This window comes from Vipera berus (genome assembly GCF_964194415.1).
Source record: "Vipera berus genome assembly, chromosome: 8".
Classification (NCBI taxonomy): domain Eukaryota; kingdom Metazoa; phylum Chordata; class Lepidosauria; order Squamata; family Viperidae; genus Vipera; species Vipera berus.
This window is the reverse complement of record NC_138211.1, coordinates 20,206,742-20,350,920: the sequence shown is the minus strand read 5'-3', so window position 1 is coordinate 20,350,920 and position 144,179 is coordinate 20,206,742. Positions and strand designations below refer to the sequence as shown.

The 144,179-nt window shown below is 45.6% G+C and overlaps 1 protein-coding gene across 1 annotated transcript; it reads left to right on the top strand.

Moving 5' to 3' along the window:
• Window positions 1-62,200: 62,200 nt before the first annotated feature.
• FAM178B (family with sequence similarity 178 member B) lies at window positions 62,201-140,943 on the top strand. Its single transcript, XM_081333587.1, has 5 exons — window positions 62,201-62,271; window positions 83,113-83,244; window positions 132,267-132,344; window positions 134,648-134,815; window positions 140,653-140,943. Exons 1-4 carry the CDS (start codon window positions 62,215-62,217, stop codon window positions 134,810-134,812), a joined length of 432 nt encoding a protein of 143 aa, XP_081189713.1. The 5' UTR covers window positions 62,201-62,214; the 3' UTR covers window positions 134,813-134,815; window positions 140,653-140,943.
• The last annotated feature ends 3,236 nt before the right edge of the window (window positions 140,944-144,179 follow it).

Sequence of the window (144,179 nt, the reverse complement as noted above, 5' to 3'; positions counted from 1 at the left end):
GGACTTCACAGCAGAACACAAAGTTGCTAGCTTCTGGGCAAGATCTGTTTAACTTGTACACATTTTAATCTTGTATTTTACAGCTCAACTTTTATGCTGTATGTTGTTGTTAGCTGCGAAGTCGTATCCGACCCATCGCGACCCTATGGACAACGTTCCTCCAGGCCTTCCTGTCCTCTACCATCTTCTGGAGTCCTTTTAAGCTCACGCCTACTGCTTCAGTGACTCCATCCAGCCACCTCATTCTCTGTCGTCCCCTTCTTCTCTTGCCCTCAATCTTTCCCAGCATTAGGCTCTTCTCCAGTGAATCCTTCCTTCTCATTAGGTGGCCAAAGTATTTGAGTTTTAGCTTCAGGATCTGGCCTTCTAAAGAGCAGTCAGGGTTGATCTCCTCTAGGACTGACCGGTTTGATCGCCTTGCAGTCCAAGGGACTTGCAGGAGTCTTCTCCAGCACCACAGTTCAAAGACCTCAATTCTTTGGCACTCAGCCTTTTTTATGGTCCAACTTTCACTGCTATACATTGCAACTGGGAAGACCATAGCCTTGACTATACGCACTTTTGTTGACAGGGTGATATCTCTGCTTTTTAGTGTGCTGTCTAGATTTGCCATGGCTTTCCTCCCAAGGAGCAAGCGTCTTTTAATTTCTTGGCAACAGTCCCCATCTGCAGTGATCTTGGAGCCCAGGAAAATAAAATCTGTCACTACCTCCATTTCTTCCCCATCTATTTGCCAGGAATTGAGAGGGCCGGATGCCATGATCTTGGTTTTCTTAATGTTAAGTTTCAACCCAAGTTTTGCACTCTCCTTCTTCACCCGCAACAAGAGGCTCTTTAGTTCTTCTTCACTTTCTGCCATTAGAGTGGTATCATCTGCATATCTTAGGTTGTTGATATTTCTTCCGGCAATCTTAATTCCAACTTTTGATTCATCTAGCCCTGCCTTTCTCATGATGTGCTCTGCTTATAAGTTAAATAGGCAGGGCAACAGTATACAGCCTTGCTGGACTCCTTTCCCAATTTTGAACCAATCAGTGGTTCCGTGTCCAGTTCTCACTGTTGCTTCTTGGCCCACATATAGGTTTCTCAAGAGACAAATAAGATGGTATGGTACACCCATCTCTTTAAGAACTTGCCACAGTTTGTTATGATCCACACAATCAAAGGCTTTAGCATAGTCAATGAAGCAGAAGTAGATGTTTTTCTGGAACTCTCTAGCTTTCTCCATGATCCAGCGTATGTTAGCAATTTGATCTCTAGTTCCTCTGCCTCTTCGAAATCCTGCCTGTACTTCTGGTAGTTCTCGATCCACATACTGCTGGAGTCTAGCTTGTAGGATTTTAAGCATAACTTTACTAGCGTGAGAAATGAGTGCAATGGTGCGATAGTTTGAACATTCTTTGGCACTGCATTTCTTTGGAATTGGAATGTAAACTGATCTTTTCCAGTCCTGTGGCCACTGTTGAGTTTTCCAAATTTGCTGGCAAATTGAGTGTAGCACTTTCACTGCATCGTCTTTTAAGATTTTGAATAGCTCAGCTGGAATACTGTCACTTCCACTAGCTTAGTTGTTGCTCAGCTTTTCTAAGGCCCACTTCACTTCACATTCTAGGATGTCTGTCTCAAGGTCAGTGACGACCTCATTGTGATTATCAGGGACGTTAAGCTCATTCTTGTATAATTCTTCTGTGTAATTTTGCCACCTCTTCTTAATCTTTTCTGCCTCTGTTAGGTCCCTGCCATTTTGGTCCTTTATCATGCCCATTTTTGCATGAAACGTTCCCTTCATCTCTCCAAATTTCTTGAAAAGATCTCTGGTCCTCCCTATTCTATTGTTTTCTTCTATTTCTTTGCACTGTTCATTTAAGAAGGCATTCTTATCTCTTCTAGCTATTCTCTGGAATTCTGCATTCAACTGGGCGTATCTTTCTCTTTCTCCCTTGCCTTTCGCTTCCCTCCTTTCCTCAGCTATTTGCAAAGCTTCCTCAGACAGCCATTTTGCTTTCTTGCATTTCTTTTTCTTTGGGATGGTTTTGGTTGCTACCTGTTGTACAGTGTTGCGAACCTCTGTCCATAGTTCTTCAGGCACTCTTGTCTATCAGATCTAATTCCTTAAATCTATTTGTCACCTCTACTGTATATTCAACAGGGATATGATTTAATTCATACCTGAGTGTCCTAGTGCTTTTCCCTACTTTTTTCAGTTTAAGCCTAAACCTTGCAATGAGAAACTCATGGTCTGAGCCACAGTCAGCTCCTGGTCTTGTTTTTACTGACTGTATAGAGCTTCTCCATCTTTGGCTGCAGAGCATATAGTCAATCTGATTTCTGTGTTGACCGTCTGGTGATGTCCATGTGTAGAGCCATCTCTTGGGTTGTTGGAAAAGAGTGTTTGCTATGACCATCGTATTCTCTTGACAAAATTCTATCAGCCTGTTCCCTGCTTCATTTTGCACTCCAAGGCCAAACTTGCCTGTTATTCCGGTTATCTTTTGGCTTCCTACCTTAGCATTCCAATCCCCCATGATGATAAGGACATCATTTTTTGGTGTTAGTTCTATAAGGTGCTGTAGGGCTTCATAGAACTGGTCAATTTCATCCTCTTCAGCACCGGTGGTTGGGGCATAGACTTGGACTACTGTGATATTGAATGGTTTGCCTTGGATTCAAACAGATCATTCTGTCATTTTGAGGACTGTATCCCAGTATTGCTTTTCCTACTCTTTTATTGACTATGAAGGCTACTCCATTTCTTCTGAGGGATTCTTGCCCACAGTAGTATACCTGATGGTCATCTGAATTAAATTCATCCATTCCTGTCCATTTTAGTTCGCTGATACCTAAGATGTCGATGTTCAGTCTTGTCATCTCTTGTTTGATCATCTCCAGCTTTCCTTGGTTCATGGATCTTACATTCCAGGTTCCTATGGAGAAAAAATCTTTACAGCATCTGACTTTCCTTTCACCACCAGACACATCCACAGCTGAGCGTCCTTTCGGCTTTGGCCCAGTCGCTTCATTCTTTCTGGCGCTACTAGTACTAGCCCTCTGCTCTTCCCCAGTAGCATATTGGACGCCTTCCAACCTGAGGGGCTCATCTTCCAGCGTCATATCATTTTGCCTTTTGGTACTGTCAATAGGGTTTTCATGGCAAAGATACTGGAGTGGGTTGCCATTTCCTTCTCCAGTGGATCACGTTTTGTCAGAACTCTCGGCTATGACCTTTCCGTCTTGGGTGGCCCTGCACAGCATAGCTCATAGCTTCATTGAATTACGCAAGCCCCTTCGCCACGACAAGGCAGTAATCCATGAAGGGGTATGTTGTATAGTATGACTTATTTTAATTGTGGCACTTCTGACACGAATAAACAATCTAAGCCAGGGGTCCCCAAGCCGTGTGCCACGGCCCGGTAGTGGGCCGTGGCCTGCAGGCCAACGGGCTGCGGGACAGGCTGGCCAGTACGCTCGTGTGTGCGTGCACATCCCCTCACTTGTGCTAGCACTGCGGCTGTGGGGCACAAAAACAGGACACCACGATGTGGGGTGCAAAAATGTGGCTGCCGCCACACCACAAGACATGAAAATGGGATGCTGACGCCGTGCTTTGCGGCGCGAAAATGGGCTGACACCGCGCCACAGGGCATGAAAACAGGCCACCGCCATGCTGTGGGGCACAAAAACAGGTTGGTGCTGCACTGCAAGGTGCAAAAATGGCTGCTGCCGCGCCACAGGGCACAGAAACCAAGCGTTGTGCCACGCAAGAACGGGGCAGGGCTAGTATCACACGGGTGCTAGTCCTGCTCCGTTTGTGGCACACGTGTGCTTGCGGCCCCATATGCACGCACGCGTGTAAAATGCTTTCCCCTCCCTTTTCCTCCGCTCCGCCAACCGACAAAGGTTGGCGACCTCTGATCTAAGCCTTTCCCACCCAGCTCAGATCTTTGTTACAAACAGCTAAATAAATTCACCCAACATGTACTGAAAATATGAGGGAGGGGCAAAATTCTTACTTTCCCCTTTTTTCCTATGCGGGGTGGGTTGAAAGTTATTTTGGAGGACAGGGCGTTGACCGGGTGATGACTTTAGCACTCTCCTGTTGGTCACGTGGAGGGAGCCGTTGGTCAGCTCCTGTATTCTCTGCCTGTTCTCAGTGTTCCAAGGGCAGAAGAAATGGAGATCGTCGAAGTCTAAAGGTTGGGAATGATAGAAGGATGATGGGATGGACATGCATTTCATAAATTATCGCTCATGTCAGTCATTATGTAGAAATAAGATCTGTTCCAGCTTTGCTCATCAACCCAACTATTGTTTTAGGTGTGGATTAAGCACATGCAAGACTCTTGAATCATGTTGATCTGAACTTATAGTTGTTCTGATCATGAAGAAATAAGGATTCAATCTCTTGTGTTCTAAATGCTTCCGTTACTGATTTATAGCTCTACTCTTAATTGAACATTAATTGAATGGTTATACTCTGAAAATTGTTGGAATTGAAGTCTGAATTGGAAATCACCCATATTGGGAGGAAGGTTGTTACCTGAGGTTTTAAGCTAGGGATGCCCAGGATTTAAATTTAGAACCTTTTGCATTCAATCTAGGACTCAAAACAACCCCACCTTCCTGTGACTTTTCTCATATGGTGTGCAAAACTCTCTTCCTAGAAAAGTAGCAAATATTAGATAATTTCTGAATCATATGAGTTTTTTACATTTGGCTTTTGAAATTATACATATTCTGTATTGAATTTGATTTTGAATGAGCCCATTTAAACCAGGGGTGTCCAACCTTGGCAACTTTAAAGACTTGTCAACTTCAGTGCCCAGAATTCACGCCTGGCTGGTTGGGGAATTCTGCGTGTTGAAGTCCACAAACCTTAACGTTGCCAAGGTTGGACACCCCTGGTTTAAAATATGGTATTTTTCCCCCAGTCTGTTTAAGCCTGAAAGATGTCTAATAATGTAGTTTTAATAAAGACTTGAAAAATAGTACCAGGAAGTAATATTTTTCCCTTATAGCTCTAAGGAAGGAGCCCCACATTGTCAGAATTCTTGGGGGTCCAGGCTGATTCCAACATTGGCTTCCTCTAACATGTGAGCTTAGGTGGCTCCTCCAGAATAAGGATAAAAAGGTAAAGGTAAAGGTTCCCCCGCACATGTGTGCTAGTCGTTTCCGACTCTAGGGGCCGGTGCTCATCTCCGTTTCAAAGCCGAAGAGCCAGCGCTTGTCCGAGGACGTCTCCGTGGTCATGTGGCCGGCATGACTAGACGCCAAAGGCGCACGGAACGCTGTTACCTTCCCACCGTAGTGGTCCCTATTTTTCTACTTGCATTTTTACGTGCTTTCGAACTGCTAGGTTGGCAGAAGCTGGGACGAGTAACAGGCGCTCACTCTGTTACACGGCACTCGGGATTCGACCCGCCAAACTGCCGACCATCTGATCGACAAGCTCAGCATCCTAACCCGCTGAGCCACCACGTCCCTCAGAATAAGGATAGTTGAACCCAAAACAGAAATAAGTGATGAAGTTCATTAGGAGCTTAGAGGAGAACATGGGATGTTCCCATCAAATTTGATAGAGCTTGGTCAGGAGAATATCTTGGTTGATTGACGTTCCAATGGGTAGCCATGGCTCTTTAGATTGGCTGTCTGCTCCAGTTGCGAAGATGGCCAGGGCTACTTTTGCCCTCTCTCTCCACTTACTTTCTCTTTCTCCATTTGCAGATTCCCAGAATACTCTTCTCATCCTGCAGACATTAAGAATGAAAATATCTGTTTCCAGCTTAGCTTCATCACAATGCTGGAAGATACATTCAAGGTAGGCATTCAGTAACCTCCTGCTACAACCAGATGCAGACATAATCCTAGCCATTTGCTGAATGTGGTGGGACTTGTTGCTTTGAGGGCACCTTATCCTTTGGAACTCAAAAGAATGCTGCTTCTGCAAGTTGGAGCAAAAGCTGAATTGACTGGCTAGTCCTTGCATCTATCAAAAAGCCACGCCTCTTTCTAGAAGTAATTTTTCTAGAGCCAAAAGTGTTCTAAAATGTGAAATTAACCTTCTAAGAGGTGTAATCTTTTGGTTGCTTTTTCTCACTGTAAAGATTTAGAAGATGTTGGAAGTAGCAGGTAAAAACCATGTCCCTTTTATAGAGAAAGGTGAACGCTGCATTTTGTTGTAAAATACTGCTTCTCCAGCTTGTGAATATGACAATGTGATAGCATTGTTGTTTATTGTTATTGTTATTTATCTGGATTTTAAAAAACAACAACACATAGGAACTTTCATAATCTTTCCACTTTTAATATCTTGTAATGTAGGGATTTTATTATTTATTTCTTAAATTTATATGCCAGCCATCTTGCCTAGAGGTGACTTTTGGCAGCTTACAATCACCTTTGTACATATATTCCCCTAATTCAGGGGTAGGCAACCTTGGCTCTTTTATGACTCGTGGACTTCAACTCCCAGAATTCCTGAGCCAGCTGGCTCAGGAATTCTGGGAGTTGAAGTCCACGAGTCATAAAAGAGCCAAGGTTGCCTACCCCTGCCCTAATTTATGACATTTGCAGTATCCTGGGGTTATATAATCCCCTTTTGCGACCTTCTCACGAGCAAAGTCAATGGGGAAGCCAGATTCACTTAACAGCCGTGTTACTAACTTAACAACTGCAGTGATTCACTTAACAACTGTGGCAAGAATAGTCATAAAGTGGGGCAAAAATCACTTAGCAACTGTCTCGCTTAGCAACAGAAATGTTGGGCTCGGTTGTGGCTGTAAGTCGAGGACTATCTGTATGCAGATTTTCCTGATTTAAACTCTTTCTGAAACTGAACTTCACTGTTTACCAGACATTTTCAGCCCTTTACTTTTTTCTGCCCTTTTAGAACTTTGGATCGGGGAAAAGTAATCAGTGAATTTTGTTAGTAATAAGCACTGCATTATGAATCTGGTGAAAGCAGGATCCGAAATGTATTTCGGGTGGAATTAATTCATAGTTCTACTTCTTTACTTTTTTATCAATATTTTATTAATTTTCTAACTTTACAATCGTAAGTACTTAATAATCAGCGTGTTGTCTGGGTCTATTAGTAATTCAGTGGTACATATTAATTTTCTCCGTCTAGTCCAATACTACACCATCCAGTCCTTCCTTGGACCTCTCTTTTTCCGGTAGTATGCATTTTTCCATATTGGGCAAATACAATTCTTTTTACTGTTAATCCATATACAATTAAATATAGACATCTTCATCACATTTTTCTGGTATTATATATAATATTGATAGTATCAATTTATAATATCTTTTCTAGCCAAAATATATCTCAATTGCATTTGCACTTAAAATCCATTTATTCAACCAATATCCTGCTTTTCCCGCTTTTTAAAAATTTTAATTTCCCATCAGTGTTCAAAATATCTATCGCTTATAATTTTCTCGTAATAAATTATATTTGGGTAACCAAAAGCTTCCCTTATGCAAACCCTTTTAGAATTTTCATATTTCCCATCTCATAACGAAGTATAGTTCTAGTTATAAACCTTATCCTTCTAATTATAATAATACTTTTATTTCTTGCAGTTAACTATTTTCTTAGCCATATTCAAACATCTGTTTAGTAGTATAATATCCCATATAATAGGTCAGAACCTCAATTTTTGTTCAGTCTTACTCTAGCTTTCTTCCTTTGTCAAATAATGTTTGGAATGAGGAAAAGAATTTGGTTGAAGTGGTTTTGGAAGAATGCTCAATCCATTTATATTCAACAAACAGCCTCCATCCTTCTCCTTCAGTTTTTCTTTTCATTTCTTGTGTGTCAATATTCAGCATTTTTCCTAACAGCTTTATCATCCATTTGATCAGCTCTTCTTCCTTATCCTCAAATGCGTTCTGAAATCTTGACAAGTACAATGTCTTTTCCATTTCCAGTGTTATCACTGCATCTTCTAATTTTTCATTTGTCCGTATCTGTCTGTTAATTCCTTATTTTAGGTCCTCCATCTTTGGACCCGTTTCTTCTAATTTTCCTTCTCTTTTCTGGGATATTAGTTCCTTCTTTGCAGCCATTGTCTGGATTTGTAAGTTTAGGTTAGAAAATTATTCTTTTATCTCATTTGCGTTATTTTTAGTCTCATCCTGAAATAAAACAATTGTCTCTTGGATTGATTTCAACATGGAAAGAATTTCTTTCTGAGATTCATTAACATTTTCTTGTTGATATATCAAGCTGGGAGCTTTGGATACAGGTGTTGAAGATGATTTTTTACCATTTAAGGCTGAGTATGAAACACTCATTTTGTTTTTGCATGTAGTCTTTATAGTCCAGTAGGGTCCCCAACCCAGATAAGCAGCCCAAGAGTTTTTGTTTTTCCCTTTTTCCAGCTGCAGTCTGCAAAAGTGAAAGTGTCCAGAACAACAAAGAGTCTTATCAGAGTCTGGGCTTCAAGCCAAGTTTCCCTTAAGCACAATAAATTGTAGTGCCATAATTCTCCACTAGATGTCATTAACACCGTCTTCCAGCTTTCCAAATCCAAGCTTATTTTGCAAACTTTCAAATATTTTTTCTAAAAAAAGTCTCAACGGTACTTTTAGTCCCCAAATTTCAAAGCTATAGATCTGTATTAGTTCCAAATTGATCTTGTAGTTTCCTCTGTTTTCCCCCAAAGCAATTAATTTGCTGCTTTTCTTTTCCTGAGGGAGCAGGGCAATAACTCCCCTTCCTTCTCTCTTTGGGGAGAATTCTTTGCTTTGGGCATTCTTTTTTCCAGGAAAGTAGTGTTAGGGCCATAAAAAGAGGATAAAGTCTCACCCAGTTCCATGTTGCTCAGAAATTGCTAGTTAGCGCTTGTCTTCGGTTGTCAGCAGCTTCTGACTGGCCACACGAATGTAGCCAGTCTCTCCCCTGCCGGTTTGGAGGGCTTCCTTGGATCCAACTGAAGGGCCACCACCCCTCCGTGATCAACGAGAGTCTCCTCCTTCTTTGTCGCCTCTTCGGGGCGACTTTTGACCCTTTTTAGGGTCCCCAGCGGGGCGAAATCAAATGTGGAAAGTGGAGCCCTGTCTTCCTGCGCCCATTACACTGCAACATCAAACCGGAGGCCCCTTAGTTCTCCTTCTTTAGATGGACCAGCTTACCAACTCTTTGTTGAGACAGAGTTTGTGTAGCAAAAACATAAATAATCTAAGGAGTTTTAATACATGATGTCATAAAGTTCTAAGAATATATAATGGTACCCAGTTGTTTGGAATCTAAATTCTCATCTCTGTTTCTGGAATGGATACCCTCAACATTTAGTAGAAGTCCAAACTTATTATTAACCAGGCTATACTTTTAGTTTTAGGAGCGCAGAAGAAAAATATATACAGGAGGTTTCTCTGAAGGCAACTGTGATCCATACCTGCAATTTTAACCTGGAGAAAAAAGGGAAGAGATGAGGAGCATCCAAAATTTGGGAGGCAATTCATTCAGCTATGAGCTAAGACCAAGGAAGCTAATATTTTCTAATGCAGTACAATTGCGTATGTATAGAAAATGTATAGACATTTTCTTCTGTGGAAGAAAAAAGTGGGGCTCTGAGGATGTTCTCTGGTGAAATTCACAGCTTTTCAAGTGATGACCGCCAAGGTCCTTTTCCACATTTATTAATCTGGTCAGTTATTAGGATCATCAGAAGGAGTAAAAAGATGAAGGGAACGTATCTTCTCCATAGAAACCTGAAGTTATATCTTTTAAGCACCGGTTGAAGTCCTCTTTCTTTTTGTCTTTCTGTCTCTCCACTCAGGCCCTCCACACATGAATATTAACGGATGAATTGTTTTCATTGTAGTTTTTGTTTCCCCGCCCACACTCTTTTATATCGTGCGTGGTTTTGTACTATATTTATCTCCTGCTATTATGGTTCTGTAGTGCACTTTGGAAACTCTTTTGAGATGCTTTTTGTATAAGAAAGGTTATTTACATTCTGTGATTCATAGCTTCCAAAGTATTACAATGTCAAGGTTTCCTGATCGTTGTAATGATCCAAACACGTTGACGGAGCTCCGAATCTGGGGCGACTGATGTACAGGTAGTCCTCAACTTACAACAATTCGTTTAGTGACCATTCATACTTAACAACGGCACTGAAAAAAGTGACTTATGACCATTTTTCACACTTATGACCACTGAAGCATCCCCCGTGGTCACGTGATCAAAATTCAAATGCTTGGCAAGTGACTCATATTTACGACAGTTGCAGTGTTCCAGGATCATGTGATCCCCTTTTGCCGTCTTCTGACAAAGTGTCAACGCTGCTAACATCGGATGTTCTTGCTTTGACAACATATGGAGATGCAGCCATTTTCCTTCTTATGTTTTACTCTTAGAATTAGAGTTAGAATTAGATGATACTGGCGCAGGGGGAGGAGGAATGTGCATGGGACTTTAGTTAGACATAACAATACTACAACTCTGTGTTGGTGAACCTATGGCACGCGCGCCACAGGTGGCGCACAGAGCCCTCTGTGGGCACGCGTGCTGTCGCCCCAGTCCTATGCCTTCAGCTGGGTTTTATAAAACCTTTTTGTTTTAGGCCTCCATCGCCGTGTCCAAAAAAAAAAAAGGTTCATCAATCAATTTTAACTTCTCGGGGGAAAAAAAAAGATCTCACAAAGTTGGAATTGATTGAGCTTTTTAATTCTCATTCAGTCTGCCATTACCCCTGTAGCCACGCCCACCCAATGGGCCACACCCACCCAATGGGCCACACCCACCCAATGGGCCACGCCCACCTGGCACCCGATGATACATAAGTGGGTTTTGGGTTGCGGTTTGGGCACTCGGTCTCTAAAAGGTTCTCCATCACTGCTACAACTAGTGTGAGAAACAAGGTTTTTGAAATAAGAGATGATAAGAAATGGCGGGTTGGAGAACTGGAGGGAAAGCCTGCATTTCAAACTAATTGGAGAACGTGATTTATGACTGTCAATTAGAGGAGGGGATTGTGCTTTGATACTATGTGCTCAGGGGAGGGGAATTCAGATTTTGGCATTGCCTATGTACGTGCCGATGCTATGCTACTGGAATAAAGATTCTTTAAGGTAAACAATGCCTCCAAGTTCTTTGAAGAGTTTCATCTGTCGGAACCATGACATAAAGTTAGTGGGGAAGCCAGATTTGCTTAACAGCCACGCTATTAACTTAAGAAAAGCAGTGATTCATTTAGCAAGAGAAGTCGTAAAATGGGGCAAAATTCAATAAACAAATGACTCACTTAGGAACAGAAATTTTGGGCTCAGTGGTGGTGGTAAGTTGAGGACTACCTGAATTGATTATCTGCTTTTGCGTATCTACGGCCACCTCCTTTGGTGGCTTCTTTGCTAATCCTCCATTTGTCACGGAGTAAAACCCTTGTCATGGCAGTTACCTGTGGTGCCACTGAACCAAGGGATTAGGGTTTTCACTTGGGCAGAGCATAATTGAAATTGGCCTAGTATTAAAGCATCAAAAGCTATTTGTTACACAGAAGCCTTCCTGGTATGGAAAACATTGGCCCAAAGATCGGATGCGCTTCTTATAGCGCTGCAACAATGCATAAATTTCCAGGTTTTTCATCCTCAACCGTTCAGAGACCGGCAATGGAGAAACCGTAAAAAAAAAATAGGAGTTGTTGAATTGAAAGCCACGCTATGAAACATAGGCAATAGGCAGCTGGGACCATTTTTCTTCTCACTATGAACGTGTGACAGGGGCGCAATCACATTCCGCAGACAGTTGCAATTGATGTGTTTTCAGGGAAGCCAAAAACCACTGCTACTTCTTTCTTTCTTTTTTTTACCGAAGACAAAGCTGTGGCAGTTTGATAGGTGGAGAAATTGTAACGTTTTGCAAAAAAAAAAAGACTGCTTTTTAGGAAAGCAAGAATAACCTGCTGAGAAGGTCTCCGTGCAATCTGCTCAAAAGGCAGAGATGTTGCAGGCCCAATAACGCAAGGAAAATAAACTGCTGCGTGTCAGTTTCGCCAGCTGAACGACTGATTGCAGTGGAAAAATGGGATGGGGGGTGGTAGGTCCGCTTTAATATTCGCTTGGCCACAGAGGAGTTGCCCGACCGTTCTTCCACATGGCTCCAATTTTCACCCCGGAAACACTGAAAACGGGCATAAATTATCCTAGCTTGAGCACATTATGCGAAGACCCAGCTCTGTGCAAAAGTTGCTGGTGCTGGAAGGGGAGAAAAGAAGAAGGTGGAGGAGGAAACCCCTTTCAGTGACGATGGGGCAAGCATTGGAAGGAGCAGCTTGGAGACAGGTTGTCATGGAGAAAATACAGGTAACTTATGACCACAAGTGAGCCCAGAACCTATGTTGCTCAGTCAGAAATTCGTTAAGTGAGTTTTGCCCCATTTTACGACCTCTCTTGACGCAGTTGCTAAGCGAATCACTGCAGCTGTGAAATTAGTCACAAGGCTGTAAAGTGAATCTGGCTTCCCCACCGACTTTGTTTGTCAGAAGGTCGGAAAAGATGATCCCATAACCTCGGGACACCGCGACCGTCATAAATAGGAGCCAGTGGTCAAGCATCCAAATTTTGATCATGGGACCACGTGGTCATAAGTGTGAAAAATGGTCAGAAGTCACTTTTCTCAATGATGAATGGTCGCTGAATGAACTGTTGTAAGTCGAGGACTCCCTGTATATCTTTGTGGTCACTGGAAGTAAAAAAACAAAAAACTTGATGGCACGTAATCAGTCACACACACACACACACACACACACACACACACACACACACACAGAAAAACCTCTCTGTAGGCTGAGCCCGAGGGAGGAGTCAGAAGCGTCATCAGTCTCGAATTTCTTTGCACCCACCAAAGATGTAAGCCCAGCCCACCTTGAATTCCATTGGCTCTTATCTGCTGCCAATTTGTTTTGACCATTAGCATTTCAGATTCTCGTACAGTATTAGCATGCAGTCAAACCTGTCCTTGACCATCACTGCTCCCATTCTTGCAGAGCTGCAAACTGCCCCCCCCCCACTTCTCGCTAGCATTCTTCCCAACTGGCTAATGGTGAGTGCAGACCTCAGCAGACAGCTACTCTCTACCTCCGCGCTTGTTCTTGTACTGATTAAAACAGCAGCAGCACACCTTCCCCAACACACATTAAAACCAGCTTCGGAAAGATGCCGTGTCAGCAGGGCACCTTACATCCCACAAGTGGGGAAAAAAGACTGGGGGAAGCGAGAATTTCTGTCTCTGGGAAATCGTAAGACAATTGCTTGTGTGTGTGGAGCCCCCGCTGGGCTTTGATTCAGCGCTCCTGTCAATCTCATGGCTCTTGCAAGAGAAACAGTCTTAGGTTTCGGATTGCACTGGTGAGGAAGCAGCAGTGAGTGTGCGTGGAGGCAAGAGGAACGGACAGCTGTAGCATCCCCAAATGTTTAAAGGAAGGAAGTACTGTCTTTATCCACTGTAGGGTCTGATCCCAGAGTCAGTTGTTGAACCTACCCATCCCCTATATTTATTGTTCACTGTTCTCCAAAAATCAGAGCAGACCAAAGCTGTAAAGTGGGGAAGTTCCTGTGCTGGTCATACTAGAACAAATGGCAGAGGAGAAGCTGGTATTTGCAGCTCAGAGTTGAATTCTGGTGTGTGTGTGTGTGTGTGTGTGTGTGTGTGTGTGTGTGTGTGTGTCATCAAAATGGTTCAAGAAAGCAATCATGGATGGTTGAAGAATCCAAATTCTGCGGAGGGGTGTTCCTTGGTGCTCTCTGAGCTTGGTGATTTCATTACCAAGCTAGGTAACATCAGCAGCGCTAGTAAGGGATGGAGTTTGTTTGCCATGAAACATCTGCAAGACGTTTCAGCATTTCCAAGAAGGCTCCATACCCCTTTGCACTACTCGGGTGACCTTGAGGACACAGATAAACCTCCAAGTGGCCTCAACGACTCTCTAAAAGAATGCCAATGACCAGCTGTCTGCAAGGAGTATAAATCCTTCCATTCCCCACCATCCAGTCAGAGCTGAAGGAGCTTCTTAGATGAGAAGCGAAACGTCTTCAAAGAAAAACAAGGAAGTCTTGAAAAAGCACCTTTGGGACACCCATGATCTGGATGACTGAGAATCTCCATACACATCTGCAGGAAACTCACCAAGCTCAGAGAACACCCAGAATTGGAATTCTTCATCCATCCGTGGCTGCTTTCTTGAACCATTTTGATTAACCTCTTCAAAGTGTTTTGGAAGTTGTTCTTCTACGACCTGGATAATCCATTACAAGGCAATGCTTTGGATATTAACTGGCGCTTTCATCTCCCTAGCCAACTCTTTTTTATGAAGCCACTTCTACCTACTTTCATCAGCATCTGTCTCAGAGTGAAAACCAAACATGTCAGTTTTATTTCACTCATTTGACACGTTCAGTCAGCGTTTACCGTTAAGGGGACACATCCGGATCGTAGACTGCAACTTAAACTTTGCTACAACAATTTGCAGTCCTTGTTTCTTCACGGTACAAGAAGCAGTTATTGCTGTCAGAGTCCAAGTTGACGCTGTTGGCAAAAATCTTTCCTGCAGACGAAGAAGAGACCACACGGATTCGGATTTTTATGAATGCTTGCATTTTTTGTTGTCAGCCTGCATTTTGTTGTTGCTGTTTATTCAAGACTGAAATGTATTTAAATACAAACTTGGAATACTGGTGTGCATGTCTGCGTGTACATCCCTGAACACAATTTCTTCTGAGGTCTGCATGTTTCTAAATAAGCCTATCTGTGAGAGGCCGTTAGCGCTCGCTGAGCTTGATTGTTTTCTTGCAGACGTTTCGCTGATGATGTTACCTAGTTGGGTAATGAAATGACGGCAAGAAAACAGCCAAGCTCAACGAGCACCGAGGATCCCTCGTGTCAACCCTGAGCTACCAATATTCTCCTGTTTTGGAAGCCGATCTATTTACTTTACCAACCTTCCGTGTGTTTTGGAGGGTTCTGAAAACCGCACTGCAAAGCTCCCAGTAGAATATCCCAAAGACTGGCCAGATGTTGGCTTCGGAGCCCAGGAATGTCAAGCCAAAGAGATGGTGATCAGCAAACAGAAGCTAGGTGCAGAAAGTATTCCTGAGGTTTAAGCCCAGGTTAACCAGTATATTGTTTATCGCAGGGCTTTTCAACCAGTGGTACGGGTACCACTTGTGGTACATTGGCACCTGGCAGGTGGTACGCGGCCATCCTAGAAAAGTGGTAGTGGGGGAGGGGAATGAGCTGAACCGGTGGCAGCACCGCACAAGCCTGAGCAAGAGACGGCTGGAGCTGCAGGGCTGTCAGGGCTCAGCGGAAGCGCCAGGATCAGTGCTAGGCTCCAGCTGGAGCTCAGCGCTGATCCTGGCGCTTCTGCTGAGCCCAAAAGAAGTGTCGATCAGCTGTAATGTTGCAGCATCTCCAGGGTCTTGTGATTTACATTCAGATGCTTAGCAACTGATTCATATTTATGACGGTCACAGTGTCCCAGGGCCATGTGAAATGACCAAAAACCTGCTGCAACCACCCAGCAGAGGAAGGGAATAAAAACCAAACACCCCCCACCCCCACTGCCAATCCTCAACAGAAATGCTCACAACAATGAAAACCTCGGACAGGAGGAAGAGCGCCACCGGGCGGGCGGTCAGGTGTCTTGCTCGGCTGTGGCTTGGGGCACTTTTTCCAGTGCCATTGTAACTTTGAACAGTCACTAAGTGAACTGTTGTAAGTCGAGGACTACCTGTACTTCATCCCTTTTTTGTTTTTGTTTGGGTCATCACATTTTTGACCCCTTGCTAGGCGACTGGTGGTCCTCGGATGTTGCCATATCCTAAAAGTGGTACAATGGGTGAAAAGGTTGAAAAGCCCTGGGTTATCGGACTGCTCTGCCACCGGATGCAAGGTTTCCTCAGGCGCTGACTCCAGCCCTTACGTGGCTGGTTGTCCCAGCCCCTTCTGGCTCACGGGGGTCAGTGGCTGCACATACCCAGCTGGCATGGAAGTTAGCAGAAAAGCCCAGGATGCTCCGAAGGGGTCATGTTTGGAGTGGCCTTGCCTCCTGCTTTATCCACACTCCACCTTTCCTTTCCTGCTGGCGTCGAGTCAGCCTTTGGGGAAACGCGGTCACGTCCTCCTGATAACTGTTTTGATTTCTCCTTTCCTCTCTAGTTCCTGACATTGTGTGTGACAAGCCAGCCGCTCTGCTACCCGGACCACCAGCGCTTGGCCATCCTTGCACTATTGTGTCGGGTCAGCCTGGACCGGAATCTGCGGAAACAGCCCCTGATAGATTTGCAACAACTGCTGCTGGTTCTGCTTGAAGGCATCCAGAAATGGGAGGAAACGGTAAGGGCTACAGAACTGAGCTGCCATTTTCGTTTTCTCCTGAGCCTGCCCATTGCGGCACCTTCAGGGGGAGGCGAGGGGTTCCAGGTGGCACGGTTGGCATGAACACGCAAGCCTACCCGTGTCCCAAAGGAACATGATACTCCCATGCCGCTTTGGTCATTCTAATGAAACGTGAAAGAAGGCCATTGGCCTTCTTCTTATGAACCACAGGCCAGCACCAAAATTTAGCCGCTGCCGCTTTCTCTACCTCCCACTTCTGTTCCTGGGAAGATTAATCTACTACCTTTAAGTCTGTCGGCAACTGAGGATACGAGAGCAGAAGAAGCAATATTATGTCCCCATGGATCTCAACAGACTTGAATACTGGGCCCTAGCTAACAAAATGAAATCCAATGTAGAGAAAAATAAGGTTTTACACTTAGGCAAAAAAAACCCACACCAAATGTAGAGGCACAGATTAGGTGAAATATGTCTCAATAGTAGTAACCGTGAGAGGGATCTTGGAATATTAGCGGACAATCACTTAAATATGAGCCAGCAGTGTGCAATACAATACAATCCTAGATTGCACTAACAGAAGGATAGAATCAATATCACGGGACGTAGTAGTACCATTTTATACAGCCTTAGCAAGACCATACTTGCAATACCGCATCCAGGTTTGGTCACCATATTATAAAAAAGATATAGAGACTCTGGAAAGAGTGCAGAGAAGAGCAACAAGGATGATTGCGGGACTGGAGGCTAAAACCTATAAAGAGTGGTTGCAGGAATTGGATATGGCTAGTCTAGAGAAAAGAACTAGGAGTGACATGATAGCAGTCTTCTAGTATTTCAGGAGCTGCCACAAAAAATAGTGAATCATCCTATTTTCCAAAGCACCTGAAGGGAAGACAAGAAACAATGGATGGAAACTAATCATGGAGAGAAGGAACCTAGGGATAAGGAGAAATTTCCTGAGAGTGAGAACAATTAACCAGCGTGGAACGGCTTGCCTCCAGATCTTGTGGGTGCTCCATCACTGAAGGTTTTCAAAAAGAGACTGGGCAACCATTTGTCTGAAATGGTATAGGGTCTCCTACTGGAGCAGAGTGTTGGACTAGGTCAGGGGTCGGCAACCTGAAAAAGGAAAAGAGCCACTGGGAACCGGTTCCATCACACATAAAAAAAGTGGGAGCCGCGTGCGTGCGTCCATGCACGCGCATGGTTTTTTCTTGCGGACGTGCGCGGTTGCCATTTTTTTTATGTGTGATGGAACTGGTTCCCGGTTGCGCGACGGCGACAGCCCGTTTGCAGAGCTACCGCCTTCGGCAGCCTGCAAACGTGCCACGACAGCTTTCTCAAAGAGCTGCGCCGCTGCCCGTTCGCGCGGAGGTACGCGCGCACCTCTCCAAAGTTTGGGGAGGTGCGCGCGCACCTACGGTCGTTCAGAGAGGTGCGCACGCACCTCTTGGAATGGGCAGCGGCGCCGCTTCTTGGGAAAGCTGCCGCGGCCCGTGTACACAGCTGCCACTTTCGGCAGCCTGCAAACGTGCCGCGGCAGCTTTCTCAAAGAGCGGCGCCGCTGCCCGTTCGCGCGGAGGTACGCGCGCACGTCTCCAAAGGTTTGGGGAGGTGCGCACACACCTACGGTCGTTCGGAGAGGTGCGCGCGCACCTCTCCAAATGGGCGGTGCCACTCTCCATTTGGAGAGGTGTGCGCGCACCACTGCCCGTTCGAGTAGGTGCGCACGCACCGGGCGGCTGGGAGCCGCAGGAGACGGCTCAAAGAGCCGCATGCGGCTCCGGAGCCGCGGGTTGCCGACCCGTGGACTAGGTCTTCAAACTTGTCCCTTTTATGACTTGTGAACTTCAACTCCTGGCTGAGGAATGTGTGTGCCTGGCTGAGGAATTCTGGGAGTTGAAGTCCACAAGTCTTAAAAGGGCCAGGTTTGAAGAGCCCTGAACTAGAAGAACTTCCAAGGTGTCTTCCAACTCTGTTATTGGGTTATTCTGGCCCCAACAGGATGAGATGCTGAGGTCTGCCACAATACACACCGGATTATTCTAAAGAGAAGTTGCTTACACAAAGGGTTTGAGACAAGATGGAGCCTCCCTCCCTCCCTCCCTCCCTCCCTCCCTGCTAGCATCTCAGTAGGATGAAGATGACAATCCCCCCTAGACTATCTGAGCAGACAAAGTGCTTTCCATTTGGTCCTAAGTGTCAAAGAACAAATAGATTGCTGTTTCTCTTCCCGAGATCTCTGTTCTTTTGACAGAAAGAAAAATGATGGAGGGAAGCTTTCTGTATTTAATTTATTCCATCACAAGGCAGTTAGAAGAACAGGAGCCCAACGAGAATTTTAAAAATTCATTTTTCAAGTTTTTCAAGTTTCCTACAGCAAACCCTTCGAAAAGATATTCATACTGACATGGCAGAGAGTCTGTTGTGGGTACCTATGTACTGTAGGTCAGGGCTTTTCAACCTCTTCACCCACTGTACCACTTTTAGGATAGGGCAACATCTGAGTACCACCAGTCGCCTAGCAAGGGGTCAAAAACTTGATGACCAAAAAAAAAAGGAAAAAAGTGATGAAGTACAAGTAGTCCTCGACTTACAACAGTTCGCTTAGTGACTGTTCAAAGTTACAATGGCACTGAAAAAAGTGTCCCCCAAGCCACAGCCGAGCAAGACACCTGCCTGCCCGCCCGGCGGCGCTCTTCCTCCTGTCCGAGGTTTTCATTGTTGTGAGCATTTCTGTTGAGGATTGGCAGCGGGGGTGGGGTGGGGGGTGTTTGGTTTTTTATTCCCCCGTCTGCTGGGTGGTTGCAGCAGGTTTTGGTCACTTCACATGACCCTGGGACACTGTGACCGTCATAAATATGAATCAGTTGCCAAGCATCTGAATGTAAATCACAAGACCCTGGACATGCTGCAACATTCCAGCTGATCGGCGCTTCTTCTGGGCTCAGCAGAAGCCTGGCGCTGATCCTGGTGCTTCCGCTGAGCCCTGAGAGCCCTGCAGCTCCAGCCGTCTCTCGCTCAGGCTTGTGTGGTGCTGCCATTGGTTCAGCTCATTCCCCTCCCCTGCTACCACTTTTCTAGGATGGTTGCGTATCACCTGCCAGGTGCCAATGTACCACAGGTGGTACCCGTACCACTGGTTGGAAAGCCCTGCTGTAGGTCAAGGGTCTTCAAACTTGGCAACTTTAAGACTTGTGGACTTCAACTCCCAGAATTCCTCAGCCAGCCCTCAGGGGAGTTGAAGTCCACAAGTCTTAAAGTTGCCAAGCTTGAAGACCCCTGCTGTAGGTAGTTCTTGACTTAACAACTATTTGTTTAGTAACCATCTGAAATTGCAATAGCTCTGAAAAAGTCCTCACATTTATGACCATCGCAGCATCCTCACAGTCAATGTGAACAAAGTTTGGACCCCTGGCAACCAGCGTGTATTTACAACTATTTGCAGCATCCCGGGGTCACGTGATCCACCATTTGCAACCTTTCCAGCTGGCTTCTGACAAGCTGAGTCAACAGGGGAAGCTGGATTTGCTTAACGACCATCTCGTTCACTTAACAACTGCAGATTTGCTTCAGAATCATAGCAAAACAGGATGAAAATTCGAGTGTAACTCACATAAAAACTGCCTTGCTTAGCAATGGAAATTTTGGGCCCAATTGCGGCCATAACTTCAGGACTACCTGTATTCTCTAGAATATGCAAACTATAGGTAGTCCTCGACTTACAACAGTTCATTTAGTGAGCATTCAAAGTTGCAACAGCACTGAAAAAAGGGACTTACTATTTTTCACACTAATGACCGATGCAGCCTCCCCATGGTGACATGATCAACGTTTGGATGCTTGGCAACTGACTCACATTTATGACGGTTGCCCTGTCCCGGAGTCATGTGGGGTCCTTTTGCGACCTTCTTACCAGCAAAGACAATGGGGAAGCCAATTATAAGTCGCTTAACCACCATTTTACTAACTTAACAACTGCAAAAAGCGATTGACTTAACAGCTGTGTCAAGAAAGGTCATAAAATGGGGCAAAGCTCACTTAATAATAATAAAGTTGGAAGGGATCTTGGAGGTCATCTAGTCCAACCCCCTGCTCAGGCAGGAAACCCTATACCATTTCAGACAAATGGCTGCCCAGTCTCCTCTTAAAAACTTCCAGTGTTGGAGCATTCACCACTTCTGGAGGCAGGTGGTTCTACTGGCTAGTTGTTCTAACTGTCAGGAAGTTTCTCCTTAGTTCTAGGTTGCTTCTCTCCTTGATTAGTTTCCATCCATTGCTTCTTGTCCTGCCTTCAGGCGCTTTGGAGAATAGCTTGACTCCCTCTTCTTTGGGGCAGCCCCTGAGATATTGGAAGGCTGCTATCATGTCATCCCTAGTCCTTCTCTTCATTAAACTAGACATTCCCAATTCCTGCAACCGCTCTTCATATGTTTTAGCCTCCAGTCCCCCAATCATCTTTGTTGCTCTTCTCTGTACCCTTTCTAGAGTCTCACCATCTTTTTTACTTCGTGGTGACCAAAACTGGATGCAGGATTCCAAGTGTGGCCTTACCAAGGCATTGTAAAGCGGTATTAATAATTCACGCAAGACTTCATGTCTTGCTTAAGAACAGAAATTTTGGGCTCAATTATAAGTCGAGGACTACCTGCACAGGCCTTTTGCAGAGATTGAAAAATTACCCCATGAATCCATCTGTGTTACGCAGGTGACCTTTTAAAATCTGAGCATAGAGAATCGAGAAATTTAACGCCCCTGGATGCTCTTTTTTTCTGCAGTATTTCTGTCCTTCTTCCCAGCCGCGGCATCATCTTTCAGGCTTCCGTTCTGAAGATGGGGAAATTATGCAGAATTACCTTGAATGATGAACTTCCATAATGGCCGTTACCATGCTGTGGTTATAAACTAATAATAGCCCTACTATCAGTGTCTGAAACATGCAAGTTGTAGAATAATATTAAGTAGGAAGGGCCCTATTTGCCAGCAACTTAAATTCTTTTTGCACTCCCTTGTTTGCTTTCTTGCACAATCTTTGGAATCCTTCTGCAGCCAATGGATGTGCTGCCGAAATTTATTCTTAGGGAAATTTCGGTCCATTGGCTTTATGTTGAAGATTGGATACCACGTATTGGTGTCCTGCTTTTCTCTGCAGCTCAGCCAATAGTGTCTTCCATTTAGCTCCTTAGTTAATTGTACGGCTTAATACACTCCTGGCATAAGCTTAAATCCTTCAGTTCCCTGCAGAGCTCTGGCTACGTCTGACCCTCCCCACTCGGCTAAGTTCTCCACGACCTGCTGAGTGGAAGCAGGCGCTGTGTTTAGGCGGCTTCGCAGACTTTCCTCCCTAATTTTGAACCCCATCCAAACCTGAAAAAGATCCCCAGCATCTGAATGCATCAGTGGGTTAGCGGCCCTTGCTCCTATTCATGAGGAGAAAAGACATTGTTTGTCTTGAGGGAACGTTCTAAGATGTACGGTCTCTGTCCACACCATGGACTTCATGGGTGCCAGTTGGCTTTCAGACCCTCCCTTGGGCCCCCTCCAAGCTCCATGTCCTCCTGGATTTGTTTGTTTATAGTTTTAATTAAAAAATAAATAAACAGGAAGCTTTGCAAGGTGCAAAACAAAAGGTGAAGCTCGCCAGGCTCCAAATATAGCCTGGAGGCAAACTTAAAACATGAAAATAACAGGTGGCTACGCTCCAGTGTTTTATTTGGAAGTGTGCCTGGGTAGTTCATGTCACAGGAGGGGGGGGAGAGAATGAGAGAAAGGCAGCCTTTTGATAATTAGGTCTTTTTACCGCTCATGCCCAGTGCAATAGCACATACTGTAGACTTATACACCACTCCATAGTGCTTTACAGCACTCTCTGAGTGGTGTACAATGTCACCATATTGCCCCCAACGAGCTGGGCCCTCATTTTACCCACCTCGGAAGGATGGAAGTCTAAGTGAACCTCAAGCCAGTCAGGATCGAACTCCAGGGTTTGGGCATAGTTTGCCTGCAATACTGCATTCTAACCAGTGTGCCACCACGACTCTATACTGCTTCACAGTGCTTTACAGCCCTCTCTGAGCGGTTTACGGAGTCAGCCTCTTGCCCCCAACAATCTGGGTCCTCATTTTACCGACCTCGGAAGGATAGAAGGACGAGTCAACCCCGAGCCCTCTCAGGATCAAACTCCAGACTGTGGGTAGAGTTCGTTGGCAATAGTGCATTCTAACCCCTATGCCACCATGAGGCTCTATGCTGCCTCGTAGTGCTTCACAGCCCTCTCTGAGCGGTTTACGGAGTCAGCCTCTTGCCCCCAACCATCTGGCTCCTCATTGTACCGACCTTGGACGGATGGAAGGCTTAGTCAACCTCGAGCCCTGTCAGGATCCAAATTCCAAATACGTCTGATCTTGTCAAAAGCTTGCTACCCATTGAGTTATGATCTGCTCTGTGGATCTTTTTTCTTCATCAACGATACCTGGTCCCCTCTTAAAGAATTTGGGACTGCAGGAAGTTCAGCATCAAATCAGAGAAGACAGAGGTCCCATGCTCTTGATGACTGCCTTACCCACACTTGAATGGGAGCAGTTCCTTTGAAAGCAGTGGTCTTCCAAAGGCTGAAGGCTTCAAGCTTCTTCTTTTCTCAAAACTCTGCGGGGTCTCCATGGGAGCAGAGGGCTGCTTGACCGGATGTCTTCCCCAGCGTGAGAGGTAGAGCTTCCATATCCATTCCACATCCTAGCAAGAAAAAAGACAGCGGTGAAAATAATTGCAGTAATGCCAATATCTGACCATATCCATCGAGTCACCTGAGGATAAACCCTTCTCTGCCTTTCCCCCCATGAAACACACACCAATCTCACACAAGGTAAAAGAAAGGCCAAACTTTAATTTTTGCAAGAATATAAAGATCCCTTATCTCATTTGGAAACCCCAGGACTCTCAATGTGAAATGTTGCAGGAGCTAAAGTGTTGGTCTGTCCAATTAAAATCTGTAGCATTTTGCTAATTGGGTACAGTAAGAAATCCGGGAGACCAGGAGAAAGCGCTGATCCGTTATAGCATCCCGCGGGCTCTTCTTCATCATACAGAGGAAATGTTCTGTCCTCGAGAGATTGGAAAGAAAGGAAATACAATATCCTCCTGAACAACCTGATATCTGCATAAAAAGGAGGTGCATTTTTCCTCTGATTTTTTTTTTAAATGAAACTTCTTTATATCCAGGAGAGGAAGGAACCGGGCATCAGCTTTTGCTTTCTGTGACAGAAGCCATTCCTCCCTCGGGGTTGATGCTGTTTGAGTTGAATATGTCCTCCCAGCCTGGGGAACTGGCTAGTAAGACTATAAAACTAGGCTGTTAAGTTCCCTCCAGCCACTTTTGCATAACCCAGCTATCCATCTCTGAATCACTGATTGCCCTCACCAAGTGTATTTATACGGGTGGAAAAAAAAACCCCATACATTATTCATTTGCTTTCCATGGGAGTTTAATCCTTGCTCAGCAGTGGTACCCTGTCTGTCCTTTTTTTTGCTCAGTAAAAGCTTCCAAGTAGAAGCCTCTCAAGTGTTAGAAATCTATTTTACTTCTGCTGCGAGCTACACATTGAATCGGAAGTGACTCCACATTTTGGAGTATCTTCCATTGCCTGGCCGTGAATCTTTTTTCGCTCTGTGTCCACAGGGACAGCAGGATATTGCCAAGTTGGAAGAGTTTGCTCCTTCCCTTTCTTTTCCCACCCCTCCTTCTCCCCAATTTTAAGTCTAGAACTTTTTTGTTCAGTTCCTCCTTTGCAGAGATAGCTTTCAACTCTTCAGTGGCGTGGGAGTAGTCCTCGCTTAGCAACCCTAACTGGAACTGGCAACTCCACTGCTAAGCCAAGTGGTTGCTCAGTGGAAACTCACATGACTGTGATTGTGCTCTCCAGCTGAAAACAGGTTATTCCTTTTCACACTTTTGGCTTCTTAACCCGTCCCCTGCCCACAGTCACATTGCTCAAAGGCCAAGCAATGTGATTGTGTCACATCCCAGGGCTGGAGCTGTGGGCACATTATGCAAGCAGTTTACAGCACAGTACTCTCTTGCAATCCCTTCTTCTCCAATCTCTTCGCTTAGCAGGGGAGGGAGAGAAGAGGAAAAGCAAGTTATTTCTCTAAGCAATCTCTCCTTCTCCTGACTCTTTCCTGTTGCTGGCATGATCACATAGCTTTTGATGTGTGAAGAGCAAACAGCTTATTGTCTTGCAGTCCCTTTCTCCCCAGCCCGTCTGCTCTGAAAGGGGTAGAGCATGGCTGGCTTAGGAATTTTGGGAGTTGAAGTCCACCAGTCATAAAAGGGCCATAGTTCCCCACCCCTGGGGTAGAGGGTGGGAAAAAAGAATAGGTCAGGCACTGGACATCTCATACTGGGTACAATGGCAATCATGACTGAGGCATGCTCTGATGGTCACAAATGAGCATAAAGTTATTTTTTCAAGCACCATCATAGCTTCAAACATTTGCCGAACGAATGGCCAGTAAGCTAAGACTACCTGTAAGCACAGTTCATTTTTCCCAAATAATTATTTGAACTAAGCAATCATTTCATCGTTCCGGTATTTTCCAGTTATTTTCGGAAAAATCCAGCAGGCTAATAAGAGTGCAGTTAATTTATGAACCTGGGTAGAAACCAAGCACTTAGTTTCACTAATCTCCCACAGCGATCTCGGTTCTTCAGTTAACTTTTACAAGCTTTTATCAAAGAATCCAAATCAATCCACTTTGTAATCCCTTCTAATCGGTTTCCTTTGAAACTTCTGAGAGGACTTTTTGACAGTCTTTTGACTCAAAATCCTGTTTAAACAGAAAAGCACAGGCCCCGGGGGTGTTGTGGGGCCCCCCCAAAAATCCACATTGCAAAAGCAAATATAAAAGAGGTGGGGCTTTGATTGCCTAATTGTCACCGTTTTTACTTTTCCGAATCCCATATGGACATCCCTGCTGTGTGCACAGCTTCCAAACTCAAGATGCACACCTATATGCAAACACAAGAGACACAAACTTTTAAGAGTTTAATGTTCTGTCATGGGATATGTATTCCTTGTTTAGTCATAATTTGCAGTTATGATGCTGACGGAAAAGTACCTTCAAGACCAATCCTCTTACATTGGTGACCTTCGTAGGTCCATAAACAAAAGGAAGATAGCTCCTTTACAAGTGAACACTTCACTTAGCAAATGAATTGCTGGCCCCAGTTGATAGTCACTAAATGAGGATTATCTGTATTAAAGGTAAAGGTTCCCCCGCACATGCATGCTAGTCGTTTCCAACTCTAGGGGCTGGTGCTCATCTCCGTTTCAAAGCTGAAGAGCCGGCGCTTGTCCGAGGACGTCTCCGTGGTCATGTGGCCGGCATGACTAGACACCAAAGGTGCATGGAATGCTGTTACCTTCCCACCGTAGTGGTCCCTATTTTTCTATTTGCATTTTTACGTGCTTTCGAACTGCTAGGTTGGCAGAAGCTGGGATGAGTAACAGGCGCCCACTCTGTTACGCGGCACTCGAGATTCGACCCGCCAAACTGCCGACCTTCTGATCGACAAGCTCAGCGTCCTAACCCACTGAGCCACCGCATCCCTTTATCTGTATTACCCAACCGGAAAAAGTTGAACGAGAAGGAGGGGAGGGGATAGTTGACATTTTCTCTGATAGAAAATGTCAACTATCTTCTCCAGGGACGGCTCCTCCTATTGTATCGTAGTTCTTCATTTTTCCGCCTTGGTTTTAAAACAAACCGGTACTATTGTGCAACATTTTTCCTCCGTGTCAAGATTTTCTTCAGTTCAGAATATTACGCAGAAGGTTTCTAAGCAGTCCCAAAAAAAAAAAGCAATTGAATCCCACGTAAAAAATTCTGTGCATGCAGCATTTGCCATTAAAGAACTTTGAACAAAATGTATAAAGAAAATAAAGTAATGTCGGGTGTTTGTCTCCCTAGAGCAATTTTTCCATTTTATTAAACAAATGCAGTTTTATTAGAATGTCTGGGTTTGCGTTATGTACCTAACTAAGCTACATGGGATTGGATAGTTTGTAGTTCAGTATTGTGTAGGTAAAACCAAGTTTAGCCACTTGTTGTGAGCCAGGTTTTCAACTGAAGTTTTGATATATTTTATTTCTTGGGATATAGCATTTTATGTGAATGCCCCTTCGTTAACTAAGATTAGAGGTTTGCCGATAGTCCTCGGCTTACAGCCGTTCCACTCAGTGATCATTTAAAATTACGCTGGCACTGAAAAAAGTGACTTACCACTGATCCTCACACTTACAACCATTGCAGCGTCTCCGTGGGTCACATGATCACAACTCGGGCTTGTCAACCAGTATGTATTCGTGACAGTTGCAGCATCCTGGAGTCACATGATCTCCATTTACGGCCTCCCTTGCTGGCTTCCAACAAGCAAACTCAATGGGGAGAATCTGGTTTTGCTTAGCAGTTGTGTGCTTCACTTAATAACCGAGGTGATTCACTTAACAATCATGGCAATAAGGTTCCTAAAATTGGATGCAACTCACTTTTAACAACCGACTTCTTAGCAGTGGACGTTCCCACCCCAATTGTGGTCATAAGTAAAGGACTACCTGTAATGTGTTATGTGAAACCAGTCATAAAGAAGAGAACACCCCCCCCCAAACGCTACAGGTATTCCTCGACTTACGACCACAATTGAGCCCAACATTTCTGTTGCTAAGTGAAACATTTGTTAAGTGAGTTTTGCCCCTTTTTATGACTTTTCTTGCCACAGTTGTTAAGTGAATCGCTGCAGTTGGTAAATTAGTAACTGACTTTGCCTGTCAGAAGGTCACAAAAGGGGATCACACTTAACCTCGGGACTCTGAAACCGTCATAAATATGAGTCAGTTTCTAAGTGCCTGAATTTTGATCACATGACCGCGGCGAGACTGCAACGGTCGTAAGTGTGAAAAACGTAAGTGTGAAAAACGTTCGTTAGTCACTTTTTTCAGGGATGTTGTAACTTTGAATGGACACTAAACGAACTGTTGTAAGTCAAGGACTATACTGTATTCACGAGTGAAAAGATTTCCACGATAGCATTTCAGCAGAAAAGGACTTGAAGCTCAAACATTGCTTTTAAAAACATGGCGTCATTGTATTCTTACCAAAGTCTGTTTATCTCCATGCTTCTTTTTAAAGAAAGCCATCTTTTCCCTTCCATTATGGAGCATCATTAATCAGACAATGTGCTTTTGAAACTGTATACAATAGGAGTATATGCTCAAAATGTTGTAGAATGCATCTTTTTAGAACTGTCTGGGGGGAGAAAAGGGATAGGGTGGGGGAGTGTGTGTATGTGGAAGAGTTGTTGTTTCACCCAAACCCACACCAACTGGCATGGACAGAAGGTAGCAGAACGTGCACGCGGGCAGGCAACTTAAATATAGAAATCAGCGCGCCCCGAGAATTGGAAAGCAAGCTGCAAAAATCGAATTGTGCTGGTAGTCACCATCTGGAACTGATTCCGCCAGAAGCCTTCCGTTGAGCATCTCCCCGCTCGCAACTTCACAACCGACTTCTCTTTGCCTTAACAGCTGCCAGAGTTATGCAGGTCTCTCGGCCACGTCTCGCAGCATCATCACAACATGGTAGCTGTCGTGCGTTGCTTCCCAGACACCACAACTAGAGGACGGTGAGTCCCTTTTGCGTGGTGACAGCTTTGGAGCGATTGGGGACAGGGCGGTGGTGGGGCGGGGCGGGGGGGGGGAGAAAACAGGATGCACCCACAAATGCAAAGCAGGGCAGGTGGGGCAGAAAAATCTTAGTGTGCACCCCTCCTGATTGCAACTGAGCCAGCTGTGATGGGTCAGGGAAGAGGCTTGGAGCGATAATGCAGAGCTTGATGGAAATATTGGCCTGCTTTGCGTCCATGGCAAGGCCAGTCCCACGTTGGGAAGCTGAGCAGTGGATCAGAAAATGAACACACCAACTTTGGCGGGCTGTTCTACTCAGTGCGTTGCAAAAGGGAGCTGGGATATTTCCAGAAACCAGTAAACAGAAATAGCAACCAGCTGAAGCCCTTGAAATAAAAAAAAGGTGACAGTAGTTTGGGCTTTTTTAAGCTTAGAGAAAAAAGCTGGAAGGAGAGGCCATCGGTTTAAGCCATTAGGAATCGCGCAGATAAATGGGAATATATGTACTTTTTTTACAGATAGCCCTCGACTTAACAACCACAATTGAGCCCAAAATTTCTGTCGCTAAGCGAGACGTTTGTTAAGCGAGTTTGGCCCCATTTTATGCCCTTTCTTGCCACGGTTGTTAAGTGAATCATTGCAGTTGTTAAGTTAGGAACACGGTTGTGAAGTGAACCTGGCTTCCCCATTGATTGTGCTTGTCAGAAGGTCGCAAAAGGGGATCACGTGACACACACACACCCCGGGACGCTGCAACTGTCATTGGTACATGCCAGTTGCCAAGCATCTGAATGTTGATCACGGGGATGCCGCAACGGTTGTACAAGTGAAAACCGGTCATAAGTCACATTTTTCAGTGCCATTGTAACTTTGAACAGTCACTAAATGAACTGTTGTAAGTTGAGGACTACCTGTATTTTTAAATTTATTTGCCGCCTCTTTTGCTGTGTGTCTACCCTAGGCCAGGGGTCCCCAACCCGCAGGCCATGGACCGGTACCAGGCCGCGGCATGCCAGCAACCGGTCCGCACAAACAAGCAAAACCCCATCCACGGGATGCAGGCAGCACACAAAAAAAACGCACCCTCCGGTCCGTGGAAAACCCTCTCTCCATGGAACCGGTCCCTGGTGCCCAAAAGGTTGAGGACCTCTGCCCTAGGCGCTTTGCAACACTAAAAAGGAAGAAATGAAAAGAATGTAAAGAAGATAGATGTAAAATAGAAGAATAAGCAATGAAAAGTAAAACAACGAGAATACATCAATAGGATCGCGAAAAGATGGCTGGGTGGAGAACAGAGAGCAAAGGGGGCAGGTGGAGTCTGCCTTAAGTCCACCAACCCATCTCCAGTGTGGATTGCTGGTTATTTTTTTTTTACTTCCAAGTAGCACAACCAAATGCTGGCAGCTCAGCACGGTTCATAGTAACCCTTCTTTATGAAAACCTACGGAACCTACTGCCACAAGGTGCAGCGAAAGGCATTCTCTTGGATGATCATAGGTGGGGATAAATTTCTTAATACCCGTTGCTGGGGAAGATGTGCAACACAAAAAGTCCTTGTGCCCTTCCTTCCACTGTTCTGGGGGCACGGGGACCCTTCTCCTTCAGGGAAAGCACATTTACAATTAGGAGCTAGAGCAAATCTAAGGGCAAAAGGCTCTGCTTTGTTTTCTGCTCCTTATCACCTCGTTGGAACAGTTGGTTGATCTCTTGCCCTGAATGACTTAATGGACCTCTTGTCCCCTAAGAAGCAGAGGGTCCAGCAGAGATTAGGAAGATTAGGAAGCTACTGAAGCAGCTGTTGAAAGCCCAGCGGCTAGGTGGGTGACTGAAAGTAGCAGAAGAGAATTGGAAGAGGGAGGAGTTTAGAACAAGGAATCTGAAGACCCAAATTGCAGCTTAAGAGAAAGCAAGAGACAGCCAGTGGTTCCTCGCTAGCTGTTTACGTCGCCTCAGAACTCCCTGGAAACCTCACAACCTTTCCCTCATCTTGCTCTGAGCTCCCCTTTCGCCATTTTAAAGTCGATCCTTTCAAGTTCCAGAAAAATCTCATTTTTTCCTGTTTTACGAGAGATCCAACCTAGAAGAAAGGGGTAATTTCCTGACGACAGTGAGCACAATTAAACAGTGGAGTGGCTTGCCTCCTGGAGTTGTGGGCGCTCCATTGCTGGAGGTTTTCAGGGATAAACTGGATAACCATTTGATCAGAACGGTATTCGGTCTCCTGCCTTGAGCAGGGGGTTGGGTTAGAAGACCTCCCAGCCCTATGATTCTGTGTTCTGTGTTCTAAAAGCATTCATCACAAAGCTGGAGTCTATGCACTTGCTTCCTGCTCTCCCTGAAGACTGTTGTGGAGATGTGTTCATGGCCACTTCAGTGCTGATTTGTCCTTGGTCGATTCCTAGGAGTTGGCAGCAGGACCTGGATATCATTGGTACTTCATCAGCCTTTAGATTGTTGGTTAATTGATTTCCTTCCTTCCCTCCCTCCCTTCCTCCCGACATCTTCAAATATTTAAATACCACTGATAATTTCTGGAGTATTCCAAACTGCCACTCTTTCAGTTTCTCAGTGCCTATAAAGCATTTTGTAGCAAGGCCATAATAATAATCCTTTTTATGGTTTGGTCTGGTCTATATTGGCTACCAGAGATGACCCCAAACCCAAGATGGTGGTCCCAACGGTGTGATCAAAGCTCTGCCCATTTTTTTTCCTGAAATGTGCATTGACACGCATAGAACTGCCTTCTACAAAATCCTGTTTTGGAACCTAAGTTGAGACTTTTACAGTCTAACTTAGCATCTGAACTTAGTGGGCTAGCTGAGAAGTCACATACGACGACATTTGTAGCAGGTCAGATAATTGCAGGACGTTGTAAGAAAGACTCCCAACTGTCAAGAATCTCCAGTGTTGTTTTTTTTTTAAATTCTGTTGTTGGGTGGAGCACATTTTCTTCCTGGGAAGAGGTGCTAGAAATCTGACAAGGGTTTCTTTTGCCCAGTGCTTTGTTTGAAGGAGGAAGGTCTTTAGGTCACCTCTTCCTGGAGCCAAGGCTTCATGTCCTCCTGAAAGCAAGTAGGAACCGTGCTTTCAAAGATGGGCTGAGCTGTCTCACAACTTCTGTCACACAGATAGAGCAGGGGGTCTCCAAACTTGGCAACTTTAAGACTTGTGGACTTCAACTTCCTGAATTCCCCAGCCAGCATGACTGGCTGAGACATTGTGTTGAGTTGAAGTCCACCGATCTTGGAAGTTGCCAAGTTTGGAGACCCCCTGATATAGAGGTTGCTTCTGTCTCATTCTGGCTCCCCTTCTCCAAAGTAGGTAAAGAAGGTTTTCAAGAGTGCTAGGGAGAAAAGGTTCAGAGCGTGGAGACAACTTGATTGACCGGAGTTGACTTAAGAGAGGTCTTGGTATGTGGATGTTACCTTCATGATTTGGAATCACGGTGAAGAAGAGCTTAAGGAATTCCTAGAAATTTCAAATAGTATCCACCCAAATATTTAACTTACGATGCAAGATGAGAGGATGGCAAATTTGCATTTTTGGATGTCCTGATCATTCAGAAAGAAACTCAGTGACATTGTCTACCCAAATATTTTAGCTATCATCCCTGCCTTAAAGAAAATCATCATAAAAACTCTTAGCAACTGTGCCAGATATATTTGTGAGCCTGAAAGGTTATCAGATATGTTGAGACATGTTGATAGTGCTTTACCTCCTAACACAGGGGTAGGCAACCTCAGTTCTTTTATGACTCATGGACTTCAACTCCCAGGAATTCTGGGAGTTGAAGTCCATGACTCATAAAAGAGCCAAGGTTGCCTACCCCTGTCCTAACAGAAGCTCCGTTGGGAAGATCAGGCAGGTGATGCAGTCAAACAATACAAATAATAAATATACATCCATGGTCCAAGCACCCCAGTGAGAAAGGTATTTCTCCCCTATATTGAGAAGATCACAGATCTATAAAACCATCTATAAACTAATGAAAAACAAATCCAGGTAATTATTCAATCACCCAAGGATGGCAGAAATCCATTTTCATCATCAGGACTTTATTGCGAGTATTAGGTATGTTTGCTGCCTTGAGTTATTTATGAAAAAATGAAGGGCTCATTTTTTTAAAAAAACCGATAAATAAAATATCTTGCATTCGTGGACAGATATATATTGGATCCAGAATTGTGGTATTAATAGCCGATTAAAGGAACGTGATTAAAGAACAGTTTAAAAAACAACGCTACCAAAATATACACCTGTTCAGAATGGACATAAGATCCCATTTGAACACACCTAAGTGCTGGCAATTATATCCAAGTATCACTTGGGATTGTGCAAGAAAAGAGAAAAGCTATTGAGATCCATAATCATTCTAACCACTTCAACAGCGATGAAGAGAGTCTGAAGGGCAACAAAGCCTGGATCCCTGCCTTATACTCTACCAAAATTAAACGGTCCTCCCACTAAGTAAAACAGCAACCTTAAAATGGGTATTGAAGGTACCTGTCAGGCTCCAGAAATCAATAAAGACATGCTGAGGTTTTTCTCAACAGTTTCCTTTATTGTTCCTCACCTCCAGACAGAAATCATGCCAGATTAAAGCAAATTACTTGCATCGTTACACATATTATTTTTTATTTATTCAATTTTCATTCAGCCTTTATTACTTTATAAGTCACTCAAGGCAGCAAACATATCTAACACTCCTTCTTCCTCTCCATAAACACCCAGTGAGGTGAGTTGGGCGAAGAAAGAGTGACTTGAGAACTCCTAGGGAGGGGCTGCCTTAACTCGCTCCCCCCTCCCAACTAGACTGTCTAAACTTTGCCATCTCTTGTTCCTCTGAAATGCAGCCCCTCCCTTTGGGAATCCAGACTTCATTCCGCTACAGTAACAAAATGGTGGATAACTTCTGCCTCACAGGATCAGCCATCAAGCAGTTAAGAAATATAGGTAGACAGGGACGTCCAACCTTGAGAACTTTTAAGGCTTGTGAACTTCAACTCCCAGAATTCCCCAGATTCTAGAATCTACAAATCCTGAAATAACACCAAGACAGGCAAATCAATCAAGCAAACCGGTTCTCTTAGGATTTCCTCAAATTCGACCAATCAGAAGTTTACACGGATGAAGAACCAATCGGGAACTAGCATTCTTAGACTCCCATGACATAGGTCAATCAGAGATGAGTTTCATTGGGAAGTTTATTTAAAATTCAGACTGTTCAGTTATAAATTCAATAGCTTATTTGGTGTTCGCTCAGTTGCTGGTGAGCTTCCAAGAAGTGTGTGCTACAGTGATTACTTTACCTCCACAGATGCCAGCATGGTTGCTGGCGAAACATCAGGATACCAAATAATTAAACCATGGGCATTTAGCCCAGAAGCTCATCATGCTGGCCATGAAAACTTACACTAGTATATCTTCCTTGTGGATTTCCTGTCTTTCATGAATTACGTCTTCCTCCAGGGTGGGACTTCCCTAGCGGCATTATTAGCACTTATCTCGAAAGAGTCGCTTGTCTGCAAATGTTAATTCATCTTAGTTAGATACTAGCTGATGAAGAACAAACAAAAGTTTTATTTATTTGTATCCTGCCTTTATTCTATTTCCCAATAACTCGGCAGCAAACATACCCAACACACCATCCTCCTCCTCCTATTTTCTCCACAACAACAGCTGAGAGAAAGGGACTGTACTAAAGTCACCCAGCAGCTTTCCTGCCTAAGGCGGGTTTTGAACTCACAGTCCTCCGCTTTCTAGCCTGGGGCCTTAACCATTAGTCGAATTCTTCTAATTTGTCTAAGCCAGGGGTCAGCAACCTGAAACAGTGAAAGAGCCACTCGGAACCGGTTCCCTCACAAAAGGAAAAACTGGGAGCCGCAAAAAATGTGTGCACATGCACGTACATGCGTGCATGCGCAGAACAGGGTTTGACTGAAGAGTGGAGCCAAGGCGAGATATGCACCTACCCTGCATATTTGAATTGATTGGTTGAACTTTTTTAGTCCCACTTTTTTTTTTTTTTTGGACTGCACATGGCGGAGGACTGGGAGCCGCAGGAGACGGCTGAAAGAGCCGCATGCGGCTCCGGAGCCGCGGATTGCAGACCTGTGGTCTAAGCTTTAGACGCGTAACAGGTTCTTAAAGAAAGGGTTGCTTTCAAATGTGCATTCACCCATCAAATTATCTTAGTATAACATTAAAGACTGCACAACACATTTCCTCGTTTTCCTGATATTGAATTGAGGATTCCAGACGCAGGGGTAGGCAACCTTGGCTCTTTGATGACTCATAGACTTCAACTCCCAGGAATTCTGGGAGTTGAAGTACATGAGTCATAAAAGAGCCAAGGTTGCCTACCCCTGCACCAGAGTAATTGGACCTAAACACCCATTTATATCTTCAGAAGAGTCCCTGGCGAGCTGCAATGGTAAAAGCAGAGTTGCACAGCTCTGCTTCTTTTGTAGATGTGTTGTGATGTCACATGGACCTTTAAAAGAGTTTGTGTTACAGTTTGCGTGTCACTCTTTCCATTAATCTGATGAAAATGGCGGGTGCCGTTGTATAAATAGCAGTAGCACTTAAAGAGACTCACATACCCTCTTTATCGTGCTTTACAGCTCTCTCTAAGGGGTTTACAGAGTCAGCCTATTGTCCCCAGCAATCTGAGTCCTCATTTTACTGACCTCAGAAGAATAGAAGGCTGAGTCAACCTTGAGCCCCATCAGGATCAAACTCCTGGCAGTGGGCAGAGTTAATCTGCAATTATGCATTCTAACCATTGTGCTACCAGGGCTCCTATGCAGTTAGCTCATGCTGGTTGGGGAATTCTGGGAGTTGAAATCTACCCATTGTAAAGTTGTCAAGCGTTTTTGAGTTGTCAGCGTATTTGAGCATCAAATTTGAGTATCAAGTACGCTGATTGCATGGTAAGTTTGCTAGGATACGTTTCTAGTAGGCAAAACCGACCATTTGTAAAAGAAAGAAGGCATACCTTATAAAATCTGAAAAATGGACTCTCCTTTAACTGACAATTAAGGTTTTTGACTGAAAAGGAATAGTTTTTTCCCAAATAAACCTCTGAAATAATATTTTAACTTACTGAAAATATTGGCTTAGAGAGGAAGATTGCGTATAATGTAAAGGATTCAGGGTAAAACATTTTTGTATTTAGAGTATTAATGTGATCCTTACATGCTCTATATCCCATCTACCCAAATTGTTGCGATTTCTAATGGCAATTTATATACATTCAATTTAACAATGTCTCCAGGACTCCTAACCCAAGATAAATTATTACTTCTTGGTAGAGTTGAGACTGCCCAGCGAAAACTGACTTTGACAAATTAACGCCCTTCACTCCAGACCTCAGTTCAGATTCAAACCAATTAATATTATACTGAGGTAGAGTCCAAACACATCCATTAATTTTATTAATTTCAGTAAGGAAAGTTCAGACTGGTCAACAAGCAGCAACATATCTGTATTTCTTTCATCTAGAGCAGTGTTTCTCAACCTTGAGAAAGGTTGAAGATGTGTGGACTTCAACTCCCAGAAGTCTCAAGCCAACAGGGGAATTCTGGGGGTTGAAGCCCACACAGGCTAAGTAGCCAAGGTTGAGAAATACTGATGTATCAAAAGCCAATCCCCACAGATAACTTAGATAAATTATATAAAATGTTCTGATTTTCTTCTAGACACTTCCTTACTTGTTTGATGCATGCCTTTTGAACGTGTCTAAATGCAGTAATATTTTCTAAAAAGAATTAATAAATCATATTGTTTAATTGGCCTACGAGGCCTGACTTTTGGTATTCCATGTGCGTGCATGCGGTCACGTGCGCACATGTGTGTGAGTTCTCAAATACCGATAAAATGCAAACAATAGAGCAGAAAGACAATAAGGCCATTGTCCACATTCTTTCCAATGGAAAGGGTATAGAATAAAATCTTTCTCACTAGAATTCTCGGACAAGATTAAAGAACTGGAATGCATTTAAAAGGGATTCTGGGAAGTGTTGAAAGAATAAAAAATAAATATTGCTACGCATTTCATATAAATCCTTCCCTACACCAAGTGAAATAATTATAGATGGCTTCACTAAGCATTATTTAAAACTTCAAGGTTTCCTGATAATCTCAAATTGTCAACTCCTTGTCTATAATAAATAAATCCCTCACCTGATCCGAATGTACTTTCTGGAAGTGGTTTATAAAAATGCCAGATAATGCTTTAATGAAGGAGCTATTTGATTAGCTTATTACAATCTTTTATCTACTAAAGCAATATAAGCTTTGTTAGCAGAATGGAACCAGTACTGTGTTCAAACGTATTCTGTGAAAGTTTAACATTTAGAAACCAGAAGATCTGCATATCTTTCCGTTTGCTCTCCTGGCATTGTATCCTTCCTTACATTATCAATTATATATTTGATTTCGTGCCTGGCTAAGTGTAGAAAGAGGCTCGTTTTGTTGATTATCCAGACATAGAAAAGAGCTGAGAAGGCAGTGAATCTTCCCTGAAGTATGTCTTCAGATGTAATATATAACTGCCCTAAATCACTGGGATGAAGTTTCAAGCTTGTTACTACTTTGGTTGACATGCCAAAACTTTTTTCTGTTTTTTTTTCTCTCCTGAAATTTGCAAAACCTGCTGGAGACATGTTAACATAAGGTGTATCTTAGCAAAAAAAAAAGCAATTTAATCAATCCAAACATAGCTATTTGCAATTTCTTGTCTAGGTCTGGGGAGGGATAATCACAGATTGAGACAATGAAAAATTAACCCTCTTCTTGTTTATATTTATCTTTTTAGAATGTCCTTTTGTTTTTTTTATATGTGCAGCTTAGACCTTATTTATGCCCTCATGTAGGCTTGCATCTTTCTACTCAGTAAACACAAGAGTATAATACCTTTAGTTTAATATTTTATTTTATTTGTTTTGAAGTTTGCTAGCTGTTCACTTTTTATTGCCATTTATCCAAAACCATGTAAGAACCAAATGTTCTTTATTTTAGAGGAATTTCCCACTTTCCCCAAATCCCCCCCACAAATGAGACATGAACAGTTACTATAGTTATATAATCTGAAGCAAAAATGTGAAGAAACCAACCGAAAAGGACAGTTTTGGACTATCAAAGAATATGTAATTGCTGTTTATTATAAAGTTGGATATAAGAGACACTACGCACCAACTAAACTAGCGTCACACATATATGGTGTTGAGATTTTGAAGAAAAAATGCAGAGGATGGCAAGAAAGATGATTAGGGGACTGAAGAACAGTTGCAGGAGCTGTGTACGTCTAATTAATGAAAAAGGCTAGGGGTGACATGATAGCAGTCTTCCAATATTTGGGGGGCTGCCACAGAGAATAGCAATAGCACTTAGGCGTACGTACCACTTCACAGTGCTTTACAGCCCTCTCTAAGCACTTTACAGAATCACATATTGCCCCCAATAATCTAAGTCCTTATTTTACTGATCTTGGAAGGATAGAAAGCTGAGCCGCTAAGATTCTTGAGCCGCTGAGAATCGAACTGCTGACAGTTGGCAGAATTAGCCTGCAGTGCGGCATTCTAACCACTGCGCCACCACAGCTCTTCTAAGAGGGGGTCAACCTATTTTCCGAAGCACCTGAGGGCAGGAAAAGAAGTAACGGATGGAAACTTAACAAGCAGAGATTCATTCTAGAACTAAGAAATTTCCTAACCGTGAGAAAAATTAAACCAGTGGAAGGACTTGCCTTTGGAAGTTGTGGGTGCTCCATCACTGGAGGCTTTCAAGAAGAGTCTGGACAGTCATTTGCACAGAATGGCATAGGGTGTCCTCCTTGAGCAGGGGATTGGACTAGAAGACCTCCAAGGATCCTTCCAACTCTGTTATTCTGTTATATGAGCTTTCTGCACTAACTGAACCAAAGATTGCGGCTTAAGAGAATGCTTATCTAAAATTGGATCAAGAATTTCATTAAAATCTCCATCAATTACCTAATGGCTGTTGCTAATGAGGACAAGACGGCTCAGACTATCATGAAAGACACCAGGAGTCTCCGAATTAGAGCTGTAAATACAAAATTAAAGCCAATATTTCTTAAACTTGTAATTTTCACATCTTCTGCATCATTTGCAACCCAGAAGACAAATGAGCTGCACCTATTTATGTGGTAAACCCCTTTTCCGTTTTGCAAAATCAATATGAGAAACCGCTCCGGCCCAGCCTTCACAAAACCTTCTCCTTCTCATCACCCCAGAGCTGGCTTTCCTGTAAAAGTGCACGATCAGCAGGAAGAATCAGTTTTTCTTCCGATCCCAGCCACTGTGTTTTGCTGGAGTCCAGCAGAATGAAAGCATACCCATAAAAAAATAAAGATCTTCAAAACCATTGATCTTTTGGCAAGGGGTAGATTTCCTATTCTCCCATTCGCCCTAGCTTCTGCTCAAAAGGGACATAACATGCCCAGAAGAAAAATTGTTTGGTTTGATGTTCAGAACAAAAAGACCCTCTAGAAACAGGGGGTTTCTTCTTTGGAGCGTATGCACCCTGCAGCGCCTGGCGTAACTTCCTGATTCTCTCCGTAGTAAATCCTGAGAGCAGGGGTCTCCAAACTTGGCAACTTTAAGCCTTGTGGGCTTCAATTCCCAGAATTCTTTTTTCTGGCCAGCTGGCGAATTCTGGGAATTGAAGTCCACAAAGCTTAAAGTTGCCAAGTTTGGAGACCTGTCCTAGAATGTAGGAATAAGGGCTGCTGGACAAGTATGCACACGGACACACACACACCCTTGAAAATTTAAGGCAGTTTTGGAAAGTTAAAGAAGACTAAATACCGGTAGTTCTATTTGATTTTGTTGAATGTCAAATCCTGACAGTTTTGGGCAGGCCTTACTTAATGGCAGGGGTCCTCAACCTTGGCAACTTTTAAGACTTGTGGACAAATCTTAAAGTTGGCAAGGTTGAGGACCCCTGCTTTATGGTATCTTCTTGGGAGAGACACACAGGAGAGAAGCTACTGCTGTATTTTATATAATGAAAGATTAGTCTGAAAAATGGATGTGATGTCTTTGGGTTCCTAGCTAGAAGTTTGCACAGATTCTTCAGCAGGACTCTATTTATAGAGGACAGACTTGTACTCTCTGCTCATCTTGTGATACTTGCATTCACCCTGCTAAGGTTTGTTTTGTGAAGCATCAAGGAAAATAGCTTTCACCAACCACAAGCCACTTTTCGTCAGTATTCCTCCTCGTGCACTTTAGATTCACCGGGATCGTTTCTGGAGACTACATCGATCTTGACAACTCATTTGCTCAACCCAGACAGCCTTTCTCAACTTAGGGTCACCCCAGTGGACGTTGGGCTTTAACTCCTATAATACGTCTCTTACGTTTGGCTGTTGACTGTTTTTGATCAGGCTCTGAACTCTTAAGACATCTGAAAGGCTCCAGGAGGTTATCTCAGATTTAGGAACCTCTCTTGGGGCGCCATGTAGCCTTTGGGAGATTGTGAATTTAATTGGAGCTGAGTGATGGCAAGGATGCTTTCGTATTTCACCTTAATCCTTTCGGATGTGATTGCTTTTACCTTCCCCATCAGCTTTCCCCAGCTGCTTTCTATTAACAGTGAAACACCCACAAGCAGCTCCGTATCTTTCTCTTCAGCTGGCAAGAAAGAGGAGGGGGGAAAGCGGCTGTCAGGGCCAGCAATCTGCAGCTAAATTTCAGATATATATATAAAATGTTTATAAGAACAGACGATCGGGCAAACAAGATGAGACGGAGAAAACCCGCACAGCTAAACCAAAAAAGTAGCTGTGCGGGTTCTCCGTCTCATCTTGTTTGCCCGATCGTCTGTTCTTATAAACATTTTAAAAGCCTGGCGCACCGGGAGCTCATCCAAAGGCGCACGTCATCCATTTCTACTCCCAAAGAAGGAAACCCACCAATCGCAAAGGTTCCTCTTTGACCTCTGTTGATAACAACGTTCCAGCTGTACTGAGGTATAACAAAGTTTGCTTTTCAAACAGTTGCTCTTTTAAGTAAACTTTCTGCAGTTTAACCTTGAATAGCTCCCAGGCCAGACTCCAAAAACAGGCTGCAAACGTTCAATGTTCTCCTGATGGTCCTTTGACTCAGCTCTCTCCAGTCCAAAATGGCGCCCCTTAACCACCATTATGCGCAGGAGCTTTTCTTCTGCTGAAGCGAAAACACGCCAGCTAAATAGCAAATCATTTGAGGGTTAACTACTGGCTGATTTTTGAAAAGAAAAAAAATATGTTCAGAAGGCATTGTGCCAGAAGCCATGAGAGCGTGCGTGTTATTTCCATTTGAAATCACAGTTGTGATTATCATCCCATTTCTGGCTTTGTAGGGACTGGTTGTTTTTTTTTTTTAATTCAACCGGGCTCAGTATTCTTAACTCTCCTAAGGTTGCCAAATGTTCCATGCTGAATCCTAAATTGACAGGTCCTCCAAGCAGCAGTATTTATAGAAAGGTGGTGGGAAGGAGCTACGGAAGAGAAAACAGACTCTCAATTAGCATTTTTGAAAATGCCAAATGAAAACGATAGAAGGCCTGGTACAGTAATAGTAGCATAACGTCACTCTCTGAAGTATAGTTTCGCGCTATGAGGGAGATCAGTGGGTTCTAAATTAGACAGAGATAATAACAAAGTTGAAGGGGACCTTGGAGGTCATCTAGTCCAACCCCCTGCACAGGCAGGAAACCCTATACCCTTTCAGACAAATGGCTGGCCAGTCTCTTCTTAAAAACTTCCAGTGTTGGAGCACTCACAGCTTCTGGAGGCAAGTCGTTCCACTGGTTAATTGTTCTGACTGTCAGGAAATTTCTCCTTAGTTCCATGTTGCTTCTCTCCTGTATTAGTTTCCATTCATTGCTTCTTGTCCTGCATTCAGGTGCTTTGGAGAATAGATTGACCTCTCCCACCCTTCTTTGTGGCAGAACCTTAGATATTGGAACTCTGTTTGTCTGTCTGTCTGTCTGTCTGTCTGTCTGTCATCTGTCTATCTGAGTTTGCTTCATCCCAGATCGGACTTGTAGTAGTTTGGAGGCAGGGATATCCAAAAGGCCTCCCATCTCCATCTCTCTAATATAAATATGAACCTGGGTCAGCAGGAAAGGCTAAGTAGCTAATTTTAGGAGCGATGATAAAAAGCAGCTTATGTTCTCTGAAATTCATGAAATCCACCCATCCATCCTTTGGGAATATGCCTCAAACTTGTCTTCCGCTCTTTCTCCTCCGGTGACACTGAGCCGGTAAAAAGAGGGGTTGGTTTTGCACATCCTACTAAAGAAAGCTAAAGAAAGATTGCATAGTTATGATTCAGCAAGTGGTGGGAAGTTAGCCATTATTTTGCTATGTCGCATGACCCAGCCACCCTCACCCTACCCCCAAGGCTTCAGTAGGATTCTCAGCTTGGGTACAAAGTGTGCAATGAAGGCAACAATTAAATGTTATTAACCTGGGTTAGGCTTGGTGTGTTGTGCGCAGCGTCCTCCTTGGTTTGCAGCCGTCCCATAACTGCACCGCTCATCCCTCTTTCCCTTTCTCTGCGTTCCTCGGTTTTTTTCGTGGCTCCTTGCCTGCCAAAGAAGGCTGTGCCACCCAAGGGTAGATTCTGAAGTTTCTGCAGAGAGATTACTCGGTCTTGAGCTTCCTTTCTCCCCTCAGTCACTGCTGGGATCCCCCAATGGCAAGGGGCCAGCCAGATCCATTGAAAGTAGTGGAGCAAAAGTGGCTGCATTGCTCAGGTCTCTGCCTTCCCAATTCCCCAGGCTGCTTCTGGCACCCAGGGCAGAAAGACATCTGTCCTCCTCCCACTCCTCATGACAGGAGCCCGGTCTTGGTGACACTTGCATAGGCCTTTTCTTGGTTCCACGCAAGCACAGCAGCATAGTAGAAGAGAGCACGTTGGGGTGGCTATGGACAGAACGTCTCCAGTTGACCCATATTCAGACAAGGGACTTGTTTCTCCTCAAAGAAAAGGCCTAGCTCCTTGTCCAGCTTCTTATGATCCAGGATCGACTGGCTGAGTTGGGTAATGCTGACCAAATGCCAGCTGCGATCAGGAGGGCGTTGGCACAAATACATCTGGTGCAACGGTTATTCCCATGTCCAAAATTTCTTGGAGGTCTTTCTCACGTTCACTCACGCCTTGCTCTCTTCAGCTTTGGGCTATTGCAGTTTGCTGTTTCAAGAGCTGCCCTTGAATACCATGGAGGAACTACAGTTGGTCCAGACTGCAGCGGAATGAGTAGCTATGGGTGTGCCTTATGTTGCCCATGGCAACCTACTTCTCAAGCTACACTGGTTCCTGAGCATCAGACAGATGCAACTGAAGCTGTGAGCAGTCACCTATAAACCCCATAGTGGCTTGTTGGACTGGATAGCTACAGATTTGCTAAGATCTGGCAGGGATGGCTTGCTCTGTGTCCCATCAGCAAAGCGAGGTCATTTTGGGAACTCATGAAGAGGCTCCCTCTCTGGACCCCTGCCCTTTGGAAGATGATTTCCTCTGAAATCCCCCCAGCCCTGTCCCTATTGTTCCCCAGGAAAATTGACTTTTTAACAAATCCTGGGCCAGGGTGATTTGTGATCTTACTTGGCGAATGTTCTTCCTGTATTGTTTCTTCACCATCTGTCTCTAAAATATGTTTACTCTTGTTGGAGATTGTTTCTGATCGTTGTCTAACATATAAAATGGCTTTGGTGATTGAGGTGGCTGATAAATGGATTAAATAAGGTCAACAGCTCAGAGGATGTCCAGATTTGCCTGGATTGTTGGACTGGATAGCTACAGATTTGCTATCTGTATACGTCGCCATCCTGGTCTGTTCATCCTTTTGGATCACAAATTGTGCAAGGGCGGTCGGTCATTTTGCAACCCTGCAATTAATCCCGTCAGGAGGCAAACTAACTTAGAGGGATAATTTTTGCACAATTAGCTGTTGTGGAAGCAGTTTTTTTGTTTGTTTTTTTAAAAAGGGAAAGAGAAACGTGTGTGTGTGTGGAGGGTGTGGATTCCTAGCTGTACCATTCTCAAATGTGCACTTTGGCTCAGAAGCAGGAACAGGAAGGCAAAGAAATTTTAAAAGGAAAGCTTGGGGAAAAAACGGAGCTAAAATGGAATTTGAAAAGGAGCCAATCACGAACGTTAAGGGTGTGTTGCTTTTGTTTATAGCCATCAGAGAAAAAAATGCACAGAAATTAGTGGCATCCGCAGGGCGGGCCTTGGTTTATGCATTGCGCCCATTATCTTGCAGATTCTGACACCTGCAGACCCTCCCCCCCCGGCAGAAATATCCAGATTTTATTTTTTTTTGGTGGGGGGAGAAGCATCCAGGTGGGCAAAGGCTGCTGTGCTTAATGCAGCCCAGCCATTAAGCACAGACTCTGCCAGAGACACCACTTACCGGTGTCGTACCTTACTGGGTTGGGTTATCCATCACCAGAAGAAGAGCAGATGCATTGCCAGAAAAGAGGCTGAAAGGAAGCACAGACGTGCATTCTGTCTGCGTGTGCTATTCCAGAAACATGGATGGGAGCTAGGAATCATGGCTGGAACTGGAATACCGATGGAGGATGTTTCAGCACAGCAGGGAAGACTGTGACCAGACGCCTGCAAGCACAACTTGGGAAGGCATGTCGGTGTAATCGACAGGTAATCCTCAGCTTGAACCTAGAATTTTTGTTGGTAAGTCAGATGGTTGCTAAGCGAATTTTGCCCCATTTCACAACCTTCCTTGCCACGGTTGCTAAGTGAATCACTGCAGCGGTTAAGTTAGTAACAGGGTTGTTAAGTTGACTTCGCTCGTCATAAGGTCTCCAAAAAGGGGATCCCATGACCTGGGAGAGTGCGACCGTCATAAATATGAGTCAGTTGCCAAGCATCTGAATGGTGATCATTTGACCCTGGGGAGGCTGCAACGGTCGTAAGTGTGAAAAACAATCATAGGTCACTTTTCCCAAGTGCCATTGTAACTTTGAGCGGTCACTAAATGAACTGTCCTAAGTCGAGGGTTACCTGTATTTGTTCTCCCTTTGGCTTGGAGAGCCATTCTGAATTGGGTTGAGGTCGCAGAGAGAGCCGCCTTTTTGGAGGCCAAAGGGAAAGCCTGCTCCATCAAGCCAGACGGATGATGGCCAGTTAAGAGGAAGGGAAAACTTACCTTTTAGTGAGCTCTTCTTGAAGTGCTTCCATTAGAACAAGCGTAGCTGCCACCGCGCATGCTGTGGCGATGATGGATGAGATAAAGAAAGAGTTGAGGCAGGTTAGGCTGCGAATTTCAAGTCCCATCGGACCCATTAGATATTGGACTGCTCTCTTCAATTTACTTCCTGGGACTGGGCCAAACAGTAATGCAGAAATACAAACACAAAGGATTGTGATTGGCCCAACAGCCCATGGCGGGAGATGTCGGGACACTAGCATTTGAAGTGACGCCACTGGGGAGATCTCAGATTCGTCGTCTGAAGGCCTTTGCTGAAGGCTACCTTGGTGGCCTCACTTCTCCTTGAGTCAGCAGAAAACCGGACCGGCATTAGCCCCGTGACTGGTGCCCTTCTGGCCTGACAGCCTCTGTTCCCAGTCAGGGAAACAGTTGACAAAGCCTAGCAGTTTTTACATCCCGTGTGGCTGCTGTTGGATGCACTGGCTGGAAGGGGGAAAACGGGACTTTAATCCCAGCAGAATATCTGGGGATGAAGGGAAGGCAACTGGGCAAGCGTCAGTAAATGACTTGTCTAAATCAGTGTTTCTCAACCTCAGCAACCTTAAGAGGTGTGGCCTTCAACTCCCAGAATACCCCAGGCAAGAGACACTTTGCTGCTGAGTCTAGGACAGGGGTAGGCAACCTCGGCTCTTTTATGACTCGTGGGCTTCAACTCCCAGAATTCCTGAGTCAGCTATGCTGACTCAGGAATTCTGGGAGTTGAAGTCCACGAGTCATAAAAGAGCCGAGGTTGCCTACCCCTGGTCTAGGACAACCGTGTGGTTGGGTGGGATCATTTATATAGCCTGGACTGACACTGCGGGATTCCTGGGATCATACGACTTGAAGAAGCAACCAGGAGACGGTGATAGTGGAAGCATCTTTTAAGAGTGTCGATCAGGCTTGAACTTAATTTGTGGAAGGTTAAGCCTCTAGAGCACGGGTCCTCCATCTTATTTCAGACCGCTCGGTGACAGTAATTTGATGGGCTACAGCAGACATATCAAACACAAGGCCCGGGGGCCAGATCCGGCCCCCGAAGTGGTTTCATGTGGCCCGCGAAGCCATCCTGGAAACAGTGAGGGAATGGCCCCCACTGCCTTGGCCCTGGCCCAGAGACCCTCCTCCTGCCAGAGACCCTCAGATCTGTCCTACTCCTGCCCAGGCCCCCATAGGCACCCTTGATGTGAACGATGTAGAGCTGGCCATGCCCACCCAGTAGGCCATACGCACTCTAGCCACGCCCACCCAGTAGGCCACGCCTACCCTGGCCATACCCACCCGGCCCGCTGAGGGCAACCGCAATGCTGATGCGGCCCTCAATGAAATTGAGTTTGACACCCCTGGGCTACAGTAATTTGATGCAGCTCCTAGTATGCTCGATACAATTCTGCTCAAAATATAAACCTAGCACCGTCTGCATATTCCATACACAATGCAAAGCTAGCTGGCTGAGGAATTCTGGGAGTTGGGGTCCACAAGGCTGAGGACTCCTGCTCTAGACTGATGTAGGGTTAGGCTTCTTCTCAACTCAGTTGTGCCCAAACATCCCGTTGTGGTCAATTAACTCAAAACGTGGTGCTACATTACTCTGGACTCGGGGAAATGTTCCTGTGTTTCTCACTAGGGCTCAGTAGCCAGTTTAACAACCTTGCTTGACCTTGAAAAAGCTAAGCAGGCTCAGAGAGGGTCAGAGCTTGAATGGGAGATGACCGGAAAAATCCTAGAAGTACCTTGCGTTAAGGCTGGTAGATGGCCAACCAACCCAATAATGTGAAATAAGGTTGTGTATGGAATATGCAGACGGTGCTAGGTTTATATTTTGAGCAGAATTGTATCGAGCATACTAGGAGCTACATCAAATTACTGTAGCCCATCAAATTACTGTCACCGAGCGGTCTGAAATAAGATAACAAACGAAAAATCAGCATAGAAACCCGTTGGCAAGATCCAGATAAGGCTCACGGGACTGAGAACTAACCTGATTCCCACAAAGTCATTTGGCTGGCTAGACAAGCTATAACACAACCTTGACACACGCTAAGAATAATGATCGTGTTTGTCTCTTTCTCCCCCCCCCCCCAAGTCTAAAATAAGTCATTTGTCCTCTGGCTTGTTATTAGTCTAAAGAGGAGCGATGCATGAGGCCGTTTTATATCTTGATAAAACGAGCAATGCGCCACAAGTCACGCCCGCAACATCTGAGCCAGGAGGCCTGGCCTGCTTGTCTGAAGCCTCCCAGATTCATACAAAGCTAGATCTTGACAAGCGTGGGGGCCAGAAGCCACACATTGCAAGGAGATGTGGGACCAGCTTGAGCTTGCCAAATGATGTGTAAACTGCAAAAAGAAAAAAGGGAAAGATGGTCTCTATTGCTTTCCTAGCTCTCCTCCCGCCTGCCCCCCCCCCCGCGCCCTCGTCTCTTGCTCATCTGGCTGTTGTTTATGGCAGGGGAGTGGATTCATGCCATGATCTCCCAAAGTGGGATCCCTTTTCTCTCCCCCCCATCCCAACACACGTCCAGCAATGAGCCTGTGCCACGCATGTTCTTCTCTTGTGCCGCTTGAGCTTCAGGTTTCGTTCATGGACCATTGCTGTTTGTTTCCACACTGCCAGTCTTAGGAGGATCCATTCCCTCTGCCTGTTTCTATCAAGTCCAGATGCTGTTCCCCCCCCCATAGGACCCCCTATCTCCAGCCTTGTCAACCCTAGGCAGAAAAGACAGCGGCTGGGTCGTCCCGCTTTCCTCCTGAACAGAATTTCTGCATCCTTGCCCTCACCTGTTCCCTGACTCCCTGCCAGATCCCCACCTCCCCACCCCTTCCAAGAGGCCCTCCTCCGCCTGGGCCTCGCACCCGTCAGGAGTTGGGTCCTCGCGGTTGCGCCAAGCCACGTGCCTGGCCAATGTCTTTGGCATCGCTCCACCGCCTCCCTTTGGCTCCCACCCCAGCCTCTGAAAGCAGCTCCTTCCAAGGGCCACCCCCAAAACAAAGCAACGCTGAGCTGGATAGCCCCCCTCCCCCAATGCTGTAGGAGAAGTACGAGATATCCTGGATGCATGCCCAGGTATTTGCGCATGCGTATCAAAGCATCCACGGCACAAGCTGAGTTTCCCTCTTGTTCTGGGCTGCTATCTGAGATTCTGCCTTGCAGACTTAAGGTCAGAATCCGGTCAGTTCTGGCTGTCTCAAGGCATTCTCCCCCCCCCCCCGTGAAATGGAAGCATGTCTTTTATTACAGAGGTCCCCAACTTTTTGGGCACCAAGGACCGGTTCCGTGGAGAGAGGCTTTTCCACGGACCGGAGAGAGCGTGGTTTTGTTTGCTGCCTGCATCTCGCGGATGGGGCTTTGCTGGTTTGTGTGGACCGGTTGCTGGCATGCCGCGGCCCAGTACTGGTCCACGGACTGCGGGATTTGGGACCCCTGTTCTAGTGGTACACCAATGCCTGGACATTGAGACGCTGCAGTTGTTAATGACTAGCAGAAATCTGATTAGAAGCAGCCAGTTACACGGATCCTGCTTGGCGCGTTCACACCATGGTTTCAGTCCCCAGTTCCCCCCCCACCCTCACCCTAATGCTGCCTTTGTTCCCCACAAAATTCTTGGATTAAACGCCTTGAGTGCTACACATGGTCTCATCCCCTGGCTAGAAGTAAAAGTAAGCTGGCCTGGGAATGTTTTGCTGGGGCTCCCTTAGATGTAGCCAGCAGCCTTCACCACTGGCCAGATGCTGTGAATCCGGTCAAGGGCTAAAATTCCCCCTTGTCTGGTTCTGAGAGGTCAGCTTATTGCTTCCTTCTTCCCTCTGTGCTCTTTTTATTTAATAATACTGCGGATTGCTAGGACTATTACGATGATGATGAAAATGCCTGTTGAGTGTTTGAAAGCAGAGAGGGCTTTCTCTTTGCACTCTTGCTCTACCACACACAGGTATAAGCCGTTCTTGTACCAAAAGCTGATATGTGTTCTGTACCAGCCTGCTACCGGCCCTGCAGAAAAGGCAACCCCTTTACAAACGGCAAGAGGCTGGAATTACGTCTGCCAAATTTATTACTACAAAAACAAACGACACGAACCAAGATACAGGAACTTTGAAACACTATCCGAGCGGTTGCTTTCAGCAAACCAGCCCTCCCCACACATTCCCCTTATAAAGAGTTCAGGGCGTGGCTTCTCTCTGCCTCCTTCCAAGAAGCCCCATTGCCTTCCTCTGTTTACTCCTACTTGACTGCCTCCTGCGTCGGGCGTCCTTGAACAGGGCCAGCTGTGGGTCATCTTCATCCACACTGTCAGGCTCACACAGCTGAGTCTCCGTGGTGACCAAGTGGGAGGGGCCTGCCTGAGGGCTATCATCAGCAAGATCTTCAACCCCCTCAGCAAGGTCTTCAACACCCCCCTCCTCCTCTGAGTCGTCCGACCCAACTGCCGAACCCACAGGCTGACCCTGAATCACAACAATATGAAGGAGCAGGGAACAGGGCTTTCTTCCCAAACGAAGGCTGTACAAGCTCGAGTCCTGGCAACCTTTGCTTTGGATTGGTGTTTTTCAACCCCAGCACGGTTTTGAGCCGAGGAATTCTGGGAGTTGAAGTCCACTCAACTCGAAAGTTGCTGGGATTAAGAAACGTTGCTTTAGACCAGGGGTCTGCAACCTTGACAGCTTTAAGGCTTGTGGACTTCAGCTCCCAGAATTCCTCAGCCAGCTATGCTAGCTGAGGAATTCTGGGAGCTGAAGTCCACAAGCCTTAAAGTTGTCGTGGTTGCAGGCCCCTGCTTTAGACTCTGAGTTCTAATTGTGCCTTCCAGTACAGATTATCCTTGAATTTCACCACAATTGAGCCCAAAATTTCTGTTGCTAAGTGAGACCATTGCGAAGTAAATTTTGACCCATTTTTAGGATGGTTTTTTTTTGCCACTATTGTTAAGTGAATCGCTGCAGTTGTTAAGTTAATAACACAGTTGTTAAGTGAATCTGGCTTCCCCCTTGACTTGGCATGTCAGAAGGTCGCAAAAGGCGATCACATGACCCCGGGACACCGCAACTGTCATAAATACGAATCGATTGCCAAGCATCCAAATTTCAGTCACATGTCCATGGGGACGTTGCAACGGTCGTAAGTGTAAAAAATGGTCGTAAATTATTTTTTTTCAGGGCTGCAGTAACTTTGGTCACTAAATGAACTGTTGTAAGTTGAAGACTACCTATAATTGACCTCACCCAATGTGTCTTCACTATTTCAATGAACCCTGCACTATTTTTGCATTGTGCAAGGAGGGGTCATGGCCAGGAGGGATCATGGTTTGGACTGGTGTTTAAACCCCACTTGTGTTGCCTCTAGTGGCATAATGGGGCTTCACAAGGCTTTGGTGTTGGCAAACAGTCCCAATTCCCTTTTAATTAGATTGTAGGCTCCAGATTCTATCCTTTTGTGCCTATTTAAAACATTGCAGAGGTATAGAATAGAATAGAATAGAATAGAATAGAATAGAATAGAATAGAATAGAATAGGATGATAGAATAGAATAGAATAGAATAGAATAGAATAGAATAGAATAGAATAGAATAGAATAGAATAGAATAGAATAGATGGAATGGAATGGAATAGAATAGAATATATGGAATGGAATGGAATGGAATGGAATGGAATAGAATAGAATAGAATATGTGGAATGGAATGGAATGGAATGGAATGGAATGGAATAGAATAGAATAGAATAGAATAGAATAGAATAGAATAGAATAGAATAGAATAGAATAGAATAGGTTGGGGACCCCTGCTTTAAAGTATAACCGCACAACAGTCCAAGAAGTGGTGTTTTCCAACCAATGCAAAGAACTGTTGGTTTGAAAAGCAAAGGTACAAAACCTAACTTAACGCCTGTTAGGAAAACTAGGATGTTTTTAGCGCAGCACAGAGGGATGGAAGCTTTGGCACCAGATCAGCCTTTCTAGGGAGAATATTGATGCTACTGCCAAAAATCTCCCTCTTTTAGTCGCCGTCTAGGAAATTCTTTTTTTCAAAACACAGAGCTCTTACAGGAAGGGACTTCGGAAGTTGAGAGGAACAGCACCATTTCCCTTCCCTGGTCGTGACTCTCTCTGAGTGTCCAACTGAGCCCAGTAGTTTAGATTTCTAAACAATGGGTGTCATAGGCACAAGAGGCTGGCCAGTCCATTCAGGGGAGCTATTTCCCCTGACCCCTTGGGTAAGAAGAGCCCTGGTGGTTAGAATGCAGTACTGCAGGCAAACTCTGCCCACTACCCGGAGTTCAATCCTGACCGGCTCAGCCTTCCATCCTTCCGAGGTTGGTAAAACGAGGACCCAAATTATTGAGGGCAGTATGCTGAACTCTGTAAATCGTTTAGACTTGGAGAGGGCTGCAAAGCACTATGACGTGGTATTAAGTGTCTTAAGTGCTCGTGCTGTTACAGATCGTCCTTGACTTACAGCAGTTCATATAGTGACTGTTCAAAGTTACCACAGCACTGAAAAAAGTGACTTATGACCATTTTTCACACGACCGTGGCAGCATCCCTACGGTCACGTGATCAAAATTCAGATGCTTGCCGACCAATTCATATTTCGGATGGTTGCAGTGTCCCAGGATGACCTGATCAGCTTTTGAAAATCTTTGCTAAGCAATTGGAAGCCAGATTCACTTAACAACCGTGTTACTAACTTAACAACTGCAGTGACTCCCTCAACAATTCTGACAAGGAAGGTTGGGGGGGGGGGAGAAAGCCCTAATAAGCAGGCATATACATAGAATGAAGGCTATTGCTAAGCACATTGATTTGTGCTTCTTAGATTGTAAGCCGCCCTGAGTCTTCGGAGAAGGGCGGGATATAAATGGGATTAAAAAAAATGGGGTATTGTTCACTTAGGACAGGGGTGTCAAACTCAATTTCATTGAGGGCCACATCAGCATTGCGGTTGCCCTCAGGGGGCCGGGTGGGTGTGGCCTGGGTGGGCGTGGCCTACTGGGGGCGTGGCTAGAGTGTGTATGGCCTACTGGGTGGGCGTGGCCAGCTCTACATGGTTCGCATCAAGGGTGCCTATGGGGGCCTGGGCAGGAGTGGGACAGATCTGAGGGTCTCTGGCAGAAGGAGGGTCTCTGGGCCAGGGCCAAGGCAGTGGGGGCCGTTCCCTCACTGTTTCCAGGATGGCTTCGCGGGCTGCATGAAACCACTTCGTGGGACGGATCTGGCCCCCGGGCCTTGTGTTTGACATGTCTGACTTAGGAACTGTCTTGCTTAGCAACAGACGTTTTGGCCTCAGTTGTGCTCGTAAGTGGAGGACTACCTGTGTACCATTTCGAGTCAAGCTCAGGGCCAGGTTACTGGATGGCAGTGTTTCCCAGCCTTGGCAACTAGAGTGACTCTTTTATGCAAATGGCTTGAAACTTTTAGAAACGTAAAGCGAAAGACTTGAGACTCCAGTTTTTTCTGCATTCTGCTGTACCCCCCCCAAAAAAAGTCGGAGTCATTACTTTCCCCCCCCCTCTTTTCTTTCTGCACCTCTACCTTCTTTAATGTTCTTAATTTTTATTTACATTTCATCTTACAATAAACTTTTTTAAAAAAAAAAACACAGTTTAAAAGAACTATTCTAATTCTATTTGTAATTCAGAACCGCGATTCCTGAGCAACAGTGTCACAGCTGCAGAGGACTGCGCTATCACCCATTTTTCCAATTTAACAAATGAAGCAATAATTGCTTTGGCAATGATAGAAAACCAGGCGGTCGCCATTGCTGCATTAAGCATGGGCCGCACGTGACTCTCTCTGGGTTGGGCCCAGTTTAGGCTGCTTCTGGGCTTCATTTTCCTCCCTTTCTTGGAGCTGGGATCTGAGACACTCACAGCGGCACTTGTTTTCCTCATTTGTTCTTTCTTTCGTTTGTGTGTTGTTTTTTTGTCTTTTTGTTTTTAATGTCTTTATTTGGAGGCTGCACATTCCCAAGGGCTCTGTGGATTTCTCTGCTTAGCATGCCATGCAACCCACCCGCACGGCGCTGCCAGGGTTTGTGCCACCTGCTCTGAGCACAGTTCCTTCAAACAGGGAGACTGCCGCTCCGCCAAGCAGCGTGGTCAACAACGGTGTGTGCGTGCGTGTTCCGTGACGAGAGAGGGCAAATTCTGCGTCGGGGAAGACAATGCAGGGTTTCCGTACGTTGTGCCAGTTGCGTGTATTTTATTTGATTGCCCGTTGTCCTAGTTTGCATCGTTCAGTGTGTATCACTGCGGTAGGCAGGGGTGAGTCGGGAAATGTGTTAGACATTTCAGCTCTACCCAATTCTAAAAGTCGACATACAATCCGTGGTTGTATAAACAGAGGCATAGAATGAAAATCACATGAAGTATTGGTACCGCTTTATAAAACCAGTTTTGGTCACCATATCACATAAAAGATGTTGAGACTTTGGAAAAAGTCCAGAAAAGAGCAACTGAGATGATTAAAGTCCTGGAGACTAAAACATAAGAAGAACGGTTGCAGGAATTAGTCTAGAGAAAAGAAGGACCAGGGGTGAAATGATAGCAGAATTCCAGTATTTGAGGGGCTGCCACAAAAAGGAGGGGTCCACTTATTTTCCAAAGTACCAGAAGGCAAGACAAGAAACCATGGATGGAAACTAATCAAGGAGAGAAGCAACCTTGAGGATTAAGGAGAAACTTCTTAACAGTGAGAACAATTAACCAGTGGAAGGACTTGCCTTCAGAAGTTGCGGGGGCTCCATCACTGGAGGTTTATAAGAAGAGACAAGTGGACGGCCACTTGTCTGAATTGGTATAGGCCAGGGGTAGGCAACCTTGGCTCTTTTATGACTCGTGGACTTCAACTCCCAGAATTCCTGAGCCAGCCATGCTGAGGGGAAAGGGAGAGGTTTCCACGCTGAGCCAAGCTGGCTCAGGAATTCTGGGAGTTGAAGTCCACGAGTCATAAAAGAGCCAAGGTTGCCTACCCCTGTTGTAGGGTCTCCTGCTTGAGCAGGGAGTTGGACTAGAAGACCTCCAAGGTCCCTTCCAGCTTTATTCTGATGGATTGATCGACCAGCATTTTGGCAATGAGTAAAACTGCTTTGGAGTTATAGCAGCTCTTCCTGTGGCTAAGCCAAAGGGTAGAATTTTCCCACTGCTTAGAGCAGGGGTAGGCAACCTCAGCTCTTTTATGACTCATGGACTTCAACTCCCAGAATTCCTGAGTCAGCTGACTCAGGAATTCTGGGAGTTGAAGTCCATGAGTCATAAAAGAGCCGAGGTTGCCTACCTCTGGCTTAGAGCAAGGTTTCTCAGCAACTTTCAGATGTATTCGATGCGTGGCTGGTTGGGGAATTGTGGGGATTAAAATCCACACATGTTAAAGCGGCCAAGCTTGAGAAACGTCGTCTTAAAGAGCAGCAGATACCTCTTGCAAGCTTCCTTGGTTTTGTCCAATTATGTACACACATACGTCACAAAGTCACATGGCTGGTATCACATGTTACCCTTGGTTAACATAAATTTTGGCTTGTGCTGTCTTGCACGATCTGCAAAACCAACCGGGTTGGTTCATTTATATATCAACATATTCTTCCAGCCTATTGTAGGGTTTCGTACATCAACCAGTTGAATAGATTTCCTGAACTACAAACAGCATCTTGTTCACACGATCAGTTTGTGACCCTGCTGTTACCGGTGTACGTATGGAGGGGTGTGTGGATGACTTGGCGGGGTGTGTGTAAAAATATTGGAATGGCAGTCTCGACAAGGGGAAGGTTCCTTAAACATGGTTCCGTGGTGAATTGGATGAGGCAGTGATTAGCGGAAATGCAGCAAGAAAAGGCCCAACAGAGCCAACTCAGTTGTCAAAGTGGTTGACAACTGGAGTACTCGGAGGCATCGCACCAGTCAGGATAGTGGATGGATCTCACCTCGGTTCTTCTAGAACTCAAAACTAGCTTGGCCAACTGGACTTTGAAATGGGGAGGCAGGAATGGGTGTGTTGTGGGTGTCACAGAATTAAAGGTTTTAGCACTGTGATGCCCTTGACGTGATGTCCCGGTGCCTGGAGGCAGTGCGGGTCTGGATGGGAAGGAACAGGCTCAGGCTTAACCTCTCCAAGACCGAGTGGCTGTGGATACCGGCATCTCGTATTGTCCAACATGTTCCTTCTCTTTTGATGGGGGGGAGGTATTGCCCCCCTCAGAAAGGGCTCACAACTTGGGTGTCCTCCTGGATTCACGGCTTAATTTGGAAGATCATCTAACGGCCGTGACCAGGGGGGCCTTCGCACAGGTTCGCCTAGTGTGCCAGTTGCGCCCCTTTTTGGACCAAGATGCCCTATGCACGGTTACCCATGCCCTCGTCACTTCTCGCCTGGATTACTGCAATGCTCTTTACATGGGGCTGCCCTTGAAGAGCACCCGGAGGCTTCAACTGGTGCAAAATGCGGCTGCGCGGGTGCTTATGGGAGTATCTCAGTACTCCCATGTTACACCACTCCTGCGCGAGCTGCATTGGCTTCCGGTTACCCTCCGAGTGTGATTCAAGGTGCTGGTAATTACCTTTAAAGCCCTACATGGCTTAGGCCCGGGGCACTTGCGAGACCACCTGCTGCCATTGTCAACCTCCCATTGCCCGGTTCGCTCCCACAGAGTTGGCCTCCTCAGGGTGCCGTCGGCCAGGCAATGCCAGCTGGCGACCCCCAGGGGGAGAGCCTTCTCTGTGGGCGCGCCGACTCTCTGGAACGAACTGCCCCCGGAGCTGCGGACAGCCCCTGACCTTCGGTCCTTCCACCGTGACCTGAAGACATGGTTGTTCCAACAAGCGGGCCTGGACTGATCATGGTTTTTAATTAGGCTTTTTACTGGGTTAAATTGTCCTGTATTTATTGCATCCTTTGTTTAATTCTTTTTAAAAAAAATTACTTTATGTTTTTTAATTTTTATGGTTGTGAGCCGCCCTGAGTCCTCAAGGAGAAGGGCGGCATATCAATTTAATCAAATCAAAATCAAATCAAATCAAAATCAAAAGGCCCAGCAGAGCCAACTCAGTTGTCAAAGTGGTTGACAACTGGAGTACTCGGAGGCATCGCACCAGTCAGGATAGTGGATGGATCTCACCTCGTCGGTTCTTCTAGAACTCAACACTAGCTTGGCCAACTGGACTTTGAAATGGGGAGGCAGGAATGGGTGTGTTGTGGGTGTCACAGAATTAAAGCTTTTAGCTGAGAATGTAAACATTTAAGAGTTGCACCCCTGCATCTCTTTCTTGCATGTCCCAAGTCTCTGGATAAATAAGAACAAGGAGCGTTAGTTATAATTGTAAAAGAAAAACAGCCTCTTGGGGTGGCCAAGCTGTTCGTGGCTTGTCCAATTGAAACGAAAGCCCCCAGTGCTATTGGGCCAGAAGTGCTTAGAACCAGGGGTCCTCACATGCGGCCACTTTAAGACATGCGGCTGGGAAATTCTGGGAGTTGAAGTCCGCAAGTCTTAAAGTGGCCGCGTGTGAGAACCCCTGGCTTAGAAGCTGAAGACTTGGAAACCTCAGTGAAAAGAGGGCAGAGCGAATTTTAAGCTCTTCCCCAAATCTTTTATTCTCTATACAGGTAGTTCTACGACTTAACGACCGCGGTTGAGTCAAAAATTTCCATTGCTAAGTGAGGCCGTTGTTGGAAGACTTTTGTCCCACGGGACAATCTTTCCTGCCACGGTTGTTAAGGGAATCTGGCTTAAACCCCCCCCCAATTGACTCGGCTTGTCAGAAGGTCGCAAAAGGTGAACACCTGACTTCTGCCCCCCCCCAGGACACTGCAACAGTCATAAATACGAGTCAGTTGTCAAGCGTCTGAATTTTTGATCGCGGGGCTGCGGCTCCAGTGATCCTAAGTGCGAAAGACGCATGCTGAACAGTCACGAAATGAACGGTTGTAAATCGAGGATCACCTGTATGCCCTACAAACAAATAGGACAAGCGATAGCTCAAAAAAAATAATTTTCTGCCCTTTCCATAAATAAATAAACAAATAAAATAAATACATTTCCTTATCGCTTGATTGTATTAGAGTAAAATTCTGTTGCTGTCTTCAGCTTTGTAATGATTTTATCCTTCGTTTAGTAGGGGTTTTTATTATTATTATTATTATTATTATTATTATTACTATTACTATTACCATTATTATTACTATTATTATTATTATTATTATTATTATTATTATTATTATTTATGATCACTCCTTGCAGTTTTAATATGTCTTGATGCCTTTTAGTGCATTTCTCCTCTTATCGTTTTATACCTTGCAACGTCTTGCAAATTGCTCGAGGGTGTATTTTTATGAAGGATGCAGTAGAAAACAGTTTAAATAAAGGAAAAAACAAGGACTGGGCGAGAGGTTGGCGGTGGCCTTCTGGGCTTGTATAAATATACTCTGCGGACACCTCTGGTTTTGTGTCTTGCAAAATTGCTTTTTTTTGTGAGAGAGGGAGAACGAGAGAGAGAGAGAGAGAAAATAGGTATGAAATCTCAGTGTGGATCTCAATACACATGTCTGCTACCGACAGCTTGCCTTGAGGAGGAATTGTTACCCAGATTTCAGGATTACTTCCGTGTGAAGTTCAAGGTGCTAACAATGACATACAAAGCCCTACATGGCATGGGTCCGGACTACCTACGGGAGCACCTTCTGCCAATGTCAACACCCCACCGCCCTGTGCGCTCCCACAGAGAGGGCCTCCTCAGGGTGCCACCGCTCAAGGAATGTCGGCTGGTGGCGCCCAGGGGGAGGGCCTTCTCAGTGGGTGCGCCAGCCCTCTGGAACTGCTTACCAACTGAAATCCGGATGGCCCCCGACCTCCGCACCTTCCGACACGACTTAAAGACTTACCTATTCCAACAGTCCGGCCTGGCCTGATAGCTCTGACAGCTTTAATTGGGGTCCCAGTTTGTTTTGCTTTGATTATTGTTTTCAATACTGTTTCACTTTGTTGCCTGTCCTACTCTGTACACCGCCCCGAGTCCCTCGGGAGAAGGGCGGTTTATAAAAACAAATAAATAAATAAATAAATAAATAAATTACACCCATACCAACCGTTCCGCATTTTGTACAATTCCTAAGCAGTGGCTTCCACGGAAGGAACATGGGAAGCTGTTTCTTCAGTAACAAAGAATCGTACAGGTAGTCCTCTTACTTACGACCGGTTGCTTAGCAACCGTTCGAAATTACAGCAACCCTTCAACAACGGTCCGATTTTATTTATTTATTTATTTATTTATTTATTTTATTTTAATTCCATTTATATCCCGCCCTTCTCCGAAGACTCAGGGCGGCTTACAAGCTTAGCAGTAGCCTTCATTCTATGTATATGCCTGCTTATTAGGGCTTTCACACACACCCCAAGCGGCATTATTACAAAGTCAGCTTAATTGCCCCCAACAATCTGGGTCCTCATTTTACCTACCTCGGAAGGATGGAAGGCTGAGTCAACCTTGAGCCTGGTGGGACTCGAACCTGCACTAATTGCAGGCAGCTGGTGTTACTTAAGGAGGCATTAGCCCACTGCTCCACCAAGGCTCTTTTGAAGTTACAACTCCCCCCTCCTCCTGCGGTCACCTGCTCACACTTTGGGCACTTAGCAGGAGGAGCTGTTTGCAGCATCCCGTGGTCAGATGACCCCAGTTTTTGACAGATTTTGCCAATTGCTGGCATTTACTTCCAGCTTCTGACAAAAATGCTCATTAGGTAAAGTTGATTCTCTTAACGACAGTGTTTGCGACCTCTGCAAAATACATTGTAAAGTCAAGTCTGGTCACGTGGTACCTGCTTAACAACTGCAACTACTTACGTCCGTAATTCTGGGCTCAGTTATAGTAAGTGGAGGACTACTAGTACACAGGAACAACAGCATCGTATGGCTCTCTCAAATTACTTATCCCAGCACGAAAACCTGCATCTGTTCTCTGCTTCAAAGTTCTGCTAATATCTTAGTTCAGTTGTCTTCAAACTTGGCAACTTTAAGACTTGTGGACAAGTGGATTGATTATATCCAGAACAAATATGGGACTAAAAAGTTTCATTTAGCATTTGAATAAGTCTTCTTTTTTTTCTTTTTTTCTTTTTCATGTAATATTTGTATTGCTTGTAGTCATTTCATATGAGCTAGAGTGCGATAGAATTAATAGTTTATTGTTGTTAGCATATGGATGTTTATGATTGTTCTTTGTTTTTATACCTTGTACTTAGCTCTGGGAAGTTGGGGGGGGAGGGGGGAATGGGGGGAGGGATAGGGAGAGTTAAGTAGGGGTGGGTGGAGGGAGGGGGGGATTGTTAAAGATAAAATGTACTGTAAAACTTTTCAATAAAAAAAAAGACTTGTGGACTTCAACTCCCAGAATTCCTCAGTCCACAAGTCTTAAAGTTGCCAAGTTTGAAGACCCCTGCCTTAGTTAAACACGGGGTCCAAACAGCAGACGTGAGAACCCTTCTAATAATTACTATAAAAGACAAAGGATAAGCATAATTTGCCAGACTATTGGGAGCAGATTCAAAGTCCTGCTGTTTATTTCAAATGTAATTTTTTTATCACTTTAAGGGACTTTCTAAGGTACCGCTTCCAAATTCCCGGGACAGAAGGGCCTGTGATTTAAAAATTACCTTCCTCTTAAGCCCCTCTTTGGATTTTTTTTTAAAAAAGGAATCCCTGCAGATTTTACTCCTCTAGTCATTGCCGACTATAGCGGATGGTACTCATCTCCATTTCATGGCCATTGGGCCAGCGCTGCCCAGAGACATTTCTGAGGTCAGGTGGCCAGCATGACACCACGGAGCACTGTTACCTTCCTGCTGAAGTGGTACCTGTTTATCTACTTGCATTTGCCAGCTTTCAAACTGCTAGGTGGGCAGAAGCTGGGGTGAGGAAGGGAGCTCACTCGTTGTGTGGCGCTTGGGTCTCAAACCTGGCTGCTGGCTTTCCAGCCAACAAGCCCAGCATCTTAACCGCTGAGCCACCATGCCGAGCCCCTCTTTGGATGGTGGGCTTGAAGTAGATGTTGGAGTTGCTCTTCCAAATCTAGTTGTTGCCTTTGTTAGATCAGGAATTGGTCTGCTTTGTGCAGTAGATTGCAAATGGCAGAAAGTAAAAGAAAGCCAGGCACATGACCCAACTAACTTGCAATTTGCAAGGGATCTTCTAGCGCAGAGGCCCCCAACCTTTCGGGCTCCAGGGACCAGTTAAATAGAGAGAGGTTTTTCCGCGGACTGGAGGATGCGTGGTTTTGTGTGATGCCTGCATCCCGTGGATGAGGCTTTGCTTGTTTGTGTGGACCAGTTGCTGGCATGCTGCGGCCCAGTACCAGTACCAGGGGTGGGTACCCCTGTTCTAGCGCCTCTCCCCCTTCCATAAAGCCATCCTAAGGATTCATTCCCCTGCCTTGCAGAATTAATTTCCTTGCTCTCCCTGAAATTCCACACCCTCCAGGAGAGGAGTAAGCCTCGATTCCGATGCAGCTCACAGGGCTGACTTAGAAAAGTCCAGGAAGGATGGTGCAAAGGGGGAGGTAGAACGGAAGAAACAATAGGCCTGCATGACATGAGGACGATGGGAAGCTATCACAGGACCAGAGTGTGCTCAACCTCCATTTTGCATGCAGAAGGTCAAGAAGCACAATGGTGGGCTTCAAAAGTAGGGATGTCCCCTTATTTAAATGTGGAGTGGTGTGCCAGCTTCACCTTTCCTTGTTCTGCAGCCCGCTAAACATGCCGTTGACTGTGCTGGCTGGGAAATTCTGTGAGAGTCAGCCATTATATATGTATGTATGTATATGTATATGTATTTAAGGGACGCGGTGGCTCAGTGGGTTAGGACGCTGATCTTGTCGATCAGAAGGTCGGCAGTTTGGCAGGTCAAATCCCGAGTGCCGCGTAGCAGAGTGAGCGCCTGTTACTCGTCCCAGCTTCTGCCAACCTAGCAGTTCGAAAGCACGTAAAAATGCAAGTAGAAAAATAGGGACCACTCCGGTGGGAAGGTAACAGCGTTCCGTGCGCCTTTGGCGTCTAGTCATGCCGGCCACATGACCATGGAGACGTCCTCAGACAAGCGCTGGCTCTTCGGCTTTGAAACGGAGATGAGCACCGGCCTCTAGAGTTGGAAACGACTAGCACGCATGTGCGGGGGAACCTTTACCTTATGTGTATATGTATACGTATATGTATATGTATATGTATATGTATATGTATATGTATATGTATATATGAGAGGAACCTATCCAGGCTGAGGCCTCCAAATCAGAAGCAGAGTTTAATTTTGAGAAGTCTCCTATTGCAGAGCCTAATTACTGAATAAGCTTTTCTCTTCCTGGGGCTCACGAGCCGTTCTAGATACCGTTTCCCCCCCTATCATTCAAATCCAGCTGTTCAGGACCAGTGAGATGAGTAGTTGATCTTTCCCATCCTTTAATTACATTTTTAGAAGCAGCAGGGGATCAGGATGATTGGAAATGCATCACCGAGCTATGACGGGGATTATCTTTTTTCCATCACATTTTCCTGATGGAAATCACCAGACGCTTCCCTCCCCCAATGGACATTTTCCTTGTTCCAGTTAAACTTTTCCACAGTGGGCAAAGCGCAGGTTTTATATTGGGAAAAGGAGGAGTAGGAACAAGGCCCTGGCCCCCTCCTTGTTCCCGGGGCCCTCTGATTCTCCAGTGGCCGTTTCTTTTTAGACCTACGGAGTTTTGTTTTAATGCTCTTCGGATGGGGGCTCCAGATTGACAAGTTCTGTTCTGTTGCTAGTAGCATCTCCATCAGCAAAAGCGGCATTTTGCAGTCTTTGTCCCCACAGCCTCCATATGTGGTTTAATTAATGTTCAGTTACTTGGGGTAGGATAGGGCCAAAGCAACTTCAAGACATGCTTCCACAAGACTGCTGGGAAAAAGAGTGGGAATCAGGCTTACAACAACAGGCTTGTAATGAGTGACCTGTTTGCTCAGGAAATTTCAGACCTTGTGTTGTTACTGGAGGCGGTGTGGTTCTCTGGAGCACGGTCTGGAAACAGGATGCATCTGTGGCACTTGCAAAATAAAAGAGCTGCGTGTAAACCCGAGAGCTGATGAGAGAGATTCAGCGGTGGGCGTTTATTTAGCTCAAAAGGGCAGAGGGGGGGGGTGTCTACCATCAACCCCCCACCTGCTTTGTGAGCACTGGTGACGACTGCTAAAATGGATTAGATGGGAAACTGCCGGTGACCTTTCCCCCTTCTGTTCACCTAGACATGTGATACATCTGCGGTGGGCGTTTATTTAGCTCAAAAGGGCAGAGGGGTGTGTGTGTCTACCATCAACCCCCCACCTGCTTTGTGAGCCCTGGTGACGACTGCTAAAATGGATTAGATGGGAAACTGCCGGTGACCTTTCCCCCTTCTGTTCACCTAGACATGTGATACATCTCACCATCCTTGTAGCCACCAAAAGCATCCGTGTGCAGGAAGGTGGCATTAGGATCGGCCCAAGACACTTGGGCACCTGAGACATAACATGGAACATAGAATCTTAGGGACAGAAGGGACCTTCAGAGGCCTTCTAGTCCAACCCCTTGCTCAAGCAGGAGATCTTGTACCATCCTGGTCAAATGGTTGTTCAGTCTCATTTTGAAAACCTCCAGCTGTGTAGCACCCACAACTTCCGGAGGCAAACTTTCCCACTGATTAATCATTCTCACTGTCAAGAAATTCCTTCTTCTAGGTTAGATCTTCCTCTTTTGCTGTTTGTTCAATTATCTGTTTGCTTGTTTACAATTATTGGCTGCCTATCTTACCTTGCTAGCAAAGAGGAACATTGCCCCAAAACCAAAGAATGGGGGCAGGTGAGGTAGGGAAACCATGGCTGGCTGAGCGTGAAGGGAGTACAAGGCAGCTAGAAGCACAGTGATGAACATCTCCTCCTGTCCTTCCTTCCCAGGCAACTGCGCAGAAACCTCAGCCTCTGCTTCATTATGAAGCTGCTTGGAAAGACGCCGATGTTCCCAAACTTCTGGCAAGAAGAAATCCAGGTTAGTGTGGGAAACCATGGGAAGGGGAAGGATCAGGGATGCTGTTTCGCTGGCTGTCTTTCAGCACAACAGGAGGTATCTTGGAATAACGTTTTGGGGGCCGTCCCCAAAAGAAAAGTCAAAGGGGTCTTGAATTTTGTTTATAGACCTTTTCCAGTTCATTTGTGAAAACCACCAGTTGTGAAAGAGGCAGTTCCCTGTTCAGGGGACATTGTAGACCAGTGTTTGTCAATCTTAGCAACTTTAAGATCTGTGGACTTCAACACCCAGAATTCCCCAGTCAGCCAGCCACTTAAGATGAAGAAACATGGCTGTAGAATTGGATTGCTGAATGGCCTGTTGTGAAAAGACTGGGGACGCCATCAAGAACGGGGTTTTTCAAACTTGGCCCTTTGATGACTTGTGGACATCAACTCCCAGAATTCCTTAGCCAGGCACGTGTGCCTGGCTGAGGAATTCTGGGAGTTGAAGTCCACAAGTCATCAAAGGGCCAAGTTTGAGGACCCCTGATCAAGAAGTTCAGAATCATGGCCAAGTTAATTGGGCCTCCATAAATTAAAATACAGGGACGCGGTGGCTCAGTGGGTTAGAACGCTGAGCTTGTCAATCAGAAGGTCGGCAGTTTGGCGGGTCGAATCCCGACTGCCGTGTAACAGAGTGAACGCCTGTTACTCGTCCCAGCTTCTGCCAACCTAGCAGTTCGAAAGCACATAAAAATGCAAGTAGAAAAATAGGGACCACTACAGTGGGAAGGTAATAGCGTTCCGTGCGCCTTTGGCGTCTAGTCATGCCGGTCAGATGACCACGGAGACGTCCTCGGACAAGCGCTGGCTCTTCGGCTTTGAAACGGAGATGAGCACCGGCCCCTAGAGTCGGAAACGACTAACACACATGTGTGGGGGAACCTTTACCTTTTTAAAATTAAAATACATTAACCTTGTTAACCCTACTTGCTAACTGAGGCTGGAAATATCTTTGTACGTGTTGTGGCTGAGTGGATTCTTCAAACCCAGTCATTTCGTCTGGTTGCTTTCCTGGAGGGCTTGTTGATCCTCACGTCAACGAACCAAGGAGCTGAACTGAACTGATTAGACAAATCGAACAAATACCTCCATTTAGCTGATTCCCGAAAAGTCTCTTGCCACGTCTCTGCAGATGGCTCTCACGCTAGCCTCAGCAGCCCCCGGTCCCTGTCTTTTAAAACACATCTGCAGCGCTGTCGCGCCATGCGTGCTTCCACCCTGCAAAAAAAACGACAAGAGGGGAACCCGAGTCTTCCAAGCTGCTGAGCAGTTCTGTCCCAAGGAAGGAAGGGAGGGAGGCAGGAGAGCAGAAGATAAGAGGGGTTGTCCCAGGGTGGAACTTCATAGCCACATTGGTTCTCCAACTTGCTTCTGTCTACAGAGAAGGCCTTTGAAGACCCACGACAGGGACATCCTGCATCCTGCCCGCTTTCTAAGAAAAGGCATTTAGGACATTTGGTAATTGTTCCGGTACTTTTTCATCCTCATCTGGGTCCTATCATTTGCCAGGGGTTAAAAAAAAAAAGAAATAAAAAGTGGGGGGAAGAGACCCACAGAATGACTTTTCAAGACGACCGCGCGCCACATGTGACCGACTAAAGTTGAGATACTTCCTGGCTTTGATTTCACCCCTTTGATCCTGATGCCGGAGTCTTTCTCTTGTTTTTCTGCGGTTGGGGCTCACGAAGAGTGGTGAGATCTTTCCCCGAGGAAAACCACATAAGAGAGACCCAGTTTCTTCAAGGGACTTTCTCGGAGATCTCTTTTAAAAGGTTCGTTCTTGCATCCTCCTCAGATTATCAGCATTTCTTACTCATTCGCGCATGCCGCCAGCCATCCGCGCAAAGGAACGGCATTTAATTTATAACCCGAGTTCAGACCCAGATGAATGCCTTCTTTGTAGGTGACTTTTTTTAAAAAAATAATAATAATCACAGAACTCCTTTGTTTCACAGTAATAATTGAGCATGAGCTAAATGGAAAAGGGTTTTGCATTTCTCAGCCAATTTTAATTCTTCACACTTGGCATTTATATATTGTTTTTAGGGCGTTGAAAGTTCTCGACAAGCCTCACCTCGGTTATCTTTGCTCGAGTCTGTGAAATTAATTAGGAAGTGAGCATCTTTCTCCCATTGCAGATGAAGGATAGGAGTTTTGTGCTGAGGGCCAAAGTTGTAGGTGCCGCATCATTGCCAGAAGTGGACAGAGATAAAATCGGAGGTGGGCAGAGTTGAGAGCAGAAATAGAATGAGTTGCACGTATTATATTGGCCACCCTGCTTTTCTCCCTTCTGTCTTTTTTCCTCTCCACTCCATAACTGTCTTCAACTGTTCGGACCAGAATTTCCACTGTTAAGCAAGGCAGGTTTTTAAGTAAGTTAAGTGCCCGATCTTACAGCTTCCTTTGCCATGGTCGTTAAATGAATCACATGGTTGTAAAGCAAATCCAGCCGGCTGGGAAGGTCACAAATAGTGATCACATGACGCCAGGATGCTTCGCCCATCATAAATACTTGCTGTTTGCCAAGCACCGGAATTGTGATCATGTGACTATTTGGGGGGGGGGGTTGTTGCAATGGTGGTTAAGTGTGAACAAGATTCATAGGTCACTCTTTCCAATGACATCATAACTTTGAATGGTTGTTAAACGAATCATCATAAGTTGAGGACTCTATGGTTGCCCTTGTTTTCTGGAAGGCTGTCCCCCCCCCACTCCTAAAGATACATTGCAAGCCCCCAACTCTTTCAGGAAGGTCTTTAAGACTCCGGTCCTTCTCCCAGCCATCAGGGGTCACTTGAATGAAAGTCCCCCTTTGGCTGCTTGGTTGTGTGCTTGGTTGCCATTTTATAGTTTAAATTTATATATTGTGTTTGTTTGGTGGTGTTCTTTTTGTGGGGGGGGGCATTTGGGACATATTCTTTATTCTGCACCTTGTAGGTCATCCAGAGGCACATTGATTGATTTGGGCAATCTTATAAACCTTAAAAATCTGTAATCAATCAATCAATCCTATCTAAAGATGTTAAGAGTGCAGAGAAGAGCAACAAAGGAGATGAGGGGCTGGAGGCTGAAACATGAAGAAGGGTAGCGGGGATATGTCTTGAGGATTAAAGGTGACATGAAAGCCGGTATCTGAGGGGCTTCCACAAAGAAGAGGTGTGTGTGTGTGTGTGTGTGTGTGTGTGTCAATCTGTTCTGCATCTGAACAAGAAGCAACGGATGGAAACTAATCAAGGAGAGAAGCAACCTAGAACTAAGGACTTTCCTGACAGTGAGAACAATTTAACCAGTGGAACGCCTCGCCTCCAGAAGTTGTGGACGCTCCAACATTGGAAGTTTTTAAGAAGAGCCTGGATAGCCACTTGTTTGAAATGGTAGAGGGCAGGGATAGGGTTAGCATAGCTGGCTCAGGAATTCTGGGAGTTGAAGTCCACGAGTCATAAAAGAGCCAAGGTTGCCTACCCCTGGTATAGGGTCTCCTGCTTGAGCAGGGGTTAGACTCTGTAATTCTTCTAAGTACGGAAAGGGGGGCAGAAAAACCCCATGTAAACCAGGAGTGGACAACTGTGGCCCCTTTAATGATCTGTGGACCTCAACTCCCAGAATTCCTGAGCTGAGTTGCAGTCCACAGGTCGTAAAGGGGGCCATAGTTGCCCACCCCTGATGTAAACTGATCTTCCTCTGCTGCAGTCCTAATTGCCCCATAGGAAGAAGGGATTCAGAGGGAGGTCGTCTTGCTCCACCCCCGCCTTGATCTGTTGTACCCAGAGAGAGTTGAGGAAGGGTCAAGTTCTCCATCTGCCCGGCTTCGCAGCAACCAAGGAACGAGTCCCAAAGCCCCAGTGCAGATCTCGCCCGATTCGAAACGAGGTTCTTCCCACCGCCAAGGAAAGGAAAACTTGTTGATCAGAGGCATATGCCTCCCTTTCCCCTCCGGCAACGGAGTACGATTTTTGGAAATGCCAACTTGCCTTCCTCTGCAGTCCATCACAGCATCCAATTCTCTGGCTTCGGCACTCTTAAGGCGTGCAGGTGGGCGGCTTATGTTTGTATATATACATATACGTTTAGTGATTCATCCTGGCACTAGCTATTGTTTAAATATTCTCCACCACTTCTTTGGAGGAAAGAAGAATAAGCAATCAGCAGGCACAAGGGAGAACGGTGGGAAATGGACGGGAAGGAGCAGGAGATTTTGACAGATTGGTTTAACTCTCCCCACCCTCTTCCGCCCCACCCCGCCCCCCGACCCACCCCAACTCTCTGGGGAGATGAAATTTCTGCTGATTTGTTAACATTCAAACCCTCCACAGGGTTACGCAGAGTATGAAACGAGCTTTGGAGGCAGGAACGAGGTGTCGAGGGCAGAAGGAAGAACAATATTTTAACGGGGCAAGTCCACACAGGGCTTCAGGACTGCCAGCTCAGTTTGAGCAAGACACACCATGTCAAGGCTGGCCAGGGCGGTGGCGACTAACCCAAGAAGGAAGCCATCTAGGTTTCCCCTGCAATCATGACTTTGCTGCAGGGGTGTCAAACTCAATTTCATTGAGGGCCGCATCAGCATTGCGGTTGCCCTCAAGGGGCCGGGTGGGTGTGGCCTGGGTGGGCGTGGCCTACTGGGTGGGCGTGGCTAGAGTGCGTATGGCCTACTGGGTGGGCGTGGCCAGCTCTGCATCCTTCGCATCAAGGGTGCCTATGGGGGCCCGGGCAGGAGTGGGACAGATCTGAGGGTCTCTGGCAGGAGGAGGGTCTCTGGGCCAAGGCAGTGGGGGCCGTTCCCTCACTGTTTCCAGGATGGTTTTGTGGGCCACATGAAACCACTTCGCAGGCCGCATCCGGCCCCCGGGCCTTGTGTTTGACATGTCTGCTTTGCTGGAACTAAAACGTCAGGGCTACAGAACAAAATAGAGCAAGTGACGAGCTCAGCATCCAAAAGCATCTTGACAGACTTGAACCATGGGCCCTATCCAACCGAATGAAATTTAATGCGGAGAAAAACAAGGTTTTACACTCAGGCAGGAGAAACCAAAGGTACGAGTATATATTAGGCGAAGCCTGCCTCAAAAACAGTAACGGTAAGAGGGACCTTGGAGTGCTAGTGGATGAGTTAGCAGTGTGGGGCAGCAGCCCCCAAAAGCTAACACAATCCTTGGTTGTATAAACAGAGGCATAGGATCAAAATCATGTGAAGTATTAGTACTGCTTTATAAAACCTTAGTAAGACCACACCTAAGCTTGTAAGCCGCCCTGAGTCTTCGGAGAAGGGCGGGATATAAATGGAATTAAAATAAAAAAAATAAAAATATTACCAAAAAGACGTTGAGACTTTAGAAAAAGTGCAGAAAAGAGCAACTAAGATGATTAAAATCCTGGAGACTAAAACATATGAAGAACATTTGGAGGATTTGGGTATATCTAAACTAGAGAAAAGAACCAGGGGTGACATGATGGCAGTATTCCAATATCTGACAGCCTGCTACAAAGAACCGGGGGTGAACTTATTTTCCAAAGGACCAGGAGGCAAGAGAAGAAACAATGGATGGAAACTAATCAAGGCAAGAAGCAACCTGGAATTAAGGAGAAACTTCTTAACAGTGAGAACAATTAACCAGTGGAAGGACTTGCCTTCAGAAGTTGTGGGTGCTCCATCACTGGAGGTCTTTAAGAAGAGACTGGACAGCCACTCGTCTGGAATGGCGTAGGGTCTCCTGCATGGGCAGAGGGTTGGACTAGAAGACCTCCAAGTTCCCTTTCAGCTCTATTCTGAATTGAAAGTTGAGAGTTTTCCTTTATTGGTCAGATAAGAGCAGAAGACAAGACAAGCCAGCCCCAGAAGATATTTTTTTTCCCCTGGAGAAAAGCTCTTTAGCTTAAATTCATACCGTCCTATGTCAGCTGTTAAATCTTAAGCTGATTTGGTTTCCAGCCCATGTCGGAGACCCTCTGATGGAAGGCATCCCCAGAGCCTATCTCCGTGCAAAGTGCAGTTCTGCAAAAGCCTGCTCTCTGCCAGGGCTGAATTTAGGAGCATTTGAGCTCCTGTGGCCTGAGTCGGCAGCCGTCCCAAGTGGGCTCCACGCAGCTCCGTCTGCTCCCTGGTGCTGCTCAAGGCACTTTTTCCAAATTCTGCCTTTTGCCCTCCGGTCTGTTGCCAGTTATGGTGCATCTGTACACTTTGGCTCACACTTTGCCATCAGGTTTTGCATAGTCCCTCTCCAATTCTTGAGAGGTTCAGGGCAGCTTTGCATAATGAGAAAGAAAAGAGGAATACTGTTCTACTGCACCACTTTACAGTAGGAGAAGTGCTGTACTTTGTGGCGAAGTATTTTCTGGTGAAGCTGCAGTAGCATCCAAAAGGCTCATTTGTGGGATGGATGGATGGATGGGAGGGAGGGAGGAAGGAAAAAGAAAAGAAGGAGCGGAAAGAAGGAGAGAAAGGGAGAGAAAGAGAAGGAAGAAATGGATGGATGGATGGATGGATGGATGGATGGACAGATAGAAGGAAGGGGAGGAAGGAGGGAGGGAAGGAAGGAAGAAAAAAGAAAGGAAGGAGTGGAGGGACAGAAGGAGGAAGGAGGGAGAAAGAAGGAAGAATTGGATGGATGGAAGGAAGGAAGGAAGTTTTACAAATGGTAACTGTTCCTAGCAGTACGATAATTTAAACTATCATTGGAATGGTTGTCCCAACTTTGTAAAGTTGGGAGAAAGTTGTAAAATTCCAACACATCAGAGGGAAGCAAAGTGAGGTCGAGTGCAGAGGAACTGCGATCAAATCCTTCAAGCAACAGGGTGTAGGAATATATTTTGTATCTTTTCTTTGGTTGTTTTTTCCCCCCCAGAGCTGGCGGCGGTGGGCTCTTCTACCCATCAGAGAAATTCCTACTTTAAGATGTCCTGACTGCTTTGGTGGCACGAAAGTACGGCCGAGGGGTTTCGGGGAGGGGTAGAGAGGCAGGCCTGTTGCCTACGATTTTTCCTGTCCTCTTGTGAAAAAGGAGCTGCCTAATCACGGCAGGCTTCCAGCCCGAGCAGAACGAGGAGAAGCCATCAAAGCCCACTTCACGCCTGAGAGCTCCTTAATCCCCGACTGTTTAAATTCTTCACACTTGTGCTATGTAAACCGCAGCGTTGGCTTTCTAATGACACTAACCTACACTTAGCTTGGGGGGGGGGCACTGGGAAGAGGGCTGTCTCACCAGTGGAGGCCAGGGAGAGTTAATGACGTTTCCTGGGCTCCTACGGGATGACAACGTCCAGGGGCGTTGTTTTTTTTCCCCCTAGAATCCGGACCCGGCACCCACGTCACTCCGCTCCGGCTCCCATGCCACTTCGGTGGGAGACAAAGAGGGCGGTCAGGAGAGTGTGCTGGGGGTCAGCGCCCTGTGAATCGAGGCCTTTCAGCAGAAACCCACATCCTGTCCTCCAGAAGGTCAGGCGCGCTGGAGGAACAGAGCTTCCCTTTCAAGAACGGCCTTTGCTGATCTTGTGGGGTGGGGTGGGGAGGGTTGAAACTGGCTCCGCTCCACTCGCCTGCTACACCGTTCCCTTTTTTGGCTCGAAAATCCAGGCGGGCAGAAACTGGAGTGTCCACAGCCGCCCCAAAGGGCTGGTTTGAGAGGGCCAAGCAGTTGCCTGATTGGCCACGCCAGGCCTTGAGGACTGGGAGTGCTGGCTTTGTGCCAGGCCCTTAGAGGGAGCAGGCGGCAGCCTCTCGATTGCCAGGCTGTTTAGCCATACACAAAACCGCCCCTGCTTTGAAAAAGCTGCTCCTCTTCGGTTTTGCTTGCGAGAGAAGCCGGTCTGAAAGCGGTCGGGGTCCTTATAGGAGAGCCACCTTAGTATGTGCACCAAACTAGCATTTTACAAAAGACAAAAGAGCTTTTGCAAGGTGTGCCAGGGCCGATGTGAACATTTGCACGAACATTAAGAGTCGCATCAGCTGCCAGAATGTTGGAAAGGAAGCGGATTGCACCTTTTCAGACGTAACACACTGGATTGAGCTTGTGGCAGATTCCTTTCGGACTTCCATACGGGTAGTTCTCAACTTACTAGGTTTTGTTGAGGGACAAAAGTCACAACCGCCCAGAAAAAAGTGACTTATGAGCGTTTTCCACATTTACAACTGTTGCGGCATCCCCATGGTCAAATTTCAGATGCTTGGCAACCGGCACGTGTTTATGAGGGTCGCAGTGACCCGCAGTCATGTGATCACCTTTTGCAACTTCTGATTAGGGAAATCAACAGGGAAGCCAAGTTCACTTACAACCGTGTTGCTAATTTAACAATGGTAGTGATATTCTTAACAACTCTGGCAAGAAAAGTCATAAAATGGAGCCAAACTCACTTAACAACTGTCTAGCTTAGCAGCAGAAATTTTGGACTCAGTTGTTATCATAAGTCAAGGACTACCTCAACATACAACTGTAATGGAGCTGCCCATTAATGGTTGTGACAGTCGTAAAACAGGTCAGTCACATGACTGGCCCACTTTACCACATTTCTTCTTCAATGTTCTTGAACATTGTTGTCATTAAGTGAACACCATGGTCATTAAAGAAACCAATAGTTTGCTATGGATGTGATTTTGTCAAAAAATGGAAGTGCTGGTTTTCGGCAAAACCATGGAAAAACAAGGTCGTGTAACTGCGGGATGCTGCAAACAGCAGTCAATGCATCTGTGTGACCAAGCACCCCAAGTTCTGTCATATGACTCTTAGGGGGGGACCCACTGTTGGGACTTTGACTCCAGGTTGTAAGTTCCCTATTTCAGGTCAGCGGGTAACTTTGAAGAGTCACTGAATTGAGAATTACCTCCTCCTTATGAGAGACTGCTGGAGAATTCTGGACGTTGAAGTTCACACATCTACAAGTGTCCACGGTCAAAAAACCTGACTTAGGATAACTGACTGGTTTCACATACACGTGCTCCGATCCCAATTTCCTAGAGCAGGGGTCCCCAACCCCCCAGTCCATGGACTGGTACTAGTCCGCAGCATGCCAGCAACCAGTCCGCACAAACAAGCAAAGCCCCATCCACGGGATGCAGGCAGCACACAAAACCAGGCCCCCTCTGGTCCACGGAAAATCCTCTCTCCATGTAACCCAGACATGTCAAACTCGTGACGTCGCATGACATATCGGAGCTTTTTCCCCATTGCCGGCAATGGGGTGGGCACGGTTTTGTCACGACGCATCCGGCCCGCAGGCCGGCAGTTTGACACCCCTGATGTAACCAGTCCCTGGTGCCTAAAAGGTTGGGGACCGCTGCCCTAGAGGGCTCCTCTTCCTGGGAAAGATGATGCAGTTCTCTCCCACTTCAGGTAGGGCATGAAAAAGACAGTAGGGTACCAGGCGGATCATGACATCCCAGTTTCTTCCATGGAAGACTTGAGGAAGGGGAATCCCTTGCGACTGGCTCCAGGCTCCAGCTTGGCTGGCTCATCGCTCCAGCAACCCGGAGCTCTTTCTCTAGTAGCAAAGCCACAAACCACATGTTTTACTCTCGGGCAACATCTGTGTACCATATGAGCTTGTGGGGGGGGGTCTATGGTTTAATGTGAGTGGCAAGTAGTGGTAGAGACAGCTTTCTTTTTTTCTTTAAAAGACAATCAGAGGTCTTCTAGGCAGCCAGCTCCCGTCTTCAGCAACGGGCTTGGCCTGCCTCATTATGTGCTCCCTGCATTTGACTTCCCTACCAGTCAGTGGCTGTCAGCCCTCCAAGCTAGACCAAACTTGGAAAACAAAGACACTCAAGCGAGTGCTACTGTCTTGGTTCCAATAGATGAGACCAGTAGAAATAAGAACTCTGAGGCAATTGATTTCCTCAAAGGACACTTTTAATGGCTATGTAATATCAGCACGAACAAAGGTGAAACCAAGACTGAAAGTTAAACCCCCCCACAAAGGTTACAAAGTAAAAGTTGAACTCCACACTCATTTGTGTGTCATAAATCATAATCCTCAATTAACACATTTGGTGGGCTTTCCTAATGGTAGCTACAGCCCGCCAAACACTTAAGCTGCTTGACCTTGGTTCCCATAAGAAATTCATTGTTTTGATTAAACTATAAGCATGCATCTTCCCGCCTCCCATTGCTATGGCAGCTGGAAAATGAAGAAACATGTCTGTATTCAGAGTGTTTGAAAGTCAGACAGCTACTTTTATTATAAGGTTACAGTACATGACAGTAACAGAATCTTGCAATTCTGAATGTGTTCCCCCACCCCTTATGTTCGTGAGAACTAGGGAGGGTCCTGTCTGAAATGCTTTTTTTTAGATAGGGCTCGCAACTTGGGAGTCCTCCTAGATGCACGGCTTACCTTAGAAGATCATGTAGTAGCCGTGACTAGGGGGGCTTTCGCACAGGTTCGCCTGGTGCGTCAGTTGCGGCCCTATCTAGACCGGGATGCCCTGTGTACGGTCACTCATGCGCTCGTGACCTCTCGTCTTGACTATTGCAATGCTCTCTACATGGGGCTTCCCTTGAAGACCACTCGGAGGCTCCAACTGGTACAGAATGCGGCCGCGAGAGTTGTCTTGGGAGTTTCCCGGTATTCCCATGTTACACCTTTGCTCCGCGAGCTGCATTGGTTACCAGTTGTCTTCCGGGTGAGGTTCAAGGTCTTAGTGATGGTTTTTAAGTCCTTACATGGCATGGGTCCGGAATACCTCGGGGACCACCTGCTGCCGGCGTCGACTCCCCTCCGCCCCGTGCGTTCCCACAGAGAGGGCCTCCTCAGGGTGCCTCCAGTCAGAGAATGTCGGCTGGTGGCCCCCAGGGGGAGGGCCTTCTCTGTGGGTGCTCCGGCTTTGTGGAATCAGCTGCCGGTTGAGCTCCGGATGGCACCGGATCTCCGCTCCTTCCGGCGCGGGTTAAAGACCCATTTATTTGAACAAGCTGGCCTGGCCTGATGAGTTACTTAGGGTTTTAATATTTATATATATTTTCTATTGTTTTTACTGTGGGCAATAATTTAATTCTTTTTTAACTTTTATATTTTTGTAGTTTTATGATATGCCCTGTTCACCGCCCTGAGTCCTTCGGGAGAAGGGCGGTATAAAAATTTAATAAAACCTTAAACCTTAAACCTTTCTCAAATTACATTTCTATCCTGGACTCAGATTTCTTTTATCTGATTGTTGTCTTGGATGCACCTCTTCCTCCTCCTCCTCCTCCTCCTCCTCCTCCTCCTCCTCCTCCATCATATTATTCCTTCCTTCTACTTACAGTGTCCCATTCCTGCCTGGTTCTTCTCTCTCACAGCTGCTTTTTTTCTATAAAGAAAAGGAACAGTAGGGGGAAAATAGAGTAACAGAATAATTTATTTATTTATTTATTATTTAAATTTACCGCCCTATTCCCGTAGGACTAACAGAGTTGGAAGGGACCTTAGAGTTCTTCTAGTCCTGCTCAAGCCCCATATACCATTTCAGACAAGTGGTTGTCCAATCTCTTCTTCAAAACCTCCAGTGTTGGAGCACCCACAGCTTCTGGAGGCCAGATGTTCCACTGTAAAGCCTCGAAAGAAATGGAAAGTTGTGAGGAACAGCGGGTGTGTTTGTGGACAGTGCTAGGAATGCTTGGCATCCTGGGTACAGACTATGAGTTGATTAGGCACCATCAGATTAATATAAATTTTTAGTAATCACATAGACCAGGGATCTCCAAACTTGGCAATTTTAAGACTTGTGGACTTCAACTCCCAGAATTCCTTGCTGGCTGGCGAATTCTGGGAGTTGAAGTCCACAGGTCTTAAAATTGCCAAGTGTGGAGACCCCCCCCTGACATGGACCAACTTCTCCAGGGTAGTCTGCCCCAAACCTGGTCTTCCAGGGACTTGGCTACAGAAGGGAGACGGAAAAAGCAGGACAAAGAAAGGAATTTCCACTCAGTTGCAGAGAAATCACTACAGAACTGTCTTTTTATTGAAAAGTTTTAACATACAATTTTTTCTTTAAAAAATCCCCCCTCCCCCTCCCTTCTCCCTCCCCCCCTACCTCTCCCCCCTCCCCCCCCCGACTTCCCAGAGCTAAATACAAGGTATATATATAAAAGAAAACAATCATAAACAACCATATACTAACAACCATAAACTCTAAAATCCATCACTCTCTAGCTTATATAGGATAAAACAAACCTTAGTAATATTAAATATATATAGAAAACAAAAATAGAAAAAGAAGAAAAGAAAGAAGACTTATTCAAATGCTACATGAAACTTCTTAACCCTATACTTGTTCTGGATAAACTCAATCCATTTTCTCCATTCCATAATATAGCGTTCTTGCGAGTGATCTTTCAAATAGGCCGAAATCTTCGCCATCTCAGCCAGGTCGGAAACCTTTAAAGTCCACTCTTCTATAGTCGGCAGTTCCTCTTTCTTCCAATACTGACCTATCAAGAGTCTAGCTGCCGTAATTAAATTCAACATCAACTTAGTGTCCACAACTGTAGCATCTATAATTATTCCCAACAAAAAAAATTGCGGACAAAACTTTATCCTCTGTTTAAAAATCTTCTGCATGTTCCACCAGACTTTTATCCAAAAGGCCTTAACCTTTTTACAAGTCCACCATATATGAAAATATGTTGCTTCTTCATCACCGCACCTCCAACATTTAGGCTGATAATTCGGATACATACTTGCAAGCTTTTTAGGATCTAAATGCCATCTATAAAACATTTTGTAAAAATTCTCTCTTAGATTTTGAGCTTGTGTAAATTTTACATTCCTCACCCAGATCTTTTCCCAGGTGTCCATTGTAATAACTTCCTGGATATTTTGGGCCCATTTTATCATACAATCCTTAACAAGTTCTGTTTCTGAATCAATCTCTATCAACACAAGATATATCCGTTTAATATGTGCTGGTCCCTGATTTCTGATTTGCTTTATCAAATTTTCATCAGTCATTGTAAAACCATTTTTCTGGTCTTCTTTCCACCTGGCCCGTAACTGAGTATATTGAAACCAATTTTGAACAACCTTCTCTTCTCGCAAGAGGCTATATGATTTCAAACACCAAACATTTCTTTCCAAGCTTAGGATCTCCTTGTACATAGTCACATCATGTTTGAAACCAGCATGTATATTTTCTATTGCGTGTTTTGGAATTGCCCACAATGGTATCTTGCAATCTAACTTATGTCTATACTTCTTCCAAACTCTCAACAATGCCTGTCTTAAAATATGCACTCTAAACACATTGTCTACCTTCTTGTCATACAACAGATATGCATGCCAGCCAAACAACAAATCGTGGCCCTCAAGATTTAATAATCTCTCTTGTGTCAAATTAATCCAATCACTTATTCCTACTAATGCAGCAGCTTCATAATATAGTTTAAGATTAGGCATTTTAAGACCACCTCTCTCACGAGTATCCTGCATAATCTTAAGTTTAACTCGTGGCCTTTTCCCTGCCCAGACAAATTTATTGATACCTCGCTGCCATTCCTCCAAATTAGAATCTTTCTTAAGAATCGGTATCATTTGAAATAAAAATAAAAATTTAGGCAGGACATTCATTTTCACTGCTGCAATCCGTCCCAACAAAGACAATTGCAATTTTTCCCAACTCTCCAATTCTTTTTGAATTTTCCCCCATAATTTTTCATAATTATTTTTATATAACTTTGTATTAGAGGGCGACAAAAGCACCCCCAAATATTTAACCCTTTTAACAATCTCAAATCCAGTTAATCCTTCTAAGAGAGCCTTTTGCGAAGCTGTCATATTTTTGGCCAAAATTTTGGTTTTCTGTATATTAACTTTAAATCCAGAAACCTTCCCATATTGTGTTATTATCTCCATCAGGTCCACAACAGAGTTCTCTGGCTGGGTCACTGTAACAACCAGATCATCTGCAAATGCTCTCAATCTATAATCCTGATCTCTAATTTGTATCCCCTTAATTTTTTCTGAATTCCGTATTTTAACCAATAATATCTCTAATGTTAACACAAATAACAAGGGCAATAACGGACACCCTTGCCTTGTGCCCTTCTCAATATTACATGCTTCTGTCAGACTATTATTAACTATAATTCGGGCAGTTTGTTTTTGATATAATGCCCTAATCGGTTGTAAAAAATTTTCCCCAAAATCCATTTTATCTAAAACTTTCATCAAAAATTGCCAATTCAATTGATCAAAAGCTTTTTCAGCATCTAAAAAAATTAGCACCGCAGGGATCTGGTTGTTCCTTTCCAAAAACTCTAACACATCAACTATATGCCTCACATTATTCTTCATTTGTCTACCACTAATAAACCCCGTTTGGTCCCCATGAATCACCTGTTGCAGAACCCTCATCAGTCTATTAGCCAAAACCTTAGCAAATATCTTGTAATCTGTATTTAATAGCGATATCGGTCTATAATTTTTAACTTGAGTAGCATCTTGGTCTTCCTTCGGAATCAAAGAAATAAAAGCTGTTCTCCAAGACGGTGGCACCTTTCCCCCCCTCTGGATTATCTGGAACAGTTCCTTTAACGGTTTAATCATCTCTAATTGTAAATTTTTGTAGTAAGCCGCAGACAAACCATCCGTACCTGGTGCTTTATCCACCTTCCCTTAATTGCTGTAAAAATTTCTTCTTCTGTAATTAATTGGTTAATCTCCTCTTTTTGTATTTGCGTAAGAACTGGGATGCTAGCATTCTCCAAATATATATCAATGTCTTTTTCATTAATCTTCTCCTTAGCATATAATTTAGAATAAAAATCCACAAAAGCATCCTTGATAAGATCCTGTTGAAACACAACCCTTCCTTTATACTCAATTTTGTCTATATTAGAAGCCCTTTGTTTTTTCCTCAGTCTATAAGCTAACCATCTACCTGGTTTATTAGCGTTGCAAAAAGTATTATGCCTGGCAAACCGCAAATTGGTTGCCACTTGGTCAGCCATTAATTTATCAAATTGTCCTCTTAACAGTTTAATAGCCTCCTTAGTCTTCACATCCTCTGAGTTCAAAATCAAAGCCTTTTCTTTTTCCTTTATTTCATTCTCCAGTTCTTTCCTCCTAGCTTCCACAGCACGTCTATGTTTATTATTCATATATATCAACACCCCTCTCATATAGGCCTTGCTAGCATCCCAAACCATGTCCATAGAGGTGCCCTTATTCATATTAATTTCAAAAAAATCCTTCATCCGCTGTTTGCATTCTTCCACATTTCTCTGATTTCTAAACAAATTCTCGTTTACGCGCCATGAGCGCCTGTCTCTATTCTCCTTATCAATCTCTAGCCAAACTGGACTATGATCAGAGATAGTTCTTACACAAATCTTCACCTTTTTGGTCCTTAAAAAAAATCATTAGTCAACAAAATAAAATCAATCCTGGAAAAAGATTGATGTCTGTCAGAATAAAAAGTATAATCCTTTTCCTGCAAATGTCTCTCGCGCCAGATATCTCGCAGTTCCAAGTCATCCTTCATTTCAAAAAAAGATTTAGGCAGTCTAGCATGACTTGGGACGCGCTTAAAAGCTCCAGCCTTGTCCATCTGTACATCCAAAACACCATTCCAATCCCCCATAAAAATAAAAGATTTATAATCCAACTGGGTAAGCTTTGTATGAAGTAAACTAAAAAAGTCAGCTTGTTGCTGATTAGGAGCATATAATCCAACTAAAAGCGTCTTTTTACCTTCTAGCAGCAGCTCTATCATAACGTATCTTCCATGCTTATCTGCTTCAATTAAGTCTGCTGTTAAAGCACTTTTAACATAAACAACCACTCCATTTTTCTTATTCATTGCAGAAGCAACAAATTGCGTGCCCAACCTTGAGTTCGATAAATACTTTTGATCCGCAACCCTAATATGCGTTTCTTGCAAACATATAACATCTATCTTAAATTGTTTTAAATATTGAAAAACTTTCTTCCTCTTCTGTGGTGAATTTAGTCCATTAACGTTCCAAGTTAAAAATTTAGTTGCCATGCAGATCATCCCAAAGCTCTTGGAGCACTGCTTTAATAGGGCTATCTTTTTTAGGCCGTGCTCCTCCCACTGCTTGGCTGTAAGTGCGTTGTGGAAGTACCATAGACTTCTGCTGATCTTGTTCTTTTATTTTTTTTGATCGTTTTAAAGCAGCACGCGTCACCCTCTGCTCTCTAGGATCATCCAAAGAAGTTGTAGCTTGATCTCCTCCAGCACCGTTCTCCTCTGTCTATCCATCTTCAGCCTCTTGATGTTCTCCTTCTCCCGATCCCTTTGCAGCTTCCAGAAGTGTTAATGGGGTTGCTTTTAAAACTTTATTGTAAAAATCACGCGCTTGCATCACAGTAACCAGACGGTACCTTTTACCTTCATGCATCACCATCAACCCCACTGGAATCTCCCATCTGAACCTTATATCTCGTTGCTTGAGCTCTTGCAAGAGCACTACAGAACTGTCTTTTGAAGACTTTTATCAGAAACAGGAGCTGAGCCGATGGCTAACTACAAAAGCAGACACAATGGGTCAGGAACCATTTTGCACAGAGGTAGAACAACTGTTTCTAGATGGATTTGGCTTCTCCCAGCTCCCTGCCCCCAAGCTACATGCGCTCAAAATACACCTTTGTTACTCATAGCTGAGCTCGGAAGAGAGAAGAAATGCATCTGCGAGTCGGAAAGAGCAAAAGCCCCTTTCCTAATTTTCAAATCAACGTGCCCTTTCAAAGAACACTTTGTTTTTAAAATTAACAAAGCATCAAATGGGGAAATTCTTTTCACACAGTATATTCATAGATCTTTGGTACTGGAAGATCGTCAAATCAACCCAGCGCCCTCACTCGAGGCACAAATGACGACCCTCATATTATCCTGTTTTGGACTTATTATTGTACGTAAAGAAGCAGCTCTCTGGAGAAGGCTCTGATGCCAGGCGGAAGGAAGAGGAGGACCAGCGGTGGTGGGTCCAACGATGGAAGACCTGAAGCACCAGATTGGGGAGACCGTGCATGCATGCATGTGCAGATCCATTTGCGTGAGCGACAGCCACACGCCCCCAGCACTAGTGCAAATGGAGTTGTGCGTGCTCACTTGCACACCTGCCACTCACATGGAATATTTCACACACACACACACACACACACACACACACACACACACACAGCCCAATACTGGTCCACCAAGCCTGAAAGGTTTTTGGACTGCTGCCATAATAATTTGCTTCTCGACACCACTAAGACCAAGGAGCTTATAGTAGATTATAGGAGGACTAGATCAGACATTCAGTCCCTGATCATCAGCGGAGACCGTGTGGAGCTTTAAGTTTCTGGGTGTTACCAGAATGGAGGACCTGACCTGGAGTGCTTATGTTACAGCATTGGTTAAGAAGGCCCAGCAGAGATGATATTTCTTGAGAAACAACAAGAAACAACAACTGAACGGAAAAACTGCTGGTGACCTTCTACCATTGCTCCATAGAGAGCATTCCAACCTATTGCATTTGTGTGTGGTTTGCTAACTGCACAGTAGCAGATAGGAAAGCATTCCAGAGGGTCATTACCATCGCCCAGAGGATTATTTGCTGCCCTCTTCTCTCCCCCACCCAAGATACTGCTGTCCTAGGAAAGCTCAAAAAATTCTTTAAGACTCATCCTGGACATTCTTTTTTTTTAACTATTAACATCTTGCAGACGGTACAGGATAATAAAAACAAAGACAAATAGGCTGAAAAATAATTTTTATCCCAGAGCTGTAACCATATTAAATACTACTGTATAGCCCAACATTGAAGTGCAGTATTAGGGGCAGCGCAATGGTGAATAGAATGTGATGTGTGTATATAATGTATGTTCTTATTTGTGGTTTTTGCTTGTGTGTAGTGTGCACTGTGGACACCACTTAGTTTCGTTGCGAGCTACACAATGACCTAAAGGTTGTTGTTGTTGTTAGCTGCGAAGTCGTGTCCGACCCATCGCGATCCTATGGACAATGTTCCTCCAGGCCTTCCTGTCCTCTACCATCTTCTGGAGTCCATTCAAGCCCACGCCCACTACTTCAGTGACTCCATCCAGCCACCTCATTCTCTGTCGTCCCCTTCTTCTCTTGCCCTCGACCTTTCCCAGCATGAGGCTCTTCTCCAGTGAGTCCTTCCTTCTCATTTGCCTTTTGGTACTGTCCATAGGGTTTTCATGGCAAAGATACTGGAGTGGGTTGCCATTTCCTTCTCCAGTGGATCACGTTATGTTAGAACTCTCTGCTATGACCTGTCCGTCTTGGGTGGCCCTGCACGGCATAGCTCATAGCTTCATTGAATTACGCAAGCCCCTTTGCCACGACAAGGCAGTAATCCATGAAGGGGGACCTAAAGATATTCTATTCTATATTGAACAGATTGGAGAAATAATATATATGAAGTGCTTCGAACACCTGCAAGAGCTCACATCCTATTCCTTACAGCTCCTTTCCGTTTTTTTGTTCCTTGATTATTCTATGGCCTGTCAAGAATGCAAATTTTTATTCTTCTCACAGCCGGTCAGTCTGCAGCGAGAACAGGGCCCTCCTGCTCTGCTTACCCAGCTCACTGGCAGGCTAGCAAAGAGCGGTGTGCCGTTGTTTCAATCACAAATTGAGTTGCTGCCCCAGAAAAGGTGGCGTTGCATTTGTGGGTCTTGTAAGCTGCAGCCTCTTAACTTCTCCGGGAGTATGAAATTTCAGCATTTTCTGCCCAAAGATGCTGAACTCTGTTTGACGAGACAGGGGAGCCTCTCTGCGAGACGGGCAGCCTGAATCACAGGCTTGTATAAAAGCAAACAAATTGGTAGACGCAACAAGGAAAGAACCAAGAGGTGACTAGCCTGCAAGCCAAAACATGAACAGACTTCTTGCTTCACACATTGTTTGGAAGCTAATTTTCCTGGTCTGTTTTTAACTGGAAGACTACGGTGTCCATGTGCAGTACTGCCACTACTCTTTCGTCTTCCATGCTCAGCCTGGGGTGCTCAAGACTGTTTTGAGATATTTGGGGAATGCAGAAAAATGTGATGTTCATGGCTGGATTTTGCTGCAGGAATTTAAAGTCCCCTTACAGAATATTTCCTCAGACGATTGTACAATTTCACCTTCTCTTCCTTCCTTCCCTGTTGTCATTTCCAGTGTTGTTGAACCCATCCCCAGCCAAAAGAAGACCGGCACCATTCTAACTGCCTTTGTTCACAAGCCATCTCTCCTTTCCATTGACTTACCCATACCTCTGTCTGTTCTTCACTCTTGATTTGAAGTACGACCATGAATGCAAACTCGGCTTCTGAAATATGTAGCTGCAGGTTGGGACTTCACACGTGAAAATCAAGCTATCCTCTTACACAGAGATGGGCAACTAGGCCCCTTTTCCAACTGGTGGACTTCAATTCCCAGAGTTCCAATATTTGAGGGGCTGCCATAAAGAGTGTGTGTGTGGGGGGGTTCAACCTATTCCTCAAAGCATCAGAAAACAAGAGAAGGAACATTGAATGGAAACTAATCAAGGAGAGAAGCAACCTAGAACTAAGGAGAAATTTCCTGTCAGTGAGAACAATCAGGCTTGCCTGAAATTGTGAGTGTTTCATCACTGGAGGTTTTTAAGAAGAGATTGGACAGCCATTTGTCAGATGTAATATAAGGTCTCCTTCTCAAGCAGACATTGGACCAGAAGACCTCCAAGGTCTTGCAACTCTATTATTCTGGCTCAGGAATTCTGGGAGTTGAAGTTCACAGGTCATAAAGGGGCCGTAGCTGTCCACCCCTGCTCTTGCACACAGCAAACTAATATGTCAAGAAGAAGAAATTTGACCTAAACATCTCTTTGAGATCTCCTTTTCTGTTTATTGTAGACATTGTAGGTGTGCAGTTATGGTGGCCAAAAATCAGAAAAGGTCTAGTAGGATCATTTCCAAGTAACAAGCTTTATTAAAGGGCATAAAAATTTCTTTGCAAGCTACATTCACTTTATCAGGGTATCATGAACTACATGAATATTTACAGTATTGTGAAATATAACAATATTAAGTTTTCCAGCTAACAGGTTTTATTAAAAGGCATCCAGGAATTGGGACAGCTAAATGAGAAGGACCAATGTGCCACACTGTAGAGTAGATCACAGTGGCTTAACACTAATTCAGTGTTAGACTTTGAATCTTTAGGCTAGGCATGTCAAACTGACGGCCCGCAGGCCAGATGCGTCATGCCAAAACCACGCCCACCCCATTGCCGGCAATGGGGAAAAAGTAGCGATACGTTGCACAATGTCACATGACATCGCGAGTTTGACATGCCTGCTGCAGGCAATGCTACATATTAGGGTCCATCCCCCATTATTTGGTTGGAAGCATATCATAAAGCAGATAGGTATCTCTCTATCTCTTTACTCTCCTACCATCGGGTAGGAGATATAGGAGTATAGCCAGCCGTACCAACAGGCTGAAGAACAGCTTTTATCCATGGGCTGTCAGGCTCTTGAACGGGAAATAATTTTATAAACTTTATGCATGATTGACTTGCCAGGCCGGTGTGTTGTGCAATTAGCTCACATGGTGTAATAAGATGGAGGGTTTGTGTCACTGTGAGTTGGGGGTGGGGGCACGAAGGGAGGCTCTGCCAATCTCAATGTATACATGGTTGTACTTTGACAATAAACATTCATTCATTCATTCAATGTCAGAAAGAGGTGACTGAGATTTGGGAAACAATTATTCCTGTTTTAGTGGCGCAGAGGGGGGGGTCAAATGAGATTTTGGGACTGCCTGCCACTGGATATTTGAAGAGCTCTCGTTTTCCATGAACCTGTTTTGTTTGTGTGTTTGTAGTTGCATCTGTAAGCGTCCCTTTTCTCCACAGCTGCAGCAGCTTTGCGATCTTCTCCCACTCATGAGGCCTGCCTGCTTAAAGCAGGCTCTTCAGAAGACCCAGAAGTTCCAGGAGGAGCCAACCACAAACCAGCAGAAGACACTGTCTGCTCTTGACCACGAGGTAAGAACCATGGAGGCAGAGGGAATGTTATGGAGGATTTTGTTGGTGTAAAGAAGGAATGGAATGATCTGAGGATCCAGAATTGAAAAGGAACTCCGGGAGTTTTCATACTGTCAACCTGGGCAGCTAGATTTTTGCAGCTGGGCCTCCCACTGCTCTTGCTTTCATAAGATGGCAGAGACAGGACCCAATAACCCATCCTTTGATGGAGGAAGGAGTTGGCAAGATACCCCACAGCAGGGATGAAGGAATTACAACAAACCTGCCTTCCATTAAGGACCTGTCTACTGCACGAGCCAGAAACAGCGCTGAGAAACTATCTACAGACTCCTTGCATCTAGGACAGGGGCCTTCAAACTTGGCCCTTTGATGACTTGTGGACTTCAACTCCCAGAATTCCTCAGCCAGGTCCGTGTGCCTGGCTGAGGTATTCTGGGAGTTGAAGTCCACAAGTCATCAAAGGGCCAAGTTTGATGACCCCTTGCATCTAGGACATAAACTGCTTCAACTCCTCCCCTCAGGACGCTGCTACAGGGCATTGCATGCCAAAACAACCAGACAGACATCTTTTTTCCCCTCATGCCATCACTCTGCTGAATACTTAATTACCACAATACTGTCTTATGTCTAAGTATATTTACCCAAGTAGTATGGCTATATTACTATTATCCTTCTCATCTATTCTACCTTCTCTTATTGGTATCTTATGATTATATTACTTTTGTATGTACAGTGAGAGCTTATGCACCGGAGACAAATTCCTTGTGTGTCCAGTCACACTTAGCCAATAAAGTGTTCTGTTCTGTTCTGTTCTACTCTACTCTACTCTACTCTACTCACCAAAAGGATACTCCAGTATTCATCTCCACTTACACCTGCGAGGTCCTTCCCCTTCACTCCAGAGATTCTATTGAAGTTGTAAAAACACGCTCTCAGCTTGTAGGCTGTTAACACCTCAGTGTTCTTCCATGTGAAAAGAAAATGAATCCCAGATCACCAACATCATCTGGAAACTGATGGGTAAAAGCTGTATTTCTAAAAAGCTGGTCCATTAGGCTAAAACTAGTCCCTGAAAAATTATTGGTGAGCTATCGGGGAATCCAACCATCCCTTAAACATGATTTAAAGTTCTTAAGTCTAACGACCCTGGGTTGGAGGCCTCTGCCAGAAGCAACCGTAACTTAAGAGTAGAGTTACATATCTCGGCCACAGAATTCTCCAGGCTGAGTCTGCAGCAACTCCCAATTTGTAGGTGGTGAGACGATCTTATCTCTGACTTAGAGGTTTGCTGGTAATGAAAGGTGGGCCTGGGTTAGGTGGACAATTAGGTTGACCCTGTCCATGGCAACTTCTTATATGCCTCATAGGATTTATTCTTTTTAAGTTTGGCGTATTTCTGTCAAATCCATTTTGAATTATTTGATGGTGTCTCAGTAAAAGATGGAGTGAGATGTGAAACATTGTCCATTATTAAACGTTAAACATAATCAACTATTTCTTATGCAGTGGGAAATGTGTGCAGCATAAAGTTGACTGGTATTAATAAGCAAATGGCAAATTTTCATCTGTAAACATTTTGCAGGAGAATCTACCTCCTTTTTCCCCCTGCCAGGTACCTGTACCGTCTTCCTTTTCCTCCTCCTCTTCCCTTCTTTCTGAACTGAGCCTAGACTCACGGGATCTTTTGTAGTCTCAGGCCATCATGAAATATATTGGAAATTTCCTCTGAAGAGTCTCTGAGGCTATGTAGCCCGTCAGAATTGCTTAGCTATCCTGGCATCAAGCCAAATTAAAAGGGGTGGCATTGCATTGTGTTTTTATTCTGATGAGCAAATATGTACTTTGCCCACCCCCCACCCCCCCGGCTCCTGGGAAATGTACTTTTTTTTGTTTTTGTGGAGAAGGTTGGTTTTGGTCATTGAGTTTTTGGAAATGTTTTGAAACATTTAAAAAGCCCGCTCGCCCCTGTAAACTAAGCATCCAGCTGTTTTGCCTATCCCAGGGGTAGGCAACCTTGGCTCTTTTATGACTCGTGGACTTCATCTCCCAGAATTCCTGAGCCAGCTATGCTGAGGGGAAAGGGAGAGGTTTCCAAGCTGAGCCGTGCCAGCTCAGGAATTCTGGGAGTTGAAGTCCACGAGTCATGAAGGGGGCCATAGTTCCCCCATGCTGGCTCAGGAATTCTGGGAGTTGAAGTCCACGAGTCATGAAGGGGGCCATAGTTCCCCCATGCTGGCTCAGGAATTCTGGGAGTTGAAGTCCACGAGTCATGAAGGGGGCCATAGTTCCCCCATGCTGGCTCAGGAATTCTGGGAGTTGAAGTCCACGAGTCATGAAGGGGGCCATAGTTCCCCCATGCTGGCTCAGGAATTCTGGGAGTTGAAGTCCACGAGTCATGAAGGGGGCCATAGTTCCCCCATGCTGGCTCAGGAATTCTGGGAGTTGAAGTCCACGAGTCATGAAGGGGGCCATAGTTCCCCCATGCTGGCTCAGGAATTCTGGGAGTTGAAGTCCACGAGTCATGAAGGGGGCCATAGTTCCCCCATGCTGGCTCAGGAATTCTGGGAGTTGAAGTCCACGAGTCATGAAGGGGGGCATAGTTCCCCCATGCTGGCTCAGGAATTCTGGGAGTGGAAGTCCACGAGTGATAAAAGAGCCAAGGTGTTTTTTTTTAAATCCCATTTATATCCCGCCCTTCTCCGAAGACTCAGGGCAGCTTACAATCTAAGCACAAATCAAATGTGCTTAGCAATAGCCTTCATTCTATGTATATGCCTGCTTATTAGGGCTTTCGCCCCCCCCCCAAGCGGCATTATTACAAAGTCAGCTTATTGCCCCCAACAATCTGGGTCCTCAGGTTGCCTATCCCTGGCCCATATTGATCGGTTGTTGATTTATTTTTCCCCCATCCCATATTTTGTCAAGTTAGAAGAGAAAGGCTGGGGCATTCTTTTCCATGTGGGGTCTGGCGGAGAGAGATCTCTAACAGGAGGACACAAGGACTTGGAGGAAACAAGAAATAATGCCTCTTTGGGGATTGTTTGCAGAGGGAGGGAGAGGCTAGAAGAGCCCGTAATGTACGGCTTTCAGTTGCAGACCGAGAGAAAGCCCAATCTCAGCCTTTTGGGGGAAACCAAACCAGGAAACGGACTCCACAGGAAGACCACAACCTTATTTTACCAAGACAGATTTCTGGCAGTTCTCGACTTACGATAACAGTTGAGACCGCCATTTCTGTCGCTCTGCGAGACATTGGTTAAGTGAGCTTTGCCCCATTTTTACGACCTTTCTTGCCACAGCTATGAAGTGAATCACTGCAGTTGTTAAGCGAGTAACGCAGTTGTTAAGCGGATCGTAGTTTCCCCATTGACTTTGCTCGTCAGAAGGTCGCAAAAGGCGGTCACGTGACCCCCGGACGCTGCAACCGTTATAAGTACACATCAATTGCCAAATATCTGGATTTTGATCACTTCACTTGGGGAGTGAAGTAGAAGTGTGAAAACTGGTCATAAGCCGCTTTTCCCAATGCCGTTGTAACTTTGAACGGTCACTGAACAAACTGTTGTAAGTCGAGGACTACCTGTATAATAACAGAATCCCCCAAGCCAGACGGTGCTGTACCTCTGCTCTCTGTTGTGAAACAGGTGGCTTTTCCCAGTGCTGCCTTGTTTCCTGGGACTTAAGGAATGCTTCATCCCTCTTTGCTCAAGTAACAGTTTGTGCACTCAAAGTGATTTCCCCAAATCTCTATTCCTGGGACATTTTCCAGCCCTCCCACCTAGAGCAAAAACAAGCTGTTAGAAGTAGTGATAAAACATGAAACTCACCAATACTTGCTAAAGATGGCCGCCCGGTTGTTGCCATACTTATGGCTACATTTTCAAGTCAGGAGCATCTACAGGGAAGGTCAAAAGCACCCAAATCAACATCCGAGCTGCCACCACCTCTGTGTGTGGCTTTTATTTAAAAAGGACAGGATTTGCAGCAAGTGCCATCTTTAATTATTATTATTTTTTGACACCAGCCCATGCCCCTCTTTGATGTGTATCCACACAGGGTTACTAAAGATTTCATCTTTTGTTTCTAAATCACTCGAGCAGTCAAGAGAAAAGCTGGATTTAAAGGCAGTGGCAACCAGATGGGTGTGCGGGAGGACGCATGGATAAATGATTTAAAAATAATTTATTAACCTTGAATGCCGCCTGACTCTCAACCATTCTAGGGGCTTCATAACAAAGAAATTACCCTAAAATCAATAATAGACTAGACTAGACTAGACTAGACTAGAATAGAATAGAATAGAATAGAATAGAATAGAATAGAATAGAATAGAATAGAATAGAATAGAATAGAGAAAATTAGAATAGAATAGAATAGAATAGAATAGAATAGAATAGAATAGAATAGAATAGAATAGAATAGAATAGAATAGAATAGAATAGAATAGAATAGAATAGAATCTAAAAGTCCAGCTCTGCTCAAACAGGAAAACCTATACCTACATTGTTATCATGTCACCCGCTAATCCAGGGATAGGCAACCGTGGCTCTTTTATTTATTTATTTATTTATTTATTTATTTATTTATTTATTTATTTATTTATTTAATTTGTATACCGCCCTTCTCCCAAAGGACTCAGGGCGGTGAACAGGGCAATACATAATAAAAAACAAGATACAAAAATTAAAAAGTAATTAAACAGCAATGCCCGTAATAAATTAATACAATTAAAAAGTTAAGATCAATTTATAAAACCCGACCCCATCCCATCAGGCCAGGCCAGCTTGTTCAAAGAGGTAGGTTTTAAGATCGCGCCGGAAGGAGCGGAGATCAGGCGCCATCCGGAACTCGACCGGAAGATGGTTCCATAAATCCGGCGCGCCCACAGAGAACGCCCTCCCCCTGGGGGCCACCAGTCGGCATTCTTTGACTCGTGGACTTCAATTCCCAGAATTCCTGAGCCAGGATGCCCTAGTCCTTCTTTTCTCTAGACTGGCCATACTCAGTTCCTGTAACCGTAAGGTTGTATGTTTTAATCTCCAGGTCCTTAATCATCTTAGTTGCTCTTCTCTGCACTTTAGAGGAAGAGAATATAGGGGAAGGGGATAGGAGTGAGCCCACCCTGTTTGACCTTATAAGAAAGCCTTATAAGGTAAGGAATATGACTTCTGGAGTCCTGGGAGATGACATTGTTTCATCAAAGGAATCCAAGCATCCTCACTTTTTTAAGAATTGCAAGCCACCCAGAGTCATTTACTGAGGTGGGCAGCCATAGAAATTGAGCAAATAAATAAGTAAATCAATGAACTCGGCAGGATCATGGGTGATGGGCAGTCCCTCAAGGAACCCGGCCCCTATGCGGTTTCAACTGCGCCTTGAATCACTCCAGGAAGGAAGGAATAAGGTTAAGCTGCGCTGCATCCGATCCTGCACCAACTTGCACATAGTATTAAGCATTTACTGTGTGCTCATTACATTATCTTGAAAAATTCATTTGTCTTTCCTTCTCCTCCTCGCTCGTTCCATTCCCAAAGCAGAGAGCAACAGAAATGGAAAAAAAAGAGCCATTCAGTCCAGGAATTTATTATCTGACTGATCAGATTAAATGCCCTTCAGGGTGAAAAAGATCTCATTTGTTTCTGCTATCATACCAGTCATTTTTGCACAGAAACAAAACCGTTCCTGTTGAAGGTGCCAAGTCCCTTTTAAACGGCGCTGAGAGCCGCTTTTGAGAAATTCCCTCTTCCCTCCCAGTTTTGTACAGGCTTTTTGTTCTTCTCTTCCCAAACAAGAACAGTTTCTGCCTTCGCAGAAGTTTGGGGCTGTGCAAAACCTCCTGTACTCAGTCGACAAAAAGTTATTCCTTGACTTGTCAATTATTCCACAACTTCATCTCAAAGCATCTGTAGTTCCAAGCTGCCTTTGTAGGAGACAAGCAACTGAAGGTAGACAGGGAGGAAGGAAAGAGATAAACAGCAGGCGTGACAGCCAGGAAAGGCTGGCTGCGTGGTGGGAGATGGGTCTAAAGAGAGCTTTACAATCATCTACAGGAAAGAGACTCCCTCTATTTTTCTGCCCAGGCGCAGCTAAAATCCCCCCACAATTTGGACTAACCTCCCCATCCCACCCCAATGGTCCCCCATCTGGACCAAAGAAAGAAACCCAAGCTGTCGGCCCGCTTTCCGTAGAAACCCCTAGATGATGTGGGCTAAAAACATACTATGTCAAGTTGACCTGAACTCAGGAAGACCTCATGTTTTCTTGGCAAGAGTACAGAAATGTGTTTGCTGGGGGTCCTCTTCCCGCAGGATCTCCTACATCGAGTCTAAAGCTCTGAGGCTATCTGACGGTTGCCCATCCGAGCTCTAACCAAGTCTGACTGTTTTCAGATTTTCTGAGATCCAGCAGAATTGGCATGCTGTCAGTTCAGGCAGTTGGGAAGACTCAAAGGCATATTTGCTTACTGATTTATCTAGGGCAGGGATCTCAATGGATTCTGGAGCTGCTGGTCTAGAAGATTGTCCACAGGATTACCTGACTGAAGCGTTAAGACTTCAGCCAAGGAGAACTTGACTTTCAGGTTCCCACGTGATGGTACTGATCCCTCGGTATATACCCTGCCTCATAAGACATTATTGCTACAAGAATGGAACGTGATCTGTTGTCATCTGCCCACATCTGGAGGCTTTTACGCTTCCAAATTATGGTGTTGATCCATCGGTGTTTCTCTAAATTACAATGGTGCCTTCTCTGTCTTTGCTTCCCTCGTCACTGTTGTGATTCAGCGTCAGCCTGTGGTTCTGGCAGTTGAGTCGGATGATTCTGAAGAGGAGGAGGAGGAGGGGTTTGGAGAGCCCTTTGGTGTCAGAGGAAGGTTCTGATGCACTGCAGAACTCTCAGCCTGGCCCCTCCCATCTTCTTCCTCCTCAGACTCAGCTGTGTGAGCATGAGGGATTGGAAGAACATGATCCATAGCTGGTTCTGTTCAGGGACGCTAGGAGCAGGAGGCAATCTAGCAGAACAGAACAGAGGAAAGCAATGAGGCAACTCGGGAGAAGGCAACGAGAAGCCACGCCTTGGGACTGCTGATAAAAGGGGAAGGTGTGGGAGGTGCTGGTTGCTGAAGGCAACCGTTTGAAGATCTTCTGCTAGAGTCCTGGTCTGTTATTCTTGTTTAACTCTTGTTTAACCTTTTGGTTTAAGTCTTGTTTGAACTTTTCGTTTAACTTTTGTTTGAACTCTTTGTAAATAAATTTGGTTGGGTTTTTTCCAGCCTGTTGATTATAAAAAGGGGTTGTCCCTGACATTCAAACAGGGCCGGTCGTAGGCTGGAACAGAACAGTCACACATAGTAAAGTCAGAGTCAATTACGCAACAATCGCACAAACACAAGCCCTGTAAGGCCCAAGAGAAAGGATGCTTATTTGCTTCCTTTACAGGGCTCACCAAATATGGACAAAAGCTGTGGGAATTTGCTCTCTGATGGATGGATTTGGAGAACGAGATTTTAGGCACAAAGTCTTTGGGGTTACTTATAGCATAAGATATATTGCAGTGTTTCTCAACCTCAACAACTTTTAAGATGCAAAGAACGGTTCTAGGAATTCAGTACGTCTATTTAATGAAAAGAAGGACGAGGGGTGACATCATAGCGGTGTTCCAATATCTCAGGGGCTGCCCCAAAGAAGAGGGTGTGTGTGTGTCATTCTATTTTCCATAGCATCTGAAGGCAGGACAAGATGGAATCTAATCAAGGAGAGAAGCAGCCTAGAACTAAGGAGAAATTTCCTGACAGAACAATTGATCAGTGGAACAACTTGCCTCCAGAAGTTGTGGATGCGCCATCATTGGAGGTTTTGAAGAAGAGAGGGGACAGCCATTTGTCTGAAATGATGTAGGGTCTCTTGCTTGAACAGGGGTTGGACTAGAAGACCTCCAAGGTCCCTTCCAACTCTGTTATTCTGATTTCAATTCACATGTGGGCTGGGGAATTCTGGGAGTTGATGTCCAGACATCTTAAAGTTGCTGAGGTTGAAAAAGACTGTTCCCTCGCCTGTAGCCTAACTGCCATTGTGCATTTCCAATCTGACACCCCTGTGAATTTCTCTTTGGCGCTCCTCTGCGCAGGATCTAAGTTGATTAGGGACTTGGCTTGAGATGCAAGCCAAGATGGGGGACGGGAATGAATAGGACAAACAGCTGGGAAGGGGGAGCGTTTCCAGCCCTGGGAAACACATTATTATTAAGCCAACCGCTGCAGCAGCCTTGGCATACCTTGAAAGCAATTGAAGAAACAGATCTTCTCAGTCTCAAGTCAACAGCTGTGGACTGGGAGAAGCATATTGCAGGTCAAACAGCAGATGTATGATGCTGCTCATCTTGTACACACACGAGCTTGCAGAAGTTGTGGGATTGTCTGTGTTATCTGGAAAAGAGAGAGAGAGAGAGAGAAAGAGACAGATTGTAAGAGTCTATTCTTAGATTTGACTTGCAAAAGAGTTGACTCCACAATGGGTATTTGAATTTCAGAAGAGTGGGGGGGGATTGATGGTAAATGGACACCTTTGGCTCCAGTGCTGAGTTTTTATAAAGAGAAGGCCAGAAGGACTTCCCACGCAAGATACGCCTGAGATCCCAACCCCGCTTGCAGGCTCAGAGGCCCCAAAGGCTATTGCAGAACCCAATTTTCAGAGGGCCAGAATGGAATTTCAATTCCTTGCAGCATCTTCTTATCACCGGCCGAAGCAGAAAAAGAAATCAAAACAATACAAACATAGTACAGGGAGTCCTTGGGTTATGACCACAATTGAGCCCAAAAGTCCTGTTGCCAATCAAGACATTTCTTAAGCGAGTTTCGCCCCCATTTTACAACTATTCTTGCAAGAGTTGTTAAGTGAATCCCCTCAGTTAGTAACATAGTTGTTACGTAAATCTGGCTTCCCCATTGACTTGGCTTGTCAGGAAAGTTGCACAAGGGGATCACCTGACCCCGGGACACAGTGACGGTCATAAATATGAACCAGTTGCCAAGCATCTGAATTTTGATCACATAATCATGGGGATGCTGCAATGGTGATAAGTGTGAAAAACGGTCATAAGTCACTATTTCCAGTGCCATTGTAACTTTGAACAGTCACTAAATGAACTGTTGTAAGTCAAGGACTACCTGTAACTATCCAATTTGGGCTGCAATAATCCAGAAGACCATTAGATGGCAGGAAAGAATGGAGGTTTTTCTGCTTCTCTGCCGCCATCTAACGAATGTATATATTTCTGTGGCCCAGCTCTACTAGACTTGCCCGGCATGGATTCCAGATATCTTTCTCCCTGTTTCTTATGGGAAACAATTCGGCTGGATTGTGCAAAGAATTATCTTCTGCATCTTCTTTTTTTCCCCACTCTGCTGCAAGCTGTGTTTATTTTTATCCCTCCTTAGCTGTTCAGTCTTGCCCGGCCTTCATTGCCAGTTCCCAAGCTTGAAACCCAGAGATCCACACTAGTGCTAATGAGGTTCCTTCAGCATCAATGGTTTGATGCTGTTTGCTTTCTAAAAAATACAAAAAAACAGACATTGTTTGAAAGCAATTATGAAATGGCCTTTTTGGAGAGGTGCAACCGCCAAATGTTGAATTTTTGGCTGTTTGGCTCAGCAAGCACTCAAGCCAGAGGCTGATTCAAAATCTGGCAGCCCCAAGGGGAGAAGCTGCAGTCTTTTGCTCCGATGGGCCTGTGCGATGGAATGGCAAGCAAGACAGCTGAGAAGAATTGGTTCACACGGCAAACAATATTTGTTGGCTGAGTGTAGAGTGCTGCATGAATCAAAAGCATGGCCTTATGGCTTGTTCTGTGCGAGCACAACCAACTGTGGTTTATTTACTAAGCCATAGCTTAGCAATCCCTATCTCAGCACATAGGTTTTCTCAGCTGTTGAGTTGCCTTCTCCAGGAAAGAGAAGTCTAAACTGGTAAATCCATGAGACTTCTTAAATAAGACAAATCCATAATTCTATCTAAAACTTGCTGCTGTCAGATATGGTGATGTACTGTTTTAGCCACTAATGTTCATATATTACTTTTGCTGTTGAATACGTTGGGTTAACCTCCAGGACCACCATATTTGGGCTGCAAAACTCCAAACAACCACTAGGGAGGTATCAAAGAAGGAGAACTGCCTCGGTCTCTTGGCCTCATTAAGATTTCTGTGTCCCGAGTCACTCGGGCAATCAATAACTTTAAAATAGAGTAGATTAGAAGGGGATGGATGGGAATTTGGGGGAGCTGTAGGGTGTGGGAACTCAACCCGTGTCCGAACATATTGTGTGAATCTGATTATACGGCTTATTTGTTTGAGCATTGCATGTTTTGTGAAGATAGCTATGATACTTGGATAGCAAAGATGCATGGGGATGTGCTTCTCAATACAGGTTCATTTGCACAGGGAGATTTTTTGGACTTCCCCAGATCTGGAGCCTGCAGTTTTTGGATATACTTGTGGTCCAGATTGCTGACCACAGGTGACCTTGCTTAGCTTCCAAGCCCAGACAAAGTGTATTATCACGTTAGTTTTTGTAGGATGAGTGAAGATAGGGCAGGTATCTTAATGATCAAACCCCTCATTCCAGGCAAAAATTGTGGCCTGTTGAGAGAACTGGGACGTGTTGAGTCAGCCTTTGTCCATTAGGTTGGTTTGGAGTTTTCTGCCACTTGTGAATCTGACAGCAGGCTCAGCAGGGAACCGAAGGGAGTGACACGGATATTGGGGGGGGGGAGGCGGCTGCTGCTGCTGCAAGGGTGAGGAAGTGCCAACCGGTAGGCCCTCTTCTTTCAGATTAGAGCTTCCTTTCTCCGTTCTGATGCAGAGAACAGGCATAGTAAACCTTAGGATAAACACTAGATCCGTGGTGGCGAAACTATGGCACGCGTGCCACAGGTGGCACGCAGAGCCCTCTCTGTGGGCACATGCGCCGTCGCCCCAGTCCTAGGCCTTTTTATAGGGTTTCACTTTAGGCCTCCGCCACCGTGTGCAAAAAGAAAAGAAAAGGTTCAATCAATCAATCAATACTTCTCGTGGGGGAAAAAAAGATCTCGCAAAGTTGGAATTGATTGATTAAACTTTTTAGTCCCACCCACTCTGCCGTTACCATTGCAGCCACGCCCACCCAGTGGGCTACACCCACCCAATGGGCCATGCCCACCCGGCACCCGACGATACATAAGTAGGTTTTGGGTTGCAGTTTTGGCACTCGGACTCTAAAAGAGCCTTGGTGGAGCAGTGGGCTAATGCCTCCTTAAGTAACACCAGCTGCCTGCAATTAGTGCAGGTTCGAGTCCCACCAGGCTCAAGGTTGACTCAGCCTTCCATCCTTCCGAGGTAGGTAAAATGAGGACCCAGATTGTTGGGGGCAATTAAGCTGACTTTGTAATAATGCCGCTTGGGGGTGTGTGAAAGCCCTAATAAGCAGGCATATACATAGAATGAAGGCTACTGCTAAGCTTGTAAGCCGCCCTGAGTCTTCGGAGAAGGGTGGGATATGAATGGAATAAAAATAAAAAATAAAATAAAAGGTTTGCCATCACTGCACTAGATGATGCGACCTGGTCAGCTTGTATTCAACCAGATGAACAGATTTCACAGCCCAGGCGAGGCACTTGCTGAATCCCCAACTTGGTGAGTGTGTCAGGATTTCCTACCTTCTTGAAGATACACTGAGGGCAGAAGCTTAGGATTGGACTTCAATCTTTTGTCTTGCTTCAACTCTTGGTCAAGCTGGCTAGCTTTTCCTAGCCTGGTGGCCTTCAGAAAAGTTGGCCTACCGTTCCTTTCTTCCCGCCCAAAGTGTGGTCCAGACAGCTCCTGATTCAAATTACATTTCAGCCATTGGTCTTACCTTTCTGCAATACGTCTTGCTCTTGAGGCACATTGTTGGCCTCTGTCCAGTTACTTACTCTCAACCCCTGCAAATGGTCTGGATAACCCAACTTGTGTGAAAGCTTGGAGAGAGAGAGAGAGAGAGGCAACTACTTTGCTGGAGAAAAATTCCCCGAGGATAGGCTCCAGCACGAGTGACCGATCCAGATTGGTATCCTGCAACCTTATCCTGGGACACATACGTTCGCCTTCATTTGTGAGGTGCAGCCCAGTTGCGCAGAGATTGTGGAACCAGTGGTAGGACAGGGAATGTAAAAATGTCCCATGTAACACAGCGGTTGAATCATAATACAAATTCCAATAGTTCTAGGACAATTTTGTTTCTGATAAGTTTTTCCTCTCTCCCTCTCTCTCTCTCTCTCTCTCTCTCTCTCTCTCTCTCCCTCCCTCCCTCCCTCCCCCCCTCTCTCTCTCTCTCTCTCTCTCTCTCTCTCTCTCTCTCTCTGAATCACCCAACAGTACACAATCAAATTACCTGCAGCTTGTATGTGAGCCGAGAAAGCAATAACAAGGAGGTTGCAGCTAATGAAATGAATTCCTCGAGAAAAGAGGCATTTCCTTTGTAAGTGGCTGCTGCTGTTACCTTCTGTGCATCTCAAAAGGGGGGGGGGTCACTCACTTCCCATCTCAAGGGAAGGCTTTAAAACGGGGTCTTCAAACTTGGCCCTTTGATGACTTGTGGACTTCAACTCCCAGAATTCCTCCATCGAGCCACCTCATTCTCTCTCGTCCCCTTCTTCTCTTGCCCTCCACCTTTCCCAGCATTAGGCTCTTCTCCAGTGAGTCCTTCCTTCTCATTAGGTGGCCAAAGTATTTGAGTTTTAGCTTCAGGATCTGGCCTTCTAAAGAGCAGTCAGGGTTGATCTCCTCTAGGACTGACCGGTTTGACAACAAGGTATCCATGACTAATGACGCATTTGACCCCTGCCTCGGGCTGGAACTCTTGTGGACAACAAGGTGGTTGTTGTTGTTAGCTGCAAAGTCATGTCCAACCCCTCGCAACCCCATGGACAACATTCCTCCAGGCCTTCCTGTCCTCTACCATCTTCTGGAGTCCATTTAAGCTCACACCTACTGCTTCAGTGACCCCATCCAGCCACCTCATTCTCTGTCGTCCCCTTCTCGTGCCCTCAACCTTTCCCAGCATTAGGCTCTTCTCCAGGGAGTCCTTCCTTCTTTCTCATTAGGTGGCCAAAGTATCTGAGTTTCAACTGCAGGATACAATTTGGGGTACTTTTTGTTTTTCAGTCCCCCAAAAAATTCTGAGGGGGAAAAAGAAGAATTTGTTGTTTTCTTAGTCTTTCAAGGTGAACTGTGGAAGACACACACCGGGGAGAGCAAAAGGCACAAATAAGAATAGAAGGGAATTAACTTTCAAGGTGTACCAAAGCATTTATTTGGTCTTGTAATTATTTTTGTGCCTTCAATTTTTTTGTCTTTTCCCTTTGCTTGAACTTGAGATTGGTTGTTTTTTTTTAAATATTATGACTAGTTTTGCCGGATAATGCCTGTGAACTTTCCAGCACACTTCTTCCACAATCCTCCTAGCACCAGTTTTGCAAATAACTCTTTCATTTTCTATGACACATTTGATGGGGTAGGTGATGGATACCCACCTGCAGAGTCTTATAAATAATCTGTCACCATCATCCGTGGGAAAACCTACCAGTTACTTGGGAGGCAGGTCAAGACAGCCCCCGATGAGACACCAGTCACTGTTTGCATCACTCCAGACACAGGATCTGCTTTGAAAACAATCTTCCTCCGGATCCTTAAAGATACAGAAGCTCCCTCCTTGGCATCTAAGACATGCTAACCAAGAGAGAGGAATACCGAAGGCTGGAATTTGAGCTTCTAGAGCAGAGGTGTCAAAGTGGCGGGCCGGATGCGTCACGCGCAGACCACGCCCACCCCAGCTTTGCAGAGGCAAGAAACATCACCATACGTCATGCGACGCGATCGAGTTTGACATCCGTCTTCTATAGTTTGCAACCCAAAGCTTCGGAAAAGATGCAATGCAAAGGGTGAGCTAAAACAGGCCAGCCAACCAGGTTTAAATTTGCACCCCGTAGTCGAAGGTTGCTGAATAGGAGCCTGGTGGGAATTGTACTGAGTGAGTTTATTATATGCAATGCCAGTTGTTACTGAGGCTGAATGGAATGCAGGTGGTCCTCGACTTCCCAATCGGAGGCAGAGTTTCTGGGGCTAAGCAAGTCAGTTGTTGAGGAGGTCACCCCCCAACCTTAGGTCTCTTTTCGCCATAATTCTTGAGTGAACCACTGCAGACGCTGAGTGAGCCGCTGCAGACGTTGTGCTACCGGTAGCAGCTAGTACTAGCTCCGTAACTTCAAACCGTTACTAAACATTAAGGACTACCTGGTGTCTGTAAACCAGGTTAAAACCATAACAGTAATTACAACAAAGGGATAATGAAATGAGAATACAATGGAATCCATAATACCAATATTTATGCACCTGGGAGCATAAATTACAGTAAACAACCTACCTGCCCCCCAAGGAAGTCACATCTCAGCCTCCAAACCTTACTGGGGCAGCCAAATTTCCATGGTTTCCCTACGTCCCCAGCACAGCTCTTTTGGAGCCTTCCTCCTCCTCCTCCTCCTCCTCTGGCCATCCCTACAACTGATGAATTTGTTGCACACCCCACCATGCTCTTTGTCACCCAACTTTAGCATAGTGGGGAAAGGTGGGTCTGGCTCAGAACCTCTCCACCTCTTGCACATCCATTGCAGAAGGAACACCACAGCCACATTTTTAACCAGGGTTTGTGGAGGAAGGCCCCCCTCGGACTGCAGACAGAAGCCAAAGCGTTGCAGCAGACTGCGGCCACAGGCTTCAGCCAAAGCTTCCTCACGTCCTTGCAAAGGCAGAAAGCAAGCACAGGCCGTTCTGAACACGAAGAAGAGCCTGACGGCTCGGCTCGACTTGTTTGTTTAAACTATATTAATCACTTCTCTGACCAGTGCTCGGGGCCGATGTGTGCAGCACAAAACAATCAAGGATTCAAATAGCCATTTAAAGCAACAGCGTGGCGTGCAAAAGCAATTAACACGGAATGAGGTTTAAAAAGTCCACCTCGGACAAGTTTGCCGTTGGCCCGGTGCCGGATTTCAAGAAATAAGGTTATCCTACTTGGCTTCCCAGATGGTTTTCTTTGACTCTGGTGGCCCAGAGTCTTCCCAAGGCAGTCCAGCTGGAACTCGGCTGATTGGCCTCTCCGTACGGTGCAGTCAGCCTGTGTGTCTGTGTGTGTTTGTAGTAGAAGAGCAGAGAGCTTCAGGACATTTGATGGCCAACAGAGGACTGGGGCATGCCGTTGAGCAGAGAGGGGCCAAGCCTTATGAGTGTGTGATTGACTCTAGTCAGTCTAGCCACCCCCTTACACCAGTTGGCTGGGGAATTATGGGACTTGAGGTCCACACCTGTTAAAGTTACCCACATTGGGAAGTTCGGCCCTACACTCTAGTAGCTCCTGCAGAGAGGTCATCACATCCAACAAGGTTTGTGAAACGGCCATCAGAAGATGGAGTGGGGGTGGGGGTGGCCCTGAGATACCTCCTAGCCCAATCCCGTGCTTGAGCAGGAGACCCTATACCAGGGGTAGGCAACCTTGGCTCTTTTACGACTCGTGGACTTCAACTCCCAGAATTCCTGAGTCAGCCACGCTGAGGAGAAAGGGAGAGTTGCCAAGCTGAGCCATGCTGTCTCAGGAATTCTGGGAATTGAAGTCCACAAGTCGTAAGAGAGCCAAGGTTGCCTGCCTCTGCCCTATACCATATCAGACGAGTGGCTGTCTGGTCTCTTCTCTATTGATGGAGCACCCACAACTTCTGAAGGCAAGCTGACCCACTGGTTAATTTCTCATATTGTCAGGAAATTTCTCCCTAGTTCTAGGTTGCTTCTCCCCTTCATTAGTTTCCATCTATTGTTTATTGTCCTGCCTTCGGGTGCTTTGGAGAATATGCTGACCCCCTCGTCTTTGCAGGAAGCCCATTTGTAGGTACACTCCAAGCTAGTTTGACTGAGCAAATGCCACAGCCATTGTGTATCTCTCTTTTTAATCCTACGCATTTTCATTCAGTGCAATGCAAGAGATTGTACTCTAGAATTATTATTTTTTACAATGCAGATTTTTCCACATTCCCACAGATGGAACATGGCATTTGTACACTTGCTCACTGGAAAAAAAAACCAGCCAAGGGAGGTGGATGAAAATGGTGTCTTTCAAGGTAGCATCCCTGTCCCAAGGATTTGTCACCTCCCTGGCTTCCCACCATTCCATTTAGCCCAAGGAAGAAATCAAGGAGGATCATTTTTCATCAGTTATTTTGGGCTTGGAAATACAGGCTGCCTTGAAGGGGGGGTGTTTCAGACCTCTGGATAGCTATGAAATTCCGTCATTTGCATCCTCGTTCTTTCCTGTATAAGAAAAGATGTTTACAAAACACCACCAGGTAAAGTAGGACACGTACAAGCGTTGAAGATAGCAAACCAGAAGTCCCTTCCAGAGCAGAAGACTTCCGAATGATGGCAAAGTAGCATTTTCCACAGTGTTAGGAAATGCAGAGTTGAGCGCTTCCCTACGTCTCAAGGGCCCCAATAAGAAAAAAAAAATCAGCATATTTCAGCCGCCGAGAAAGCCACATTTATTGCAGCTTGCCAAAAGGTCACTGAAAATGAGATGTACGCCAAGAATGTGGAGCAGGCTTCTCCTCAGATGAGATGCCTCGGCCGATGTTGACGGTTAACTGATTCTTCTGAGCAGGACCTCCTCATTAGGGCTGGCCACCCGCTGCTCCTGTCCCCACGGGAAAGGTCCCTCCAGTCCTTCTGAATAACCGAACCGCGTCGATGGATGACAATTGCTAATAATGCACCTGAAGACAAAGGAAAGGCTCTAAAAGGGATGATCTCCATATCTCCTTCAGGCTGATGGGCCAAGGCCCTTCGGAGGGGTCAGAGGCTTCCCAAAACGGTCAGCCTCAAAATGGGAAGGTTGGGCCATGCAGATCAGAGCACGGCTGTCAAAATTGTTCCATGTGAAGGTTGTGTTTCTTGCATGAAGACCCTTCGTCAAGCAGTGCAGCAGGGCGTGATGTGAGTGACAGGTGTCAGGGGGATTGGGAACAAAGCGAATCCAGCAACTGCTTTGCCCCATTTTATCACCTGCTGCATTCTGTGTTTTCAACCCAAACCTCTCAGTGTGAGTTCCTGAAAGAAAAGAAAGCTATAAAGGCAACACATAAATCACGTCAAGCGCATTGACAGCCCTGCAATTTATATGTAGCAATGAAAATGGGAATGTTTGGAGAGCAACAGGAAAAGGCGGGTGTTTCCTCAGAAAGTGGGGAGTCAGAAAAATCAAAATGGTGGCTTTGAGGGCCTGGTTGTCTGGTTGAGTCTTTTGGACCGCCCCCAAAATATCACAGGTTTTTTTTTAAACACACCTTTAAGCTACCCTGGATCTCTTGTATGTGGAGGTGGGTAGTTGGCTGACATAACATTATTGCATGTAACAACCAAACCAAAATGTGGATTCAGCAGAGGCAATAAATACAGCAGTGAATACAGAATGAAGTTATCTACAGATCTCCCCTTTGGAATGGACAAATGAGCCACTTTTTAGCTGTTATAGCTGTGGAGATAATTCTTAGAAGACCATGTGAAATACTGAAAGAAAACAAAAAAAAAATCTAGTGGAAACTGAGACAGGTTTCCTGGGGCAGTGGGGGAGAAACGTCTGTGTTCTTTCCTGTTTAGTGGTTAGCAAAACCAGAAGATGGCAAATCATTAAACTTCAATAAATTACACAGCCCAGGAATTGGCATGGCTAAGGTAGAGAATTAGAGTTTTCTCCATGTGCTTTTCATACAGCCTTGCTTAAGGCTCACCATCTTCATCCAAGCTCACCAAATGCTCTTTGCATATTCATGCCCTTCGACAAAAATCACCTGTTGATGGAGCCGTCGATCCCTGCCACCCCTCAGGAGAAACCACTGCTAACCAGGGTTTCGGGATGGGACAACTTGTCACCGCTATCTCACCACAGCCATCTTGCTGCGGCCATCTTGCCCTGGCCAACTCACCACAAGACAACTCACTTCAGCCAACTCGCCATGGGAAAACTAGCCGCGGGACAATTCCACGCCTGATAACTTGAGCGCGATAAATGTTATTCGCCACTGTTTCTTCGACAGTCTTTCCATTGACAGAAATTGGAGTCGGCCTGCAGTGAATTGGCTGAGACTCCCAGTGTCTCACATTTTCTGTTCCTGCCTTCCACTTCCTCACATCACAGAGTACTGGAGGCCATCTTGGAGACCTGGGAGAGGCTAAAACTGATGCACACCTCCCATTTTGCCAGATCAGCACAGATTAAAGACTCTTTGCAACGTGAGGATGGATGCCCTCTGCTTCTCCTGTGGCCATACAGGACTTGCAACCTGATGGGAAATGTGAACTTGCCAGTAGGAATTCTCACGTGTTGGCCTTCCGGTTGTCTTCTGTCTGGATAGCACCGTAGGAATAAAAAATTAACAGCAGCCAATTATTTTTAGGCTTCTCTCAGTAACATTCCATGCCATTGAGCTCGTCAAATCTCTTAATCGAAGACTTCTCTGTTACAAAAACTAACTTTTGTAGGATTAGGCTCTCATAGCCAGCATTGCTGAAAACCGCCCACTCCTGCCGATCTGCCCTGTCTTGGCCAGTTGCCTGGTGTGGAGACAATCCAAGCAGCACCATGGATGGTCAGATTTTCCTTGTTTGGAATTAAGGAACCCTCCTGCCTCTCTGCTCTTCATCAAAACTGGGACCCAGCTTCTGCTTCCTGAGGAACGCCGCTTCCTGCCCTTCCTTCTGTTAACACCTGTACATTTTTATCAGAACTTCTCTTTTCCCTTCCTATGTTTTGTCTAGCTCAGGGGTAGGCAACCTTGGCTCTTTTAGGACTCGTGGACTTCAACTCCCAGCATTCCTGAGCCAGCCATGCTGAGGGGAAAGGGAGAGGTTTCCAAGCTGAGCCGTGCTGGCTCAGGAATTCTGGGAGTTGAAGTCCAAGAGTCATGAAGGGGCCATAGTTCCCTCATGCTGGCTCAGGAATTCTGGGAGTTGAAGTCCACGAGTCATAAAACAGCCAAGGTCTAGCTGGATGGTTCTCCTTTTCCTCCTGTCACCCTGACGCTCAAGGCAGCCTTTCCGGGAAGACCATAATTCTACTAGAACTCTGTTGCCTTTTGAATCTTGCATCCACATGTATAGAAGGCACACTCCTTATTAATGATAATTACAGCAGAGCCTCGAGGCCCTGTTATTTACATTAGTGGGTGGAGGGGGGGGGGGAAACCCATTGGAAAGGCACCTCAAATCCTTAATTCAAGCTGAAAGGGTGGGTTGCAGTTGGGGATGTCCAGACAACCTTGTTCAGCATCTTTCTCCCTCCTTCCTTGTTCCAGGGCAGAGCGCAAATACGTGTCCTTTCTGCATCTTCCTTTCCTCCAGCGGGTGGATCTGTGGTAATCTCTCAAACAGCAGTTCTCCTTTTGCAGAGCTGTGGCATTCATGCCTGCAGGGAGAGCCTCTGCAAGATGGTTCTGCCTTCTCCTGTTTCCTGGGGCCCCTTTCAGAGACAGGGGTGCTGCCGTTCTGAGGCTGACGGGGCCTTTCCGCGCCTCCCTGATATTGGAGGTGTGGCACGTCGCTCAATGTACGGCACAACTGAGGCCAAAATCTCCGCTGTTAAGTGAGCTGCGATCCATTTTTACCACCATTCTTGCCACAGACATTTAAGTGAATCACTGCAGTTGTTAAGTTAGCAGCACGGCTGTTCCCCAATGGCTTGGCTTGTCAGAAAGTCGACAAAGGAGGGGGGTCATACGACCCCGGGACATTGCGACCGTCATAAAAACGAGCCAGTGGCCAAGCGTTTGAATTTTGCTCACCTGACCGTGGGGATGCTGCAGTGGTCATAAGTGTGAAAAACGGTCCTGAGTCGCTTTTCCCAGGGTTGTCGTAACTTTGGTCACTAAGCGAACTGTTGTAAGTTGAGGACTATCTGTAAGCACTTGCTGGGCTGCTCCAGAAGCGATGCTGAGAAGACGGTTCTGCAGTGTCTCCTCTGGAGCTCCCGTCGCCTGTTTTCTCACCAATGAGAACTTCCAGCTCATTCTAAAACTCTTGGGATTTCTTGCCTGCTTCCTTCGGCCACGGCACCTTGTGGCCTCCACCGTTGTGTCTTTCCCTGCTGTTTGAAGTCGTGGCTTGGTCACTCCTCCAGCCCACTCGCCACTTCCTGTTGCTTTTCTTCACTCCGAAAAGCAAACGCATTGAGGGCAACGAGAGGACCAGAGCTGGACAGCGGCTGTTTTTCACACATGGTCAACTCATGGCAACAAGGATGTTTGTCATCTGTACACAACTGCTGCAAAAGATGGACAGGTAGGGCTTATCAGGAAGTGTCCCAGGGACTTATTCCCCATAGGACCACCAGGTCAGCTGACTTACTCTTGTCTCTGCTTAACTCAAGGGCATTTTGTTCTGCTTTGCACATGTTTAAAAAAAAACCAAGGAGAAAAACTCATCTGCAAGTGACCTCTGACCACTGGGCATGTTGAGGATTTGTTCACACACCTCTTCCTACCTGCTATAATTTTTGGGGGGGAGATGGGGAGTCCACACTCCTGAAACTGGCTAGGGCGTAGCTAAATAACTGCTCCATCTATGAGTCCAGATTTTTTGAAGCGTTATATCTAATTTACCACCTCTTCATTCAAATGAATTGGGAAGGGAAGGGAGACATAATGGAAAGAGGGAAGGAAGGAAGGGAGGGAGGAAAGGAATTCCCACAGAAGTCAAACAGTGCAAAGATCAAACATTTCTAAACCTCAACTTACCTTAACTTTTGGCCATTTACTTACTTCATTTCATTTCACTTCATATTCATCTTCGTAAATGCCTCAAGGCGATTAGCATTTGAAAGCCAAGTGAAAAATTCCATTTCACTGTGCATTTCATTCATTTTTACATTAATCAAAAGGAGGCTTGCCCCCCCCTCCTCCTTTGTGTTGTTATTATTTTATTAGGCATTAGCAGTGACAGGCAACTCAGTCTGCAGTACGTTCAGGTCTTCCAAAGTTGCTTCCCATTTCATTTGCAGTTGTTACAAACGATGCACAAAAGAGACTTGCTCCAAATCCAGGAATTTATTGAAGAATTTTTCTACCCTAATTTTTCCGCTTCAAAATGTCGCAAACAGATGCAACACTGACTATCTGCTAGCTAGTGGAACTGAAATTGCTGGCTGAATAGATTCCCACTTCCCTTTCAGTCTTCCCTTCCCAAAAAAATTGCTTGCTTTCTTGTTTGTTAGTTTGTTTATTTATTTAATCAATTTGCGTAGCTGCCCTTCTCAGAAAGTGACTGTAAGCAGCAAATATTGGTTTGTGTACTTATTCATTCATTCTTAATGCTGTTTATTCATCTTGATTCTTCGCTTTTGAAATGCATTGGCAGCATCACCTTCCATAACCCACAGCTTTTCTCCTTCCATTTTGGACTTAGAAACCTTTCAGATGTCTTGTGGTGCCACCAGACTGGTTTCTTTTCAGAAATATTGCCGGCTGCCCAAATGGTGTTGATATAGTCCAGGGAAAGTCTACTCTTTGTTCTTGCCAGTTTCAAAACAAGTACGGCAGAACTGTTTAATAACTTCTTTCGGATGCGGAATATACAAGTTGCGTTACATTGTGAGTCAACCAGTGAGTGCATCAATAGTCTGGAGTAAGGTAAAGGTAAAAGTTTCTCCATCCAGTTCGTGTCCGACTCTAGAGAATGGTGTTCATCTCTGTTTCTTAGCCGAGGGAGCCAACGTTGTCCAAAGAGGCTTCCATGGTCATGTGGCCACCATGATTATACAACAAGGCACACAGAACACTGTTGCCTTCCCACTGAAGTGGTACCTATTTATCTACTCACATTTGCATGCTTTGGAACTGCTAAGTGGGCAGGAGGTGGGGCAAGGAAGGGAGCTCATCCGTTGCTCAGCACTCAGGTCTCGAACACACACACACACCATATTCCAGTCTGGGCTACTGAGTACTGAGTTGTAACTCTTTTGTGTCTAGGACTATCAGGCCAAAGGCAACATGTCACCAACATGAACTCACTTCTGAGAAGAGAGCTATGGCTATCTTGTCCTGCAAATCTTTGGATGTTTCCACATTCATGATTTATAGCATTTTAGAACACGGTCTGGGTACCACTACCCCAATGCATTAATAAGAAAAACGGACCTTATGTTGTCACAATGTTGTTTATATTGGTGATGCCGTAAGATGCTATAAATCATCTGGATAGAAACGGCATCTGTCTTTTTCTGTGAATTTTAGTGCAAAGTCTCATTTGTCATGTGCTGACAAAAGAAAGAAGCTAATTTCTTCTTAGACTTCCTAGCCACTGTTAGAGTTTATTTATGTATACTATCACGTTTCTACCACCCTCCTTCTAAGGACTTAAGATCATTTATAATAAGATCAGTAAGATCACAGCAAAACAAGACAACCACAGATAAAAACCAGAAGGATATTAAATCATAATCTGGGTTCACCTTCCTCACTAAAAGTATAGGAATTTGATAAATGCATGCATACATACATACATACATACATGTATGTATGTATGTATGAGGTGGCTGGATGGAGTCACTGAAGCAGTAGGCATGAGCTTAAATGGACTCCAGGAGATGGTAGAGGACAGGAAGGCCTGGAGGAACGTTGTCCATGGGGTCGCGAGGGATCGGACACGACTTCGCAACTAACAACAACAACATACATACACATACACACTTAAATATGAGCCAGCAGTGTGCTGCAGCTGCCAAAAAAGTCAATACAGTGCTGGGCTGCATTAACAGAGGGATAGTATCAAGATCATGTGAAGTGTTAATACCACTTTACAATGCCTTGGTAAGGCCACACTTGGAACACTGCATCCAGTTTTGGTCACCAAGATGTAAAAAAGATGTTGAGACTCTAGAAAGAGTGCAGAGAACAAAGATGATTAGGGGACTGGAGGCTAAACCATATAAAGAACCATTACAAGAATTGGGAATGTCTAGTTTAATGAAGAGAAGGACGAGGGGGGACAGGATAGCAGCGTTCCAATGTCTCAGGGGCTGCCACAAAGAAGAGGGAGTCAAGCTGTTCTCCAAAGCGCCTGAAAGCAGGACAAGAAGCAACGGATGGAAACTAGTCAAGGAGAGAAGCAACCTAGAACTAAGGAGAAACTTCCTGACAATTTGAACAATTAACCAGTGGAACAACCTGCTTCCAGAAGCTGTGAATGCTCCAACACTGGAAGTTTTTAAGAAGAGACTGGACAGCCATTTTTCCGAAATGATATAGGGTTTTCTGCTTGAGCAGGGAGTTGGACTAGATGACTTTTAAGGTCCCTTCCAACTCTTGTCATTCTGTTATAAAAGCCATCTTGCATCTTCAATTGGTTTGCCAGGTGGAAACCTATTGGCAACCAGATCGGTGGCTGGAGGACTCCTGTTTGAGTAATAAACCTACTTGCCTCTGTTAGCAACTGGGCCGCTGAGTTTTAAACGCCTTACAGCTTCCAAGTTGCTTTTCACTGCAGTGCTGCGTAGACTGCATTGTGGTAGTCTAAAGGTAAGGCATGAGTCACCGTTGTAAAGTTTAAAGAGTTCATTGTTGCTTAACAGTGGGATGTTAACCATTAAATCTGCTTCCCTAGATCTGTTTTATTTGAAAAGCTGGAGGGTTGCTTTGATTTTTATCGCTTTGGCTGCCTTCTCACCATGCACTTTACCTGGTTACTGACTTAATGCAACCTGGGAAATCATAGAAGTATCACCCAAGGCTAATACCAACCAAGCAGAGCCTGCAGTTCAATTGCATCCACTAGACCTTTAAGTCACCCGGTGAAGCAGGTTGAAAACCAAATTAATCAGTAAAGCATACTGACAGGTAAACATGGTTGTGAGCAGATGCTGAGAATGCTGGCACATTCAGCAACGGTCAATCTTAAGAATAAAGTGGATTGCTGCATAGGGACACGTTTTTATCACTATAGAATTATTTTCATTGCACTGAAAATATCTGGAAAGATCTCTCTCCTGACATACCTGGCCCTGATCCTGCTGACCTTTAGAATAACAGAATAAGAGAGCTGGAAGGGACCTTGGAGGTCATCTAGTCCAACCTCCTGCTCAAGCAGGAAAGCCTATACCATTTCAGACAAATGGCTGTCCAATCTCTTCTTAAAAACTTCCACTGTTGGAGCATCCACAACTTCTGGAAGCAAGCTGTTCCACTGACTAATTGTTCTCACTGTCAGAAAATTTCTCCTTAGTTCTAGGTTGCTTCTCTCTTTGGTTAGTTTCCATCCATTGCTTCTTGTCCTACCTTCAGGTGCTTCGGAGAACAGCTTGACTCCCTCTTCTTTGCGGCAGCCCCTGAGATATTGGAACACTGCTGTCATGTCCTCCCTTGTCCTTCTCTTCATTAGACTAGACATACCCAATTCTTGTAATGGTTCTTTATATGGTTTAGCTTCCAGTCCTCTAATCATCTTTGTTGCTCTTCTCTGCACTCTTTTACAGTCTCAACATCTTTTTTACATCGTGGTGACCAAAACTGGGTGCAGTATTCCAAGTGTGGCCTTACCAAGGCATTGTAAAGTGGTATTAACACTTCACATGGATCTTGATTCTGTCCCCCTGTTAATGCAGCCTAGCACTATGTTGGTTTTTTTGGCAGCTGCAGCACACACAGGTTTATTTTTTTCAGATATTGAGGCTAGTTGATTGGCTCTTCAGCATGGAGAGATACAACAGGAGTTGGCATTCCTGTTGCATAGTATTTTTTTTTTGCTCATTCTTAGCCAGGGTGGGCAACTATGGCCCCTTTACAACCTATGGACTTCAATTCCCAGAATTCCAGAGCCAGCCATATTGGCTGAATAATTTTGGGAGTTGAAATTTATAGGTCATTAAGGGACCATATTTGCCCTCCTCTGTCCTTAGCTGTTCTGCAGTTGATTGATCGTATACAACCCAGAATCGCAATTTGTTGAGTTGGGTAGCCATGCAGATTCTGTAAGTAAATAAATTATGTATGCAATTCCTTTGCTGCAATTTTATGTTATTTAGTTTTTAATTATTTAATATTGCAGTTGGAACACGCCCTGATGAGGGTACTAAATTATAAATAACAGTGTTTGTTTGTGATCACAAGTTACATGTTAGCCATCAAATCTTGGGCAAACACATTTTCTTGGACTGCTTTTTTGTTACAGAAAGAAATTGGTGGGGGGGCTGAAGTTGAAATATAAGATGTGACTGCTAGTTGTGCAGACAGCCAGGATCTTGACAAAAGCATTTTGTAGGTCCACCTCTTTTTAAATTCTACAGTAAAAATCCCACACCAGGGTACAGGTTTGATGCGGAAAAGTAAATAGTTGGTGACGTTTTCCTTCTGATTTCTTTTCGCTGAAAAGCAAGCTGGTGGCTGGATAAGAACCCAAAGCTCACTCCGTTTTCCTCCTGTCCTTAAAGCTGATCCAAATACCTGTTCTAAATTGTTTTATTCCCCCTCAGAAGAAACCATTAATTTTATTTACAATGGAGATCCACTATCTGACCCCTCAGCCACACGTGGTTCTAAATTTTAGATGCATCTTCCAGCATCCCTCCATATGTTATCTCAATTTTTAATGTGACAGGAAGCAGAAATTCTTGGGGAGCAACCTCATTAATTGTTAACTAGAATCATTAAAAAAAAAGATCGTTCTCTTGGTTCTGCCAATTACATGGCTTTGCCTTCTTTTTAGAATACATCTCTCTTCACACACACACACACACACACACACACACATCTTTCAAAAGCCAAATTGCTTTTTGCCTTCAAAAGTTGTAAATTTGTGGCTTATTGGTAGGAAAGCATGGGGGCATCCTAAATTATGGTGGGCTACAGATCTGAGTTTCAAGCACCTGGCTGAGCACTAGGTGGTAGCAAAAACATACCCATCATTCTTTGCCGCCATCTAGAGGCTGTCTTGAGTTTTGCAGACCACATCTGGTAGGCCTAGAAAAGGATGTACAAAGCTTACCTCAACTATGAATTACCTGTGCACAACAGTTGGCTTACAACAGTTCAGTTCAGTTCAGTCACCTATGACCATTTTTCACATTTACATCCTCATGGTCACATGATCAAAATTCAGACCCCTGGCAACTGACTCATATTTATGATGATTGCAGATTGGCTCAATTATGATCATAAGTCAAGGACTACCTGTATGTGAAACAGGTTCGGCCGTGGGTACTAAATGAAGCTATCAGGACTACCAACTTTATTGAACATCCCTCCTTCCCAAAACACAACAGGTTGCTCTTCAGATCAAAAATCTTTCCCTTTATTAAGCCGGTTGGTTTATCGATTGCTACTGTTTTTTTAGGAGTTGGGGTTTTTTAATACTAAGAACAGAAAAAAAGGCTTTACAGTGTTTCCCCCCCCCCCAAATATATTATTTCAAAATGGGTTGTTTGTTGGAACATCTCATCTTTACCTCTGGCAAGCAAACTTTATAGGATTTTGAGAGGGTTATTTTTTTGCACAATTCTAAACCCCTTCTAAATCTGGAGGCCACATCAGCGCTTAATCCTGAGCCATAAATCAATACACAGAAGGAGGAGGCAGGCTGGGAATATCATATCTTTTTTTTCTTTGCTGCCTCACTTTTGATGGATATAATGTCTTTTGCAATCTGCAGAAATTCCCACCCACCCCCACTCCAGTCCTATATAGTTACAGGTGGGCTAGCGAGATGGCCTTCAAACTTGGGAGTCATTTGCAATCTAATATCTGGAAGCAGCAAAACAGCTGGGAACTGGCACGTGACTACAGTGGTAAAGCCTGAACATCTGGTTTTGCCACAGATTCCTCCTCCTCCTCCTCCTCGGATCCTGCCTCCCCTACCCAAATACCCCATTGTACAAAGCATATAATAACATCAAATTTGCAGATGACACCAAGCTGGCAGGAATAGCCAATACTCCAGAAGATAGGCTTAAGATACAGGAGGATCTGGACAGACTCGAACACTGGGCACTATCTAACAAAATGAAATTCAATTGTGAAAAAAGTAAGTTTCTACATTTAGGCAGGAAAAATCAAATGCGCAGGTATAGTATAGGTGGTACCTTGCTCGATAGTACTGTAGTAACTGTGAGAGAGATCTCGGAGTACTAGTGAACAATCACTTAAATATGAGCCAGCAGTGTGCTGCAGCTGCCAAAAAAGCCAACACAGTCCTAGGCTGCATTAACAGAGGGATAGAATCAAGATCAAGTGAAGTACTAATACCACTTTACAATGCCTTGGTAAGGCCACGCTTGGAATACTGCATCCAGTTTTGGTCACCAGGATGTAAAAAAGATGTCGAGACTCTAGAAAGAGTACAGAGAAGAGCAACAAAGATGATTGGGGGACTGGAGGCTAAAACATATAGGGAACAGTTGCTGGAATTGGGTATGTGTAGTTTAACGAAGAGAAGGGTGAGGGGTGACATGATAGCAGTGTTCCAATATCTCAGGGGCTGCCAGCCTTTCTGTGCCAGCAAAAGTTTTCCGGAGCCCTGCACCAAAAAAGGTTGCATTCATCCACCCGGCTAACCCAAAATGTGCTCTTCTTGCAACTCCGTACGTTGTGTGAACCCAGGCAAGTGGACTGGAGGACTAGGCAGTCCTCTGGAGTCAAACAGGAAAAGAGGGTTTGACCCAGGAGTTTGTGTGCTGCACCTCTTTATTTAAAGATTTGCTGACGGGGGCAAGATGCGTGTCCACACGTGCCCATCTGAATCACCTTTTTCCCTTTAAAGAGGAATGAACTTCACAGGGGTTAAACAGCGATGAAGTAGACCTTGCTGTTTCCTGGTATTGTGTATGGAGTCCCAGGGGTAGGCCACCTTGGCTCTTTTAGGACTCGTGGTCTTCAACTCCCAGAATTCCGAAGCCAGCCATGCTGAGGGGAAAGGGAGAGGTTTCCTGGTGAGCCATGGCTGGCTCAGGAATTCTGGGAGTTGAAGTCCACGAGTCCTAAAAGAGCCAAGGTGGCCTACCCCTTGTCTAGGCAAACAGGGAGAAGCCCTGGTGACATCACACACGTAGCAATGTCATTGCAGAAGCAATGGGAGTACCATTTTCAAAGGGGCATCGCTTGCTCCCTTCTTGTCCCCTTCTGAAGGCCAGCTCTGGTGCTGGGCAAACTGAGCTCAGCAAATCTTCCTCCACCCTGGACCTGCTCTTGCTGACAACGGGCCACCCTGGAAGTTCTTTCCTTGGGGACTGAAGGCCTGTTGCCAGATCCATGCACAAATGGGCCATTTTCACAGCCTATCACGTGGTCCAGCTGGTGCCTTTTCTTCAATAAGCTGGGTGTCTCCACCCGTAGTGCCGATGAAGCCCCTTTTCGCTTCTTCAGTTCTGACTGAGGGTCAACTGTTGAGACCCTCGTTTCTTGGGTCAGTAGAGAGTCTTGCAGACTACCTCGGTCTTCACAGGAACGGGGCAGATCCCACACTGCTCAGGTGGGGGGAAGGTTTTTGGAGGTAGAACATGTGTTGTTGTTGTTGTTAGTTGCGAAGTCGTGTCCGACCCATCGCGACCCTATGGACAATGTTCCTCCAGGCTTTCCTGTCCTCTACCATCTTCTGGAGTCCATTTAAGCTCACGCCTACTGCTTCAGTGGCTCCATCCAGCCACCTCATTCTCTGTCGTCCCCTTCTTCTATTGCCCTCAACCTTTCCCAGCATGAGGCTCTTCTCCAGTTAGTCCTTCCTCCTCATTAGGTGGCCAAAGTATTTGAGTTTTAGCTTCAGGATCTGGCCTTCTAAAGAGCAGTCAGGGTTGATCTCCTCTAGGACTGACCGGTTTAGGTAGAACATAGATTACAGGTAGTCCTCAACTTAACAATAGTTCATTTTTGTGGCCATTTGAAGTTACAGCGGCACCCCAAAAAAGCAACTTACGACCGTTTTTCACACTTACGGCCGTTTCAGCATCCCCACAGTCATGCGAATAAAATTCAGACACTTGGCCACTGGCTCATTTTTATGACGGTCGCAGTGTCCCGGGGTCACGTGATCACCTTTTGCTACCTTCTGGCAAGTAAACTGAATGGGGAAGCCAGATTCACTTAACAACCGTGTGAAGGTCGGTAAAATAAGGACCCAGATTGTTGGGGGCAATAGGCTGACTCTGTAAACCGCTTAGAGAGGGCTGCAAAGTCCTGGGAAGCGGTATATAAGTCTAAGTGCTATGGCTATTGCTAACTGAACAACTGCAGCGATTCACTTAACAACTGTAGCCAGAAAGGTGGTAAAATGGGGCAAAACTCACTTAACAATTGTCTCACTTAGCAACATAAATTACGGGCTCAATTGTGGTTGTAAATGAGGACTACATGTAATAGGGTCGAAAGGGAACTTGGAGGTCTTCTAGTCCAGAGGTCCCCAATCTTTTGGGCACCAGGGACCGGTTCCGTGGAGAGAGGTTTTCCCACGGACCGGAGGGTGTGTGGTTTTGTGTGCTGCCTACATCCCACAGATGGGGCTTTGCTTGTTTGTGCGGATCAGTTCCTGACATGCCGTGGCCTGGTACTGGTCCACGGACTGGGGGTTGGGGACCCCTGTTCTAGTCCAACCCCCTGCCCAAGGCAAGAGACCTTTTTCCATCCCAGACAAATGGCTGTCCAGTCTCTTCTCGAACACCGTCAGTGATGAAGCAGCCACAACTTCCAGAGGTGAAAATGCAAAATGCTGGTTGGGTTCCTCCTCAGATAGGCCATAAAGGTGGTGGCGCTGCGGTTGTAAACTAGGCTCAGCATCTTTTATCGTCACCCATTGTCTTTATCACGACGTACGAACCAGGCCATGCGTTTTAAGTCATATCACTGATTTCAGAAGCTATAGCAAAACAAAAACTGGTTCTCTCAGCTTTACGCTAAGTTCTCCCAGATGCTAAGTTCTAAGTTCTACATTCTCCCAAATGCTAAATTCTAATCTTAACAAAGCACCACGCCTGGCTTCATGGAATGTACAATGTCCAGAGTGTATAAACTGTATTAGCCTAAAATAATGGCTTTGTTTCCACATTACACAAATGTTGGGTTCCCACAACACCTCGAACCATAAGTTACCTTGTCCTAGTTTAGCCCAGTCAGGTTGTGCAAAGCCTGCCCAATTGTCTTTGGTTAAGATGGGTCTAGGATTTAGCATGTTGGGTGAAGCCAGCTTCACTCACACACACACACACACACACACACACACACACACACACACACACAAACAGAGAAAGAGAGAGAGAGACAGACAGACAGACAGACACTCCCCAGGGGCAGCAAGAGCTATTTCTGTGGGCAGGCCAGAGCCCAAGGGTATGTACATCAGGGATGCGTATCAAAAAAAGTCAAGATGGTGGGTGCAACCACAGGATTGAAGCCCAGCCCCTTTTCCCCATGGGTCCTAAAAACAAAGCAAGCTGCTTTCCTGTCTCTGAAGGTCCCCACTTATGTCAAGTTTTGAGGAAGCCTCCAGTCTCACCTCCTTACAATTGGAACCTTGTCTCTGTTGCCTTTCCCGCCCTGCGACCCCCTTCCCTTTGTGCTGATGTGGCCATAGCCCCCTAGACAACATCTTAACAGGATGGGTGCTATGAAGGGTCCCTGGGATTTATGCAGGCCTGGCCCACCCTTGTTCTAGGTCAGGGGTAGACAACCTTGGCTCTTTTATGACTCGTGGACTTCAACTCCCAGCATTCCTGAGCCAGCCATGCTGAGGGGAAAGGGAGAGGTTTCCATGCTGAGCCATGGTGGCTCAGGAATTCTGGGAGTTGAAGTCCACGAGGCATAGAAGAGCCAAGATTGCCTACCCCTGGCCTATACCATTTCAGACCAAAGAACCATGCTGGCTCAGGAATTCTGGGAGTTGAAGTCCACGAGTCATAAAAGAGCCAAGGTTCCCTACCCCTGCTCTAGGTAATGCAACACAAGTATTAGGTTGCCCGTTCCCACACTCATGAAACCATTTGCTGGCTGATTCTGCACAGTAGTTTGCCCATTAACGGAGGTGTGAAATTTGCCCTAGGTGCGTATTGGGTATGTATCTGTGTTTATGTTCTGGTCAGTGAAGTTACAGAGGACAGGGAAAAAGTATCACCTAGGCAAATATCTGATTTAAAAACTACCACATGCAGGAAGGTTACAGCTTTTAGTTTTGCTAGCAGTATTATATTTCTTCTCCTGTGGGGGGTGCCTTCTGGGCTGCCAACTGGATCTGCTCCCGTGCTTTTAAGAACAGCTTGACGCTCCAAAAATTGAGATGCGATGCTCCCTCTTGCTTTTTATCCTCACAATATGGAAAGACCCTTCAGCTTCTATCCAGCCAGTTGCTGCTAAAATTACAGGAGCAGAAGCAGCTCCGGGAGGTCCAGGCTGGCTGGGGCATTCTGGGAATTGAAGCCCACACCTTCTAAAGTTGCCAAGTTCGAGAAACATTCCTCTGAACCACTTTAGCCGTTGTGATTTTTTTCAAAATGCTTCTGTGGGAAGCTTTATATCAAAATATATTGTATTCTTCATACTGTCTCCATCTTCTCTTAAACATTACCAGACTCCACAATGGACTGAGAATCAGCATCTCTAGATAATTGACGGTCAAGCTGAAACTAAGCTAATCAAGTAAAAATAGCAAACGGGGGTGGGTGAGGGTGGGTGGGGAATCTTTAACTGAAATTTTCTCAAACTCCCAAATAGGTTACCTAGACTTAATCCACATATCAAAGGAGAAGGTCTGTAAACACAGACAGAGTTGATTAAAATAGTCTCCCAGAGAAGTTGCATGTTCACAAGAATAAACAACAGAAATGCCATGTGAACTGATTGCACCACACCCAGGCCCCTCAAGTAACACCCTAGAATCAGCACATAGGCCAGAGGTCTTCAAACCTGGCCCTTTTATGACTTGTGGACTTCAACTCCCAGAATTCCTCAGCCAGGGTGAGGAATTCTGGGAGTTGAAGTCCACAAGTCATAAAAGGGCCAAGTTTGAAGACCCCTGACATAGGCACTTCCCCACCCAGGACAAGCTCCCCTATAAAACAATCTTGCTGTACCCCATTTCTCTGCAGCTGCCCCCAAGGCAACCCTTTTTGCTTTTAGGAATAAATATTTCTCCTTTCCTCACAGCTGTCTGGATTTCATTTTTTTTATTATTGTTGCACAAGAGTTGGGACTTGAGTTGAAACCCCAAATTATTCTTCTGATACTTCCTTGAAGAGTTGCCAACCAAACTACTGCTTGGCCCATTGGGAGTTCATAGAGGTAAATAGTTGATGTTTTTTACAGCCTGCTAGTATGGTCATTTACGAATGCTTCTAGACCCGTGGTGGCGAACCTATGGCACGTGTGCCACAGGTGGCACGCAGAGACCTCTCTGTGGGCACACATGCCGTCGCCCCAGTCCTAGGCTTTCAGCTGGGTTTTATAAAACCTTTTCGCTTTAGGCCTCCGCCGCCGTGTGCAAAAAAAATAATAATAAAGGTTCAATCAATCAATTTCAACTTCTCGCGGGAGAAAAAAAGATCTTGCAAAGTTGGAATTGATTGATTGAACTTTTTAGTCCCACCCAGTCTGCTGTTACCACCGCAGCCACGCCCACCCAATGGGCCATGCCCATCCGGCACCTGACAATACATAAGTGGGTTTTGGATTGCAGTTTGGGCACTCAGTCTCTAAAAGGTTTGCCATCACTGTTCTAGACAGTGTGGTTCCGTCTTCTGAAATGGGCTGCAAAACTCTCAGTGGCCACTAGGTGGCTGCAACCTGACAAAAACTCCAACCTTTGCTGCAGGCTAGTGGCCATCTGGAGTTTTGCAACACAGATAAAAGGTGGCCACCCCATTGGCCCACTACAGTTCTTTTAAGAAGCTCAGGCAGTCGGGATTCTTAACTCTGAATTCTCGAGCAATATGAAATATACCTCATGCCTCTTTTCTCATTCTGCGCAGCTCTGACCATTAAAAATTTGAGTTTGGCGGGTCAAATCCCGAGTGCCGCGTAACAGAGTGAGCGCCTGTTACTCGTCCCAGCTTCTGCCAACCTAGCAGTTCGAAAGCACGTAAAAATGCAAGTAGAAAAATAGGGACCACTACGGTGGGAAGGTAACAGCGTTCCGTGCTAGTCATGCCGGCCACATGACCACGGAGACGTCCTCGGACAAGCGCTGGCTCTTCGGCTTTGAAACGGAGATGAGCACCGGCCCCTAGAGTCAGAAATGACTAGCACGCATGTGCGGGGGAACCTTTACCTTTACAGATACACAGATTCATATTGTGCAAATCCAAACCCTGTGGCTGGTTCAAGCTTCACTGGGCTGTGTAAACTGGAAAAAATGGGTAATTGAGTAACTATGATTAAGTTAACCATGGGAAAACATGTCTTGCAAATACTGCCTTCATGTGCACTTATGAATTTGAATAACTATCTTCAGAGTGCACGCAACACCCTGAAATCTGCCTTTCTCTCCTCCCACCTCAGCTCAACTACCCAACTCATTACTTTAATGCCTCGGTGTTATACTTTCTTTCATGCTTAATTAGAGCTCTTTTAATTGCTCAGAGATTCTTGGTCGGAAGGCAAGTGGGAAACATATAGGATTAGAAGAAGAAGGCAGGAGGGGGGGAAAGATACATATTTATTAGCATTTTCCTCCCTCTTCTACAAAACCAGAAATAAAGCGAACAACGTTTCAAAGTTTATTTTTTACAGGCTAGGTTATGGGTTAAATACAGTCCTTCATCTTTTCCTGATATCTTCAGATGCCTAATTAATTATAATTGCACTATACATTTCTTGAATTGTCTGTAGATTGGCGCAGAAGATATACAATCTGCTTCTTTACAAGGAACATAATCTGGGATAATGGAGAAAGATGAGCAACTGGAGGAAAGGAGGGAGATTGAGTTAGTTGCTTAGCAGACAAATAATTAAACACACACACACACACACACAGTTCTGTTATAGCAACTGCAGGTCAAAAAAGACAACATGGCAGCCACAATGGTGTATTTGAAGCTCTCTGTTTTTCATTTGTACAGAGTTTCTGTCGCAACCATCATCTGGACCTTTTTTTGAACTCCTCAATTCTGGTTTATTGTAAAATGCTAATTATTTATTACTGTTATTGTTCTGGGAGATTGGGTCATGTGCACTGCAGTTTAGGATTTGTCATTTGCTGTTAGGTAGTTTTAAACCATGATGGATTGGCTAAATGGTTGCATTTACCCTAACCTGCTAAATCAGGGGTGTCCAACTGCCGGCCCACGGGCCGGATGCGTCATGCCGAAACCACGCCCACCCCAGCTCCAGCAAAGGGGGAAAAGTCACAATACGTCACAACACGTCATGTGACATTGCGAGTTTGACACCCCTGTGCTAAATCATGATTTGTAAGCTGTCCTGGCTAGATGACAACATGCTAAGCTACAAAGAGGCAAAGTCTGTGTTACTTGGTTGAACCCAATCCGTTTTTAGACTGAACAGGATGGATTGAACAGGGAAATCTATTCTATGAAGACAGAATTTCTTTGAGCTTTTTCCGCAGCTCTTCTTTCATTACTTTTGATTGCTGAGTTAGCCAAAGTGAGCCCCCCCAGCTATCTCTCCTTTGCATTTGCCCTTTCTGGTAACCTGCAAAAACCAATCAGTAAAATGTAATGAAATGTGCCTGGTTAAAAACTCGGGAGTAATTTATTTAAAATCGCAACACCGTAAACAAATAATGGAGTTTACTGCTTTAAAAAGAAGCAGTGCCCAGCTCAAGCAAGGCAGGCTGAAGTGGCCTTCAGATATGGCTATCTTACCTGGGCTGCAAAATGCCAAGGAGCCATTGGATGGCAGTAAAGAGAATGTTCTGTATCCCTTTGCTGCCATCTAACTGTCATCTGGTTTACTGCAGCTGAAGTAATTAATCCATGAATGAAGGGTAGTTGCATAACACACTGAAGCATCAATGAATCACACAGGCAGGATGCAAATGAATAGTGGTTGGCTGATTTGTGGTCAGTGTGTCATGAGAATATAGGCATATATTTTTACTTCTTTTGCAACAAAGGTTTTTCAGTATCTGTCCAAAAGCTGCTGTAAATGGGCTTAGCTCACTCCCTTGCTTCCATAAAGGATCCTCTCCTTTTTTTCTGACTCACCAATGGTGCTTACAATAGGAAATTGGAGCATCTTTTACCGGTCTACTATAGAGAGCGTCCTCTCGTACTGTATTGTGGTTTGGTATGCTGGTCTGACAGCCGCGGATAGGAAAGCATTACAGAGGGTGGTGAGCACAGCACAAGACATCATGGGCTGTCCCCTGACACCACTGGATGACCTCACCAGGGCTCGCTGCCTTGGAAGAGTGAGGAAAATTCTCAGGGACGACTCACACCCTGGACGGTATCTCTTTACTCTCCTACCATCGGGTAGGAGATATAGGAGTATAGCCAGCCGCACCAACAGGCTGAAAAACAGCTTTTATCCGTGGGCTGTTAGGCTTTTGAACGGGAAATAATTTTTATAAACTTTATGCAGAATTGACTTGTGAGGCCGGTGTGTGGTGCAATCAGTTCACATGGTGTAATAAGATGGAGGTTTGTTGTCACTGTGAGTTGTGGGGTGGGAGCACGAAGGGAGGCTCAGCCAATCTCAATGTATACATGGTTGTACTTTGACAATAAAGGTTCATTCATTCATCTCCAGATAGCATTTGTACTGCTCTGGGATCAACATCACACCTTTAGGATCCCCCACAGTATTATCTCTCTTCAAGAGTTAAACTGGTTTACTCTCGGTGGAGCCATGGTATAGTAAAACCTACAAGGCGACTAGTCTGCATAGGTGTGTGAAGGTGAAGATTTGGGACAGGCAGTCTGTTTCTCCATTTGCAGAATCTGGTTCTCTGCTGGTTTTCTGCTTCCTGGCTGCTGACAGGTCCTTCAAATGGAAGGGGGGCTTGATGGCTTTTCAGCTGCCCCCAACAAACTGGTGAGATAACGAAGGCTGTAGGGAAGGATAGGAATGGTGCAATGAAGAGCGTTCACTTTTTCATATTGCAAATTATCCAAACACAGAGAACTTGGAAAGTTTACTCTGAAGACATTGTCAGGGAATGTCGGAGGCAGGGTGTCAAAAAAAACAAACCCACAAGATGGCAGACACAATCGTGCAAGCAAAGCTCTGCTCCTTATTTTTAACACGTGTCGCCACACAAATAAGAGGCGTGGGGCTTTGCTTGCACGGCTCTGGCTGCCATTTTGAATTTTTAACCTCCACCACCCTTGCAGACAAGCCTGGTTTAGTCAAACGACTTTGAACAAAAGTCCTGTGCTTAAAACTAAAGAGAGGTTTAATCCAGCATTTCTCAACCTTAGCACCTTTTAAGATGCGTGTGGGTTTTAACTCCCAGTCTTCCCCCACCCCCACCCTGAGCTATGTGAGCGAATGCCGGACTTGAAATCCACGCATCACAAAATTGGCCAGGTTGAAAAAGACCGGTCTAATCTCTGTCGTTTATTTCCCTAATGAGAATGCTCCAGGTTTCAAGATGAATGACAATCCACTCTGGCTGAAATAATGATATGTATGTATGTAACTCCGTATGATGGAAATTAGAATTCTAGGAATGGAAAAGGCCACGGAGTCCCACTTCCTACTCAGTAGAGGAAGCCAGATTAAAGCATCCCTCACAGGTGGTTGTGCAGCCCCCACTTAAACACATCCATTGAAGGCAAGCTACCTGTTCTCGGAGGCCTGTAATTGGTCCCTGTGTCAAGCTGCTCTTTAATTGCAGTGAAAGATCAGACAGGCTCTACTTGACAGCTTCCTCCCTTTGCCTCCACCCCCCCCTACCCCAGATCGCACCTGCATTCCTCTCTTGGCAATGATGCAATAAAAGCTTCCCTGAGACTTCACTGTGCGTGGGATGCTGATAGTCATGGCGGGACAGTTATCCTGGCTGAAAGAGCAGAGAAAAGGGTTACCTGCAGCTCTGACTGACACATATTCTACCTATCATCCTCTGCCATTTGAAACCAAATCCCATGCAGGAAGTGGCATCCCCTTTTATGATTGCAGGTAGTCCTTGACTTACAGCCATTCGTTTAGTGACCATTTGAAATAACAATGGCACTGAAGAAGCATTTTTCACACAACGGTTACAGCATCCCCGTGATCACGTGATCAGAATTTGGATGCTCGGCAAACAATTCATATCTATGATGGTTGCAGTGTCCTGTGTGTGTGTGTGTCAAGTGATCCCCTTTTGTGACCTTCTGACAAGCATGGGGGAAGCCAGATTCACTTAACAACCAGGTTATTAACTCAACAGCTGCCGTGATTTCACTTAACAACCGTGGCAAGAAAGGTCGTAAAATGAGGCAAAAGTCACTTAACTGTCCCCCTTAGCAACAGAAATTTTGGGCTGAATTGTGATAATAAGTCGAGGGCTACCTCTATGTTCGGTTCTGTTAGTAGGATGACCCTGTCCAGCTACGGAGGAAAGTGCTCTGCTTACATGGAGAACTTTGGGTCAAACAAGATCCCTTTCCATCCCAACCAAGGATCTTGCCTGGGTTTTCCCAATGTGCCAGTCCCAGGTCAAGAAAAACAGCTGCTGCGTCCATGGAGCACACGGTGCCTGCGCACATAACTTGCTTTACGGCTCAACCTGTGTGGCCCCGTTTGTATAATACTTTCCGACTGCACACTCAGCTGCCCAACCCAATTCCCCGCTTAGTTCTGCCATTTTTGCGGGGTGGCTCAAAATTAATGGGGTGGTGCAGGATCTCAGCTCTTTACCTGCCATCCTCCCATAGGGCTGGTTTTCCATGATGTTTTTTAAAGGGGAAGAACAATTATTTTAATTAAAAAGTGTGGCTGTTTATCTCCAAGGACGGAACATCCCATTTCGGAGCGAGATGATAAGAGTTGGCTGCCTTGCTCGCTTCTGATTTCAGCCTGATATAAACTTTGAGCTGCCTATCTTCGTTTTAATTATTGTCTTCCCTCTCAAAGCTTTACACCAAAGCAAGTTTAGCATCATCCAGTCTCCCAGCCTTGGGGCCTGCTTCTGCTCAGCTAAGTTCTTTTCTTTCTTTCTTTCTTTCTTTCTTTCTTTCTTTCTTTCTTTCTTTCTTTCTTTCTTTCTTTCTTTCTTTCTTTCTTTCTTTCTTCCTTTTTCTTTCTTTTTTCTTTCTTTCTTTCTTTCTTTCTTTTTTCTTTCTTTCTTTCTTTTTTCTTTCTTTCTTTTTCTTTTTTCTTTCTTTCTTTCTTTCTTTCTTTCTTTCTTTCTTTCTTTCTTTTTTCTTTCTTTCTTTCTTTCTTTCTTTCTTTCTTTCTTTTTCTTTCTTTCTTTCTTTCTTTCTTTCTTTCTTTCTTTCTTTCTTTCTTTTTTAAAGGCGCGTCTGGGGTCGAAAGTTTTTTTTTTCCCCGAGACCATTCTGGGGCGATTGCAGGTCTGGAAACTTTTTCCAGGAGCTCTTCCCTGTAATCTGCACCCATACATGCGCCCACACGTAGGTACGGGCGCCCTTGTTAACAAGCCTGCGATTCCCTGATAACATCTCTTTCCCCGTCTGATGCTCTTTCTTCCTACTTAGTCAAGAGCCTCCTGATGTGATCAGCTTCTGTCTATCTGCCTGCCGTCTCCATCTGTTCGCCTTTGTCTTGGGCTGAGTCCAGGAGAAAAAACCCTGGCGCATCTGAGAACGTGCCCGTTCGGGACTGGCGGTTCCCGACCTGCTCCCTTTTCCATCTGCGGAGGCAAGAAGGAGGGCATGAGGAAGGGAAGCGTGCGTTTCGCTTCCTAGACTTTCTGATTCATGGACCTTCGTATATTTATTTTGGGGTTAGGAAGCGGCTGAGTTTTGTTTTGACTGGGTTTGTTTCCCAAAGGGCCCATTCCCCTCGTTTCTTTGCTCTGGCAAGGTAAGAATAGAGATTCGACATCTGCCTGGGACAGAGGCTAGTCCTCCTTGTAGTTGGACCCCTCCCCATCCGAGATCAATCAATCAGAATAGAGCCGGAAGGGACCTTGGAGGTCTTCTAGTCCAATCACCTGCTCCTCAAGCAGAAGACCCTATGCAATTTGAGACAAGTGGTTGTCCAGTCTTTTCTTAAAAACCTCCAGCAGTGGTGCCTCCACAACTTCTGAAGGCAAGTCGTTCCACTGGTTAATTGTTCTCACTGTTAGGAAGTTTTTTCTTAATTCCAGGTTGCTTCTCTCCTTGATTAGTTTCCATCCATTGTTTCTTGTCCTGCCCTGTGGTGCTTTGGAAAATAAATTGAGCCCCTTTCCTTTGTGGCAGCCCTTCAAATACTGCAATACGGGTATCATGTCACCCCCTAGTCCTTCTTTTTTTCTAGATTAGTCATACCCAGTTCCTGCAGCCGTTCTTCATATGTCTCCTGGCCTTTAGTCATCCTAGTTGCTCTTCTCTGCCCTTTTTCCAAAGTCTTAACATCTTTTTGGTAATGTGGTGACAAAAACTGGATGCTCTACTCCAGGTGTGGTCTTCCTAAGGTTTTATAAAATGGTGCTAATACTTCACATGATTTTCATACCATGCCTCTGATTATACAACCAAGGATTGTATTAGCTTTTTTGGCTGCTGGCACACACTGCTGGCTCATATTTAAGTGTTTGTATGTGGGTTTGCATTAAGATGTTTGCATCTGGGTACAGAGATCTTTGGAGATGAAACTTGGCTCTCAGAGGGATGCTCATGTTATGGTTTCCACAAACACGCGCACACCCCTCTACACACACACACACACACACACACACACACACACAGAGGGCCTCAGTTTGCAAAAGATGTGCCTGAGCTTTGAGCCTTTCACCAGGAAATGAGGTCAGTACCTTTCCATACACATGTGACTCTCCTGCAACACAGCAGGTGTTTTCCAACAGAGTCAGTAAAGAATTGACAAAACATGCACTTGGAAGCTGAAAGCATTAACTCCTACAGCAGTCCCTTTCCACAATCACACCCGCACCAGCTCTTAACTGTGGCTTGTAATGTATTAACCGTGTGTAGCAGTTGGCATGGCTGTCTCCAGGGGACGTAAAAGCTGCTGAAGCATTTCAGTGAATTAGAAGAAAAATATGCTTTGGATATTTTGAAGGAGAAACACGTGGCAGATGTTTCTAGTAGTGCGTATACTAGGGAAGGAGCTGCTAACACTTCCATTTCACTGGATGGGACACAGAATCATCCCTCTCCCTAACCCCCAGTTTTAAGGTATTTGTTGTAAAGGAGTAGGAAACTAATCTCGAAGAAAGAATGCACAGATAGGAAAACATACAGTTAGGCTTGCAAAGGAAGATGGGTAAGAAAGAAACTCAAGATTGCTCCAGCTTGATTCTCTTGGGTATAAGGCAGGGATCTCCAAACTTGGCAACTTTGAGACTTGTGGACTTCACCTCCCAGAATTCCCCAGCCAACCATGCTAGCTGGGGAATTCTGGGAGTTGAAGTCCACAGGTCTTCACATTGCCAAGTTTGGAAGACCCCTGGAATAAGAGGAAAGCTCAGTCACATTCTCAAAACCCTTCTAGTACCCTTTGACAATAGAGTTCCAGTCGCGCTTGTGGTGTCTGTTTCCTGACCTGGCCTACTTCAACGGGCTGACAACCGTCCTGCAATCCCTAATTTCTTGAAAAACCCTTTTTTCCTGCTGACCGCCTCTAACGGCTCCACTATGTTTGTAGGAGACAGTAAGTAACATTTACTGCTTGACTTTTGGCTGCAGAATTACCTGGGCGCAAGAGGGAAAGCTTAAACCTTGAAGGTTTAGCAAGAATTGGACTGGCATCAACTCAGGTCACCCAGCACGTTTGGCAGAAAAATTGACTAGTTCCTCATTTATGCAACAGGGAGCTTAAGAGGGGCCAAGAGGGAGGTTGGGCTGGGTTGGGCCGGGCCAGGGTTGCCATACCTTTGGTGTACTTTGGATGTTAGTTGCTTTTTTTCATTCAGCCTCCCTATTGTTCACCCGTGGTGCTTCCTGCTTCCTGGCAGGTATAATGAGCAATAGCCTGCCTGACTCCCCCATAGCTTTGACCATGCCAGCTTCTCTACCTGAGACTGCTAAGCCACACCTGCCATCCCATTTGCCAACTTGAAAGTTTGGGGGACACCTTAGAAGCAAGCACCAAAAGTGTTTGTTTTTATCTGAATGCACAAAAGCATACCTTCAGTTCAGAAGTTCACGGAGGAGAAGAGGTGGTCAATTTGGAGGCCAGAGGTCCATACAGGACAAAAGGTATGATTCTGAGTTTCCCCCCCTCCCCTTAGTGCAGGGGTCTCCAACCTTGGCAACTTTTAAGACTTGTGGACTTCAACTTTCAGAATTCTGGGAGTTGAAGTCCACAAGTCTTAAAGTTGCCAAGGTTGAGGACCCCTGCCTTAGTGGCAACCTTGCTAGGTAAGATAAGCTCAGAAAACAAAGTTTGTATTATCGTTAATTATTTGTGGCACACACCAGCGGCTGGGTGGCCTAGAGGTGAAGACGTGTGGCCTCCCACTCAGAAGATTGAGGGTTCAATCCTAGATAACGGCAGATGTTTCTCTATCAGGGTGTAAAGAACTCCACGTGGGCGTTAGGAAGGGCAACCAGCCAATAAAAGGTCGCCTCCATTCTATCGCCCCAACTCCACCCCAAATAAAAGGGATCAGGAGTTCTGGGAGTTGAGGTCCAGAGGTTGTAAGGTTTCCATAGTTGTCCACCCTTTCAGTTTTCCAAGAAATTAGGGTTAGGGATTGCAGGAGAGTTGTCAGCCTGTTGAAGTAGGCCGGTTAAGGAAACAGACCTGGCCTACTTCAGACTAGGAGATTTCCACTTTAAAGCTAAACCGTTTTATTGAGAGGTAACGTTTTCAGTTGAAATAGGCTCCTGGCCAAGGAAACCTATCCTTCAACACATCGGTTTAGCTTTAAAGTGGAAATCTCTTCGTCTTTCAAGTGGCACCTCGTGTTTCATCCTTATTCATTGCCTCAAATTGGTAAATCTACATCAGACGTTCAGTTCTTACAGCCACTAGGAAAGGAAATGAAGGGTTGCCTGATTAATAAGCGCTTGCCTCACTAGCTGACGGGAATCCTCCCGGGCCAAGGCCCGGCCCTGGTAAGATGGATCAGACTTAGAGTAAAGATTGGACACTACATCAAAACCCCTTTGAGCAAGTAGGTTCACGCCGGGTCGGCGTCAACCTGCATCGCGAAAGGACATCTAAATTGATTTGTGCCTCACCGAACCGAGGCTGATGGATTTGGATTCTCATTAGACCAAAGTGGGGAGTGGGAAGAAAGACCTTTCTTTTAATTACCAAGTAGGGCTGAGCCCTCTAAACCACACGCAACCCTCCGGAAAGGCCATCTTCTCCTCCTCGGCTCCCCATTCATTAGAAAGGGAATAAATTGCTTAATGTCAGGATATTTTTTACATACCGGGTGAGCGCACATGAAAGGATTCTAAATGCCGCTCTCATTGCTCTGCAACTTTCTTCCCAGAATTGAAGGCAGCGGAAAAAATCGTTTTACATCTGGGGAGTTTTTGCACTATAGCATTCCTACTTCGGCAGTTAAGTACCTTGAACCATCCTAATTGATGACTGGGTTATTCTAAAATACCCTGTTAAAGATGTGAGCTCCTAGCCCCCCAAATCGGCTTTCGGTTTTCATCTGGACTGGAAACAGGGATCAGCAGTCCACAAAAAAACAAGACCTTCAGTCCCCTTCTTAGTTTCCAGGAGGTTACAGCCTTTGAGAGAGGGCTACAGAGTATTAATTCCATTTTTTCCCCAATTCCCATTTCCATGATCTATTCAGCTGAACCCAGCTTGAACACCTGCTTGCAAAGCATTCTCTATCAGCATCTTCATGCCCTCTAATAACAAATTAGATGAGAGCCAAAATAGGTCCACTGAATAATTACATACTATAGTACATAGTACAGTATTGGCAATATTAGCAGAACTCAAAACCTATGTCTGTCTGTCTACCACCTACCTACCAACCTATCTGCCTACCTTTTCTACCTTCTCAGGTTTTACACACACACACCATTACAGGCAAGAGTGTAGAAAATGACCAACCTGAGCAGAAGGGAGGGGTCAAACACATCATCAGTCATGAGTCCCTTCGTGCCCACCTGAGATCTAAGTCCAGCCCACATTGAATTCCTTCTACTCTTACCTCCCACTAGTTTCCCTTGACTGCTATTAGTTCAGATTCGTGTTGAGAGCTTAAGCTTGCAATAAATCTTTATACCCATTTGAACTGTCTGGATCTCCTGATTTTTCCTGCGCTTGACAAAGAGTATGAGAAGGTCAGTACCGTAGGATGGAACATTTTATTGCCAAGGCGAACAACCAGACTCTCGTGTAGAATTCAAACTAACTACTTTATTGTTCTCTGCCTATTTCACAGGAATCTCCCCAGACTGGCAGCTGTTGCTGGGAAAGGCTAGATGAGGATCAAAGGCACTAAGGGGGTGGGGGTGTGAGAGACCTTGCCTTCATGTGTTTATGTAGCAAGTTTAGAGCAGGGGTGGACTCGTGGACTTCAACTCCCAGAATTCCTGAGTCAGCCATGCTGAGGAGAAAGGGAGAGTTGCCAAGCTGAGCCATGCTGGCTCAGGAATTCTGGGAGTTGAAGTCCACGAGTCATAAAACAGCCAAGGTTGCCTACCCCTGGTCTAAACCAATTCTCCACTTGAATTCTCCTCTCAATTAGGATGGTGGCTCTCCAGCATTTTGCTTATATTCAAAGGTTGTTAGATGTGTTAAAATGTTTTAGGTTTTACTTATTAATCTTGACTGATGATCAGTGGTTTATTTATTCATTTTTATTTATATCCATTTATTAGCTTTATAAATAACTCAAGGTGGCGAACACACCACAATGCTGTTTCCTCCTCCTAGGTTTCCCACAACAACCCTGTGAGGTGGGTTGGGCTGAGAGAGAGGAACTGACCCAAAGTCACCCAGCCAGCCTTCATGGCTAAGGCGGGACTAGAACTCACGGACTCCCACTTTCTAGCCGGATATCTTAACCATTAGACCAAATTGGCTCTCTGTCAATGATGTTAATTAAGTTTAAAGTTCAATGTATGTACTTTAAAAATGTAATACAATGGCAAGGGGTATCAGTGGGCAAATCACAAGTGGCAAGTGGGTGGCTTATGATGGTACACAGAATTTTGAGTGCGCCACCATCTTAACTCTTTTTTTTAACTATACCTTGCAAACACCTCAGCCTTGCACATTTTTATTGTGTGCTATGATGCATGTACAAACATGCAAAGCTTTGATGACTCCTTTAAGCCTTGAAGGAGGTTCCCTATTCACCTCTGAGTAACCTTGAGTGAGATCTGTAGCAGAATGACAGGAAAATGAGAAAACACGCAGATAACAAGAGAAAGAACTACCCCAGCAGAATAAGGAGGTGGATACTCAGGTTGAAAAACCAGGTATCCAGTTCTTGTCTTCAACCACACTCAGCATCTGTCTTTTTAAAACTCTCCAGCGATGCTTAATGGTTGCATTGCAGGTATGTAAAATTGGGGAGGGGGCATCCACTAAGGAAGGATGAACATGAGATTTATTTATTTATTTGTGTCAGAAGCATCACAATTAAAATAAGGCAAAGTATACGACATAAAATTTAAAATATAAAATACAAGGTAGTCCTCAACTTATGACCACAATTGAGCCCAACACTTTTGTTGTTAAATGAGACATTTGTTAAGTGGGTTTTGCCCCGTTTTACGACCTTTCTTGCCTCAGTGGTTAAGGTGATAACTTGGTAACCTGGTTGTTAAGTGAATCTGGCTTTCTCATTGACTTTGCTCGTCAGAAGGTCACAAAAGGGAATCCCATGACCTTGGGACACAACGACGGTCATAAATACGAGTCAGTTGCCAAGCATCTGAATTTCGATCCCGTGATCAAGGGGATGCTGCAAAGGTCGTAACTGTGAAAAAAGGTCCCAAGTCATTTTTTTTTCAGTGCTGTTGTGACTGTGAATGGTCACTACATGAACTGTTGTACGTCGGGGACTACCCGTACAAGATTAAAGTATGTACAAATTAAACAGATCTTGACCAGAGACTAGCAACATTGATTGTACTCTGCCACCAGGTCCTTAAGTGTTTGCAGTAGCGGCAAATATCTGTAGCTCGGCTGTAGGATGAAGATTCGTTCTCTGATCTTGTGGAAACCAGCCCACAAGCTCGTAGAAATGAACCTTCACCCTCATCCTTAAGTGTACGCTGATCAGGGCACAAAAGGTGGGTATGCATACGTGTTGTCTGCGTTTCACCACAGTCACAAAGATAGCCCCATTTGTTCAGAGCGACTCTGGATCTTATACTTGTTCGCAGTCTATGCCAAGGTTCCTCAAGCTTGGCGACTTTAAGACTTGTGGACTCCAACTCCCAGAATTCCTCAGCCAGCAAAACAAGTCTTAAAGTCGCCAAGCTTGAGGAACCCTGGTCTATTCAACGATTTCCATATTTCCCAACTTTCAACAGGCCCAACTGTCAGCTCCTCGGTTGTTTCCATCCCGTGTTGGTTCTTTGTTGCTTCCATAGGTCCAGTCTGCTTTCGGATTCTTCCAAGTCTTCTGCTGACATCCAAAACCTGAGATCCTCCTGACCCAACAGAACGAGTCAAATGGCAATGCATTTGTTCTGGTGTGGAACCTAGAAAAATACCTCCCACCCTTCTCTCCCCCATTTTATAGCCTCATATTTCCCCACCACCCCTACTAATTACATTGCTGGGCATCGTTCCATTTTCTCCCCTATGAAATATTTGGTTGTTTTATACTCGATTAGCTATGATATTTACTTCTTCGCTCCTCGGTAAATTTTTATTAAATACTCATGTCTACCGCCTAGCATTTGCCAGGAAGAGCTCTAGTTAATGAGCCAAGATTTTGCTTTATTTTTTTTCAAAAATTGAACTATAGATGTTCCAGCTTATCCCCAAGCAGCTCATACAATCACCTGCCAGCCAGATAATTAAAATCCTTTAACTGAAAGATACAAAAACAACAGGTAGAAGAACCTTGAGCCGTAGTGTCCAGGGCAGTAGATTAACAGGAGCCGAGATATATTTAGTTCTGCGTCTCTCTCATTTTGGAACAGCCAAATCTCTGGGTGGCCTTAAACCAGCCACTTTCTCTTGGCAGCTCATTCTAATTTGCACCCTCTAATTTCCACTGGAGAAATAATTATACTCTACTAACTGAGGTGCCCCAGACGTCTTTCATTAGATGATATTGTCTAGGACTCTAGGTGATATTGACGGCTAAGGAACTGTGAGAATTGATATCCCAAAGTGGCTGAGATTGAGAAAGACAATCTATTTCCTTCCTTCCTTCCTTCCTTCCTTCCTTCCTTCCTTCCTTCCTTCCTTCCTTCCTTCCTTCCTTCCTTCCTTCCTTCCTTCCTTCCTTCCTTCCTTCCTTCCTTCCTTCCTTCCTTCCTTCCTACTCTCAATGTCTTTTGATGTTTCATTCTCTGGAAAAATTCATCATCATTATTATTACTATTATTATTCATTAAACATGAACCTCAGTCAACTGAACATTCAAACTGACTGGCGCTAATGGTCGACACGAGTTGCTGCCAGCATCCTAGGTATCAACCAGGTACCTCCTTAAAATGTAGGATGTTCCGAGTAGCGCAGTTTTTTTGTAGCATTGCTGGAGTTATTGCAGGAAGCTGCAGTTTCTTGATGTGTTTTGCAAAGTTTTTGGACCTAGTTCCCAGTGTCCTGATGACTATGGGTATCACTGTTACACGTTTCATCCATAATCGCGCAGTTTCAATGGCCAGGTCGTGGTATTTCGTAATTTTTTTCAGTTCTTTTTCTTCGACTCTGGCATCTCCTGGTACAGCGATATCAAATCAGCTGTACGCTTCGGTTCTCTACAACTGCGATATCTGGCATGTTGTGTTCCAAATGGCGATCTGTCTGTATTCGGAAGTCCCACAAGATCTTCACCCTCTCATTCTCAATATTATTATTATTATTATTATTATTATTATTATTATTATTATTATTATTATTATTATTATTATTATTATTATTATTTATTAAAAAGAGAAACACCATCCTCAAAATACCCAGTTTGTGAATGATGATAAATCTGTTGACAGCAAGTATTAATTGTTGTTGCACCCCATTGGAGAAAAGTTATTCTTCCTTCATGAATGTACTGAACACTTCGGATCTGGGATATCCTTCTTGGGATTAGAGTTAACATAAACTGACCTATTAGGGATAATTAAAATAAAAAAACCATGTCTGTTGAGAAATGGAATAACCATGCCCCCTGTGATAGGAAAGTTTGTGTGTAGGAAAGACCCGGGCCCCGTTCCCTTGGACAGGTCTACAACAACTCGCCACAGGAGAAGAGCTACAACTAATATTGAAAAAATAGTGGAATAGAATCATGAAAGAGAGATGGCAAAGGAGGGACAAAATGAGACGTGAATGACAAAAATTAAAATCTTTTTAAAAATTATTTTAAATAATTAAATTGAATTTTGAATTGTCCTGCAGCAAGTTGGCCCATGGTGAGTTGACCGTGGCAGTTGGCCGTGGTGAATTGGCTGCAGGGGCTTCTCCCATTCTGCCCTTGGACTACAAGGCAGTGAATACTATGTTACCTGTTTTAGAAAACACACATACAAACACACCTCTTAACTGGACCCCAATGTGTGGGCCTAGAGAGTGTTGATACACCTCTATCTGCATGGGGCTTTCTACCATTTTTAATTATTATTTGATATTTTTTTTCTTCACCACGAAGTAGTTATTCATCTGTATTGATCTGTTTGGGTACAATTTGTGCAGTCATGAAATTGGGGCAGCCTGTTAGTCCTCTTAAATAAATAATAAATACATGCCAGGATGCTATTCGATGCTTCCCCTTGTCTCTTGTTTTTGGTCCACATGGCTTCAGTTGAAGGTTCTGGATTTGGGAAGCTAAGCAGGGTCAGGCCAGGCCAGGCCTTGGATGGGAGTTGCCAGAAAGGCTTTGGGTAGGAGGCCAGTCTGGAAAAATTGAAAAAGCAGGTCCCTTTTGAGCTGCCGAAAAGAAAGTTGTGTGTTTGTGTCCATGAAGTTATCAGGAGCTGAGCCTGATTTGAGAACATCTTGACCTTGTTTTCAAAAATGTATTCATATTCATTCTGCATAAATTTAACAAATAAAAGCTGAGCAGCATCTGTTATGGATGTATTAGCTTTTTGCCCCAACTTAATCAAGGTAGTGTACATAATGAAGGCTGCTTCCCATTTCCCCACCACCAACACCAACAACAACCCAGTGAGGTGGGCTTGACTGAGAGAAGAATTGGCCCAACATCCCCCAGCCGGCTTACCTGCCCGAGGGAGGACTCGAACTCACAATCTCCCAGTTTCTAAACCAGCACCTTCGCCACTTCACCAGACTGGCTTTGTTAGACTGCTCGAGATTTTCATTTCTGCCATCAGGCAAAAGGATTGGACTAGATGAGGGACAATCAAGCATTTGAGGGCACAACATGTCCCTCAAACAATTGGAAGCTCCAGTTGGTGCAAAATGCAGCGGCCCGCATGGTTTTGTGCAGACCTTGGTGTTAAGATGTGTTACCTCTCCTTCGGGAGCTGCATTGGTTGCCGTTTTGCTTCTGGGTGCAATTCAAGGTGCTGGTTGTCACCTTTAAGGCCATTCATGGCTTGGGATCAGGTTATCTAAGGCAGAGTCCCCAACCCCCAGTGCCTGGCTGAGGAATTCTGGGAGTTGAAGTCCACAAGTCATAAAAGGGCCAAGTTTGAAGAGCCCTGCGTTAGATGATGGTTGGGCCACTGATGGCCCCAGAAGGAGACATGAAGTCTGCAAGAGCATCTGCTTCTCTGTCTAACCGATCTCTTTCTCTCCCCCCTGCAGGCCTGTTACCTTTGCTACAATCTCCTGGTGTTAGCCAACGTGGTTGTGGAAACCAAGCCAGCATCCCCAAAAGAGCAGGTAAGATGGGGACCAGGGTCAGGACAGCAGGAAAACTAGCTTTGGAAATAAAGAGGCTGTGTTCAGACCAACCTTAGACAGCAAATCTCATGTTAGGGAAATATATGTATATATATTATTCCATATATTGGAATAATACTTACACGGTGTGTGACATTTAGCCTGGCAGTTGCTCAATTTTGCAGGCAACATAAATTTCCGTTTCACAGCTCCACTGGAGCCAGCTTGCTTATACAACTCACTGAAGTGGAGAAATGCTGGCTCAGGATATCTGTGGGTCTGGGGAAGGTGCAAAATTGATGTGGAGTTGTAGTTTGCAATTAATAACTAAGAGGTACTTAACAGAGGCCTTTCTCGGAACATGGGAAAGTCAACCAGGACCTTAGCGTGTTTATGTGTATGCATGAAGGCAGAATGTAGTTTATTTGGGCTTTGCCACAATTACAGTTTGTTAAGATAAGTTTAGGGTATTATCAGTTGTGTGAACGCAGCCAAAGATAACGTGAGACCCATCTTTCGGGAAGAAGCAGTGGAGGGCAGAAAAAAGCGTGTCCCTACTGGAGTCTTGTTGAAACAGGTTTAATTGTGTGCACCATCCAGAGTCACAGTTGTGAGATGGGAGGCTATAAAATTTAATAAAGTAAAAAAAGGGAGAAAGCGAAATTGGAGGATCAAGATCCATATAACATACAAATATTTCTGCAATTCCCTTTCTTAAGGCAGACACAATACATTTAACCTGGTCTGGAAAACAATAGCAATTACAATCACTGCACAAATGTAGATAATTGCAAGTTTAATTAAGGGTTTTGTGACTTGGCCTGTTGTGCAAGTTCAACCCAGAAAATGAGTTAATTCAGTTATTAAGTTCTGCATGTTGAGTGAATGTAGTGATGTGTATAACATGTAGTTTAGCCACTCTCTACAGCAGGGGTGTCAAACTGCTGGCCCACGAGCCGGACACATCACAACAAAACCGTGCTCACCCCATTGCCGACAATGGGGAAAAAGCTCTGATACGTTGCGCGACGTCATGTAACGTCGTGCTCTACAGCTAAAAAAAACCCAAAGCACAAATATTTCTAGTTTGTATCATTTCAGGATCCAATCTGGGTCCGTCACCAAGACCGGAAGTTTGTCTTCCAAGCTTTCAGACTTGTGCTAGAGCCCATCTTCAAGGAACTTCTCCCTAGCAGACACACACACACACACACACACACACACACACACACACACACACACACTTGGAAGACAAACTTCCGGTCCTGGTGACGGACCCAGATTGGATTATCCTGGAACACATATATTAGCCTTCATTTGTGTATCATTTCACTTTGCAAGTGAGGTAGCAAACACATGTGGGGATGCTCCCCTCTGACCTAAACCAGGTATGCTGGCTAGGAATTCTGGGGGTTGTAGCCTGTCACATCTAGAGGGCTCAGGTGGGACGTATGCTAGGAGATGTCAGTGTCATGGTTCCGACAGATGCAATTCTTCAAAGAACCTGGAGGCATTGTTTACCTTAAGGAGTCTTTAAACAAAAGAGCATAGCTTCGGCAGGTACATGGTAACGCCAATATCTGTATTCCCCTCCCCTAAGCACACAGTATCAAAGCACAGTTCCTCCCTTTAATTAACCGTCATAAATCACATTCTCCAATTAGTTTGAATTGTAAGCTTTCCCTCCTGTTTAACAGCCCGCCAAATTCTTAGCTTATTTCAAAACAGCCTTGAGAGACATTCTTCCCACTCCCGCCAGCATCAACTAATCCTAACTCTAAAAGTAACGCACAGGTTTTAAAGAAGCAAAGCTGTCTCTCCACTTGTCAAAGCGAGAACCTCTGATTTTAGCAGCCTTGACAGTCAGATTGTAACGGAATGCGGGGAATGACCTCGAGAGGCAGGAGGAAGAGCTGCAGACCAGACAAAGGCCAGACAAGGGTCAGCTGTGTCCACAGAAGGACTGAGGGAATGGTGAACATCCTAGAAGGGACCCTCCTTAGTTTCTTGGACAGTAAAGGGGTGGGTGGTGGGTGGGGAGATGTACTTTCAGATTTGCAAGATTCTGTTGATGTAACCTTTTAATAAAATAGAATTTGTTTTATTTGGGCAGGGTTCCTGTCTGGACTACCTCACCAAAACTAACCCTGTCCTTCACCATTCCCCGAAGTGCATTCTGTTCCATTCTGTTCTGTCCAAAAGTTTAGCTTTGCTCCTGCCCCGCTCTCTTGTTACTACCCAGTGGATTCTTCTGACCTTCTTCATCTTTGACCATTCTTCCCTTTCTCCTGCACGCTCCGCAGAGCCACCTCCAGCAGCTTTGCCTCCAGGTGCAGCAGCACATCAGCAGCAGCATCCGCGAGGACCCCGCTCTCCTCTACCGGACCAAGTTGAAGAACTTGGCTGCCCAGACCTACGTCAAGTGGCAGGAGCTGCTGTCACAAGGCTGCCTCCAATTAACCCGCTAGCAGGTAGGGTGTGTGTGTGTGTGTGTGTGTGTGTGTGTGTGTGTGTACCTTTCATGGGCAGCCTGCAGGGAGCTCTAAGCATGGGGAACCTGCCATTGCAATAATTCTTTCCAGACCTCTGTCTACTAGCTCCAACCCCTGGTATTGTCTGCCAAAAGGGTGGAATGTCGGAGCCGGCCTGTTGAGAATTTGTGGGGAGGGCACCAAAGGCAGGAAAAGGGGAGAGGGGAGATCCCCAAGCGCCAGGCTGAGGAAGGTCTCTCGCACAACCTTCTGCCGCACTGGTGAACAAGTGTCCTAATCAGCATGTGCGTGTGTTAACATATGTTTGTGCCGGGTGCCATTTGGAATATACTCTGCTCCAGGCAACAAATATTCAGCCTTGGAAGGAAGCTCTGGCAGCTGCAGTTGCAGTTTCCAGCTGTCTGTGGCTAGCTGCACATTACACCCCCCCCCACCCCAGCTGGTGGCAAAAAGCCCAGCCTGCAGCACGTGGGATTGGGAAGGAGCGAAGCAGGCCGGCCGGAGACCCTTTGCCGTGAGTCAGTCCTAAAGGCTTTGCTTGGATGCTGGGTCTCAGCAGCCGGCCAGAAACGGAAGTGCGGCCGATGCGTGCAAAACACACCCTCGCATCCTTTCCGTTCCCTCTTGTCATTTGCAAAAAGCTCCCAAGGCCAGGCCGTGGCTTCATCACTTACTCCAAGGGGAAGCCTTTGTGAGCTCCCCTCCCAGCCAACCGGAACAAAGTGGGTCAAAAATGTCAGATTTATTTTTTATTTCCAGTTTTGGAGGTGATGGGAATGGGAAGGTTCCAGGGCCTCAACCGCACCCTTTAGAGCAGGGGTCTTCAAACTTGGCCCTTTTATGACTTGTGGACATCAACTCCCAGAATTCCTCAGCCAGCATGCCTGGCTGAGGAATTCTGGGAGTTGAAGTCCACAAGTCATAAAAGGGCCAAGTTTGAAGACCCCTGCTTTAGAGCAAAGGGGGGGGGCAGGGGGGGAAACCATGACCCTTTTATGACTTGTGGACTTCAACTCCCAGGATCCCTGAGCCATGCTGGCTGAGGAATTCTGGGAGCTGAAGTCCACAAGTCATAAAAGGGCCCTGGTTTCCCACCCCTGCTTTAGAACAGTGTTTTTCAACCTAGGCATCTTCAAGATGTGCGGACGTCAGCTGAAGCCCCGCACATCTTAAAAAATGCCAAGGTTGAAAAATGTTTTTTTAGAGGCATGATGAGAAGGGCACTGGCCTTTCTTGGTGTTACCAGCAAAGCTAAAAAGCATAGCACCCCCACCCCATCACCCCACCCTAGAAACAGAGGTGTTCTTTCTTAAAACCACAACCAGGTATGCACCTGGCAGGTAGAATGGCAGCTGAACCAAGCGGGTATGTATGTATGTATATACGGAGGTATTTATGTTTACATTTATATGCAGCCCATCTCGCCCTGCAAAGCAACCCTGGACAGCTGTTTATCCCAGATTTTTTTTTCCCATGCCTTTTTGGTCACTTTTTTTTAATTCCATTTATATCCCGCCCTTCTCCGAAGACTCAGGGCGGCTTACAAGCTTAGCAGTAGCCTTCATTCTATGTATATGCCTGCTTATTAGGGCTTTCACACCCCCCCCAAGCGGCATTATTACAAAGTCAGCTTAATTGCCCCCAACAATCTGGGTCCTCATTTTACCTACCTCGGAAGGATGGAAGGCTGAGTCAACCTTGAGCCTGGTGGGATGCGAACCTGCACTAATTGCAGGCAGCTGGTGTTACTTAAGGAGGCATTAGCCCACTGCTCCACCAAGGAGCACCCTGGGATTCTGCCACTCCTACATTTAGCCTATGCTGTTTTCCCATTCTGTAAGGTCTGTTTTCGAGAGCCACTGTGGTGTAGCGGTTAAGGAAATCGGGCTAGAAACCAGGGGACTGGGTGACCTTGAGCCGGTCACACACTCTCCGCCCTAGGATGGAGGCAGTGGCAAAGCCCATCTGAAATACCTTGTCAAGAAAACACATTTACGTTTTCTAAATCAGCCATGAATGAACAGAAAGAGGTCCTTGAAGCTAAAATCCAACTTCACTTTCTTGAAGGTGTACCAATAGGTATGTTTTTTTTTTAAAAAAACCCTACAATTAGAAAGAATAGGATCTAGGTTCTTGGATATTAGCTGTCCCCAGTTGTGTTAGAAACACAAGTTTTCACTTTGAGGTGGGGCTGAGATTTCTGGAGGCTACAGCATGTTCCTGGTCTGTGACTGAAGTAGTGGGTTGAAAGAACAAGTAGGCTTCAGTTGGACCCCAGGAAAAATGTCCCACTGTTCAGTGATAGAACAAATGTCTGTGGAGGTGGCATTTATTTTTCCTTCACTGAGAGACTGACTGGGCCTCTGCAATCACGGTCAATATGGATTCCTGCACTGGCCAAGGCGGGGAATTGCAGCTCTTACCATCTCCGATTCTACAGACCCGTGACGTTAATTTTCTTCCTAGAAGAGCTGGCCCCTATGATTTTCTCAGACCTTTTTAAAATTGGGCTGGCTTTACAAAGGATTGTGAAGCTGGTGCAGTTGAATTGCTGTCCCAAATTTACATTCTTCCTCCAGGTTTTCACGATGCCAAACGATTTAATCAGACAACGTATGTGGGATTGAGATTGCTATGCCGATCCTAGTTTAGCCCCCGGCCTCTTGAATTTGGGGAACTATTATTATTTTTTTTTTTTCCAAACAAAGACTGCACGGGCTTCCAATCTTCTTAGCACTGTCGCTTTGAGACAAGCTTCACTATGTTCTGACATTCTGCCTTCTGTCTGGTAGGTTTCCTAGCCTCTTTTTGCAGTGGGTCAGGCGTTGGAGAAATCCTTGATTCAGTTCATTCTCTGCTATTCATTCCTGATCGCCCGAAAACGGCATTCTGATTACTCTCTACCTTATCTGCGTGTAGTCCTCGACTTACAACCTCCATCGAACCCACTGCAACTGATAAGTTAGTTACCTGGTTGTTAAGTGGATCTGGCTTGCCCCCTTGACTGCTTGTGAGAAGGTCACACGACCCTAGGGATGCTGCAAAGGTCGTTAACTCTGAAAAAAAAAGGTCCTAAGTCACTTTTTTTCAGCGCCGTTGTACCTTTGAAAGGTCACTAAATGAACTGTTGTAAGTTGAGGATTACCTGTATTAGCTGATCCTCATCCTGGTACCATTAGCAACCTGCGCAGCTGCTCACTTTTTTCACCTCTGTATTCCTCCTTTGTATTCCTGTTGCGACTCACTGCTTTTGCAAATGATTACCGTAAAAGTTTTATCGTTTCCTCCTGTAGCTTTGCATTATTTGTATTGCCAGCTGGTTGCTGGCCATAACTAAATTATAGCGATAATAACATCCTCCACACACCCCCTCCTCCAAATAATTGGACTAATTTTTCCCGTTGGGGGGGGGGAAGAGGTCACTTTTAGTGGTTTTTCAGGACCACACTGACATCAGAAACTTTTAACCCCTTAATCCACAGCCCCAAACAAACAAAAAGAAGTGAAAATTATTTCCATACCCTCTCTGCTGGTATCACAATATATCTGGCCACATCTCAATGAGATTGGATAGCGGGGGTGGGAGGGTGGGGTGGGGTGGGGGTGGATGGAAACTGGACATAGTAGATGTCTTATTCCTCCCACTCTCAGCTGGCCCTGAGGACCCCTCCCCCCCCAGGCCTATCAGAACCTGCCCTTCCATCCCCCTACCATTCAGCCTCAACTGCCAGTCCTTCTCCTTCCATCTTCCCACCCTCAGAACTGATGAAGCTTCTTGGATGAGAAGCGAAAGGTTTTCTTCTTCCTCAAAGAAAGAAACCGTTCAGTTGCCTTCTGAAGAAATGAAAGCACCTTTTGAGACAATTGTGACCTGGGTGACATAATCTCCACAGACATTCACCAAAGGGTGAATGTTTAAAAGGCATCACACGCACCCACCCACCCCTTGCCAGCACCAGCGGGAAAGAACCAGGAAGAGCCAGTCCTTCGGTTGGTGTGGGTCAGATGAACTGCTCTCCCCAACTCCCGAAAAACCTGGCTGCACCCAAGAGAAAGGTTGCCCAAGGCCTTTGGGCTAGTGCAGTGATGGCAAACCTTTTAGAGATCGAATGCCCCCAAACCGCCACTCCCCCTGCCACGCCCACCCACAGGGCCACCCACTGCCTCCACGGCCCGCCACAGGTCACCCAGGCAGCCCTGCAGCACCATGGCCACCACGCCCTCCTCCCGTGCCCCACAGCATCATGGGCGCAAGGGTGGAGTCTTGCCCGGCTGCCATGTCCTTGGTTGCACTGCTCCATGCGGCCCGTTCCCGGGGGAGATTCTCCTCTGGGGGGGGGCTGCTGGTGAGGAGGCGGCCATGGGGGGAGGCGGGGTTGGGGCAACGGCACGCCTGCCCACAGACAGGGCTCTGAGTGCCGCCTCTGCCATGCGTGCCATAGGCTCGCCACTACTGGGCTGGTGCATTTTGGTAAAAGGATCCAGGCACAGGGATCTGATCTTCTCCACCTAGCAGCCAGTCCATCTACCTCTGTGCCCTGCTGCCAGCTCTCTCTGCCATCCATCCGATTGAGAAGCTGAGCTGTCGCCAAGATCCTTGTATGCAAACATGATGGAAACCAGAAGCGCCCCTGGGCTCCTGCTTCCCTAACTCTATTAGTCAGGAACTTACTCACCCCAGACGGACTGAGCTGCCTGGCCCGAAGTAATCTGAAGACCTAGGAAATTGTGGAGGGGCTGGGGGGCTGGGGGAGGCAGCAGGAAATGACTTCATTGCGTGGTTCTAATCAAGGGGCTCATTAGGAGCCGGGGATTTTGTCATTCGTCTCCTGTCTGGGTGCCTTTCGCCCGATCAGCTCGCTTAGATCGGAGAGAATTTGGAAGGGAGCCCTTCCAGGGGGTGGCATGGCTGTCTCCGGAATCCATGCCGCCAACGTGCCACCCATTAAGGGACAGTTTAGTTTCCCTGGCACGGAAGAGGGTCACCTGCTAAAATTGCCCATCTTCCGTTCACGGTAGCTAGTCTTGGGCCAGAGAACTTCCCAATGGAAAAAGAGTGAACTCTCTTGGGCGAACCCAGAACTTGGGAAGCTTTTGCCTTTTGCCAGCATCTCTTGCCCAAAAGACCCCCCCCCCTTTTCTGTGGCCAGAAAGAAAATTGGCCGGAGATGCTCTGCTGATTCAAACAGAGCCCTCTCCTCATTTCTGGAGGGATGGCATTAAAGTGGAGAAGGTCTGCCTGATGGCTGTGACAGATTCTCTTCTCTAGAATGACCCAGTTTTGCAGGACCCCTTTCCCTATCAACCCCCACCACCCGCCAGTCAAGTTCCCGTGCATGCCGAGCTTGGGCTCTTGTTTTCACCAGGGCCTGCCATTCGCGCCCCTCTCCCCGTGCCATACGGTTTCCCAGCAGCCACAGTGGCAAGCCGTTACGCGGAAGCACAGGCTCTGTTCCGTCTCTCAAAATAGGGGACCCGCCAGGCGCTCCTGCGTGGGAGTTCTGCCGTCTGTCCTGGAAAAGAATCTCCGCTTTTTACTTCCCAGGATGGAAAGGCGGTTGCTCGCTCGGAGCTGGGGCAGAAAGTCACTTTGCACACGCTCAGAGGACCCTTAGCTTCGCCCCCATTTGTGCCAGCGAGATAATCGCTGCCTGCATGTCTGCCGGTGGGAAGGGCCCGGCGGTGCCCAAGGGGGTGGCATTGCCAGCTCCGTTGAAAGAGAAGGGACTTTTGCCTTATTTACCACCGCCCCCCTCGGCCAAGTCATCCCAGGTCTGTTCCTAAAGTCTTTTCCTTGCCTTTTCTTCTCCTTTTAGGCCAAGAGTGATCAGGTTTAATGAGACATCCTGGGCCACGAAAGATCTTGCCAGAAGGAACAGCATCACAGAACTCAGAAAAGCCCTTAGTGGTATGAAGGGGGGGGGCGCGGCAGAGGCAATTCGGTCGCCACCCCCTCAGAGCCACCAATAAAACCCAAGTTCTTGCATCCCGCTTCCTCCTAAACTTTCTGAGCCTTTGCTTGACATGTCCCATAAGGCACATCATTTCTCCCAGGGCTAAGCCCACCTTGTTTAGTGTTTACTGTTTTCTTTAGACCCGCCTGTGCCTTTAAGGCCCCCGTGTTCAAAGCAGGCATCCCCAGGAAGGAATAACCGCCCCCCTTCTGCACAAGAAGGAGGTTAAAATAAACGTCATTTTTGATGGATTTGATTTCTCTCTTCTTGGCTGTTTTCTGGGGCTGCGAAAGAGACTTACCTCCATCTTCTGCATGGAGATGATCCCAGTCAAGAGGTAAGGTGTGTGTGTGTGTGGCGGGGGGGGGGGTCTTTTCAAGCGTCCCGGCGCAGAGGGGAGAAATTAATCGCACCATTCCCTCAAGTCGGTCGTCCATGGAGAACTTGCCGGGAGAAATTATAGAGCGCAGAAAGTCCTCGACTTAATGACCGTCATTGACCTGGAATGCGGTCGTACAGTAGATCACCGCTGTCATTTTATGACCTTTTTTTTTTCTTTTTCGCAAGGGTCGTTAAACGAATGCTGCAGTTGGTCAGTAAACGGGCCCATTTTAGCCAGTGAGGTTTTTTTTTTTTGGTTTTCTTTTGTTTGTTGCCACGAACCAAAAAGTAAATGCTTCTTTCTAACAAGAAACTCGGAAAATAACGTGTGCAGGATGCCACAAACTGCCATCAATGCAGGCCGGTTGCCAAGCGCTGAAATCACAATCACGTGTCTCTGGGGGAGGGCAACCGTCCAGAGTTTTAAAACCAGGTCATATGAGTAGCTCGGGGTGGTCCAGCGTAACTACGAATGGTCACTAAGTGACAAATCGTCAGTCGAGGACTCCCTGTATTCCTCTAATCAAAGAGGGACAGACTTTAGAACAGTGTTTCTCAACCTCAGCGGCATTAAGATGTGTGAAAGGACTCCCAGCACGCTGAGAAACAGTGCAAGCAAATTTGCTCTGGAGCCACCAATCTGGTGCTTCACTCTAAGCCAGGGGTCTTCAAACTTGGCCCTTTTATAACTTGTGGACTTCAACTCCCAGAATTCCTCAGCCAGCATGCCGGGCTGAGGAATTCTGGGAGTTGAAGTCCACAAGTCATAAAACAGCCAAGTTTGAAGACCCCTGCTCCAAGCTGTGCTTTCTTTTTCTCCAAGGCTTCCTGAGTCAGCTGGAGATGCCTCCTTGGTAGAGAAACAGGGATGCAGCATCTTTTGGGGGATGGGGTGAGGGGCGGGGGGGGGAGGCGGATACACACATTTGATAACAGGTAAAAAGTCCCGTTCCTAAAAAATTCGGCTGGCCAGGAAAAGCAGCGGACGTGGCCAGGCTAAAACTGAGCTGGGTTAGCCGAAAGGTGGGCGCTCGGTCACCTCCTTTGGGCCACGTGAGCATTTACAGTTCAGTGGCAGCTTTGGGCAGAGCTGGGGGGGGGGGTTGGGGGGGGCTGCATCAAACTCTCGGAGGTGCATCCGATCCTGGGGGACAGAGATCCAGGCCGGGGTAAATCAGAAGGTGTGATGAAAAAAAAGTCCCCATGGCACCTGGGTTTTGATGGGGAATGCACGCACACACACACACACAGAGTGCAGGTTTCGCATCCTGCCATAAATGCTGATTTGCAAACTAGGCTGGCTGGGCAGAGAGACTCTAACTGCCCCAAAGGGAGAGCCTGATGCTTTAGCTACCCTGGAGAAACTCGGCCACTTAAAGGAGGGCAGCAGCGGCCTCCATTTCCCCTCTGAGATGATAGTTGCCAGGAGGGATTTGCTGTCCTGCTTGGGCTGTTTGCAGAAAAGAGATCCCCCCTCCCCCCAGCAGCCCCAAGTTAGCAGTTATCTCTTTAAACAAAACACACACACACACACACACACACACACAGGCCTGGCTTGCTGTGTGAGGCTCCCTTTTGCAGCTGCCCCTCCAGCCCTGCTCATCCTCCAGATGTTTCTTTAGTGCCTTTTCAAGAGGTCTGTTGGGGAGGGCAAAAAGGCTCCTCCAACAAGCGAAGGTTACGGGAAAGAGAGCCCTGCCTAAGCGCTACCCTTTGCTGGAGGGAAGCCAAGCCCCCCACCCCATTTTCAACCCCCACCCCCTCAGCTTTCAAGGCTGCAGGGAGGCCCCTCTTTCCAGGACCCTCTTCCAGGGCTTAAGACCAACCCAGCAGCAGCAGCCTTCTTCAATCCCAGCAACAGTCAGGACCAGAATGAGAGAGTCGGAAGGGACCTTGTAGGTCATCTAGTCCAACCCCCCACCCCACCCCCGCCCGAGCAGGAGACCCTACACTGGAGGGCAGTCCAGTCTCTTGTTGAGAGCTTCCAGTGATGAAACTACCACAGATGTGTGTTAACCAGCATGTGGGCTAGGGAATTCTGGGAGTTGAAGTCTTAAAAGTTGCTTAGGTTGAAACTGCATTTGAGCAGAGGATCCCAGAGGCAACTGCTGCTGGATGGGGGAGGGAACAAGGGGGGTGCGTGAGAGGTATGGAATGGTCAGGAAGGCTGCATGGGGGTGTGATGCAGGTTGGAGAATGTGCGCAAGGGTGTTGCGTGGGCCCCTGGGGTAGGTGTGCAGGAGGGCGCACAAGTGGCCTACACAGCAAGAGTGCAAAGGGACTGGAGGAGGTTCATGGGTGGGGAACATTTAACCAAGCATCTTGTGATTTTTCCCTGCCGTCTTCCCAAAACAAAACTCAATGGGGAAAAGTGCGGGAAGTCCTAAGTTGCTTTTTTGCCCACCCAGTGGTCAATCTGTCCAGTTGTTCAGTTTAAATGTCTTTGAAAAGATGACACAATTCGAATAATGACCCAACGGGTCACAGCTTGTCTAGTGGTTTATAAAAAAAGCAATCAGACCCTCTTATTAAGCCCCCAGAGCCCTGGTGGCACAGTGAATAGAATCTAGTATTGCAGGCTGACTCTGCCCACTGCCAGGAGTTCAATCCTGATTAGCTCCAGGTTGACTCATCCTTCCAAGGTCAGCAAAATGAGATTGTTGGGGGCAATATGCTGACTCTAAACCGCTTAGAGCAAGGGTCCCCAACCCCCAGGCTGCGGATGACCCCTGGGCCATGGCATGCCAGAAACCAGGCCTCACAAACAAGTGAAGTCCCATCTGCAGGATGCAGGACGCATGTGAAACCGCAGCCCCCTCAGGTCTGCAGAAAAACCTCTCTCTGTGGAACCAGTCCCTGGTGCCCAAAAGCTTGGGGGCCGCTGGCTTAGAGTGTGCTGTGAAGCACTATGAAAGCGGTACATAGTAAGCAGTGCTTTTTTTGTAAAAGAAAAAGGTGCCGGAACTCACACATGTCATACAACCCGCCTTGCCTACCCTACAAGGTTC

What these genes read in the sequence shown, in the direction of transcription:
- FAM178B (XM_081333587.1), top strand. Translation starts at nt 62,215, where the DNA reads ATGAAGCTGCTTGGAAAGACGCCGATGTTCCCAAACTTCTGGCAAGAA. An exon ending in TCTGGCAAGAAGAAATCCAG is followed by an intron (nt 62,272 to 83,112) that starts GTTAGTGTGGGA and finishes TTTTCTCCACAG; the next exon opens with CTGCAGCAGCTTTGCGATCT. An exon ending in TGTCTGCTCTTGACCACGAG is followed by an intron (nt 83,245 to 132,266) that starts GTAAGAACCATG and finishes TCCCCCCTGCAG; the next exon opens with GCCTGTTACCTTTGCTACAA.